We start from the raw sequence: 144179 nt of genomic DNA on the forward strand, positions 1-144179 counted from the left end.
AGTGACACTCAATGTTCCTCTCCCCCTCTAAGCACCCCCCTCCACTTCTTAGAGTTCCTCAGCGCTATGGCCAATGGTTCAATTGCCAACGCGAACAGTAACGGGGACAGGGGGCACCCTTGTCTTGTACCCCTATGTAGTCGAAAGTATCCCGATCTTTGCCTGTTTGTAACGACGCTTGCCACCGGGGAACGGTACAAGAGTCTGACCCATCTAATAAACCCCTCCCCGAACCCAAATCTCTTCAGCACCTCCCACAGATAGTCCCACTCCACCCTATCGAATGCCTTCTCTGCATCCATCGCCACCACTATCTCTGCCTCCCCCTCCGGTGGGGGCATCATCATCATCCCCAGCAACCTTCGTACATTGGCATTCAATTGTCTCCCCTTTACAAACCCTGTCTGGTCGTCATGTACCACCCCTGGGACACAGTCCTCTATCCTTGTCGCCATCACTTTGGCCAGCAGTTTGGCGCCTACATTTAGGAGTGAGATGGGCCTGTATGACCCGCACTGCAGCGGGTCTTTGTCTCGTTTCAGAATTAGTGATATCGTCGCCTCCGACATTGTCGGGGGTAATATCCCCCTTTCCTTAGCCTCATTAAAGGTTCTCGCCAAAAGCGGGGCCAGCAGGTCCATATACTTGTTATAAAATTCCACCGGGAACCCATCTGGTCTCGGGGCCTTCCCTGCCTGCATGTTCCCTATTCCTTTGATCACCTCATCCACCTCAATCTGCGCCCCCAGACCTGCCGCCTCCTGCCCCTCCACCCTCGGGAACTCTAGCTGGTCCAAAAAGTGTATCATTCCTTCTTTCCCCTCTGGGGGTTGGGACCTATATAGCCTCTCATAAAAGGTCTTGAACACCTCGTTCACTTTCCCTGCTCTCTGCTCCATATTTCCCGTTTCGTCCCTAACTCCTCCGATCTCTCTCGCCGCCCCCCTCTTCCGAAGTTGTTGGGCCAGCAGCCGGCTCGCCTTTTCCCCATATTCATATTGTATCCCCTGTGCCTTCCTCCACTGTGCCTCTGCCTTTCCCGTGGTCAGCAGGTCAGACTCCGTCTGTAATCTTCGTCTCTCCCTGTATAGCCCTTCGACTGGGACCTCCGCATACTTGTTATCCACCGTCAAAATTTCCCCCAATAATCTCTCTCTTTCTTTACCTTCTTGCTTCCCCTTGTGGGCTCTGATGGAAATCAGCTCTCCTCTAACCACCGCCTTCAGCGCTTCCCATACTACCCCCACCTGGACCTCCCCATCGTCATTAACCTCCAGGTATCGTTCGATACATCCCCTCACCCTTCCGCATACACCCTCGTCCGCCAGTAGTTCCATGTCTAATCGCCACCATTAAGTAACTTAAAATGGCTGACTGCTGATCGTGGATTTGTTTAGACAGATTCCCAGAGAGAGATAGAGAGATGCAGAGACAGAGAAGATGTGGAGAATAACTGAATACATGAATTCAAGATTCAGAATCTCCTTCAAACACTGTTAGCAAAAGTACATCATGGGGTTTGATACAGATTACACATCCCTCTACACTGTCCCCATTCCCAGGGCAGCTACAGTACGATGATGTACACAGAGTAAAGCTCCCTCTACACTGTCCCCATCAAACACTCCCAGGACAGGTACAGCACGGGGTTAGATACAGAGTAAAGCTCCCTCTACACTGCCCCATCAAACACTCCCAGGACAGGTACAGCAAGGGGTTAGATACAGAGTAAACCTCCCTCTACACTGTCCACATCAAACACTCCCAGGATAGGTACAGCAAGGGTTAGATACAGAGTAAACCTCCCTCTACACTGTCCACATCAAACACTCCCAGGACAGATACAGCACTGGGTTAGATACAGAGTAAAGCTCCCTCTACACCCCATCAAACACTCCCAGGACAGGTACAGCACTGGGTTAGATACAGAGTAAAGCTCCCTCTACACTGACCCATCAAACACTCCCAGGACAGGTACATAGGAACAGTAATGGGCCATTCAGCTGATCGAGCCTGCCTTAGCGACTAGACCACCTTAATCAATAACCTATTTTAATCATCCGATACAAAGCCCTGGATCAATTTATTTCCTGGCAGCATCAGTAGCTATAAATGCTGCTCGACACTATGTCAGAAATATTATTGCATTAGAGAATGTCATTATGAATATTATCTTGTAATATATAACCGTTCTCATCCATATCTCTATTTAAACACATTAGCTCCTTTCCCAGTGATCACTGCAGTTAACCCAGTCACTGTTTATACTATAAGCTTTTGTCCCAGTTAATACTACATTATACCATACTGCTGTGGACACTACAATTAACCCTTTTGGAGTGCTGACTACCATGTAGCCAGGGTAAGAGCCTGTGGGACTACCATGTATAATAAGCTTTATTGTCACAAGTAGGCTTACATTAACACTGCAATGAGGTTACTGTGAAAATCCCCGGCATGAACCATCTTTGGCAGGTAGGATCAAGGAAAACCCCAAGGCCTTTTACACATATGTGAGAAATATGAGAATGACTAGAGCGAGGGTAGGTCCGATCAAGGACAGTAGCGGGAGATAGTGTATTGAGTCTGAAGAGATAGGAGAGGTCTTGAACGAGTACTTTTCTTCTGTATTTACAAATGAGAGGGGCGATATTGTTGGAGAGGACAGTGTGAAACAGATTGGTAAGCTCGAGGAAATACTTGTTAGGAAGGAAGATGTGTTGGGCATTTTGAAAAACTTGAGGATAGACAAGTCCCCCGGGCCTGACGGCATATATCCAAGGATTCTATGGGAACAAAGAACAAAGAAATGTACAGCACAGGAACAGGCCCTTCGGCCCTCCAAGCCCGTGCCGACCATACTGCCCGACTAAACTACAACCTTCTACACTTCCTGGGTCCGTATCCTTCTATTCCCATCCTATTCATATATTTGTCAAGATGCCCCTTAAATGTCCCTATCGTCCCTGCCTCCACTACCTCCTCCGGTAGTGAGTTCCAGGCACCCACTACCCTCTGCGTAAAAAACTTGCCTCGTACATCTACTCTAAACTTTGCCCCTCTCACCTTAAACCTATGCCCCCTAGTAATTGACCCCTCTACCCTGGGGAAAAGCCTCTGACTATCCACTCTGTCTATGCCCCTCATAATTTTGTATACCTCTATCAGGTCGCCCCTCAACCTCCTTCGTTCCAGTGAGAACAAACCGAGTTTATTCAATCGCTCCTCATAGCTTATGCCCTCCATACCAGGCAACATTCTGGTAAATCTCTTCTGCACCCTCTCTAAAGCCTCCACATCCTTCTGGTAGTGTGGCGACCAGAATTGAACACTATACTCCAAGTGTGGCCTAACTAAGGTTCTATACAGCTGCAACATGACTTGCCAATTCTTATACTCAATGCCCCGGCCAATGAAGGCAAGCATGCCGTATGCCTTCTTGACTACCTTCTCCACCTGTGTAGCCCCTTTCAGTGATCTGTGGACCTGTACTCCTAGATCTCTTTGACTTTCAATACTCTTGAGGGTTCTACCATTCACTGTATATTCCCTACCTGCATTAGCCCTTCCAAAATGCATTACCTCACATTTGTCCAGGTTAAACTCCATCTGCCATCTCTCCGCCCAAGTCTCCAGACAATCTAAATCCTGCTGTATCCTCAGACAGTCCTCATCGCTATCCGCAATTCCACCAACCTTTGTGTCGTCTGCAAACTTACTAATCAGACCAGTTACATTTTCCTCCAAATCATTTATATATACACAAGAGATGAAATTGCAGAGCCGTTGGCAATGATCTTTCCGTCCTCACTGTCAACAGGGGTGGTACCAGGGTATTGGAGAGTGGCGAATGTCATGCCCCTGTTCAAAAAAGGGACTAGGGATAACCCTGGGAATTACAGGCCAGTTAGTCTTACTTCGGTGGTAGACAAAGTAATGGAAAGGGTACTGAAGGATAGGATTTCTGAGCATCTGGAAAGACACTGCTTGATTAGGGATAGTCAGCACGGATTTGTGAGGGGTAGGTCTTGCCTTACAAGTCTTATTGAATTCTTTGAGGAGGTGACCAAGCATGTGGATGAAGGTAAAGCAATGGATGTAGTGTACATGGATTTTAGTAAGGCATTTGATAAGGTTCCCCATGATAGGCTTATGCAGAAAGTAAGGAGGCATGGGATAGTGGGAAATTTGGCCAGTTGGATAACGAACTGGCTAACCGATAGAAGTCAGAGAGTGGTGGTGGATGGCAAATATTCAGCCTGGATCCCAGTTACCAGTGGTGTACCGCAGGGATCAGTTCTGGGTCCTCTGCTGTTTGTGGTTTTCATTAATGACTTGGATGAGGGAGTTGAAGGGTGGGTCAGTAAATTTGCAGACGATGCGAAGATTGGTGGAGTTGTGGATAATGAGGAGGGCTGTTGTCGGCTGCAAAGAGACATAGATAGGATGCAGAGCTGGGCTGAGAAGTGGCAGATGGAGTTTAACCCTGAAAAGTGTGAGGTTGTCCATTTTGGAAGGACAAATATGAATGCGGAATACAGGGTTAACAGTAGAGTTCTTGGCAATGTGGAGGAGCAGAGAGATCTTGGGGTCTATGTTCATACATCTTTGAAAGTTGCCACTCAAGTGGATAGAGCTGTGAAGAAGGCCTATGGTGTGCTCGCGTTCATTAACAGAGGGATTGAATTTAAGAGCCGTGAGGTGATGATGCAGCTGTACAAAACTTTGGTAAGGCCACATTTGGAGTACTGTGTACAGTTCTGGTCGCCTCAGTTTAGGAAGGATGTGGAAGCTTTGGAAAAGGTGCAAAGAAGATTTACCAGGATGTTGCCTGGAATGGAGAGTAGGTCTTACAAGGAAAGATTGAGGGTGCTAGGCCTTTTCTCATTAGAACGGAGAAGGATGAGGGGCAACTTGATAGAGGTTTATAAGATGATCAGGGGAATAGATAGAGTAGACAGTCAGAGACTTTTTCCCCGGGTGGAACAAACCATTATAAGGGGACATATATTTAAGGTGAAAGGTGGAAGATATAGGAGGGATATCAGAGGTAGGTTCTTTACCCAGAGAGTAGTGGGGGCATGGAATGCACTGCCTATGGAAGTAGTTGAGTCGGAAACATTAGGGACCTTCAAGCAGCTATTGGATAGGTACATGGATTACGGTAAAATGATATAGTGTAGATTTATTTGTTCTTAAGGGCAGCACGGTAGCATTGTGGATAGCACAATGCTTCACAGCTCCAGGGTCCCAGGTTCGATTCCGGCTTGGGTCACTGTCTGTGCGGAGTCTGCACGTCCTCCCCATGTCTGCGTGGGTTTCCTCCGGGTGCTCCGGTTTCCTCCCACAGCCCAAAGATGTGCAGGTTAGGTGAATTGGCCAATGATAAATTGCCCTTAATGTCCAAAATTGCCCTTGGTGTTGGGTGGAGGTGTTGAGTTTGGGTAGGGTGCTCTTTCCAGGAGCCGGTGCAGACTCAAAGGGCCGAATGGCCTCCTTCTGCACTGTAAATTCAATGATAATCTATGATTAATCTAGGACAAAGGTTCGGCACAACATCGTGGGCCGAAGGGCCTGTTCTGTGCTGTATTTTCTATGTTCTATGTTCTATGAGTCGCCACATTCTGTCGCCTGTTCGGGTACACAGAGGGAGAATTCAGAATGTCCAAATTACCCAACAGCACGTCTTTCAGACTTGTGGGAGGAAGCCGGAGCACCCGGAGGAAACCCACGCAGACACAGGGAGAACGTGCCGGGAATCGAACCCGGGACCCTGGAGCTGTGAAGCCACAGTGCTACCCACTATGCTATCGTGTCGCGTAAAGAGTCACACACACAACCTCCCACCCCACCCCAGACACACAACCACGTGTACAGACAAACACAAACTCACACACAGACACAAACTCAGACAGGCTGCGTCAATACATCTTTCAAATGGAGCGAGATCCATTCTCCACCTTTAACTTGGAGAGGTGTATCTGGCCTGTGTATGACCCAAGTTACACACTGACTCTGGACATCCTCACAACAGCTTGCGGACAGACTTTTCTAAAGCACTTTTCATAACCTTTGGGTATCACAAACTGCTACACAGGCAATGGAGCCCTTTTGAAATCTAGTCAGTGGTTATTTAGGAAATGGACCAGCTAATTTCAGAGAGAGAGAGACACAGAAACAGGATGAGATTGTGCTGTGCATGTTTCACAGCTGACACTGAGACACACACGAGACGTACAATATCAATTATTATTCTGAAGCATTTGATTAAATCACCCCTTAAACTAAATTCCAGTGTTTCAGAGTAAAGCTTCATCTACACTGTCCATCAAACTCTCACAACCCAAAGACTGTCTGGGCTTAAATACAGAGTCAAAATCCCTCTGTCCTGTCCAAGGAATTTTTCATTGCAGATAGTTATTTTTTGGAAAAACAGAACTCAGATTGCACCGAATCCCAGGGTGGACTCATGTTTATTTCAGCCCTTCACATTTAAACATGAAGTTTAAGCTCCGATTACAGATGTTTGCTTGTCTCTGTTTGTATATTCTCTGTTACTGTTGTTTTGTTACTTTTCTGAAGTATTTGAATAATAGGCCTTGGTTAATCAATCCTTTCTCTCAGCACATGGAAGTTGTGAATCTTCAAGGCTGTCAGTCTGATGAAGATAACAAAAAACGACATGCTTTGATCATCAATCCATTCCCCAACCCTAAATAGATCTCACACATTTCCATAATGCAGGAATATCTCCATCAAAACTTCTAATCAGTTCCCAATACTCTTGTAAACATTTGCCTGTATAACCTAAATTCCACTGACAGATTCCGAAAGCTGCACAGAAAAATGACTGGTTATTTTAAACTTTGAAACAAAACTATTTGAACTTGTGCTTCTGTCCTATTATACAGAAATGTTGTCCCTGTGGGCTGACAGTTTCTCAGTAAGACTGAAACATTGAGGTACGCCTCGCACTGCACTGGACAACATTTGTGGCACTTCCAAAATCTACGACACATTGCTGTCTGTATTGTGTGAATTTGGTGTGAAATATCTGTACAGTTTAAACTTCCACTGTTTCTGTCTTCTCATCATTTATTTTTTTTTAAATATATTTTATTGAAATTTTTCAAACAAAAATGTTCCGTTTTTGCAGCTTAATAAAGGAATATACATTAAACGTTATTTAAATAATATATTAAACTAACAACAAATGAAAAAAGGAAAAACAAAAAGCAAATATCAACAACTGGCAAAAAACAAAAACACGGAATAATACTCTCCCCCCCCTCCCCCCTGGGTTGCTGCTGCTGTCCTTTCTGTTTTTTTTCCATTATCGTTCCGCGAGATAGTCAAGGAACGGTTGCCACCGCCTGGTGAACCCCTGAGCCGATCCTCTTAACGCATATTTTATTTGTTCCAGTCTTATGAACCCTGCCATGTCGTTTATCCAGGCCTCCACGCCCGGGGGCTTCGCTTCCTTCCACATAAGTAGAATCCTTCGCCGGGCTACTAGGGACGCAAAGGCCAAGATGTCGGCCTCTTTCGCCTCCTGCACTCCATGTTCGTCTGCAACCCCAAATATAGCTCACCCCCAGCCTGGTTTGACCCGGACCCCCACCACCTTTGAAATCACTCTTGCCACACCCTCCCAGCACTCATGCAGTGTCGGACACGACCAGAACATGTGGGTGTGGTTCGCCGAGCTTCCCGAGCACCTCCCACACCTATCCACCACCCCGTAAAACCTGCTCAGTCTTGCTCCCGTCATATGCGCTTTGTGTAGAACCTTAAATTGAATCAGGTTAAGCCTGGCACACGAGGACGAGGAATTTACCCTGCTTAGGGCATCTGCCCACAGCCCCTCCTCGATCTCTTCCCCCAGCTCCTCTTCACATTTTCCCTTCAGCTCCTCTACCATCGCCTCCCCCTCGTCTCTCATCTCCCTGTATATTTCGGACACTTTACCTTCTCCAACCCATGCCCCCGAAATCACTCTATCCTGGATCCCTTGCGTCGGGAGCTGCGGAAATTCCCTCACCTGTTGCCTCGTAAATGCCCTCATTTGCATGTATCGGAAGGCATTCCCTGATGGCAACTTATATTTTTCTTCCAGCGCTCCCAGACTCGCAAACGTCCCGTCTACAAACAGGTCCTTCAGCTTACTAATTCCTGCTCGCTGCCAACATTGAAATCCCCCATCTATCCTCCCCGGGACGAACCTGTGGTTATTCCTTATCGGGGACCACACCGAGGTACCCGTCACTCCCCTGTGTCGTCTCCACTGCCCCCAGATCTTCAAGGTCGCCACCACCACTGGGTTTGTGGTGTATCTTTTCGGGGAGAACGGTAGCGGCGCCATCACCAGCGCTTTTAGAGTCGTTCCCTTACAGGACGCCATCTCTAACTTTTTCCACGCCGCACCCTCTTCCTCCCTCATCCACTTACAGACCATCGACACATTGGCGGCCCAATAGTAGTCGCTCAGACTCGGCAGTGCCAATCCCCCTCTGTCCCTACTGCGCTGCAGGAACCCCCTCTTTACCCTCGTGGTCTTTCCCGCCCACACAAAGCTCATAATGCTCCTGTCTATTTTTTTGAAAAAAGGCCTTTGTGATCAGGATGGGGAGGCACTGAAACACGAAAAGAAACCTCGGGAGGACCACCATTTTAACCGCCTGTACTCTGCCCGCCAATGACAGGGGCACCATATCCCACCTCTTAAAGTCCTCCTCCATCTGCTCTACCAGTCGCGTCAAGTTAAGTTTATGCAGGGTTCCCCAGTTCCTGGCCACCTGAATCCCCAGGTATCGAAAATTCCTTGCCACTCTCCTCAGCGGCAGAGCATCTATCCCCCTGCCCTGTTCCCCGGGGTGCATCACAAAAAGCTCACTCTTTCCCATATTTAATTTGTATCCCGAGAATTCTCCAAACTTCCTGAGTATCTGCATTACCTCTGGCCTCCCCTCTACCGGGTCCGCCACATATAGCAGCAAATCATCTGCGTATAGTGACACTCAATGTTCCTCTCCCCCTCTAAGCACCCCCCTCCACTTCTTAGAGTTCCTCAGCGCTATGGCCAATGGTTCAATTGCCAACGCGAACAGTAACGGGGACAGGGGGCACCCTTGTCTTGTACCCCTATATAGTCGAAAGTATCCCGATCTTTGCCTGTTTGTAACGACGCTTGCCACCGGGGACCGGTACAAGAGTCTGACCCATCTAATAAACCACTTCCCGAACCCAAACCTCTTCAGCACCTCCCACAGATAGTCCCCCTCCACCCTATCGAATGCCTTCTCTGCATCCATCGCCACCACTATCTCTGCCTCCCCCTCCGGTGGGGGCATCATCATCACCCCCAGCAACCTTCGTACATTGGCATTCAATTGTCTCCCCTTTACAAACCCTGTCTGGTCGTCATGGACCACCCCTGGGACACAGTCCTCTATCCTTGTCGCCATCACTTTGGCCAGCAGTTTGGGGTCTACATTTAGGAGGGAGATGGGCCTGTATGACCCGCACTGCAACGGGTCCTTGTCTCGTTTCAGAATTAGCGATATCGTCGCCTCCGACATTGTCGGGGGTAATATCCCCCTTTCCTTAGCCTCATTAAAGGTTCTCGCCAAAAGCGGGGCCAGCAGGTCCATATACTTCCTATAAAATTCCACCGGGAACCCATCTGGTTCCAGGGCCTTCCCTGCCTGCATGTTCCCTATTCCTTTGATCACCTCATCCACCTCAATCTGCGCCCCCAGACCTGCCGCCTCCTGCCCCTCCACCCTCGGGATCTCTAGCTGATCCAAAAAGTGTATCATTCCTTCTTCCCCCTCCGCGGGTTGGGACTTATACAGCCTCTCATAAAAGGTCTTGAACACCTCGTTCACTTTCCCTGCTCTCTGCTCCATATTTCCCGTTTCGTCCCTAACTCCTCCGATCTCTCTCGCTGCCCCACTCTTCCGAAGTTGTTGGGCCAGCAGCCGGCTCGCCTTTTCCCCATATTCATATTGTATCCCCTGTGCCTTCCTCCACTGTGCCTCTGCCTCTCCCGTGGTCAGCAGGTCAAACTCCGTCTGTAATCTTCGTCTTTCCCTGTATAGCCCTTCGACTGGGGCCTCCGCAGCATACTTCTTAACCACCCTCAAAATTTCCCCCACTAATCTCTCTCTTTCTTTACAATCTTGCTTCCCCTTGTGGGCTCTGATGGAAATCAGCTCTCCTCTAACCACCGCCTTCAGCGCTTCCCATACTACCCCCACCTGGACCTCCCCATCGTCATTAACCTCCAGGTATCGTTCGATACATCCCCTCACCCTTCCGCATACCCCCTCGTCCGCCAGTAGTCCCATGTCTAATCGCCACCATTAAGTAACTTAAAATGGCTGACTGCTGATCGTGGATTTGTTTAGACAGATTCCCAGAGAGAGATAGAGAGATGCAGAGACAGAGAAGATGTGGAGAATAACTGAATACATGAATTCAAGATTCAGAATCTCCTTCAAACACTGTTAGCAAAAGTACATCATGGGGTTTGATACAGATTACACATCCCTCTACACTGTCCCCATCAAATATTCCCAGGACAGGTACAGCACGGGGTTAGATACAGAGTAAAGCTCCCTCTACACTGTCCACATCAAACACTCCCAGGACAGGTACAGCACTGGGTTAGATACAGAGTAAAGCTCACTCTACACTGTCCCCATCACACACACCCAGGACAGGTACAGTGCTGGGTTAGATACAGAGTAAAGCTCCCTCTACACTGTCCACATCAAACACTCCCAGGACAGGTACAACACGGTGTTAGATATCGAGTAAAGCTCCCTCTACACTGTCCCCATCAAACACTCCCAGGACAGGTACAGCACGGGTTTAGATACAAAGTAAAGCTCCCTCTACACTGTCCCCATCAAACACTCCCAGGCCAGGTACAGCACGGGGTTAAATACTGGGTAAGGTTTCCTCTACATTGTCCCCATCAAACACTCCCAGGACAGGTACAGCACGGTGTTAGATACAGGGTAAGGTTTCCTCTACACTGTCCCCATCAAACACTCCCAGGACAGGTACAGCACGGGTTTAGATACAGAGTAAAGTTCCCTCTACACTGTCCCCATCAAACACACCCAGGACAGGTACAGTACTGGTTTAGATACAGAGTAAAGCTCCGTCAACACTGTCGACATCAAACACTCCCAGGACAGGTACAGTACGGGTTTAGATACAGAGAAAAGCTCCCTCTACACTGTCCCCATCAAACACTCCCAGGACTGGTACAGCACGGGGTAGATACAGAGAAAAGCTCCCTCTACACTGTCCCCATTAAACACTCGCAGGATAGATACAACACAGGGTGAGATAGAGAGTAAAGCTCCCTCTACACTGTCCCCATCAAACACTCCGAGGACAGGTACCGCACGGGCTTAGATATCGAGTAAACCTCCCTCTACACTGCCCCATCAAACACTCCCAGTGCAGGTACAGCACGGGGTTAGATACAGAGTAAAGCACTCTCACTCTTACACTCACACACACTAGTTCTCACTCTTACACTAACTCTATGACACACTCATTCACTGCTTTACACATTCACTCACAGAGTGAGGGAGGTGCACAGAGCGAGGGAGGCGCGCAGAGCGAGGGACGCAGCGAGAGAGAGAGGGACTCAGCGAGAGAGCCAGAGAGCGAGGGACACATCGAGAGCGAGGGACACATCGAGAGCAAGGGACACGGAGATCGAGGGACACGGCGAGAGCGAGGGACAGGGCGAGAGCGAGGGACACAGAGAGAGCGAGGGACAGAGAGAGAGCGAGGGACACAGAGAGTGCGAGGGACACAGAGAGAGCCTCGCGACCCTAAAGGTCGACCCTCCCCCGCTCTTCGCAAATCTCACCGCCGACTGCAAACCGGTCGCCACCAGAAGCAGGCGGTACAGTATCCAGGACAGGACTTTTATCAGGTCCGAGGTCCAGCGACTCTTGCGAGAGGGAATCATCGAGGCAGCAATAACCCCTGGAGAGCCCAGGTGGTGGTCATCAGGACCGGGGAAAAGAACCGAATGGTTGTAGGTTACAGCCAAACCATAAACCGGTACATGCACCTCGATGCGTACCCCCTTCCCCGGATCGCAGACATGGTTAATCAGATCGCGCACTACCGGGTGTTCTCCACGGTGGATCTGATATCTGCGTACCACCAGCTCCCAATCCGCCCGGGGGTCCGCTTTTGAGGCAGACGGCCGCCTCTTCCACTTCCTCCGGGTCCCCTTTGGTGTCACTAATGGGGTCTCGGTCTTCCAAAGAATGATGGACCGAATGGTGGACCAGTACGGGCTGCGGGCCACATTTCCGTACTTGGACAACGTCATCATCTGCGGAAATGACCAGCAGGACCACGATGCCAACCTCCAGAGATTTCTCCAAACCGCCCGAACCCTTAACCTCACTTCCAACAAGGAGAAATGCATTTTCCGCACAACCAGACTAGCCATCCTCGGCTACGTCGTGGAGAACGGGGTCCTAGGACCCGACCCTGACCGTATGCGCCCCCTCCTGCAACTCCCCCTCCCTCACTGCCCCAAGGCCCTGAAAAGGTGCCCTGGATTCTTTTCATATTACGCCCAGTGGGTCCCCAACTACGCGTGCAAAGCCCGCCCACTAATCAAGGCCACCATCTTCCCACTGGCGGCTGAGGCCCGCCAGGCCTTCAGCTGCACCAAGGCAGATATCGCAAAAGCCGCAATGCGCGCGGTGGACAAGTCCGTCCCCATCCAGGTGGAGAACGACGCATCAGAGGTCGCCCTCGCCGCTACCCTCAATCAGGCAGGCAGGCCAGTCACGATTTTTTCACGAACCCTCACCACCTCCGAAATTCGACACTCCTCAGTCGAAAAGGAAGCCCAAGCCATTGTGGAAGCCGTGCGGCACTGGAGGCACTACCTCGCTGGTAGGAGGTTTACCCTCGTCACCGACCAACGATCGGTAGCCTTCATGTTTGATAATACGCTGCAGGGCAAGATCAAGAATGATAAGATCTTGAGGTGGAGGATCGAACTCTCCACCTATAATTACAATATAGTATATCGTCCTGGGAAGCTCAACGAACCCCCAGATGCCCTGTCCCGCGGCACATGCGCCAGCGAGCAAGATGACCGACTACATGCTATCCACTATGACCTCTGCCACCCGGGGGTCACCCGGCTTCTCCACTACATCAAGGCCCGCAACCTGCCCTACTCCACCGAGGAGGTCAGAGCCATGACCAGGGACTGCCCAATCTGTGCGGAGTGTAAGCCGCATTTCTATCGACCGGATAAGGCCCACCTGGTAAAGGCATCCCGGCCCTTTGAGCACCTCAGTATCGATTTCAAAGTACCCTCCCCTCCAACAACCGCAACACATATTTCCTCAACATCATCGACGAGTTCTCCCGCTTACCCTTTTCAACCCCTTGCCCCGACATGACCGCGGCCACCCTCATTAAAGCCCTCCATAGTGTCTTCATCCTGTTTGGTTACCCCACGTACATTCACAGTGACGGGGGCTCCTCGTTCATGAGCGACGAACTGCGTCAGTACCTGCTCAGCAAGGGCATCGCCTCGAGCAGGACTACCAGTTATAACCCCAGGGGAAACGGGCAGGTGGACAGGGAGAACACGACGGTCTGGAAGACCGCCCTCCTGGCCCTACGGTCTAGGAAACTCCCAGTTCTCCACTGGCAGGAGGTCCTCCCCGATGCACTCCACTCTATTAGGTCCCTACTTTGCATGGCCACAAACGAGACCCCTCATGACCGCCTGTTTGTTTTCCCCAGGAAATCCACCTCCGGAGCCTCGCTTCCATCCTGGCTGAAGACACCGGGACCCGTCCTGCTCCACAAACACGTCACGAGCCATAAGTCCGACCCCCTGGTCGAGAGGGTCCAGCTCCTACACTCCAATCCCCAGTACGCATACATCGAACACCCCGACGGCCGGCAGGATACGGTCTCCCTCCGGGGCCTGGCACCCACAGGTTCCACTACCACTGCCACCCCATCTTACCCCGCCCAACCTATGCTGACCAGCGCCCCTACATGGCACCCGCACCCCCTCCCGCCCACCATTCCCCCTTCACCTACCCACAGGAATGAAGCCCCAGATGACATGCTCCCGGAGTCCATGTCTGTGCCCGCACCGGCGACTTCACTACCGATGCCAGCACGGCTGGGTTTGACACCCGGGCCAGCTGCGATACCAGAGCTTCGGCGATCACCGCGCACGGATTGGCTGATCTTATGAACCCTTCACCCCCGCCGGACTTCATTTTTTTTAACAGAGGGTGTATGTGGTGAATGTATTGCTGTAACCATGTGCATAGCTGTATTACGCTGTTGCCCATGTGGGCTCCACCTATGGACCATTATAAGGTATTACCTATGATGTAGCATGTTGGGGCCTGTGTGGCCTCCGCCCCTGGCTCCACCCCTTGAGGGGAGGTATAAAGAGCAGTCGCCCTGTAGGCGGCTCCCACTAACAGATCAGTCGCAGGCAGGCACTGTTCTAGTTGATTAAAGCCAGTTTACTTCTACTCCTGGTTTCGTGTGAATTGATGGTCACATCAGGCCTCATTTTTTCAGATAGTTCCTTCCAGGCCATAGCAACTCACTGTTTAAAATAAAAACACCAATCTCCCTTCAGGTTCCTTTACCGGTTACAAGACACCATTCGTTCTGCTTCCGTCGCTTGTGGCAGTCGAAACACTTTCTCTCTCATTATCAAACCTTCCTCATTTTGAACTCCCTTATTCAATCTCCCTTCAGCATTCTCTGCTGTAAGGTGAGCAGAGCCGGTTTCCCCAGAATCACCACATAGCTGATGTGTATTTCGATTATTTCACTAGATGTGGGTGTCCCTGCCAAGACCACCATTTATTCTCCATCGCTAATACCCTTGACAAGGTGGTGGTGAGCCGGTGTCGGCTATCTTGCAAAGTTGCAGATTCCTGGCACTGTTTTGGTCATTCTGCTCTGCATCCTGTTCCAGTTCATTCTACATGGAGCCCGAATTGGATGCAAAGCTCGAGCTGAGGTCACACTGGTGATTGAAGAAGGTTGAATTGCACCCAGCTATTTAAACAATGATCTCAACATGTATGGGTGGATTTGTTTCGTGTCACGTGTACCGTCGTACAGTGAAAAGCATTGTTCTGTCTACAGTCCACAGATCATTCCAGACATGAAAAGAAAAAAACATAATAGGGAAACATTAAATACACAATGTAAATACAGACACAGGCATTGGGTGAAGCAGGCAGGAGTGCAGTACGACTCAGTGGAGAAGATGGGCAAAGAGATCAGATAAGTCCATAAGAGGGTCATTCAGGAGTCTGGTAACAGCAGGGAAGAAGCTGTTTTTGAATTTAATGTCCCGTTATCTTCAAAGATCTTTGTAAGTTATCCCCGGGTCTCCTGTGCCACAATTAAAATTATTCAACAAATTAAAATTGTTACTTTTGATTTGAAGGGCCGAGTTGGATATTTCATAGAATTTACAGTGCAGAAGGAGGCCATTCGGCCCATCGAGTCTGCACCGGCTCTTGGAAAGAGCACCCTACCCAAGGTCAACACCTCCACCCCATCCCCATAACCCAGTAACCACACCCAACATTAACGGCAATTTTGGACACGAAGGGCAATTTATCATGGCCAATCCACATATCTGGAATCTTTAGTTACATAAGTAGACAGCACACATTCCGCTTCTCTCAGATGCAATGATGGACAAGGGAATTCGCTGAACATTTAGCCCAGCCACGGACTCAACCTAACCCTGGAGATCGAATCCCACATTCCTGGTGATTTCTCCACTCTCAAAGATATAAAGATATTGACCAAGATTAAAGCAGAGATTGACTGATTTCTAAATCCCAAGACATAAAGGGACATGGGGATAGTGTTGGGGAAAAGACATTGAAGTGAAGATATTTCACAGCCTCGACTCCACCCCCGAAATATACACTCCGCCCCGGAACGCCCACAGACTGCAGCAGCAGAGACAGCGACTGTGACTCGGACGACAGCCACAGCACGCCTCCCTACTATCCCCATGCAACAGGACCCACACCCAGTTCAGTATTTTTCATATATTACCGGACTGAACCCCATTACAATTCTCACCGGACACCCCCCCACCCAACTTTTACTGGACGGATGACTCAAGGACGGTACAGTAAGCCAGATTAGAGCAGTTAGATGGACCCTTCTCTTGCAGGGACAGGACATCACTGTTAAAAGGACAAAGACACGGACCTACTTAGCCGACAACTCACAGTACCCCGGAACCCCCCATGAATGTGAAATTATCTCTCCACACCACAACACAGGCCCCTTTATCGCTAAAACACCCCCCCAGAAAGATAGGTAGTTCAACCCAGAGCCCCCAGCACACGGACACATGTGAGCCCATAAAGATCTATGTGGATGGATCTTCCACAGTCTTGGATGGGAAGCGCATAACAGGTTGCGGTATATATGTCGAGGACGCGCAGGGACGTGCCCTTGAGGAAATATCGTCAAGGCCACTTCGGCACGCAGGCAGCAGAGCTCGCGGCCATCGCGAATATAGTGGAACACGCAGATTCCTTCCCCAGCCCAGCAGACATATACTCGGACAGCATCTATGTCTGCAACAGCCTCACGGAATTCCTGCCCCTGTGGAAAGCAAGAGGATTTGTTTCCGCAGACGGAAAACCCCTCTCCTCAGCCCCATTGCTCCGTCACATTTTAGAGAGAGCCCAGAACAGGACTTTTGGGATAATCAAAGTTCGCAGTCACCATCATTCCTCCCCCCCTGGAAATGTGAAAGCCGACGCACTGGCTGAAGCAGGTTCCAGGCATGGATATTTTTGGACACCCCCGAAAGCGCACCAGTGAGTGCAGTTCAGGTCTCACAGACAAAGATCGAGGATCTAGTGGAGGCCCAGAAGCAGGACAGCAATCTCAGGGAGATTGTAAAAGGAAACTATCCAGCACCCTATGAGAGGTTCAGAAATGCACTGACCACACATGACGGGGTGGTGTTAAAAGACACCCTTTATGTGGTTCCTGAACAGGACAGGAATCAACTGATTTGTTTGTTCCATGACAGTCATGGACATCAGGGAATCGATACCACTACAGCCCATCTCAAGCAGCTTTGTGGGTGGCCGAATTTAAAGGAAGATGTAAACCATTACATCGAGAATTGTCTTATCTCCGCCCAGAATAATCCGGACAGATATGCCAAAAAGGCCCAACTCAGCCACACCCGACCCGTTAGTGGCCCCTGGACTAACCTCCAGATCGATTTTATAGGACCATTGCCCCCATGCAGGAATGGCTATAAATATGTACTTGTGGTAATTGACACATTTACCAAATGGGTGGAAGCATTCCCAGCCCGCACAAACACTGCAAAAACCACAGCCAAGATCCTAACCCACCACATCTTTACAAGGTGGGGACTCCCCCGCAGCATTGAATCTGACCAAGGTTCCCATTTTACGGGACATGTCATGCAGAACGTCCTCACGATATTTGGCATCAACCAAAAATTCCACATAGCATACCACCCACAAATTCCACATAGCATACCACCCACAGTCGAGTGGTATCATGGAGCGCATGAATCAGACCCTAAAATCCACCCTCAGAAAAATGGTCCAGCAGAACACCACCACTTGGGACTCAGTCCTCCCTTTTGCGCTGATGTTTTTGCGTAACACACTTTCTACATCCACAGGTTACACCCCACACACCCTATTGACCGGACGCCCCATGAAAGGCACAGAATATTTGTTAGGTTTAGACTTGACCAGCCCCGAAATGACGGCCCTCACACCCGAGAAAGCAGTAGAGCAATTAGTTCAAAATGTTAAAACGGCTCAGCTAGCAGCCGCAGTGAAATTGGGCAGCAGAAAGAAACAGAGCAAGGCTTGTTTCGACAAGACAGTGCATGCGACTGAGTATAGTATCGGACAGCAAGTGATGCTCTTTGTATACAACCCCAGCACATTCCTGTCACCAAAATACTCGGGTCCGTATTCCATTGCGGATAAAGTAAGCCCTTCCGTATATAAAATAAAGTATTCCAATGGTACTGCTTGGTTCCATATAAACCAGATGAAGGCATACGGAACACAGTCTAACCACGCACACCACGTCATGCTCGACGCAGCAGACCAAGCCCCACCCACAGCCAACGTAACCCGACCATCCCCCAACACGCCCAGCCCAGCCACGGACTCAACCTCGACTCCACCCCCGAAATATACACTCCGCCCCGGAACGCCCACAGACTGCAACAGCAGAGACAGCGACTGTGACTCGGACGACAGCCACAGCACGCCTCCCTACTATCCCCAGGCAACAGGACCCACACCCAGCGACTCCGACTACGATCCAAGTGATCCCTTCATGATCACTTTCCTGAACAAACCCCACCACCGACCACCGAACCACACTGACGACCCCGATTCTGTCCCCACACAACTAGACACCAATTATTGGCACCGACATAACTCGTTCCGACTCGTCCGCAACGATGAGAGCGACCCCACCTCACACCACGCAGCCCTTTCAGCCCTGATACACTCAAGAGTTTGGCACCCGGGAGAAAATGACGACCTTGGGTCTGACTCCCAAACCGAGAACCCCTTAGCGACCCTGTTCGCAACCGAGAACTGAGGTGTCCAGATGATTTTTTAAAAGGAACCGTTTGGGAGAAGTGGTGTCCTTTCTGATGGAACCTGCAGCATGTTTTATGTTGTTTGTAAGTTTGTTAAATGTTGTTTGTCAGACAGGAAAACATTTTTCACGGCCCCACGCCTTTTTGGCCGAAACCTCTGAGGACTTGCCCACAGAGACTCACTATTGCCAGACACTAGTTCAGCGGAACTAGCTTGTCTGTGGAGACTTGTTCAGGTACCAGACGCCCGTTCGTAACTGCCCTTCTGGTTCGAGGGAAAGAACCACTACGGCAGCCCCCCCACGATGAATACATTTCTTGCCCGTTCTTGTCGGTTGCTCAGGCAGTGTAGAAACGGCTTGGGACCTGCCCTGCCTGAGAACCCCCCTCTGGTCAACTACGCTCGGGTAGGAGAGACACGGCATTGGTCGCCGTCCTACCCGGGGACTCCATCCAACTCTTACCCGTCGCGGCCCATACGCACCTCATTTTCGAAATTTTAGTTCAAAACGTTTTGTTTTCTTTCAGGTACCCCTTAGGTTGCCAACCACATGCTATTTACATCCTGAAACATTTGGATGGTAAATTGCGCAGTCTGCGAGACGGCTCGCACTGGTTCATTATTTGGAAGTTTGTCTTGTCCTAAAATTCGGTTTTTGAAATACAATGAGGGAGTCACACATAGTGACCAATCATAAAGGGAGTATTTGGCACTACAGGACAGACATACTATCGTACAAGATATTAAACAAAGATAGTTACAGACACTATGCTTGTTTCCACAGAACTCCAGAAGCTCCAGGACCGGAGAAGAGAAGAAAGAAAAGGAAAGAGAAGAGCCATGAGGACTTCCTTCACATGGATCAGCATCATCTTTATGGACATTTGGGTGCGCGTGAACGCGAACCCCATGACGTCGAGCCCCCCCAGCCATTAATGTTTCACTTCCCCACAGTACCCAGAGTCCAGTCACCAGCGACACCGCATCATCTTGGTGTGACAGGTTTATAACCTGGTACTCCCTGTCCTATGTAATAGAAACATTACTGGTATTGGCGATACTCTGCTGCATCGTGCAGACTATGCGTCTAAGAAAATGGAGAAGGAGAGCCGACCGCGCTCGAACCCCGGTTTATTGGATCAGATCCCCTATGTTCGGAAAGGACCAGACCCCCGACCCCCGCGATCTATAATAAAAAGCATTCACTTGCGGTTTTATTGTAAATAAAGAAATGTAAAGAACTATACATGAGCAAATTGTACGACCCTGAGCTTGACTGCCAAGCCAGGAAAACTGTGTATAAACTGCTATGATTTTGTTTGTATGGTTGAGGAAGGTAGAATGATGAAATGTTTAAGTGAGTGTAGTGTACTAAGAATAGTTAGAGGTTCCCAGTTTATTGTTTTGTAATGCATGTCCCTGTTTGACATAGCGCCCTTAGAATTGTCAGTTAAAGATTTTTGCATAGCTATGGTCAGTGCAGAGGCAATGAAGGAAGTGCCCCCCTTAGGTCAGGGAATGGAAAGCAACATAGTTATGTGATCCTTCACGCTTCGCGTTAGGATCACAAGGAGGATATGTAGCCTCTTAAAATGGCCAACTCCCGATTCAAAATGGCGAACGGCAAAGGCTGATGGGAAAGTCAGCCAACAAGACAAAAACAAGACAAAAACCAGCAGCTGCAGGTTGGCTGTGTATTTACCACTGGAAAGGCCAGACAATATCGATACCAGCAACCATCAGCATAACAAAACAGCCATCTGCATACTAATGAGCAATTCCCGGGAACAGTAAGCAACATTTAGACACACAAAGCAAAACCAGACTCTTCGGCGCCAGCAGGAGCCTACACAAAAGGAGGTGAACGAGCACCTCAAGACCGCCCATCGATCAGGGAACCGCTTCAGCATTGGAGAAAATCTAACCAAGCGATTGGGACAAAGTCCAATCACTTGGGACCAGGTGCAGGGTCCGCCCCGAAAGGCGGGAAGCCCCTGGGGACTATAAGAATTGAGACCCAAGTTCAAATCGCTCTCTTCTCTTCCTCTCCACCTCTTCGAGCTCTTCATCCTGCCCGGGTCACCCAGCAACAACGAACCAACATTGACCGTGACCGGAGCAGTGAAGATCGAATCGTAAGTTTAATTCAACGCTCGCTACGAGATAGGCGCTCCTAGCTACCAATCTGTACCAACTTCGAATCCCGCAGGCTCAGAACCCGAACGAAAGGCCATTTGTTTCCCTGACCTGGTGCGCCAGTTCCAAGTTAAGTATAGGCCTGTTATTTGTAGAAGTAGCTTAGACGTAGAATTTGTGCATGAGTAGCGATTACTGTGTATAATAAATGTGCTTTGATTTAAATCTTACTAATCGGTGAATTGGATTATTGATCATTACTCGGACTTGAACCACGTGGCGGTATCAGAAAGATACCTGGCGACTCAAGAGCAAAGGTAATAAAACAGAGCAATTGAACTAAGGCAAAATCAGCAACAGTACGATCACCCCATTTTCCTCTTAAAAGCTGACAGAGGCTAGTCAACTCCTTTACTGGAGAAAGATTTGCTTTTCCCTCCAGAGAACTCGATGAAAGCTGAGGTAGTAGTGAATGGGATGGGTGGAGATAGTATCTCTATTCCATTCTATAAAGTACAATTGGAGCGTGATTTACTGTCAGATCCAGTAGTCGATGGGCAGCTTAAGAAATTCCCAGTAGCTGGAGTAGACTTCCATTTGGGGAATGATTTGGCAGATGTGAAGGGTGCAGTTTCACCCATGATTACAGAGAGTCAGAGAGAAGTACAGCAGATAGCACGTGAGATGCCAATGGTAGGGCATACGAGAGTTAGGAAACCTCATTTGACATTAAATGACTCAAAGAAATGTTGAAAGACGGTGGTGACATAACAATGGTCAGTGGTACTGAACCAGATTCTGAGAATGCGAGCACCAAATGTGGCCATAGGAAAGAGGAGTTCGAATTTACTAACAGTGACAGCGATGAAGAGTCAGGCTAGAGTTCTGAATTCAATTTCGGTCCTGATAATGGAGTAAGGATAAACAACTGGTACAGAATGGACCTGCCACTAACTAACCCTGACCAAATGGCAAGTAATTCTTCCGAAGCTAGGAAAGAAGACCGCAAATCTGCTTGGAAGAAAAATATACCGAAAAGCATGGCATCAGTTAGTCAGGACAAGGACAGTGAGGGCTGTGAAGTGATACCAAGTGAACAGCTGGTTAATGAACATCTTTCGAAAGGTCCCCAGTGCCTCTTCAGGGTAAAGGAAGCAAATAGCAAAGGAGGTGAAATAATCAGCCATTGATTCCTTTTGAAAATTGAAAGGAAGGTGGATGGAGATTTAAAAAGGGGGATTAAGGGGTTGGTTTGAGATGAGTCTTCACTGCCGTGGTTGCAGCCTTTGGGAAAAGATTTGCCCAAAGATTTTCAGGTTGGTGCAGATCCGTCTTTCCACTGCCAGGTGGAGCTAAGTACAGAGATTTTCAGGTCAGCGCAATTCCAATCTCCAGCCACAGGATGGTGCTGTACGCAGGGTGACTGTACCGGTGCAACTCTGCTCTTCTGCCACCAGATGGAGCGTCGGCCTCCCTGTTGAATTACAACAGTTTTGACCCTGGAATGGGCAGACTTTCACTTGCCTGATTTCTGTACAAAACTCTGATGGTTTCTGACAGAACAGAAAAACAAAAGATGGAACTCTGCAGAAGACCCACCTTCTGTCCTGACAGTTTCTGACTGACTCCAACAATCACAGGCAATAATAGGAGATGGCTGAAATTACTACATTCCCGATTGCCTGTCTGCCAAGTCCATCAGATTGACATTGCAGGTTCTGCCACAGAACCCAAAGGGACATCCTGGATTTGTCTGTCAGGACAGGGCTGCAAAGGGTCCAAAGACTGTAATTTAAACAGAAATCACAAACGGTCCAAAAATAAAGTAGCAGCTAACCAGGGGTCTGTAGATCAAATCAGGCAGCAGGACGGGGATAAAAAGGAACACAGACTAGACAAAGGGCGTTACAACAGTGTCCTGCCAACTGAGTGTAATTGTCAGTCTTTCACTGCAGTCCAGACTGAGCCCCACCCTGGGTCCTTCCTGCCTGTACATTTCCCCAGTTTCCCATTGGGGAACATTCAGCCCGGGATCTCCTGCAGAAGCAGCGCTGTGGAGTCGGGAGGCGGAGTCTGGTGACCCTGTTCGTCCTGGGCGTCTGATGTCACAATGGGAGATGACCCTCACTGAGCTCCAGCTGGAAACTGGGAAACGGCCAATAGGATTTCAACCTGGAGCCCGGCCGGTTAAAGGGGAGGGACAGGGAATCAGAGAAACATGTTCACAGGATGAGAGCAGGGATGTTTATAAATTGAAAATATCAAACACCACACTCAGTCCAGGTCTGGATTCCTGCAGCAACTTCAGCTGTCTCTCTCCAATTAAATGGAACTGACTCTTCTGCAAGCTGAAACAGATTAACAACAAAGAACAATACAGCACAGGAACAGGCCCTTCGGCCCTCCAAGCCGGTACTGGTCATGATACCAACCTTTGCCAAAACCCTCAGCATTCCTTGTGCCGTATCCCTCTATCCCCATCCTATCCATGTGTTGGTCAAGATGCCTTTTGAACGCCGTTAATGTATCTGCTTCCACAGCCTCCCCTGGCAACGCGTTCCAGGCACTCAACACCCTCTGCACATCTCCTCTAAACTTTGCCTCATGGACCTTAAACCTATGCCGTCTGGTGACTGACCCTCCACCCTGGGAAAGAGTGCTGCCCATCCACTCAATCCATGCCCCTCATAATCTTGTAGACCTCTATCAGGTCACCCCTCAACCTCCGTCTTTCTAATGAAAACAGTCCGAGTCTATTCAGCCTCTCCACCTAGCTAACACCCTCCAGACCAGGCACCATGCAGGCAAACCTCCTTTGCACCCTCTCCAAAGCCTCCACATCCTTCTGGTAGTGTGGTGACCAGAATTGTGCGCAATATTCCAAGTGCTTTGTTCTTTGTACATGAAGCTTAAAGACAATGATGGTTAAAGTGCTGCTTTTGTTATCTCCCGGTTTATTCTCTTGTCCTGTGCAGCTTCTGTGTGGAAATCTACAGACTGCTCCCACCAGTATCTTCTTCCCCTTCTTACTTACCTCCACCACATGGATTCAACATCTTCCGATCCAACATCATTTCTTGCTCTTGCGCTTATTCCATCTTGTACCAACAACACTACCCCACATCCTTTCCTGCCTGCCTGTCCTTACGTATCCTTAAATATTTAGTTCCCAGTATTAATCTCCCTGCAACAACAGCTCATGGTTATACGATCATACCCATTTGTGTCGTTAATTCATTTATTTTGTGCCAAATGCTACGTGCATTTTAGTAAAGAGCCAGTAATGTTGCCTTGTTCCTATATTTCCCTTTTAACCCTATTTTTTGTTTTTTAAAAATGTTTTTATATTCTCCCTATCTGGTAAACTCTGGGTATCAGTGTTTTTTTTATTATTCGTCATGGAATGTGGGTGTCACCGGGCCAGCATTTACTGCCCCTCCCATTTAAGAGTCAACCACCTTGCTGTGGATCTGGAGTCAGGAGTCACATGTAGGCTAAGGACGACAGATTTCCTGAATCCTAAAGGACATTAGTGAACCAGACGGCTTTTTTCTTTGCAACAATCGACATTGGTTTCATGGTCATCTTTTAGTTGAAGTTAAATTTCACCATCGGCCATGGTGAGATTTGAACCCAATCCCCGGAGCATTACCCTGCGTCTCGGGATTATTTGTCCAACGACAATATCACTACACCGCTGCCTCCCCTATCTAGATAGCTGACTTGTATAGTGTTGTATCCTTTTGCTTTGTTAGCCTATGTATTCTCTCTGCAGAAACGCCCCTGCTCTATTTAATATAAAGCTCTCCCTACTTCCCTAATTAACCGGTTTGCAAGAACATTAGTCCCAATAGCTCAGCAAACACAGAACTGATGAACAAGACTTGGTGCCAGGAAGCACAAGGGTAGCAAAGTTTTGGATAACCTCAAGCTTACAGGGAGGTGTGTGGCCTGCTGGGAATGTCATCAGGTAAATAATTCTGGAATAAATAAAAGAATGGATGACGGCTTCAGCAATAAATGAGCGGAGGCTGGGGAGGGATAGAATGACGTCACTGAGGTGGAAATAGGCTGCCTTGGTGATGATGTGCCAAAGTATTTGGAAGCTCGCCTTGGGATGAAATATTTTGCCACGGTTGTGAACAGTTCAGTTCCGTCTCAAGTGAGTGGAGTCTTTAGCAGGGACTGGGTGTATTGATTTCACTCTTGCCAATATTTCAAACCGTACACATGTTCTGTGTGTGTGGACAAGGCTTCCTGCAATCGTCTTGCCTGCTAAAACGCAAACAGAAAAGCGGAAGACATGTGGGACTGGGGGAAGAGATTCAATTACCTGACTGAACAGGAATCTCATTGGCGAAGTCGCACTGGGGACAGACCGTCCACCAGTCCCAAGTGTGCGATAGGATTCACTCAACCAATCAATCTGCTGAGGCAGTAGTGAGTTCATATTGAGGCGAGGTCATTCACCAGCTTCGCATTCAGGATGGGATTCACTCAGTTATCCAACCTCCATGCTCTGGGGAGAAAGCGCTTTAATGCCTGGACTGTAGGAAATGATGTAAAGGTTCTCGGGAACTGATGTAACACTAACGCAGTCAAAAAGATCAGACACTGTTCGGGTGTTTTCATTTTGGGAGTGGGCTGAAATCATCATCTAACCTCACTCGGCAATCAGGTTACCTCACTGTTCACACTAGGGAGAGCCCATTCACACATTCCCTGTGCGCCAAGGGATTCCCTTGCTCATGGGGGCCCAGGTAAATTCAACAGGTTCCACGGCATGGAGGAACGGGAAAGCTTGGGAGGGGAGATACGATGGGGGCAACTGCAATAAAAGTCAGGGGTGCAGGGGGTCCTGAGATGAGATCCCTTGAAACCAGATAGTTAGGATAACACTAGAATAGCTCTGCATAAGTTAGTTTATTGACGGCTGAAACTAACCATAGAAAATGTATCCAGTAATCATTATCAACCATTAAACATGTATTCTTAGAACATAGCAGTAACAGGCATTTAAACTCTTGCTAATTGTAGTGGCCGCAATGTATGATGGGATTTAAACTAGCTGACTTGACCACATTCCTAAGAAAGACAGAATCACACAGAACTAATGTGGGCAGCAAAGACACATGCAGAGGAAGCAGCTCTTATCGCCAAAGCCAAACATCCCATACTCAGGCAACGGTACAGCTAGGAACCACACACTGATAAGAAAAAATGGGAGGGAGAGCAAAGGACAATGGATGCGAGGGGCTTGAAAAACAACAGATGGCCAGTGGAAAGGACGGGACTACACCATGGGCTGATCACGCAGCTAAAATAAAGTTCATTGGTCGAGGAATAATATTAGCTAGAAGGATTGGACCGAGCCTAGGTGTGGCAGGGCTACTGATTTTTGGAAATTGTGTCACTATTGAACCTAAAGCAATTTAAAGCAGAGTGTTTTGGGCTTTTATCCAAATCACTCTCCCTCGTACGTTGACCAAGCTTGGAAAGTAAAGCCGCCTTAACCAGAGTTACTGTGTCCACGAGTCTTTGTGTCAGCTAAATAGCAATTAGGTAGGGAGATTCCCCATGTAAAAGTCAGCTCAATACTCAATCTCTGAAAACGCTCCTCGAAGGAGAATGGAGTCCAGAGGGATCTGAATATTAAGAGGGGTGTGCCTTACTCTGGAAGGAGGAATGGAAGAGACCTACACCTCCACTTCCTGCCTGAGGTGTAACAAGGAAAAACTATGATGTTGTTGCCATTACAGAGACTTGGTTGAGGGAGGGACAGGATTGTCAGCTAAACGTTCCAGGATTAGATGTTCCAAGTGGGACAGAGGAGGATCTAAAAGGGGTGGGGGAGGGGTTTGTACTACGGATTAAGGAGAATATCACAGCTGTACTGCAGAGGACACTTCAAAGGGCTCATGCAGCAAGGCAAGATGGGTAGAGCTCAGTAATAGGAAGCAGTAGCCAATAGCCAGCAGGAGATAGAGGAGCAGATATGTAGGCATTTTTTGGAAAAGTGTAAAAGCAACAGGGTTGTTGTGGTGGGCGATTTTAACTTCCCCTATATTGACTGGGGAAAATATTCCCCTATATTACGTTGTGCTAGGTGCGTGGGTGCGCCAGAGTTTGTAAGGAGCATCCAGGAGGGCTTCTTGAAACAATATGTAAATAGTCCACTGGGGAAGGGACCTTACTGGACCTGGTATTGGTGAATGAGCCAGGCAAGGTAGTCAACGTTTCACTCGGGGAGCCTTTCGGAAACAGTGACCATAATTCAGTAAGTTTTAAGGTACTGTTGGATAAAGATAAGTGTAGTCCTCGTGTGAATGTGCTAATTTGGGGGAAGCTGATTATATCAATATTAGCGCAGAAATGAAGAATCGAGTTCGGAGGCGGACCTTTGAGAGTAAGTCAACATCTGGCACGTGGAAGGCTTTGAAATGTCAGTTGATAGGAGTTCATGACTGGTATGTTCCTGCGAGGAAGAAGGATAAGTATGGCAAGTTTCTGGAACCTTGGATATTGGGAGCCTAGTCCAACATAAAAAGAAAGCATTTGTACGGTCTAGAAGGCTGGGAACAGAAAAAGCCCGTGAGGAATATAAGAAAAGTAGGAAGGAACTTAAGCAAGGAGTCAGGAGGGCAAAAAGTGGTCATGAAAAGTAATTGGCAAATGGGGTTAAAGTAAATCTCAAGGCTTTTCATGCGTATATAAAGAATAAAAGGAGCCAGGGAAAGGGTTGACACATTCAAGAGCAGGGAGGGAATCTATGTGTGGAGCTAGAGAAAATGGGCGAGGTACTAAATGAATACTTTATTCACAAAAAAGGACTTAGTGGATGATGAGTGTGGGGAAGGGTGTGTAGATAGTCCGGGTCACATTGAGATCACAAAGGAGGTATTGGGCACCTTGAAAAACATGAAGGCAGTTAAGTTCCCAAGGCCTGATGGGATCTACCTCAGAATACTGAGGGAGGCAAGAGAGGACATTGCTGGAGCCTTGACAGAAATCTTTGTATCTTCACTGGCAGCAGGTGAGGTCCCCGAGGATTGGAGAATAGTCAATGTTGTTCCTTTGTTTAAGAAAGGATAATCCAGGAAATTGCAGGTCGGTGAGCCTCATGCCAGTGGTAGGGAAATGATTGGAGAAGATTATTCACGACAGCATTTACTCCCAATGGGAAGCAAGTAGGTGTATTAGCGAGAGGCAGCATTGTTTTGTGAAGGGGAGTTTGTGTCTCACTAACTTGACTGAGTTTTCCGAGGAAGTGAAGAAGATGATTGATGAAGATAGGGTAGTGGATATTTTCTACATGGACTTCAGTAAGGCCTTTGGCAAGGTCCCTCATTGCAGACTGGTACAGAAGATGAAGTCACACGGGATCAGAGGTGAGGTGGCAAGATGGATAGATGGAAGACAGAGGGTAGCAGTGGAAGGGTGTTTTTGTGAATAGAGGGCTGAGACTAGTGGTGTTCCACAGGAATCAGTGCTGGGACTGTTATTGTTTGCAGGATATATACATGATTGGAGGAAAATGGAACTGGTCTGATTGGTACATTTATGGACAACACAATGGTTGGTGGAATTGTGGAGAGCCATCAGGACTGTCAGAGGATACAGCAGGATATAGATTGGTTCCAGACTTGGGCAAAGTGATGGCAGATGCAGTTTAATCCAGACAAATGTGAAGTAATGCATTTTGGAAGGTCTAATATGGATGGGAAACAGTAAATGTCAGAACCATTTAGAATATTGACAGGCAAAGGGATCTGGGTGTACAGGTTCACATGTCACTGAAAGTGGCAATGCAGGTGGAGAAGGTGGTCAAGAAGGCATATTGCATGCTTGCTGTATCGGCCGGGGGATCGAGTATAAAAATTGGCAAGTCATCCTGCAGCTGTACAGAACCTTATAGACTCATAGATGTTTATAGCATAGAAACAGGCCCTTCGGCCCAGCTTGTCCATGCCGCCCAGTTTTATCACCAAGCTAGTCCCACTTGCCTGCATTTGGCTCTTATCCCTCTCTCCCCACCCTGCCCATGTAACTGTCTAACTGTTTCTTTTTTTAAAATTTAGAGTACCCAATTCATTTTTCTAATTAAGCGGCAATTTAGCATGGCCAATCCACCTAGCCTGCACATCTTTGGGCTGTGGGAGCGAAACGCACACACACACGGGGGGGAATGTGCAAACTCCACACAGACAGTGACCCAGATCGGGGATCGAATCTGGGACCTCGGCGCCACCATGCTGCAGAGCCTAACTATTTCCTAAAGGAAAAGATTCTACCCACCTCTACCACTGCCTCTGGCAGCCCGTTCCAGATGCTCACCACCCTCTGTGTGAAGAAACCTCCCATCTGGTCTCTTTTGTATCTCTCCCCTCTCATCTTAAACCTATGCCCTCTAGTTTGACTCCTCTACCTTTGGGAAAAGATGTTGCCTATCTACCTTATCTATGTGCCACATTATTTTATAGACCTTTATGAGATCACCCCTAAGCCTCCTACGCTCCAGCGAGAAAAGTCACAGCCTATCCAGCCTCTCCTTATAACTCAGACCATCAAGCCTTGTAACATCCTTGCAAATCTCTTCTGCACTCTTTCTAGTTTAACAATATCCTTCCTATAATAGGGTGACCAGAACGGAACACAGTGTTCCATGTGCGGTCTTACCAATGTCTTGTACAACTTCAACAAGACGTCCCAACTCCTGTATTCAATATTCTGACCTATAAAACCTAGCATTCTGAATGCCTTCTTCACCACTCTGTCCACCTGCGACTCTACGAGGAGCTATGAACCTGTACCCCTAGATCTCTTTGTTCTGTAACTCTCCCCAACTCCCTACCATTAACCGAGTAGGTCCTGCCCTGATTTGATCGACTAAAATGCATCACCTCACATTTATCCAAATTAACTCCACCTGCCATTCATCGGCCCACTGGCCCAATTGGTCAAGATCCTGATGCAATCTTATATGACCTTCTTCACTATCCACTATGTCACCAATCTTGGTGTCATCTGCAAACTTACTAACCACGCCACCTCCATTCTCATCTAAATCATTAATATATATAACAAATAACAGTGGACCCAGCACCAATCCCTGAGGCACACCACTGGTCACAGGTCTCCAGTTTGAAAAACAACCCTCCACAACCACCCTTTGGCTTCAGTCGCCAAGCCAATTTTGTATCCAGTTGGCTACCTCACCCTGGATTCCGTGAGATTTAACCTTTTGCACCAACCTACCATGTAGTACCTTGTCAAAAGCCTTGGTAAATCCAAGTAGACCACGTCAACTGCACTGCCCTGATCTACCTTCATAGCTCAACATATTCTTTAGCTGATTTCTGAACTTAGCCTGTGTCAGTACATAAATGCAGGTGTTTGTGCAGCAGCTCAAAAGCTGCAGCATCAATCCCAGTTCTCTTACGAAGGGAGGTAAATATATGTCACGAAAGCCTAAATATATCATCCGGATCCACATATAATAGAACATATACACTGCCCATAAAAGAATGAAATTCGCCGAGATAGCAAACAGTAAAATGATAGATTTCCTTCGGCTCTCCATCTCTGGATCGCTGGGGCTCTCCTGACTTACATGACCTCTGATTCTCCTCCGGGCTCTGCTGGCCACTAAAATGTATCTTACGGTTAAACTATTGAGCAGCATAATGATAAAAAATGGGACACATGGGTTGAGAATATAATGAAGAAGTTCAATTACTATCCAGAACTTTGAATCCAAAATACCAAATGTTTCATAGCAAAACCAAGGGGCGTTAAAAAATTTATAGCGACCTCTCAACAGGAAGTACCAGAATATATTCTTTAAACAACTGAGAAATGACACTGTTCCAATAACGGTAACTGCAGTTTTCTGTGTGCAATATTTCACTTTCACATTCTGCCAGCAAATAGCCACAAATCGATCAAAGGTGAAAGTGACGGTGAACCAAACTGAACAGTCTGTAGTAGCATAAAGCAGCACGGCATGGATATTGCACACCGGAACATACCAAAGGAAAGAAAACTGTCTTGAATAAGAAATTGGAATCTGCCTCAACATCGAATCAAGGATAGCGACCAGCATATCCGCTGCTGCCATGGCCACCAAGTAGCATGTGGTGCCTTTGGAGAGACCACACTTTCCCTTAGATAGTATCACAATCGTCAGCAAGTTAACTGTCAGGAAAGAAAACAGACATCAAATCACAAACAACACAAAATGCAGAAGTATAAGATAGATGGAGGCCTTGGTGAGATCAGTGGAGCATATAATCCCACACCACAAGACCAATCTGTGTGCTGTGCTATAGTCAGATTTCTGAAAGTGATATATACTTAGTCCTTATTTCTCCACTCTATCCGTTATTCTTGAAGTTAGCATTAAATCTGTTTCCATCATCTTTCAGTTCGTGAATTCCAGGAATTCCAGGAAACATGCTGCCTAAAATAACAATCCCTATTTCCCTTAGATTTTGTCAATTGTCCTTGATTTGTATCCTTTGGGTATCAACCCTGCTTCCAGGAGAGATTATTTATAAAAATGTAGCATATATCACACCATATAATGTGTTTTGTTTCAATAAAGTCTCTTCTAGTTTAAGGCTCTTCCAGTTTTCATATAGTTTATTATACCTGGTATAGATTTGGAAAGTATGAACTCTACCATTTGCAATGTAACTTTGCCCCATTTAAAGCGTGTACCTTAGATACAAAACCTCATCACAGACATATACAAAGTTTTATTAACGTTCATGACAACGGTATTTTTTTGGTTTTCCCATCCAGTAATGGGATTGAATAACTATACCAGGGCTTCAGGACAAAGACAACATTTTCATAAACACACCCAGATTTGGGAATAATAATACAACCTAAATTAAACATACCCAAAAGTAAATACGGTCATTTCATTGTTGTTGCAGTTTTCAATTCCCAACTAAATATAGATGCATTTGTTCAACCTGGCTGTGTAAATCAGTAAAGACTCGGAATTCCTCCCAGGCGACATTACCGAATTTGTAAACTTGTCCTGTGGATTTATGTGAAAGTTATCGTCCAGTTTTCGTAATACCCAGAATTTGCCAAATTCCTTACATGTCCAATATATGCTTTGGTACAGTATCTGAATCATGGAATTCCAACAGTGCAGAAGGAGACCATTCGGCCCATTTAGTTTGCACCGACCCTTGGAAAGAGCACCCTACTAAAGCCTACGCCTCCACCGTATTGCTGTCAACCAGTAACGCTACCTAACTTTTCAACACTGAGGGGCAATTCAGCATGGCCAATCCACCTAACCTGCACATCTAGGGGTAACACGCCGCAATAGAACATAGAACATTACAGTGCAGTACAGGCCCTTCGGCCCTCGATGTAGCGCCGACCTGTGAAACCACTCTAAAGCCCGTCTACGCTATTCCCTTATCGTCCATATGTCTATCCAATGACCATTTGAATGCCCTTAGTGTTGACGAGTCCACTACTGTTGCAGGCAGGGCATTCCACACCCTTACTACTCTCTGAGTAAAGAACCTACCTCTGACATCTGTCCTATATCTATCTCCCCTCAATTTAAAGCTATGTCCCCTCATGCTAGACATCACCATCCGAGGAAAAAGGCTCTCACTGTCCACCCCATCCAATCCTCTGATCATCTTGTATGCCTCAATTAAGTCACCTCTTAACCTTCTTCTCTCTAACGAAAACAGCCTCAGGTCCCACAGCCTTTCCTCATAAGATCTTCCCTCCATACCAGGCAACATTCTGGTAAATCTCCTCTGCACCCTTTCCAATGCTTCCACATCCTTCCTATAATGCGGCGAACAGAATTGCACGCAATACTCCAATTGCGGCCGCACCAGAGTTTTGTACAGCTGCAACATGATGGCTCCGAAACTCAATCCCACTACCAATAAAAGCTAACACACCGTTCGCCTTCTTAACAACCCTCTCAACCTGGGTGGCAACTTTCAGGGATCTATGTACATGGACACCGAGATCTCTCTGCTCATCCACACTGCCAAGAATCTTACCATTAGCCCAGTACTCTGTCTTCCCGTTATTCCTTCCAAAATGAATCACCTCACACTTTTCTGCATTAAACCCCATTTGCCACCTCTCAGCCCAGCGCTGCAGCTTATCTATGTCCCTCTGTAACTTGTAACATCCTTCCGCACTGTCCACAACTCCACCGACTTTAGTGTCATCTGCAAATTTACTCACCCATCCTTCTACGCCCTCCTCCAGGTCATTTATAAAAATGACAAACAGCAGTGGCCCCAAGACAGATCCTTGTGGTACACCACTAGTAACTGGACTCCAGTCTGAACATTTCCCATGAACTACCACCCTTTGTCTTCTTCCAGCTAGCCAATTTCTGATCCAAACTGCTAAATCACCCTGAATCCCATGCCTCCATATTTTCTGCAGTAGCCTACCGTGGGGAACCTTATCAAACGCTTTACTGAAATACATATACACCACATCAACTGCTTTACCCTCATCCACCTGTTTGGTCACCTTCTCTAAGAACTCAATAAGGTTTGTGAGGCACGACCTACCCTTTACAAAACCGTGTTGACTATCGCTAATCAAATTATTCCTTTCCAGATGAAGATACATTCTATCTCTTATAAACCTTTCCAATTTTGCCCACAATAGAAGTAAGGCTCACTGGTCTATAGTTACCGGGGTTGTCTCAACTCCCCTTCTTGAACTAAGGAACAACATTTGCTATCCTCCAGTCTTCTGGCACTATTCCTGTAGACAAAGATGACTTAAAGATCAAAGCCAAAGGCTCAGCAATCTCCTCCCTAGCTTCCAGAGAATCCTAGGATAAATCCCATCCATCAGGGGACTTATCTATTTTCACACTTTCCAGAATTGCTAACACCTCCTCCTTATGAATCCTTCTAGTTCTAGTAGCCTGAATCTCAGTATTCTCCTCGACAACATTGTCTTTTTCCTGTGTGAATACTGATGACAAATATTCATTTAGCACCTCTCCTATCTCCTCGGACTCCAAGCACAACTTCCCACTACTGTACTTGACTGGCCCTACTCTTACCCTAGTCATTCGTTTACTCCTGACATATCTAGCGAAAGCTTTAGGGTTATCCTTGATCCTACCTGCCAAAGACTTCTCATGTCCCCTCCTGGCTCTTCTTAGCTCTCTCTTTAGGTCCTTCCTAGCTAACTTGTAACTCTCGAGCGTCCTAACTGAACCTTCATGTCTCATGTCTCATCTTTACATAAGCCTCCTTCTTCCTCTTGACTGCTTTAGTAAAACACGGTTCTCTTGCTCGACCACTTCCTCCCTGCCTGACAGGTACATACTTATTAAGGACATGCAGTAGCTGTTCCTTTATCAAGCTCCACATTTCCATTGTGCCCATCTCCTGCAGTTTTCTTCTCCATCTGATGCATCCTAAGTCTTGCCTCATCGCATCATAATTGCCTTTCCCCCAGATATAACTCTTGCCCTGCGGTATATACCTATCCCTTTCCATCACTAAAGTACACTTAATCGAATTGTCGTCACTATCACCAAAGTGCTCACCTACCTCCAAATCTAACACCTGTCCTGGTTCATTACCCAGTACCAAATCCAAAATGGCCTCGCCTCTCGTTGGCCTATCTACATACTGTGTCAGGAAACTCTCCTGCACACATTGGACAAAAACAGGCCCATCTAAAGTACTCAAACTATAGCCTTTCCAGTCAATATTTGGAAAGTTAAAGTCCCCCATAACAACTACCCTGTTGCTTTCGCTCCTATCCAGAATCATCTTTGCAATCCTTTCGTCTACATCTCTGGAACTTTTCGGAGGCCTATAGGAAACCCCTAACAGGGTGACCTCTCCTTCCCTGTTTCTAACCTCAGTCCATACTACCTCAGTAGACGAGTCCTCATCAAATGTCCTTTCTGCCACCGTAATACTGTCCTTGACTAACAATGCCACCCCTCCCCCTCTTTTACCACCTTCCCTGAGCTTACTGAAATATCTAAACCCCGGCACCTGCAACAACCATTCCTGTCCCTGCTCTATCCATGTCTCCGAAATGGCCACAACATCAAAGTCCCAGGTACCAACCCATGCCGCAAGTTCACCCACCTTATTCCGGATGCTCCTGGCATTGAAGAAGACACACTTTAAACCACCTTCCTGCCTGCCGGTACACTCCTGCAACTTTGAAACCTTACTCATGACCTCACTACTCTGAACCTCCTGTATACTGGAGCTACAATTCAGGTTCCCAAGCCCCTGCTGAACTAGTTTAAACCCTCCCGAAGAGCATTCGCAAATTTCCCCCCCAGGATATTGGTACCCCTCTGGTCCAGGTGTAGACCATCCCATTTGGAGAGGTCTCACCGACCCCAGAATGAGTCCCAATTATCCAGAAATCTGAAACCCTCCCTCCTGCAATGGTTAGCTCTACTGCCTCACGACGCTGAGGTCCCAATATTCCGGCTCTGGGTCACTGTCCGTGTGGAGTTTGCACATTCTCCCCGTATCTGCGTGGGTTTTGCCCCCACAACCCAAAGATGTGCAGGGTAGGTGGATTTGCCCCGCTAAATTGCCCCTTAATTGAAAATGATGAATTAGGCACCCTAAATTTTTAATTAAAAAAAAAGAAAAAAACCCTGCACATCTTTGGACTATTGGAGGAAACGGGAGCACACGGAGGAAACCCATGCAGACATGGGGGTAATTTGAAAAAGCCATAGTCACCCAAGGCCCTGGCATTGTGAGGCAGCAGTGTTAACTACTGTGCCACCCATTATCATTATCATTATTATCATTAGTAAGTTCACTGCCTTCACCGATAAACTTCAGCACAATCTTTCGAAGCCCATGTAAAATCTGATTAATAAATATATCCCTGGTTGCAAATGCTGAAACGGTCTTCACTTCTAACTTCAAATATTGCATCTCTTAAAATCATGCACTTGCAGTCAGGTGGTCTTAGTTTGAATAAATATGTACAGATTTGAATGACGGTGGGACCACATTTATCTGGATGACAGGGAATATGTAGACCTGCTGTAAATGTTGCCATTCACTCAGAAATGTCCTGTAAATGCTGAGACACATTCAGAAACAGCCTATCATTAAGGACACTCTCAGAAGCCACCTGTCAATATCGACCAACATACACTAATGTCTTGTCCATATCGAAGAAGACAGTTAAAGGCTTTGAGTTAAACTGAGACACTCACAGGTCGATTTACATTCCATGTGTCCCTTGTAAATTCTATGACTCCCAACATAATCTACAGACTCGATGTAGACACTGACAGATCACAAAGATATTCGTATATGCTGTTAAAAAAATCTAAGGGTTCTGCGTTATCACTGAAGCAAAATCTTTTTAATACTGATAGGTCCCGCGTTTAATCTCATATGGATCCCTTTGTCAATAGTGACCACCTGACTCACAGGAATTTGAACCACAGTAGAGACAGCATTAAGTAACCAGCAATATTGTAAAACATGCTGTAATACTTATAATTGAGATTAGCAGAATACCGGGTACAACATAAAACACGACAGTGTAATGTTAATGTCAAAAACAACAATGTAGTTTAACAGAGTTACTAAGATAAGAGTTAAATATAGATCCTTACTCGGAACACCAACAGCGACAAGAAAGGGATAGTAAATCTTCTGGATGTCATAAAGTACATCTTGTATCTGGAACACCAGACTCCAATTCATTATTCAGCCCACAATGGAATCAATGTTGCAGTTGATGCTTCTGCAGTCTGGGAAAACATGTCAAAATGAAGCACGTATTCATAGTGAAGGTAAACCCTCTAGTGAAACAATTAGGGCCCATAGAGACTAATATTAATTCCAGTCACTGAACATACACGTTCAGTTAATACTTTGAACATCATCATTTATTAAATCACAAAGTGATTACCTGGACAATGCTGTAGATTCCGGAATGTTTCCAGGATACCGGACTCACCAAAATCCGGAACTTGCATTTTTAACCTGGTCCGGCCCTGTACCCCTTTCTTTGCCTCATCCATCTATTATTGTACGAGTGCAACAGGGCTGCACATTGCAAAACACCGTGACTGTTGTGTATGTGTGTGAACGAAACCTACTGTTTTATTTCATCTTATCTCGAGTTTGCTGCGCAATTTAGTCACAGAACATTCGAGTACTCCGAACCTAAGGGTTGGTGAAAATACACGATTTACAAGGTGGGGGAGGGGGGATCAAAAATCAAAAATGCCTGTCTGTTTCTAGGTGCGTAGTGAGAGGAGAAATCAAGACTTTGTTTTATAAATTTAGAGTACCCAATTCATTTTTTCCAATTAAGGGCCAATTTAGCGTGGCCAATCCACCCACCCTGCACATCTTTGGGTTGTGGGGGCGAAACCCATGCAAACACGGGGATAAAATGCAAACCCCACACTGACAGTGACCCAGAGCTGGGATTGAACCTGGGACCTCGACGCCGTGAGGCAGCAGAGCTAACCACTGCGCCAGCGTGCTGCCCAAATCAAGGTTTCTTATATTAATCTCCCTCCTTTTTTTAATATCCGTTCATGGGATGTGGCATCACCTGTGGCTGGGCCAGCACTTAGTGACTAAACCTGAGGCAATTCAGAGTCAACCACATTGCTGTGGGTCTGGAGTCACAGATAAGCCAGGCCAGGTGAGGTAAGGACGGCAAATTTCTTTTCCTGAAGAAAATTCCAGATGAACCTTTAATAACAATATGCCGTGGTGGGATTCAGATGTTTGGTCCACAGAGGATTATCTTGGGTCACCCGGTTACCACGCGAGCTATGCGAGCGGCAATAACAGTAGCCACCCCTTCCCCCAAAAATTGAACACATGGAAAATAATGATCAATTCAAGGATAGTAAACATGAATTTGTGAAAGGGAAGTTCATCTTTGATGAACATATTGGCGGTTCTTTAGCTTGTTACTTGTTGCACAGATAAACAAACTGAGTGGAGTTGGATTTTCAGAAGACTTTGATAAGTTCTCACAGCGGAGGCTAAGAAACAAAGTGAGGGCGCAGGGCATTGGGAGCAATGTACTCGGATGGACGATGAATTGCGTCACAGACAAACAACGTAGAAGAGGAAAAAGAGTGTCATTCTCAGGATGGCTGTCTTTTACGGGTGGGGAATCACAAGCATCAGGGCTAGGGCCACATCTGGTCACAATCCATATAAATGGTTTAGATTGCAATGTTTCCAAATTTGTTAATGGCACAGAACTAGATGGAAATGGCGGTTGTGAGGAAGATGCTAGGAGGCTTCAAGTGGACTTGTACGGGCTAAGTGAATGGGCACGGACATGGCAGATGGAGTGCCGTACGAATGAATATACAGTTATCCACTTTGGTAGAAAAAGAGGCAGACGGAATATTCCTAAAATGGCGAGAGATTGGGAAGTGTTGGTTCCAACGGTATCAGGCTCGTTAATAATACACTGAAAGCTCGCATGTAGGTTCAGCAAACAATTATGGGGGAGATTTTTGTGGGCCTTCATTGCAAAGACATTTGAGCACTCAAATAGGGATGAATTTCTGCAATTTCTAGAGTCTTGGTGAGATGGCATCAAGAGTATTATGTACATGGAGAGATTGCACTGAAAGTTCACCAGATGTTAGCACTTACCCTGCTCCTAAAACCATTCACCCAGAGATACTCAAGTGGGGAAATAAGCTACCTACATCTACTCAGGAGGAAAAGTAAATGTGAAACTGCAACATGCGATCACTGGTACTACAATAACACCCGCCTCGACAGAAGGAAATGAGTTGTGGGTTGCTTGAATGTGTACATTCACTAATGCTCCTGCAAATCTATATTTACTCTCTCACATTCCTCCAAACACTGTCACTGAATCTGGACAGTGTTAAAGGATAGCCTGCCTTTCACCGGGTCATTTCAGACAGTCTGGTGATGGTCAGAGTTTTTACAGGCTCTGATGGTGACAATACATATTGAGGGATTCCCAGCTGTTTTAGGATATAGTACCAACAAGTTTTGTGTTCCATTTTTGTTTTAGCCTGTGCAGTGGTCACCAAGCCAGGCAAAGTGCTCCCAAAGTGGCTAAAAAGACCTTTCTGAGCCCCCCGCTGAACTTTTTCCGGGACACTATTCAATCACACGAGTCATTGATCAGGGTGTCCCAGACCTCCAGTCCTGGTTCCCTGTCAATTTGCTGCACAAAAGCCTTCGCCAGTGTGAAAACTGTTCAAGAGTGCCCAACACATCACACCCTGGTGGCAATTTCTCAGCCCAAGACCGTAAGAAACTACAGAGAGTCCAGAAACCGCCTCCCATCCATTGACTCCATCTACGCCTCCCGTTGCCTTGGGAAAGCAGGCAGCAGAATCAAAGACCCCTCCCGCCTGGGTTATTATCTCTTCCAACCTCTTCCATCAGGCAGGAGATACAAAAGTCTGAGAATAGGCACCAACAGATTCAAACCAGCTTCTTCCCCGCTGTTACCAGACTCCGAAATGACCCTCTTATGAGCTAAACTATCATCTCCACACATCTTCTCTACTGAGTAGTACTACATTCCGTATGCTTCACCCGATGTCTGTGTCTATGCATTTACATTGTGTATCTATCGTGTGTCTTATGTACTTTCATGTATGGAACGACCTGTCTGGACTGTTTAGTAAGGGGAGGTCTTGCCTGACAAACCTGTTAGAGTTCTTTGAAGAGATAACAAGTAGGTTAGACCAAGGAGAGCCAATGGATGTTATCTATCTTGACTTCCAAAAGGCCTTTGATAAGGTGCCTCACGGGAGACTGCTGAGTAAAATAAGGGCCCATGGTATTCGAGGCAAGGTACTAACATGGATTGACGACTGGCTGTCAGGCAGAAGGCAGAGAGTTGGGATAAAAGGTTCTTTTTCGGAATGGCAACCGGTGACGAGTGGTGTCCCGCAGGGTTCAGTGTTGGGGCCACAGCTGTTCTCTTTATATATTAACGATCTAGATGACGGGACTGAGGGCATTCTGGCTAAGTTTGCCGATGATACAAAGATAGGTGGAGGGGCAGGTAGTATGGAGGAGGTGGGGAGGCTGCAGAAAGATTTAGACAGTTTAGGAGAGTGGTCCAAGAAATGGCTGATGAAATACAACGTGGGCAAATGCGAGGTCTTGCACTTTGGAAAAAGGAATAGAGGCGTGGACTATTTTCTAAACGGTGACAAAATTCATAATGCTGAAGTGCAAAGGGACTTGGGAGTCCTAGTCCAGGATTCTCTAAAGGTAAACTTGCAGATTGAGTCCGTAATTAAGAAAGCAAATGCAATGTTGTCATTCATCTCAAGAGGCTTGGAATATAAAAGCAGGGATGTGCTTCTGAAGCTTTATAAAGCATTAGTTAGGCCCCATTTGGAATACTGTGAGCAATTTTGGGCCCCACACCTCAGGAAGGACATACTGGCACTGGAGCGGGTCCAGCGGAGATTCACACGGATGATCCCAGGAATGGTAGGCCTAACATACGATGAACGTCTGAGGATCCTGGGATTATATTCATTGGAGTTTAGGAGGTTGAGGGGAGATCTAATAGAAACTTACAAGATAATGAATGGCTTAGATAGGGTGGATGTAGGGAAGTTGTTTCCATTAACAGGGGATACTAGGACCCGGGGGCACAGCCTTAGAATAAAAGGGAGTCACTTTAGAACAGAGATGAGGAGAAATTTCTTCAGCCAGAGAGTGGTGGGTATGTGGAATTCATTGCCACAGAGGGCGGTGGAGGCCGGGACGTTGAGTGTCTTTAAGACAGAAGTTGATAAATTCTTGATTTCTCGAGGAATTAAGGGCTATGGAGAGAGAGCGGGTAAATGGAGTTGAAATCAGCCATGATTGAATGGTGGAGTGGACTCGATGGGCCAAATGGCCTTACTTCCACTCCTATGTCTTATGGTCTTATGGACTGTACGTAGAACAATATTCACTGTACCTCGATACAGCAGATCAATCAATACAATCCAGTTGGTGTGGAAGATGGAGTTCGGTGGGTGGGCTGTGGGATCTCTGATGAGGAACTGTTTTTTAATGGTGGCGTCTTGATTCAATTGCTGCTGCCACAGGGCCCGTCGTGTTATTTACCGGCACAATGTTCTTAACCATACAAGCTGGCATGATGGGAGGCATGCAGCCAATGGATTGGGAAGGTTTTGTGCAGCAGCAGGCTTGGGTGATGTGAACCGACTCCAGGGGATTTCATGTTGAAATCGCCCCCTGTTTGCAAGGGTGTTGGTCAGGATTGGGAATGAGGGGAGCTGGGTTTATTGGAGGGGCCCAAGATGATGCACATTGTTGCGTTGAGTTGGGGATTGACAAGATTGATATGGGATGACTTGGACCATATTGGTGCCCAGTACTCCGCAATTGTGTAGATGAGAGAAAGAGCTGAGGTCCTTAAGATTTAACAATGTGCACCTCATAAAGTACCAGCACTCCTCCTGGGGAGGAGTTTGTTTCGCGCTTTGGTCTTCTCTGTCTCACAGTAGTTGGTCACCTTTGCAACATTATTGGTTAGTTTAGGTTTCTGCTTTCAAAAAAGCCCGAGACTGAGAGGCACAGCAGATATCAAAAACATAGAAGTTACAGTGCAGACGAAGGCTATTCGGTCCATCGATTCTGCACCGGCCCTTGGAAAGAGCACTCTACTTAACCCCACGCCTCAACCCTATCCCCGTTATCCCACCTAACCTTTTGGACACTAAGGGGCAATTTAGCATGGCCAATCCACCTAACTTGCACATCTTTGGGCTGTGGGAGGAAACCGCAGCACCCAGAGGAAACCCACGCACACCCGGGGAGAAAGTGCAAATGACATCTGAACAGTTTCTGAATGGCGGCATGGTAGCACAGTGGTTAGCACTGTTTCTTCACAGCTCCAGGGTCCCAGGTTCCATTCCCGGCTTGGGTCACTGTCTGTGCAGAGTCTGCACGTTCTCCCCGTGTGTGCGTGGGTTTCCTCCGGGTGCGTTGGTTTCCTCCCACAGTCCAAAGATGTGCACGTTAGGTGGATTGGCCATGCTAAATTGCCCTCAGTGTCCAAAAAGGTTGGGTGGGATTACTGGGTAATGGAGATAGAGTGGAGGTGTGTGCTTAGATAGGGTGCTCATTCCAAGGGCAGGTGCAGACTCAATGGGCTGAATGGCCTCCTTCTGCGCGGTAAATTCTATACCACACAGACTGTTTCCCAAGGCTGAAATTGGACCCGGATCCCTGCAACTCTGAAGCAGCAGTGCTAACCACTGTGCCACAGTGCCACCATTCAGATTGCAATCTGATATCGTCAGCATTGATGATCTTACTAAACATGTTTGGAGGCAGATCGCTGATATAATTTTGGAAAAGCATTGTGGCTAGAACAGTCCCTGGGGAAACTCTTTGGGCTTTTGCTTCCAGGCACGAGTCCCCTCACCCATGCTCACCCTGAATTCTCTATCTCAGAATAAGAGTTTGATGGTGCCAAAAACCCATCGGGAGAGCACTCTTAGGATTTGGACAAGGAGACCAATGTGTCAGACCATGACGAATGAGATCGAAAAGCCAGCACCTGTTTGAGGCTATTTTCAAATAAATTTTCAATTGCTGTGGTTAGGGCAAGAATGTTGTCTGTGCTTCACCCCGGCTTGGTCAGCTTTCAAGATTTTCTCCACCTCTGGCATGGAGCCGCTGGAAGATGAGGTATTCCGGGAGCTTGTAGCAGGCAGAGAGCAGAGATATTGATCGGTAGCTTGAAGGTACGTTTGTGTCTTTGACTGGATTTGTGAGGCTGAGGAATATCGACATGTGCTCGGGTTCTCCCTTCACTGGTAGTCTTGGTGAGGGACTGGTTTAACACAGTGGGCTAAATAGCTGGCTCGTAAATGCAGAACAATGCCAGCAGTGCGGGTTCAATTCCCGTACCAGTCTCCCCGAACAGGCGCCGGAATGTGGCGACTAGGGGCTTTTCATGGTAACTTCATTGAAGCCTACTTGTGACAATAAGCAATTATTATTATTAATCGAGCCAACCAGCAGCGGGCATGTTTGCCAATGTGTTTGAGGACCTCAGGAAGAAAGTTGCCACAGGTCGGGCACAATGGTGTTCAGCAGCAGTGCCAGGCTTTGATGTTTTTGCAGCACGTTGTAGAATTCCACTCAGTGAAGTGTTCGGGGCAGGACCTGAAATTGTAATGCCTTCGAAATGCTCTCCACTCTGTCTTTATTTGATTCTTCACATTATACTCCAGGGGTGCCTATCCCATATGGGAGAGAGAGGTTGCTACGTTGTTGGCATTTACTATAATAGGCGTTAGGGGCTTCTCCAAGGTAGCATAGGAACTTCCAGGAGTTCTGGATGGAATAGGTGAAATACAAGTTTCGATTGGTTTCTTGCCATGTAGCTTGCCAGGTAGAGTCCATCAAATGATCAAATATATCTGGCTCACCAGTTTCCCTGTAGTGCTGAAGGAGAGGGTGTACACTAAGTGATATCTATTTGGGATGGATTTGGAGGCAACTTTGTAGAATGCTTTGCAGATGGGGCTGTGTGCCCACTCTAAGGTAGCATGGCATCGCTACAACATTTTCTAGTCTTGTAGCATTTCTCCCAATTGGCTTTGCGTCAGTTCCATCCTGCAATAAGGTGAAAATATTGAGGATGCTGAAAATCTGGAATAAAAACTGGAAATGCTGGAAAAATAATCTCACCAGAGCTGAGAACACCCGCGGAGTGAAAAACAGAGCTGACATTTGGAGTCCGCGGGTTCATCTTTGGTGATGAAAAAAATGAGAAATTTTATTTGGTTTTTGGTTTATTTTTGGGGGTTTATTTCGGTTTAAGAAGGAGTTGTGTCGCTGAGCAAAATAGAAGTTCTACGATAGATGGAGCTAAGAAAGATTTGAGAAATACTCTATGGAACAGAGCAAAAACCGAGTTCATGATAGTGTTAAAGACTAAAGAAGGTGCTGATAGTAGCACAAAGGTAGCAGAATATTTTAATAACAGAACCAAGGTCAGCGCAGAGTAAAGTAAAAACTTAGAGCAAATAACAGCTGATCCTGGGGACGGGGTGGGGGCAGTATTGGGAACAATTGGATTTAAACATTTATTTCACCCGATCTGACTACGAACCTACAGAGTGTTTTTTTCCAGTGTTTTCTGTTTTCAACATGAAAATCCAATTATTTCTTCTCGACATTGCCCTTTGATTTAAAGCCAAGGATTGAATGCAGAGGTAGAGATTCCACTGATGTTTGAACTTAGGATCATCTGTTTAAAAAAGAGTCACTTTAACTACCTCCACCAAAGCGTGCACCAGCATTCTAATTCACAGTCTAAATTTGTATCTCAATCTGTTGTCTCAACCATCTGTTTTGTTCAGCTGTTCTATGGTATATGCCTGTGCGAATTCATCTGCACTCGTCTTTGAAAGTTTTCAAATGGTGTTTATTGTGGGGAAAGTGTGAGACAAACCCTTGAATGCAAGAAAGTTCATTTGGTTTTGTCATGTGAGAGTGCCTTTAAGAATTGGATGCTGAAGAAATGTACCTTTAACAGATGAAGCTGATCATATTACTGAAGTGATGTCACGGGGGGGGGGCGGCTGAGCTCACTTCTGCTTTTGGTTTCAGTTTGAAAAAGCAGCTTGTGTGTGTCTGGGTGTTTCCAGAGAGCTGCAGGAAGAAAAGCAAGGTGCTGGAGCGGAAGTCAACCAAGCTGATATATCTCTGCCATCCAACAGAAAATATATATTAACTGTGACCTGGTGTGTTACTGTTTAAGGTTTGAAGCCTTTTGGATGTTTGAAGGAACATTTTGAGGGATTATTTAGTGTTGTATTATTTTCTGGGTTTTCTTTGAAGTAAGGGGTGTTCAGAGATCCAATGTTTATTAAATAGGTTAATTTGAGTTCATGGAATAAACATTGTTTTGTTTTAAAAACCACGTGTCCATAATTGTAATCCCACACCTGGGGAACAAGCCGTGTGCTTCAAAAGCAACAATCCATTAAAGGGAGAGGTTGGGTGAACTCCATGATACATTTTGGGGTTCTGAAAACACCTTGCCCTCGTCCACACAGCACTATCGCCGCAAGACTGCACGTCCCTGGACACTGAGGGGCAATTCATCATGGCCAATCCACCTAAACTGCACATCTTTGGACTGTGGGAGAAAACTGGAGCACCCGGAGGAAACGTGGAAAATGTACAAACTCCACCCAGAAATTGACCCAAGGGTGGAATTGAATCTGGGCTCCTCAGGCAGCAATGCACTGTGCCGCCTGTATGTAAAGTTGTCATAGTTCCAGCTGACAATGGGGTGATTTTTCCCTTTGGGGGAGAGCTGTCTGGTGGCTATTTACCCTGAGGGTCAACATATCTTAAGCGAGGGGGAAAGGTTGAGAAGGGGGAAACCTTCATGGATAACCTCAGCTTGTAATTGAACCCTCTCTTCTGGCCTGGCATTTCATGGCAAACCAGCTGCCCAACCAATTGAGCTAAACCGGCCCGGTTTAAAGATAAATTGTGTGACTGTTAGAGGTGTTAGTAGATCTGTCAAACCACAGTCATCATTAAAATGTTGCACTTTTTATCACTCCCCATTCTTCCCTGTATTCAATGACAGAAATCAACCAATTCTTCCCTTTCCATCAGTTTTATCAGTTATCGACGGTAATAATTCAAAGCGCTTCCTTAAATAATAATCTCCAAACATAATATTGATCCAATCTGGCTTCTTTGTATTGGCAAATCCAAATATTTTTATTCGGATTTTCTGAGGTCGATTTAGTCTTCATTACATCCGTCTGCACGCTATTTTGTGTTGTTAATTTTTTCTGGTTTGCTTTAGTCTCCATTCTTTATTCCTTCATGTTAGATTGGGACGGTTGCGAATCAGCCACTCAAAACCTCATCTGGACACATTTTTGTTACTTTCCTCTAAACATTACAGCTCTCTTCGCATTTTACATCATGAATCATTTCCTCTCCCGTCCTCACTCACAGACCTTCACTTTTAGCACACCCTGCCCCATCCCGCCTGAAGATGTGAAGGTGTTGAATTATTGATCCTGGTCAATTTCCTGCTGCTTTGTACCAGCCGTTTAATCAATGTAACAGTGCCACAATTATCCAGCTGTGGTGAGCCAGTGGTTCGGAAATTGTACCTTGAGTGTTGTACGTGGGGTTCAGTGTGAACGTTCAAACACTGCTCGCAGCCCCATGATTGACATTATTCCCTTCTTCCATCAGCTCGCTGACTTGAAAAGATTAAATTGAATCCATCGACATAGAACTTGGAAACACAAATAATGTGTAAGGTTCATTGAAATTATGTTGATTTGTCAACACTCAAAAACGGATGAACAACAAACTCAGAAGAAAGGTTGAAAATGTATTTTAATAAATGACCGACAATGTTTGGGAACAAAAGCAGGAGCTTCAGCGCGCTTTGGTTTCATTTCCATGATGTGGAGATACCGGCGTTGGACTGGGGTGGGCACAGTAAGATGTCTTACAACACCAGGTTAAAGTCCAACAGGTTTGTTTGGAATCACTAGCTTTCGGAGAGCAGCTCCTTCATCAGATGACTGAAGAGGTGGGTTCCACAAACACACATCTAGACAAAGTCAATGATGCAAGGTGATACTTTGAATGTGAGTCTTTGCAGATTTTATTTCAAGTTTGAGGAGATTTATCTGCGCCTCTGATCGCAGTCGGTCTCGACGCTGGAATCTTCCAATAACATCACAGAACACATTGAAATGAGACGCCCTCACCATTCGGCCATGGGAGCTCTGCAGAAACACTCAAGTAAATGTCACTGTTGCATTCAAGCACCTGCATTATGGCATGGAAAATATTATGAATGCCGTGTCCTGATCCACTGCTGAAGCTGAATTCTGACTCTTTTCTATAAATGTTGTGTTGTTTTCACAGAGAAACAGAGGACACCACACGGCAGGCGGTGGAGAGAATGTGTTCTCATGCCTTGCAATTTCACTGAACTATTTATTTAGGTCTTAAAATAAAGACATTGGAAAAAAAGTAGAACAGTGGCATTATTTGGACACAGTTAGGTCAAGGAATTTGGGTTTGATTGTTCACTTTTCTAACCAATGTCGGAATAACTGTCCAGTTAGAATTTACCACTTTCTCCAGTCATTTCCTGAAATTAGTTTGCGTAGCTGCATAAATGCCAGTAGCTTGTCCAGTAGCTCAAAGACAATTACACATTACCTGTTTGGGAGGCGATACATTTCAGAGATGTAATTTCAGGTGGGTAATGCATGGCTAAGTCGTTAGTCACAGATCAAACAGCAGCTGTAAACCACAATAAAACTCTCTGACATAGTGAACAGGAAAATAACGGATTTCCTTCAGTTTCCCATCTCTGGATTATTCTGATTCTTACTGTTCTCAACCTGCAGTTCTTTGCAGACCATGGTAACTATTAAAATGCCGCTGATTATCAATAATAATAACAACAATAATCTTTATTAGTGTCACAATTAGGCTCACATTAACACTACAATGAAGTAAACAAAGAATATATAAAAACAAACAGAAGTAATGGTAATATTACTTCAGTACCAAAAGTCCCAGATTAGGAAACCCACGCCAGGACAGAAACCCCAGTGAGTATTGTTAATGAAAGTAAAAATACTGCGGATACTTGAAATCTCAAGAAGCAACACCCGAGCACTCCAAAACGCTGCAAGATTTCCATCATGTTTCCCAATGGCCCCTCCGGATTCCCAACATATAAATGCATATAGTGAGACCCTATGCTCCACCGCTTCTCTAACTATCCTTTGCCAAGTTTTAGAAGCTCTCAGCGCCATGGCTAGCGGCTCTACTGCCAACGCAAATAACAAAGGAGAGATTGGACATCCCTGCCTAGTACCCTGGTATAGGAGAAAGGGCTCAGACAGAGGTCACTTTGTTAATGCATACACTGGCAAATGGAACTGCATTCAATAGCTGCACCAATTCTATGAAGCCCGGTCCAAACCCAAATGTCTTTAATATTGTGAACAGGTAGTCCCATTCTACCTGGTCGAACGCCTTCTCTGCATCAAGTGAAAAAATGATCGCCAGAACCAAACCCTCCCCAGGGGTGAGAGCCACGTTCGGCAGCCTTGTCCCGTTTGCTGTCAACCTCTGCCCCTATACAAATCCCATTTGGTCTTTTCCCACCACCTCCGGAAGACAAGGCTCCAGTCTTAACGCCTACATCTTGCCAGGATGCCGTCAACAAATCCATTTGAAGGCTGCCTCAAGGCGACCTGCCATTTGTGCAAACCAATTCTTTGAGCCTGCAAGTCTGGATGCGTCCACGCGAGATCAGACGATATGACCCGCAGACTGTGGGGTATTCGTTCTTCTTCAGGAGCAGAGAAATCGATGCCTGCCCTAGTGAATGTGGCAAGGCACCTCTCTCAAAGGAACCCCTGAGCATTCCCAATAACAGAGGACCCAGCTGATCTAGGAATTTTTCATAACATTCCACGGGAAACCCATCGAGTTCCGGTGCCCTCTCCGAAGTATAAACTTTAGCGCCTCCTTGATCTCCTCCAAATTTAACGGGGCATCTAGTTCCTCCTGCACCTCCTCTCCCACCTTGGGAAATTCCAACTCCCACAGAAATTCCACCATACCTCTCATCCCGAGGTGGTTCGGACTTGTAGAACCCCTCGTAGAAGGCACAAACTGCCTCAATTACCTTCTCCTGAGGCGAAACCAGCCTCCAATCCTGCGCTCTAATGTGGACAACCCCCCTCAGCCTCCCATTTCCTCAGTTAATATGCAAGGAGCCGACTTGCCTTCTCTCCATACTCATAGATTCTCCCTTCAGCTCACCTCAACTCTCGCATCGCCTCATCAGCGGAGATCAAATTAAACTGCATTTACAGATTTTTCCTATCTGCTGATAGGACCCCCGGGGGCCCAGGGGGCGAGAGAGGCTGATGTTTTGGCCTTTGTCTCCCGGGTAGCCCGGAGACGGGTCTTATTAGATTGGCGGGACTTAGAGCCCCTGAAATCGGGGGTTTGGGTTCGGGACATGGCCGGGTTTCTCAGGCTTGAGAAGATCAAGTTCACCCTGAGGGGATCAATGTTAGGGTTCGCCCGGAGGTGGCAGCCATTTAGCGACTTCCTTGGGGAAAATTAAGCTGTCAGCAGATACGATAAGGGGGGGGGGGGCTTAGGGAGAGGGGTAGGGGGGAGATAGCTTGGGTGGAATCAGTGAGTGGAGGAGGGGGGACTGGGGAACTGTGTGTGTGCGCCATGTTGGCTGGTATGGTTGTTGGTTGTTAGGAGGCTATTCACTGTGTCATGTTTGCTTTAGAAATTGTTGTTAAAAAAATTACAAATCCCTTCACAAAATGTTTTATTTAAAAAAAGATTGAATCGCTCCTGTATCCCTTAAATTTTAATCTCCTTACCAATTCCACCGGTACACACGAGTACACCTTACCCTTACAGATTATATCATTTAAGCGTTCTGATACTTGCTTGTTCACCAACTATGGGACGCGCTGCACAATTTGTTGCCCCTCTGCCATTGGTACAATGATTTTTACTTTAATAAACCCTTATCCTCTTTTACCGAAACTGTCTTCCCAGTACATTTCTTAAGCCACCAACACTGCGACTTCACATGTCCAACTTTATTACAATGAAAACACTTATGTTTTCTTTTCACTCTATCACTATCCTAGGTTTCCTTTTTACTCTAAGGCACACTCTCCTTAACATTACCAAACAAAGCTCCTTTGCAATGACCACCATGAATTTCTCACGAACCAGGTTTCTATCCTTCAACAGATTGAAATTAATGTAGAAACCAAACTTAGTTTCATGAACCAATTCAAAATCATCGGCCATTTCTGCTGCCTGTCTAGCATTTTGAGCGCTTTGCTCTTTCACTTGAGTTCTCATTACTGAGTGGAATGAATCTCCTAATTCCTCCAAGATGATTATTTTCCTAAAAGCATCATATGTTTGGTCTGTTTTTTATTTTCTTATCCACCTGTCAAAATTAATTTTTAAAAAATCTTTTGAATTCAATATATGTCTGACATGGTTCTTTCCTCAGATTTCTAAACTTTTGTCTGTAAGCTTCTGGCACAAGTTCATGTGCTATTAATATGGTTTAGCTCACCTCATTATGATCCCTAGATATCTCTTCTAATAGTGATGTGCGACCTACCAGCTTCATCTGAACCAACACTACCCACATGGTCTTTGGCTAATCCAATTGATTAGCCACTACCTCAAATGAAATGAAAAAGCCTTACACGTGTTTCTCATCAAATCTTGTAAATGCTTGAATGTATTTAAGCATATCCCAACTAAGCTTGTGTTTGTAAAGTATGTCTACTTGCTCTCACCTTCCTCAGATTCAGCCTTTAACTTCAACCTTTTAAGTTAATATTCTCCTTGCAGCACCATTTTCTGAAGTGGAGATTCTCTCTCTCTTTCCTTAACCATTTAAACCTTTTCTAATCTTTCCATTTCTCCATCAATCGTCCTCCTTTCAATTTCCTTTAGAAAAGCTCTCTTTTTCCTTTTCTTCTGCCATTGCTGATCTCTCCTTTTTCTTTGCTTCTGCCATTTTCATCTCTCCTGTTCCACTGCTTCTGCTATTGCCAATCTGTGTATCCTTTGCTTCTATTTCCAATTTCTCCAGTAATATTTGCAATCGAATTCTAGCTAATTCTAATGATTCAGGCTGTGTCTCTGGAAAATTTAAATATTGAGCTGTGGTTTGTATTATCTCTACCTAACTCACGCCTTTTGATAAGGTTAACCACAGTTTCTCCACCAAACCCAAAAGCCTTGTTTTAGTCGCCCTTTCATTCCAAATAATCATTTCCACATCCAGGAAAATGTTTGCAATTGAAAGGGTCTTATCCAGCCACTCCTTATTTAAATTTCAAAACGTGAAAGAATGCGACCATTCTTTAAGTTCAATAACCCCAAGCCAAGCAAGGAATTCTCCTTAAATTCCCAGACGAGCCCTCAATTTTAAAATGAACGTAGACCAGACACCAGCAGTGGCTAGGATACTGGACTGAAACCCTAAAATCTTTGTTTATTTGTAAGATTGCTTGGAAAGAATTATTTGCTCCAGTGGTTATTGCATGAAAAAAACTAGGTCTTTGGTATTTCTAAAACAAAACTTTACTATGAATACAATATCAAACTTTTTAACATCATATCAAAAATAACACCTTACAATTACCCCTGAACACTCCGACTCAATTTCCCGTTAAACAACAAGGAAATAAACATACAGCTCTCAATCTATCTTAAAATCAGCAGGACATGGAGTAATACTTGTTTTATAAGACACATTTGGCTCCGGTTAGAACCACGTTCAGACTCTGGCTGAATATCTTCATAAAAAGTGGCTCACCTGCTGGGTTTCAGCTTCTTCCTGGTCCCCAAACAAAACTGTTCTGCTTTACATGATCCTTCAGGGGGAGGGGGAGCAGCCAGAAGTCGTGGTGCACATTGGTACCAACGACATAGGTAGGAAAAGGGGTGTGGAGGTAATAAACAAGTTTAGGGAGTTAGGCTGGAAGTTGAAAGCCAGGACAGACAGAGTTGCCATCTCTGGTTTGTTGCCGGTGCCACGTGATAGCGAGGCTAGGAATAGGGAGAGAGTGCAGTTGAACACGTGGCTGCAGGAATGGTATAGGAGGGAGGGCTTCAGGTATTTGGATAATTGGAGCGCATTCTGGGGAAGGTGGGACCTGTACAAGCAGGACGGGTTGCATCTGAACCAGAGGGGCACCAATATCCTGGGAGGGAGGTTTGCTAGTACTCTTCGGGAGGGTTTAAACTAATTTGGCAGGGGAATGGGAACCGGATTTGTAGTCCAGCAACTAAGGTAGCCGATATTCAGGACGCCAAAGCATGTAATGAGGCAGTGGGGAAGGGAACACTGACAAAGGAGAGTATTTGCAGGCACGGAGATGGGTTGAAGTGTGTATACTTCAACGCAAGAAGCATCAGGAATAAGATGGGTGAACTTAAGGCATGGATCGGTACTTGGGACTACGATGTGGTGGCCATCACGGAAACTTGGATAGAAGAGGGGCAGAAATGGTTGTTGGAGGTCCCTGGTTATAGATGTTTCAATAAGATTAGGGAGGGTGGTAAAAGAGGTGGGGGGGGGGGGTGGCATTATTAATTAGAGATAGTATAACAGCTGCAGAAAGGCAGTTCGAGGAGTATCACCCTATTGAGGTAGTATGGGTTGAAGTCAGAAATAGGAAAGGAGCAGTCACCTTGTTAGGAGTTTTCTATAGGCCCCCCAATAGTAGCAGAGATGTGGAGGAACAGATTGGGAAACAGATTTTGGAAAGGTGCAGAAGTCATAGGGTAGTAGTCATGGGCGACTTTAACTTCCCAAATATTGAGTGGAAACTCTTTAGATCAAATAGTTTGGATGGGGTGGTGTTTGTGCAGTGTGTCCAGGAAGCTTTTCTAACACAGTATGTAGATTGTCCGACCAGAGGAGGGGCAATATTGGATTTAGTACTGGGTAATGAACCAGGGCAAGTGATAGATTTGTTAGTGGGGGAGCATTTTGGAGATAGTGACCACAATTCTGTGACTTTCACTTTAGTAATGGAGAGGGATAGGTACGTGCAACAGGGCAAGGTTTACAATTGGGGGAAGGGTAAATACGATGTTGTCAGACAAGAATTGAAGTGCATAAGTTGGGAACATAGGCTGGCAGGGAAGGACACAAGTGAAATGTGGAACTTGTTCAAGGAACAGGTGCTACGTGTCCTTGATATGTATGTCCCTGACAGGCAGGGAAGAGATGGTCGAGTGAGGGAACCATGGTTGACAAGAGAGGTTGAATGTCTTGTTAAGAGAAAAAAGGTGACTTATGTAAGGCTGAAGAAACAATGTTCAGACAGGGCATTGGAGGGATACAAGATAGCCAGGAGGGAACTGAAGAAAGGGATTAGGAGAGCTAAGAGGGGGCATGAACAATCTTTGGCGGGTAGGATCAAGGAAAACCCCAAGGCCTTTTACACATATGTGAGAAATATGAGAATGACTAGAGCGAGGGTAGGTCCGATCAAGGACAGTAGCGAGAGATTGTGTATTGAGTCTGAAGAGATAGGAGAGGTCTTGAACAAGTACTTTTCTTCTGTATTTACAAATGAGAGGGGCGATATTGTTGGAGAGGACAGTGTGAAACAGATTGGTAAGCTCGAGGAAATACTTGTTAGGAAGGAAGATGTGTTGGGCATTTTGAAAAACTTGAGGATAGACAAGTCCTCCGGGCCTGACGGGATATATCCAAGGATTCTATGGGAAGCAAGAGATGAAATTGCAGAGCCGTTGGCAATGATCTTTTCGTCCTCACTGTCAACAGGGGTGGTACCAGGGGATTGGAGAGTGGCGAATGTCGTGCCCCTGTTCAAAAAAGGAACTAGGGATAACCCTGGGAATTACAGGCCAGTTAGTCTTACTTCGGTAGTAGGCAAAGTAATGGAAAGGGTACTGAAGGATAGGATTTCTGAGCATCTGGAAAGACACTGCTTGATTCGGAATAGTCAGCACGGATTTGTGAGGGGTAGGTCTTGCCTTACAAATCTTATTGAATTCTTTGAGGAGGTGACCAAGCATGTGGATGAAGGTAAAGCAGTGGATGTAGTGTACATGGATTTTAGTAAGGCATTTGATAAAGTTCCCCATGGTAGGCTTCTGCACAAAGTAAGGAGGCATGGGATAGTGGGAAATTTGGCCAGTTGGATAACGAACTGGCTAACCGATAGAAGTCAGAGAGTGGTGGTGGATGGCAAATATTCAGCCTGGATCCCCGTTACCAGTGGTGTACCGCAGGGATCAGTTCTGGGTCCTCTGCTGTTTGTGATTTTCATTAATGACTTGGATGAGGGAGTTGAAGGGTGGGTCAGTAAATTTGCAGACGATACGAAGATTGGTGGAGTTGTGGATAGTAAGGAGGGCTGTTGTCGGCTGCAAAGAGACATAGATAGGATGCAGAGCTGGGCTGAGAAGTGGCAGATGGAGTTTAACCCTGAAAAGTGTGAGGTTGTCCATTTTGGAAGGACAAATATGAATGCGGAATACAGGGTTAACGGTAGAGTTCTTGGCATTGTGGAGGAGCAGAGAGACCTTGGGGTCTATGTTCATACATCTTTGAAAGTTGCCACTCAAGTGGATAGAGCTGTGAAGAAGGCCTATGGTGTGCTCGCGTTCATTAACAGAGGGATTGAATTTAAGAGCCGTGAGGTGATGATGCAGCTGTACAAAACTTTGCATAAGGCCACATTTGGAGTACTGTGTACAGTTCTGGTCGCCTCATTTTAGGAAGGATGTGGAAGCTCTGGAAAAGGTGCAAAGAAGATTTACCAGGATGTTGCCTGGAATGGAGAGTAGGTCTTACGAGGAAAGGTTGAGGGTGCTAGGCCTTTTCTCATTAGAGCGGAGAAGGATGAGGGGCGACTTGATAGAGGTTTATAAGATGATCAGGGGAATAGATAGAGTAGACAGTCAGAGACTTTTTCCCCAGGTGGAACACACCATTACAAGGGGACATAAATTTAAGGTGAAAGGTGGAAGATATAGGAGGGATATCAGAGGTAGGTTCTTTACCCAGAGAGTAGTGGGAGCATGGAATGCACTGCCTGTGGAAGTAGTTGAGTCGGAAACATTAGGGACCTTCAAGCAGCTGTTGGATAGGTACATGGATTACGGGAAAATGATATAGTGTAGATTTATTTGTTCTTAAGGGCAGCACGGTAGCATTGTGGATAGTACAATTGCTTCACAGATCCATGGTCCCAGGTTCGATTCCAGCTTGGGTCATTGTCTGTGCGGAGTCTGCACATCCTCCCCGTGTCTGCGTGGGTTTCCTCCGGTTTCCTCCCACAGTCCAAAGATGTGCGGGTTAGGTGAATTGGCCAATGATAAATTGCCCTTAATGTCCAAATTGCCCTTGGTGTTGGGTGGAGGTGTTGAGTTTGGGTAGGGTGCTCTTTCCAAGAGCTGGTGCAGACTCAAAGGGCCGAATGGCCTCCTTCTGCACTGTAAATTCAATGATAATCTATGATTAATCTAGGACAAAGGTTCGGCACAACATCGTGGGCCGAAGGGCCTGTTCTGTGCTGTATTTTCTATGTTCTATGTACTCTTTTATAACTATCGTATTGTGAGAGAATTATGAACTTGTGGTCAGGCAGATGAGAATTCAGCCCCTCTCTCTCCCAACCTTCTCCAAATATCACTGCCTCTCTGAATTCCTGGGTTCCACCCAGCAATGTTCTTATATCTCAAAGCTGAAAAATAAATGACTTCTGCAGGTGGAATAACCGCAGTAACACCCCAGGGACATTTCCAGTCAGACCACATTGCTCTGGTCAATTGCACCTGCTGTTTTCTAGATGTTCTCAGGCCTGTACAAACAAAATTATTTTTTAATACATGACCAATGCAGATAAACACACTATATCCCAAGGATGAAACCCGCAAAATATCCCAATATTTAGAAGCCTCTAATCCTAAGACCTACCATTCATCACAAACGTCATGATTTTGAACTTCTCTACAAAATCTACTTTCAACATTTTGTTTCCTACAGAGATAGAACAGGCCATATCTTCCACACATCCGTGTAATTCAAATCTCTTACTTTTCGAACAATTGTCACAAATCTATAATGCACCCCTTCGAATCTCCACATCTTTCCTGGTTTAGCTCACTGGGCTAAATCGCTGGCTTTTAAAGCAGACCAAGGCAGGCCAGCAGCACGGTTCATTTCCTGTACCAGCCTCCCTGAACAGGCGCCGGAATGTGGCGACTAGGGGCTTTTCACAGTAACTTCATTGAAGCCTGCTCGTGACAATAAGCAATTTTCATTTTTCATTTCATAACTGGTGTTCAGAAGTAGCGCAGTGGTTAGCACTGTTGCTTCACAGCTCTGGCTCCCAGGTTCGATTCCAGGCTTGGGTCACTGTCTGTGTGGAGTCTGCACGTTCCCCCCGTGTCTGCTTGGGGTTCCTCCGGATGCTCCGGTTTCCTGCCATAAGTCCCGGAAGACATGCTGTTAGGCGAATTGGACATTCTGAATTCTCCCTTCGTGTACCCAAATAGGCGCCGGAATATGGCGACTAGGGGCTTTTCATAGTAACTTCATTGCAGTGTTAATGTAAGCCTACTTGTGACGCTAACGATTATTATTAGAAATTGACACTATTCTTTAGTTGTTGCCAAACCAACTGCACATAAATGCTCACTATACTTTCCTTGCTTTTATAATCTCTGCCTCTGTAATTGAAAACGAGGATCATGTGTATCTTGTTCGCCAATTATTAAATTACGCTCCCACTTTCAACGACGTGTTTCAACACACCCTCCGCTCCCTCAGTTCCTGCAATCCCTTTAGAATGTTATCTCTTATTTTGCATTGTCTTCCCAACTCTTCCCAATATATATCACTTCACATTTCTCGGCATGAATTTCACCTGCCACTTGTCTGTCCATCGCACTACCCTGTATAAGACTTGCACAGGACAATGACAAACCATCCGAAACGTTCACAACGCTTGGAAGTGTGTTGTCTGAAACTTTTGAGACGCCACTTTAAATGCTGCAGGTCAGTTGATGCAGGTACACCCACAGTGCCTTTATTTACAAATGTGGAAATAAAGCAAACACAGATTCTAGTAAAAACAGAGCTTTACAATAAATAAACAAAAGAAAACAAATAGAAATAGAAAGAACATGATAAACAGGCACTTCTGGGCAGAGTGAGCATTTGTGGAGAGCGGAATCTTCAGTTAAACGATTCATGGCTCTGAACTTTCTCGAGGTCTGAACATTTAATTCGAGTTTCCTCTCCACGGAGAGGATTATATTTCCTCCCCTTTAATGTTGCAGCTCCCCATTTTGGTTGCCAGAGTTAAAAGATTTAGCATTTTTAAAAAAATGTATGAACTCACTTTGCGCATTAAATGGTATTTGCTCTTCGCTCATCACCATTGTCACCGTTGATACTAACAGAATAAACATTCTGAACCCAATGGTACTATTGCCACTGTAAGGTAGATTTTGTCAACTGTAACATATTCCAGTTGTGCATCTCCATTTCTCAGACCTAGAACCAGGACTGATGCATCCGGCGTGGTTATGTTGCAGAGACAACAGGGTTCCGATTGCTTTCACTTCAGCTCCGTTCCTCTCCAATGCCAACATGGTGGAGAGTTTTTGATGGTCGTTTTTTTTTCTTTGCATCTTATTTTTTTTTTTGCATTGCTTGTTTCTTTTCGAAGATACAATGCAATTGTCCACTGCTAGCTGTCACACCAAGCTGTTAGCACAGATTGCAGGGCAATTTCCCCCCCCAGGCATTAACCATCACTCGTGTAGTGGGTAAAGCGGGAAAGCAAGCTGGCAATGGGGGAAGCAGGAATGAGTTTCAACAGATTTCTCTAATTTTAACGGAAGGGCAATTAGAGAGCTCAATAAGCTGCGAGCCAGCGTCCCCATCAGCATGTTTTCCTGTGCTTCACTCTGGCGATGTCAATGCAGAGAACTGGATATCAGAATCGACCCCATTGCAATGGAACTTTGAACAAAAGCATTGTTCAGTGACATTGCACGGTGCTGAAGTTCCAGCTCGATGTTGAATCTTAAAGTGCTATGTTGGGCCAGCTTGTGCTGTGAGCTGTGCAGTTAGTTGACTTCGCTGGGCAGCATAACAGTAGAAACTTGTTACCATTCACAGACCTGATCAAATGGCGCCTTTTCTCCAAGAGATGACGCGGTGCCTACTGTATAAATCCATGTCTCCATGTTTGGAACAGCGTAGGGCGGTATTGCAGACACATCATTACCACAAGTAAATAGCTTCCTGTCCTCCATTATCCAAACTTGGAGGTGAGCAATTCCTAATACAATTAGGCTCAGAGAGGGAGATTGTGGCCGGGGATAAGACGTGTGTTACCGTCGCCACATCAGGAAACGACAGGGGATGAACCACCAGCTGTATAACTGGAGCTGCCTAAATACCCCCTTGTGTGAGAAATGTCCATATTTTCATATTTTCATTTCCAGTTAACTCAAAGGATAGCAATATAATAGTATAATCGACCAGGAATCAAACCCTCACTGTGCATTAAAATAAAATTAAATGTTTGGTCAAATTATCATTGTGATGTGATGCGTTGTGTCACGGAAGAAATGACTTGAAATGAATTATTGAGTTGTCTGCCATGAGTTAGCAGTGCGCACCTGTAAATAATCTGTTAGGATCGAGAGAGGTGTGGAAGAGTATTGAGGGGAAAAAAACAATTCATCAAGATAGCTACAAGACGAGGTTTAGCGCTGGTCTCACAGGTACATGCAAAAACAGAGTTGCCTCTGCGATTATAGCAGAAATTGTATCAATAGTCTCACCAAAGTGGCCATCGCTAGTCGTACAGTGCTGTGAATGGGAGTCCAAATGAATGAAATCAGTTATTCGAGAGGAGGAGCATTGTCACCTCTGGTGGACATACAGCATATCTGAGTTACAGGCCAAATTTAATGTATGTGTATGTTCACTACTGGTAATTTGGGAGTGCGTTCACATCCCTACTCAACTCTTCCAACTTCTTCCATCGGGCAGCAGATACAGAAGTCTGAGAACACGCATGAACAGATTCAAAAACAGCTCCTTCCCCGCTGTTACCAGACTCCTAAATGACCCTCTTATGGACTGACCTGATTAATACTACACCCCTGTATGCATCACTGGATGCCGGTGTTTATGTAGTTACATTGTGTACCTTCTGTTTCCCTATTATGCATTTTCTTTTTATTTCCTTTTCTTTTCATGTACTTAATGATCTGTTTCGAGCTGCACGCAGAAAAATACTTTTCACTGCACCTCGGTACACGTGTCAATAAACAAATCCAAATCCACCCTTGCAATGGCTGCACCTCGCACCGGAGGGACATGTCCACCAAGGCGCATTGGATTAACTCACCTTTTGCCCAGGTGTCGCAGTCACACTAGTACTGAAGGAACAGCCTCCTCCAACGCTGCCGTTCCACAGTCATCACAACGATTTCTGCGCTGCTTATCTGAAGGAGTCGAGACGTTAGAACGGATTCAAGTATTGGGGCAGAACGACTCGTAACTGGGAGACAACCTCTCCCAGTTCTGTGGGAATAGGGTCAGTGCCGGTGTTGTGACACTTCGCTTCAGACTTGTAGTTAATGCTTTCTTTGTGTTTTTCTTCAAAAATGTTCGAATTTCAATGTCAACCTTTTCTTTTAAACTGGCGCATCAGACAAACAGCAACAAAAACAGACTCCCCCGAGTTTGTCTGTTGAGCCAGATTTTATGGGCAACGGGTAATATCCCGGCCTCTGAAACTCTGGGTCTCAATCCCAGTTCATGACCTGATGGCCATGGAACCTGGCGTTCATCACTCTGACAAACAGGTGGCTTCTCACTCGGCAAGTCTTTCGAATGCACTCCAAAGGTGGTAAGAGTAGCACAGCTTCCAGGTCAGCCATTTGATGGAAAAGAGTTGAACTCTCAACCATCACTGGCCAAATCTCCAGACGGGCAGCACGGTAGCATGTTGGTTAGCACAATTGCTTCACAGCTCCAGGGTCCCAGGTTCGATTCCCGGCTTGGGTCACTGTCTGTGCGGAGTCTGCACATCCTCCCCGTGTGTGCGTGGGTTTCCTCCGGGTGCTCCGGTTTCCTCCCACAGTCCCAGGATGTGCCGGTTAGGTGGATTGGCCATGATACATTACCCTGAGTGTCCAAAATTGCCCTTAGTGTTGGGTGGGGTTACTGGGTTATGGGGATAGGGTGGAGGTGTTGACCTTGGGTAGGGTGCTCTTTCCAAGAGCCGGTGCAGACTCGATGGTCCGAATGGCCTCCTTCTGCACTGTAAATTCGATGATTCTAAAACATTCACGTAATTTGCCACAGCAACTGAGCCTTCCTGAATAGTCCGTGTCACATATTTGTTAAATGACTGTAACTAATGTTAATTATGACTTAATCTGATTGACTCCCTGGAGGAGTGATGTGTGTATAAGTGCCTTATCCAGCCGCCACTCTTTCAACACGTACAGAATTTAGCCATTCTTGAGGGAAATGGGACGATTCTTCTGGTGAAAGAGTTGTACTATCCAATTCTCGCCTCCTTTGGTGTCCCGGGTAAGACATTGTAATCTCCTTAATGTTCATCAAAGTTACCTTGTGTCTCCGTCGTACTGCCTCGTGGATAATGCAGCATGTTTCTCCTGTGGCACGTTACAGAGTTGGTAGTTTTTGAAGTAAAAGCTATGTGTGCACACTTTACTCGTTTCCTTTGATCCGATAATTTTACTGATGTTTAAACGTTCTTTGAATATCCAGTGCAAGGGTTTTAAAGTGTTATCTGATCGCCTTGTCACCCTGTTCAGTGTGCGCACTTCAACCGCTCGTACAAATGTGAGCAGGTTTCCCTGATGATGGCTTCAATGCTATTCCTGTTGTTTTACATTGACAGTTCAACAGGGAAATCAGGAATGGAGTAACATGTGCTCATATCTCCACATATACTTCAATCGGACACCGCAACAATATATATTCTCTTCCTTACAGCCAACCTGCTGACAATTGTGGTTCTCTACCGAGGAAACTGCGGCCTTTCCACATGCATCACGGTCTATATGGTGGCCATGGCAACAGCAGATCTACTGGTCATGATCATCAATGTAACAATATATCACATTTTCAGCAATCGCTTTCCTCTTTCATTCCTCTCTCACACTCCCGTCTGCAAGCTCCTTATTTACATCACTGTTGTCACCATCGACTTGTCTGTTTGGTTCACCGTCTCCTTCACATTCGACCGTTTTGTCGCCCTCTGCTGGCCGAGGTTTAAGATACGATATTGCACCCAGAGAACTGCGACAATAGTTATAACAGCGTTCTTTGTATTGAACCTTTTCAAGGATATTCTCTTCCTGTTTGCATATCAAACTGAGCAAATAATTAACAATGTGCATTGGGGCTGCCGGGCAAATGTGGCGTTTTATTCCTCACCTCTGGGCACAGTGTTCTCCTGGTTTCACAGCGCTTGGGTTGTGTGGATTCCTTTTATTCTCATTACTTCTTCAAATGTTTTAACCGTCCGAAGTATTTTAATGGCCAATCGAGCCCGGAGGAAACTGAAAGGTCGCAAGGGAGAGGCTCACACCGACACGGAGATGGGGAGCCGAAGGAAATCCATTATTTTACTCTTTTCTATATCAGGCCTGTTCATACTGCTGTGGCTGACAGCTGCCCTGAGCTTTGTAACTACCAGACTGACAAACACCGCTTATTACCGAGGCGACCGCACAGCCCCTGGCTATATCGCCACTGAAACCGGAGCTTTCCTCAAGCTGTTGAGCTGTTTACAAAATCCGTGCATTTATGCAGCGACCCAGAGGAAGTTTCGAGAAGAGCTGAAGAATGTCGTGAAATCTCCCTGGATACTAATCCAGAGATTATGCAAGAAATTAGGATAAAATGTGTCCTGCCATTGTGGAATTGCACTTCTTGTGTAAATGTGAGCTACACCAGTATGAATTGTGCAGAAAACACAATGAAAGCACTTTAAATTCGGATCAGTGATAACAACGTGACAGCCCCACAGAGGCTGCAGAAATATGGACACCAAAGAGATCCGCCTTCAGCCGCACAAACTGCGATCACCGTCACTTTAACAATCAGCCAGAATATATATTGGTCGATGCCAGCCCAAAGGAATGAAATGTCATTTGATTGCCAACGTGGTGTCTTTCCTGAAACTTTGCTCTCATCCCTGTCGGTGACAGTTTCATTATTGAACAAAATCCTTATTGGCAACTCTGGTCACTTCATAATCTTTGGAACAGAGGAAACAATCAGAATTTGTTCGAATGAAGTGACATTTTACTATGTATGTCCCATTCACTGACCTATAATCTCCATTGTAATGAAGTGGAGCTGCCGGCGTTGGACTGGGGTGGGCACAGTAAGAAGTCTTGCACCAGGTTAAAGTCCAACAGGTTTGTTTCGAATCACTAGGTTTCGGAGAGCAGCTGCTGACTCACCTGATGAAGGAGCTACGCTCCGAAAGCTAGTGATTCCAAACAAATCTGTTAGACTTTAACCTGGTGTTGTGAGACTTCTCCATTGTAATATCATTGATGTATCAAACCAATCGGTAGGCCACTATCTGCTCTTGCTCTGTGCTGTCCATAGAAGTGGCTTGGGTAACATTATTGACATTCAGTTTCAAAACGTCTCCCAAACCAATTGGTAAAGGAATGAAGAAACAGATGTATTTTCATAAATATATTAACTATTAATATTCACGCAATGTACTGATAAAAAATAAAACATTGTCAGAAATTCAGTAATAATATTTTGCAGGTGGTGCAATTTTGTGAGAACGAAGCTGAACACAGAAGGTTAAGAGGGGAGGTGAAGGAGCAAATCTGAGGAGCGAGGATTGGTCATATGAAAGGACTGGCAACCAACAGAAAGGGGAATCCCAAAGCCTTCTATAGGCAATCAATAGTACAGGGGCTGGAGGGGAGGGGAGGAGGGCTGATTGGGGACCAAAAAGGAAATGTACATATAGAGGTATGGAACATGGATGAGGTATTGAATAATAAAAATCTTTATTGTCACAAGTAGGCTTACATTAACACTTCAAATAAGTTACTGTGAAAAAGCCCTAGCCGCTACATTCTGCCACCTGTTTGGGTACACAGAATTACTATGTTGCCTCTTTCTTTGCCAATGAGATACATTCTACAGAGGCCATGGTGACAGAGGAGGATAACCAGTTGGTGATTAAAGTTGCCAATGCACTGGAGGTGGATGACTTGGACATTGGAGGAAGTGAGATTAAGAATTATATGGGCACAGGCTAGAATAGTTCAGTGCTCCAGACTGGGGGACGGGGGGGGGGGGGGGGGGGGGGGGGGGGGGGGGTCTCGAGAGGAGTGTAGATTTTTTATATAAATACCCTTGTTTTAAAAAAGTCTAAACGATTCGCAGATACATTAAATTTATCTTTGGTGGTCAGGAAGGTTTTAAATAAAAATATATTCGGGATAGAATTAATAGTAACAAGGAAAATTGCAGTTGGATCAGGAAGTGCCAATATGGATTTCTTAAGGTAAATTCGTGCTCACTGAACTTGCTGTAGTTTTGAAGACGGACCAGAAAGGGTGGGTGAGGTTAATGCTGTTGATGTGGTGTGCACAAACTTACAAAAGGCTTTCAGTACAATGCAACACAACAGATCTCTGAGGAAAAAGTCACAGTTAATTCAATCCACGGGACTGGAGCGACGTGGATACCAAACTGGCTGAATAACAAGAAGCAGAGAGTAACGGTCAGTGGGAGAAAGTTTGTAGTGGTGTTCCACAAGTGCCGGTTACTTTTCCTGATATATATTAATGATAGGCATATTGGTGTTCCGGGACAATTTCAAAGTTTATTGATGATACGAATTGGAATCTGTGAACAGGACAGTGCAGAACTTCAAAAGGATTTGATGGAATAGGCCGATAGGTGGAAATGAAGTTCAGGATGGAGAGAGTGAAGTGATTCAGTTTGGTAGGAAGAACATGGAAAGGCAATAGAAAACAAGGAGCACAACTCTAAATGGTGTGCAGGAGCAGAGAGACCGGGGTGAATCTGTGCATATATCAGTGAAGGTGTCAGGACTCGTGGGGAGAATAATTAATAAAGCAGACAGTATGCTTGACTTTATTGATAGCGGCACACGAACAAGGAGTTTAAACTAAGCTGTTATAAGACATAGACTAGTTAGACCTCGGCTGCTGTAGTGTGTACCGGTCACAGAGTCACACTACAGGAAGAATGTGAATACTTTGGAGAGAGTGCAGAAGAGATTTACAAGAATGGCTCCAGGGATGAGGAAGTACAGTTGTGAGGATATATTAGAAAAGTTTAAAATGTTCTCCGTGGAGGAACAGTTTGACAGGAGATTTGACAGAGATGTTGAATGAATTTAGGCGGCTGGACAGAGTAGAAACTGGCCCATGCCTCAACCCATCATAGTTACCTTTATTGAGGTTCAGGACCCGGGTCTCAGAATCAACTACCTCACTATTCACCTTGATTTGAAAATAATTCTATCATATTATGGTCACTCATCCCCAAAGGTTCTCTCACAATTAGATTGCCGCCTAATCCTTTCTCATTGCACAATACCAAAATGGCCTGTTCCCTTGTGGTTCCTCAACACATTGGTCCAGAAATCCATCCCGGACACACTCCAGAAGTCCCTCCTCTATTGTACTGTGACTAATTTGTCTCACCCAATCAATATTCAGATTGAAGTCACCCATAATCATAGATGTTCCTTTATCACATGCATCTCTGATTTCCTGTCTAATGCTATTCCTAACTTTACCACTGTGGTTCTGGGGTTGGCCTACCACCCCTACAAATGTTCATTGCCTCTTTATGTTTCTTAACTCGACCTAGAGACATTTCACATAATCTGCACTAATAGCTTTCCTCAATATTGTATCAATGTCCCCTTTAATCAACAATGAACCTCCACCACTTCTATTCTATCTGTCCTTTCTAAAGACTGAATAACCCTCAATGTTTAGTTCCCATCCTTGGTCACCTTGGAGCCATGTCTCCGTAATCCCAATTATATCATACCCCTTTACATCTAGCTGCACAACTAATTTATTCATTTTATTTCGAATGCTCCACGTGTTCAGGTACAAAACCTTTCAACGTTCTTTGTCCCGTCCCTACTATTTTTAGTGTCATTATCTGACACAAGCCCTTGATTTCTCTGCCTGTCACTTTTCTTATTCTTCTTGCTGTCTTTTCCTCTTGTTCTTGCTAACCCCTGGTCTAAATCCTTACATACGGTCCAACCCCTCTGCGTTATTAGATTAAAGCCTGCCCAAATGCTCTAGAAAGTTCCACCGCACGAGGACACCAATTACGATCCTGCCCAGGTGGAGCTGTCCAGTTTATAGAGGTCCCAACTCCCCCAGAGCTGGTCCCAATGCCCCAGGAATATGAATCCCTCCCCCTCACACTATCTCTTCAGCCACATATTCATCCGATTCATCCTATTATTTCTACTCTGACAGGTGGCACTGGTAGTAATCCTGAAATTACTATCTTTGAGGTCTGACATCTCAACTTGCTTCCTAATTCCCTACATATGCTTTGAGAGCCGCATCACTTTTTTTCTTGCCTATGTTGTTGGTACCGTTGTGCACCACAGCCATTGGCTGTTCAGCCTCCCCCTCCAGAATGTCCTGTAACCGCTCAGAGACACACTGATCCGAGCACCCTCCTGGAGTCTCATTTGCGGCCACTGAAACACCTATCTATCCCCCTGACAATCGAATCTCCTATGTTAGAAGACATAAACTAGTTAGACCTCGGCTGCTGTAGTGTGTACCGGTCACAGAGTCACACTATAGGAAGAATGTGAATACTTTGGAGAGAGTGCAGAAGAGATTTACAAGAATGGCTCCAGGGATGAGGAAGTACAGTTGTGAGGATATATTGGAAAAGTTTAAAATGTTCTCCGTGGAGAATTGCTCCCTTCTGCAGCAGAACCAATGGTGGTGCAACAAATTTGCCTGTTGCAGCTTTCCTCTGGGAGGTCATTCCCCTCACCTGTATCCAAAACGGTGTACCTGTTCTGCAGGTGAATGGCCACAGAAGATTCGTGAACTGCTTGTATAGCTCTCTTGCACTGCCTGGTGGTCACCCCATCCCTTCCTGCCTGCAGGGTCTGAGCCTGCGGTCTGACCACCTCTCTGTACGTATTATCCAAGACACACACCACCTCGCGGATGTTACCCCAGTTCCCCCTGCCACGGGTTGTAGCTGGAGGTGCTTACTGAACACATGCTGGACCTTCGCACTGGAAAGGTCCCCGGTCTCCCACATGGAGCAAGAGGAGCAAAAAGAAGCTTTGGATTCTCCTGCCATTACTTACCTTTTGGAAGGTGCTTGATATTAGATTATATACAATTATCTATGGCCCTTCTTTCCTTGTCCTCGTCACTACCAATTATCGCCCTGACAGATTATAAACCATAAAACATTTTTTCAAACTACAAGTGATGAAAGGTGTAAATACTTATCCACCTTGCCCACTACTTACCCACTAGCTCTCTCCCTTGTAACCTCAGCTGAGCAGCGCAATATCACTCTCTGAAGGTTCAAAAGTTACAAAGCAAGGAAGAAAAGAAAAAGCACCTCTTCCCGCTCCGCACTGAATTCCCACTCTACTTCAAGTTCCCAAGTGTAACACTCACTCAGTCTGTGCCTCATTCCAGATGTGGCCTCTCCCACTGCTCGTACGCAAAGCGCACTCGCAAGCCCGATGCTCTCTGCCTGTAGAATATATAAGATGCATTTCAACAACTGGCAACACCCCATTCAGCAACATCTTCCAAACAGACGATCACTATCGAAGGGCAAAGACAGGCATTACATTGGAAAATCAACACCTGTAATTGGTAAGGAACCAGAAGGGAGATGAGATTTTCCAAACTGAGTGGAAGGAACAATGAAAAGAGTGAGGCCACAAGTTAAACCCCTCCACACCCCACTGCCCCTAAGCTGTCTGCTCTGATTAATGATTTCACATTTTGGAAGGAAGTTATCAGTAGAGAAGTACTTTGATCATTGCTGCTCTAGTCGAGAACCAGGGAGCAAGTATCTGACTATCAGAGTGGGATGTTCAGGAGCTAAGGATTATGTTGGAAAGTCCGGCTTTTAGCTGGTTGCTCCTTTGTTTGGTTCATCAGTCTTTTATTTTCACTGTTTTACATTTGCTGGCCACTCACAATATTCACATTCATAGAGACCCGGAGCCCTGGGTCGTGTTGCTGTGAAAACACCTCACTGACTGAAATCGCAGCCACTGTCACACCAACCTGTCTGTGGTAAACCACTGAATTGTATTGTACTGTTCCATGCCTGGGCTTGTCCCTGCTGGGTCTGAACTGAGGCAGCGGCGGAGACTAGCCACCTTTATACCGAGCCAGAGGGGAGGCGGGGCCAGCAGGCAGTAGTTTACCACATTACATACAATACAGTGGCAGTTTACCACAATACACACATTATATACCACAGTGGTTCGGACCCAGCAGGGACAAGCCTAGGCATGTAACAGTACAACAGTACAATACAATACAGTGGTTTACCACATTCACCCCCTGTTAAAAAAAGAGTCCAGGGGGGGTGAAGTGGACATAAAGATCAAGTCTGTCGGGGGCCTTGACCTTCCGCCGTGATCGCCTCAGTCCTGGCTGTGGTGTGGGCATCGGTGTCGCCACCTGCACGTCCAAGAGCGTGTCGTCCTCTTCTTCACCCAGTCGGTGGAGGGGGGGGGGTGTATGGGCGGGGGTGGTGATGATGGCCGCCGGTGGGCCTGCGGGTGCCAGACCTTGAAGTAGCCGGGTAGTGGTGAAGGGAGTCGGTGTAGGATCAGGGTGGTGATGATGGTCGCTGGGGAACCTGCAGGTTGGCAAATCCCGGAGGGAGACTGTGTCCAGCCGCCCGTCCTGATGTGCCACGTAGGCATATTGTGGATTGGCATGGAGGAGCATGACCTTCTCAACGAGGGGATCTGATTTATGGCTCCTCGCATGCCTCCGGAGGCGGACAGGCCCTGGGACTGTCAGCCGGGACGGGAGCGAGACCCCGGAGGTGGACTCCCTGGGGAAGGCAAACATACGCTCGTGAGGGGTCTCGTTGGTGGCAGTACACAGGAGCGACCGGATGGAGTGGAGTGCATCAGAGAGGACCTCCTGCCAGTGGGAAACTGAGAGACTTCTAGACCGTAGGGCCAGGATGATGGCCTTCCAGACCGTCACGTTCTCCCTCCACCTGTCCGTTGCCCCGGGGGTTATAGCTGGTCGTCCTGCTGGAGGCGATGCCCTTGCTGAGCAGGAACTGCCGCAACTCATCGCTCATGAAGGAGGAACCCCGATCGCTATGGATGTAGGTGGGGAACCCGAACAAGGTGAAAAGACTGTGCAGGGCCTTGATGACGGTGGCAGAGGTCATGTCAGGGCATGGGATGGCAAAGGGGAATCTTGAGTATTCGTCAAGAATGTTGAGGAGGTACACGTTACGATCAGTGGAGGGGAGGGGCCCTTTGAAATCGATGCTGAGGTGCTCATTGGGCGAGAGGCCTTTACCAGATGCGCTCTGTCTGGCCGATAGAAGTGCGGACAGCAGACCACCACGATGCGGGTGGCCCTCCTGGCCTCGTACTTGAGGGCCCCTCCAGAGTGGTCCAGGCACCTGAAGCGCATCTTCAAGACCCCGAAGCACCTCGAAACCACACCCATGGTCGCTGTATGGGCATTATTGTAGCGGGTCTCCGCTACAATGATGCCATACAGCGACCTCTGTGGCCTCCATATAGGCGTCATCAGCCACGGCCGCAAACATGTCGGGGATCACCGAGTGCTCCAAAATGAAAGAGTCATGTACACTGTGCCTGGGTATCGTGCGCAAACATGCATGATCCGCATCTGATGGTCACAGACCACCTGAATGTTCATCGAATGGTAGCCCTTCCTGCTGGTGAACAGCGGCCTGGTATCCGCAAGTGGCCCGTAGGGCGACGTGCACCCCATCGATGACCCCCTGGACCCGTGGTATCCCGGAGATAGCAGAGAACCCTGCTGCCCGGGCATCCTGGTGGGCGCAGTCCACAGGGTACCGCTCCGCCTGGGCATATAGGGTGTCGGTGATGGCACGGATGTATATGTGCGCCGATGCCTGTAAGATGCCAGACAGGTCCCCACACAGCAACTGGAATGACCCTGTCGCATTGAAATTCTGTGCGGCCGTCACCTTGACGGCCAGCGGGAGTGGGTGTCCTCCCCCATACCCATGCGGTGCCAGGTGTGCCATCATCTGGCCGATGTGTCGCACTGTTTCCCCTGCTCAACCGCAGTCTCCTTCTGCATGCCCGGTCCGGAAGGTGGCGGTACACGCGTGGCCTCATCCGCTGCCTCCTCCTCCTCGGCTTGTTGGGCAGCCAGCCCTCCATCCTGAGCGGCTGCCACCTTCCCTTCTGCGGCTGCTCCTCTGCTGCAGCCTCCGCCTCCTCTCTGTGCGGCCCCCAATCATGCTTCCACAGGGCTGCATGGAGGGCAGCGGCCTTCGCCGCGGTGGCCACATCACAGGCTGGTGTCCGAAAGCCATTATTTCCTGCAGGGGGTGAAAGGAAAACATGTTAGCATGGCGCATACACCCGTGCCCAACCAGATGCCATGGGCTACATGGTGGCCCCGGTTGTCAACGCGTGACCCACCCACGCATGTTCCCCAACCCACCCCTGCTCCCGGGCCCCGCCGGTGCCCCCGGTCCTGGCACCCGTCCCTGCTGCCAGGGGCACCGTTGGATGGCACTGCCCTCACTGGGGGCTGCCATCGGTGTGGCCCCGGGTGGTTCCCCCGGTGGGTGGCTGCCGGTTGGGTGGGGTGGTCGGGAGGGGGGCCCATCCATACACCCATTGTAACTGCGAGCACCCAGGGGCCGGGGTGGGTGGCCAGCAAGATGGCCGCCGTAATGGCGGCCTGTGCCTGGGCACCGCCCATGTCCAGTTGGGGGGGCTCCCTGGCAGGCTCGATTTCGACGTCGGAAGCTATTCTCCGCCCGATTGCGTTTCCCGAATTCAGCGTCAGCAAATGGAGAATCCAGCCCCATATCTTACTTGGAGGACATTTTTCAGGTTATGGTATTCCTCTGAACCTGTTGCACTTGTCATTTTTGGTGTCAGACAGGACAGTTTGGAAGGTGTTATCAATGGGATCTTGCCGAGAGGCTGTCATACATTCCATACCTGGGACACATTGCTACCTTTTTGTGCTGGTTGTGGCAGGATTAAATGCTTAATGTACCCGACCGGTTCCTCATCAGGAGATTTCTTTTTCCTGTTTGATGTTGAGCTTCTTGTGTGCTGTTGGAGTTGGACTCCTCCAGGCAAGTGGGGATTATTCCATCTCGCAACTGGTTTGCACCTTGTAAATGGAGTGAGTACAAGACTTGGGTAGATGGGAAATAAATTATTCACCTCACAGTTGGGCTGTCTTTCTGCCCAGACAATATTCAGAGTTGGTCCAGTTATGTTTGTGTTCAATCGCAACCACGGTGGATGTTGATTGTGGAGAATTCCGTGCACTAAATTGCAAGGGCAGGTGGGTATATTTACCCTTGCTCAAATGGTCATGGCGGGCATGTTCAGCAATTGTCATTGACAATCACCACTTCTGAATTTATATTGGAATAAGACAACTTATTAAATATCTGAAGATGTTTGCACAGGGAAGCTGACCTCTGGACCTTTTATTTCTTTATTCATTCATCGGCATCGCGGCATTTGTTGCCCATCCCGGAGGCATTTTAGAGTCAACCACATTGCTGTGGGTTTGGAGTCACATTTAGGCCAGACCAGGTAGAATGGCAGGTTTTCTTCCCGAAAGGACATTAGTGAACCAGATGGGTTTTTAAGGCAATCGACAATGGTTTCATAGTCATCATTTCAGGTTTTTTATTTATTGAATTCAAATTACACCAACTGCCCGGGCGGGATTCAAACCCAGATCCCCAGAGCATTATCGTGGGTCTCTGCATTACTAGACCAGTGACAATACCACTGTGCCCCTGTCTCCTGCAACATCCTGTGGCTGAGATCATTGATGTGGAGATGCTGGCGTTGGACTGGGGTGGGCACAATAAGACATCTTACAACACCAGGTTAAAGTCCCAACAGGTTTATTTGGCATCACTAGCTTTTGAAGCGTAGCTCCTTTATCAGGTGAGTGAAGAGGTGGGTTACTCAAACACGGAATAGGAAGACAAAGCCAATGATGCAAGATGATAAGTTGAATGCGAGTCTTTGCACGTAATTAAGTCTATACAGGTCCAGATAGTGCGACTGGAGAGAGGGAAAATCACAGGTTAAAGAGATGTGAATTGTCTCAAGCCAGGACAGTTGGTAGGATTTTGCAAGCCCATGCCAGATGGTAGGGGGTTATACTGTAGTGAGACATGAATCCAAGGTCCCGGTTGAGGCCGTACTCATGTATGCGGATCTTGGCTATCAGTTTCTGCTCGGCGATTCTGCGTTGTCACGCGTCCTGAAGGCCGCCTTGGAGAACGCTTACCCGAAGATCAGAGGCCAAATGCCCTTGACTGCTGAAGTGTTCCCCGACTGGAAGGGAACATTCCTGCCTGGTGATTGTTGTGTGATGTCCGTTCATCCATTGTCGCAGCGTCTGCATGGTCTCGCCAATGTACCACGCTTCCGGACATCCTTTCCTGCAGCGTATGAGGTAGACAACGTTGGCCGAGTCGCACAAGTATGTACCACATACCTGGTGGGTGGTGTTCTCACATGTAATGGTGGTATCCATTTGGATAATCTGGCACGTCTTGCAGAGGTTGCCATGGCAGGGCCGAGTGGTGTCGTGGTCGCTGTTCTCCTGAAGGCTGGGCAGTTTGCTGCAAACAATGGTCTGTTTGAGGTTCCGCGGTTGTTTGAAGGCAAGTAGTGGGAGTGTGGGGATGGCCTTGGCAAGGTGTTCATCTTCATCAATGGCGTGTTGAAGACTCCGAAGAAGCTCACATAGTTTCTCCGCTCTGGGGAAGTACTGGACGGCAAAAGGTACTCTGTCGGGTGTGTCCCGTGTTTGTCTTCTGAGAAGGTCAGTGCGGTTTTTTGCTGTGGCGTGTTGGAACTGTCGATTGATGAGTCAAGTGCCATCTCCCATTCTTACGATGCCGTCTTACAGCGTCTGTAGATGTCTGTTACGTTCCTCCTCGTCTAAGCAGATCCTGTGCCTACGGAGGGCTTGTCCATAGGGGATGACTGCTTTAATGTGTTTCGGGTGGAAGCTGGAGAAGTGGAACATCGTGTGGTTATCCATGGACTTGATTGATTGATTGATATTTATTGCCACATGTACCAAAGTACAGTGAAAAGTATTTTCTGCGGCCAAAGGAGCGTACACAGTACGTACATAGTAGACAAAAGAATAATCAACAGAGTACATTGACAATGGTACATCAACAAATAGTGATTGGTTACAGTGTGAAACATGGGCCAAACAAGAGCAGCATAGGGCGTCTTGCGGTAAAGCCAAGCGCTGAGGTGACCGTCCTTGATGAAGGAGCTATGCTCCGAAAGCTAATGATTCCAAATAAACCTGTTGGACTTTAACCTGGTGTTGTAAGACTTCTTACTGTGCCCACCCAGTCCAACGCCGGCATCTCCAAATCATTTCTACCTGTAAACATTGATTTGATTGCCTGCCTTTTTTGAACTCACTAATAAGGATGTTAGCATGTTCTCGTAACCTCGCACAACAAACGGAGAATTTCTTTTTAAAAATTTGCCAATGTCTGTTTGTTAAATCACTGTTAATAATGCTAATGAAGGCTTTTCACCTGTTGGGTGCCTTGAGAATTGGTTTGTATATAAATATAGCATCTCTTCCAATGCTTTAGTCTGCGTCACTCCCAGTTTCAGCTTCGATATTATTAATCCACTTCTCAGAAGATGGGACAACCAGTTATTGTACTGATAAAAGAGATTTACTTCCCAGTTATCGCAACTATTGGTGTACCTGGTGAGTCATTGTAACTTATTTGCTTTTGATCAGTATTTCCTGTCTCCCTGTAATAGGGTAAAGTAGGTCTACATGTATGTCAATCAGTCGCTAGAACACGGTCTATCTTCTTTATTTCTTTCAGCGAACATGCTGACAATTGTGGTTCTTTGCCGAGGAAAGTGTGGCCTCTCCAAATGTATCTCCTTCTACATGTTGGCCATGGCAACAGCAGATCTACTCATCATGATTATCAATGTAATGGTGAATCACATTTTCAGTTATAACTTTCCACTTTCATTTCTCTCCCACACTCCCGTGTGTAAGTCCATTCTGTACCTGGCTACTGTAGCACTTGAATTGTCCATTTGGATCACTGTCTTCTTCACCATTGATCGGTTTGCAGTTATCTGCTGCCAGAAGTTTAAAGCAAAGTATTGCACCGAGAGAACTGTGGTTGTGGTCATAACAATATTCTCTGTCCTGGTCGTTTTGAAGAATGTCCCATTTTTCTTTGCTTACGAACCTCAGCAAATCATTGACAACATGCAGTGGGGTTGCAGGTCTGGTGTGGCATTTTTTTCCTCACCTATTGGTGCGACATTCTTCTGGTTTCACATCACCTGTAAAGTTTGCCTTCCTTTTACTTTAATTGTCTTATTTAATTCTTTGACAAGCAGACGTATTATAACGGCAAGCAGAACCCGAAAGAAACTCCGGTCTGACAAAGCTGAAGAAAAGTCTGATGCAGAGATCGAGAACCGGAGGAAATCCATCATCTTGCTCTTCACTGTGTCGGGCACCTTTTTACTGGTGTGGCTGACAGCTGTGGTTAGTTTTGTGACCACTGGATTGATAACTCTCCGTTCTTACCGAGGTGACCGTACAAACCCTGGCTATATCGCCAGCGAAAGTGGAAATATGTTGAAGTTTTTAAGTTCCTGTCTAAACCCGTGGATTTATGCAGCCACCCAGAGGAAATTCCGGGAAGATCCCAAGAAGGTGCTGAAATCTCCCTGCACACTGATTCTGCGGTGTATCAAAAAAATAAGCCAATCGACCTAGGGCCCCATTTGAAACATTATAATTAACTTTAATTATTATTCCATTCGGCTGGAACTCTCGCTCCTTACAGCTACATGGAATTGCTTATCTATTGTAAGGAATCACAGATACACATCTATATTTACCCCCCTTTATGGCAATCGACATCAGCATTGCATATGTCTTTCCACACTGTGTTGCCTGATAGCTCCAACTAAATAAATACATTACACTGTAAATGTTAGATGCAAACATCAGGAAGCAATAAGTAAATGGAACCTTTGATTAGCTGTAGCCCCCTGAGTTGGCCACTTCCCGACTTAAAATGGAGAACCGTAAAGGCTGAAGGGAAATTCAGCCAACGCAGACAAAAACTAGCAGGTGCAAGTTTACTGTGTATTAGACTCTGCAGAAATCCAGACAGCATCAATAAAAGCAGCCATCTGCATAGTAATGTAGCAGCCATCGACATAGTAATGAGCGATCCCCGGGAACAATCAAAACATTTTGAGGTAAACAAAGCCAAGCCAGACTCCTCGGCGCCAGCAGGAACCAACACAAAAGAGGGTAACGGACACCTCAAGACCGCCCAACGATCAGGGAACCGCTCCAGCATTGGAGAAATCGAACCAAGCGATTGGAACGAAGTCCAATCACTTGAAACCAGGTACGGGGTCCGCCCCGAAGGGCGGGAAGCCCCTGGGGACTATAAAGCAAAGCCCCCAAGTTCAAATCGTTCTTCTTGACCGGGTCACTCAGCAACGCGAAGCAACCCCTGAGACTGAACTGTCCGGCGGCCTTCAAGAAAGTAACTCTCAAGTCAACGCTCGCTATGATATAGGCGCTCCTAGCTACCAGTCCATACCAGCTTTGAATCCCGCAGACTCAGAACCCGAACGAAAGGCCAATTGTTCCCCTGACCTGGTGGGCCAGTCCGAAGCTAAGTATAGGCCTGTTAGTTATAGAAATAGCCTAGAAAGTAGAGTTTATGCATGAGTAGCGATGTACTGTGTATAATAAATGTGCTTTGATTTGAATCTTACTAATTGGTGTGTTGAGTTATTGATCATTACTTGAACTTGAACCTCGTGGCGGTATCATAAAGATATCTGGCGACTCTAGAGCAAAGGTTATAAAACAGAGCCAATTGAACCAACCAAAAGTTAGCAACATATTACTGGCGACATCCTGACGGGACCCGATCTAGAAGTAGCTTAACCAATCCGGGGGAACCCAGAATTTGAATTAGAAATCCAATTGGGAACAGAAAAACCACAAGTGTTCAAGCAATTCTGATCAATCCTCATAATTTGGAAGTGTGTTAATGCATGCGTAACTAACAGGCCGATAAGGTAATACTGATAGATTTTGTTGCGAAAACTGTCGGGAGTTTGTATTCCGGAAAATAGCGAAAGCCGTATCCGTAATTACAGCAATGCCTTAATACCCCTTGTTCCAAATTTCAAGAGAAGTATTTAGAGAGGAAAGATGGCAATGCAGGCAATGCAACGCCTCATGAACCCCGACGAATTCGTGGTCGCAGCGACCAGCAGTAGAGTAGGATAGTGTCCCGTTTGGGAAGAGGAAATCAGAAAGTACCTCAAAGGGTAAGGATGGCCCCTTTGGAGCAAATTCTGTGAAAATGAGGAAACAGGTCCCGGGAGTATAGGACATACTTGGTGGGAGCACCTGAGTGAGATTCACAAGAAGAGCTTAGGAAAAGCTCGCAAGCCGATGGCAATCGTGTCCTGCTTGGCACAATTGCGAGGCATGGAGGAGGTCGTTAGGACGCTCCGAAAAGAGATAGAAGGCATACATCGAATGAGCAAGGTCGATGTCAGTGAGGTAGAGAAAGAGAATGTAGAATTAAGGAGGAAGTTAGCAGCAAAGGATGGAGAGGTGGATGATGCCAAGTGGGCACACCAGTCTTGTCTGGCGCACCTAAGCAGCTTCCAATCCCAGTACGAAAAGGCCTATCAGGACACGCAACGTTTAGTCCTGGTACGCAAGGAAACCAAGAAGCAGGTAGAGGCATTGCAGAGGCAGTGTATTGACCTGAAGGCAGCGTTAAGAGCACTACATGCTGCCACCACGGAGCAAAGACAAAGCTCATTAGACCACGCAAAGTGCCGGAAGCAGATTGCAGAACTGCAATCTCTGCTTTCAGTTCAAAAAGGATTCCAGGAAACCTTTGGATCACAGCTAGATCAGGAAGACGGCCCTGATTGGTAAGAATTGAGTGAGACAACGCAGAGATATGTTCAGGGAACATGTGCCCAGGGAAAGCCCCAGAAGAGAAAAGCACCCCAACTCCCCACAGAGCAGATAGTTCAGGCTCCAATTAACCCAGTCACCACCCACCGCACAGCCACATCGGACGACACGGAATTTCTGTACACCACCCCCTTAACAGTGACCCAATTATGGGACGTGTGCGAGAAAATCAAACCGTTCCTCCCCACCTCAGACCCCCACCACTTCTTTGCCAGAGTAAAGCAACAGGTGACCATGTACGGCCTGGATGAGCGAGAGCAAGTAAAGCTCACAGTTTTGAGTTTAGACCCTTTGGTCGTAGCAGCCCTTCCCGACCCACAGAATGTAGGAGGAGGCACCCTTGCAGAAATGCAAACCGCGATCCTAGACGCGATCGGGTATAACAGGGGTGACCCCGTAGAAGGCCTCAATAAATGCAGGCAAAAGAAAACCGAGCACCGCACAGCGTTTGCTGGATGTGTGTGGATCCATTTTGCAGCAGTTTTCGGAGACTTAGACCGCGCCCATTTGTCCCCAGACAACATGGCCAAATGGACCCGCACCCTTATCTCCCATGCCACAGAAAGAGGACAGAAAGCGTGTGCCAATTATGATCCCTCAGAGGAGGCTCATTGAGAAATGGGTTGTAAAAAGATTGTCCCGCACCTGGGAGCAATCTGTTCAAAACAAACCCACGAATAAAAATCCCGAAGAACAGCCGGCAGAAGCAGACATACAAGCAGTGAAAACGCACCAGAACCCCGCATGGGTAAATGAAGGAAGGAACAGCCCCCCACAAAAGCCACAGGAGTGTTACAACTGTGGACAGTTCGGACACTTTGCAAGGGAATGCAATGCCCCACGAAAGCCACAGAGAGCCCAGCAGACGGGCACTCTAAGTAAGAATAAGACAGAGCCCATACATAGTGTGAGCACCCGTTCAGATCAGACGGACCTGAACGGAACGGACTGACGGTGTTCGGGCTCCCCCATTTGGGTCCGCGACACCCTTTGGGATAGGTCCGGCCGACCAGTAGTTGCAGCAAAGATACGGGGGCAGCCCATCGAGTTTCTCTGGGACACGGGAGGGTCCTGCACCACAATCAATTCCTCCACCATGTTTCAAAAGGACACGTGGCCCACTACAGCCACCATCACCCTCAGCGGCTTTACAGGCCACTCACAGCAGGGACACATCACAGCCCCTGTACCCATTCAAATCGGAACCATTAACACAAAACACCCCGTAGTTTTAGTCGATCTACCCCACACAGCAGAATACACATTTGAGGCATATATTTTATAAATTCCCACAACCTGTCCTTTGATCCAGTCAACCAATGTGTCTGGAGAATGGCAAAATCCGCAAGAGCCCCCGTAACATTCACAATAGGTGAATACGCCAACAAGATTAGCGCAGTCGGCGAATTTTGGTTTGACCCGACCACAATTAGCACAGACAAGCAGGTTAGGGCAGTGTTACAGAAGAACAGGGCAGCATTCGCGACCCACAAACACGACTGCGGCCGGATGACTGGTTCCGTTCAAATCACAGGACCTGACCCTAGACCCCAAAAGCAATACGGATTTCCCCAAGAGGCAGAGGGAGAAATCGCAAAAGTTATCGACAGCTTATGAGAGCAGGGCGTACTCAGATCAGTAGCCTCCACTAATAATGCCCCGATTTGGCCAGTGAGAAAGCCTGATGGATCATGGCGACTGACCATCGATTACCGGGAACTCAGCAAAGTCACCCCCGCAGCAGCCCCCACGGTAGCCACAAGTCCCGAGACCATGCTCAAACAGGAACTCAATTCCCGATTCTTTACGGTTTTGGACGTCAGTAATGGATTCTGGTCCATTCCATTGGCAAAGGCGTACCAATACAAATTTGCCTTCACTTTTAAAAATCAGCAGTACACGTGGACATGCCTGCCACAAGGATTCCACAACTCCCCCTCCATTTTCCACCGACAGCTGGCAAATGCTTCAGCCAAATTTTCTCGGCCCGAATGTCTGGTCCAGTATGTGGACGACCTATTACTGCAGAGCTTCTGGCCGAACTCCTGGAACTCCTACAGAAAATTGGATGTAAAGTAACCCCCCAAAAGGCCCAGATTTTGGAAAACAAGGTGATATATTTGGGAACAATTATCACGCATGGTAAACGCAAGATGAGCATAAAAGGATTGACTCGATTGGCAAATCGCCCCTTCCCCAGAACGTTTCAGCCCTCCGGTCTTTTTTAGGACTGGTTGGCTACTGCCGAAACCACATTGACAGTTTTGCCAGCAAGGCAGCACCCCTCTCAGACCTCCTAAAGAAAGGAGCCCCCTGGGAATGGCTTCCGCAGCATACGGATGCTGTGGATGCTTTGAAAAGAGCCCTCATTGCAGCCCCCGCACTACAAGTTCCAGACCCGCTTTCCCCTTACGCTATAGAGGTAGCAAGCACAGGCCGCACCCTTTCGGCCGTGCCCCTCCAGGAACGGCACGACCAGTTAAGGCCCGTGGCTTAGGCCTCCAGAGTCTTAGATGCTGTGGAGCAGGGATTTTCAGCCTGTGAAAGGCACCTGCTCGCAGTTTGTTGGGCAGTACAATATTTTTCTTCCCTAACCGGACTGAACCCCATCACAATCCTCACAGAACACACCCCCACCCAACTTTTACTTGATGGACAACTCAAGGACGGTACAGTCAGTCAAATAAGAGCAGTCAGATGGACCTTTCTTTTGCAGGGACGGGACATTACTGTTAAAAGGACCAAGACCCACACTTCCTTAGCAGATAACCTTCAGTACCCAGGCACCCCCCATGAATGTGAAATTATATCTCCACACCACAACACAGGCCCCTTTATTGCGAAAACCCCCCACAGAAAGATAGGTAGTCCAACCCAGAGCCCCAAGCACACAGACACGTGCGAGCCCATAAGAATATATGTGGATGGATCTTCCACAATATTAGAAGGGAAGCGCATAACAGGATGCGGCATTTACGTCAAGGATGCGCCCTAGAAGAAATCGCAATCAAACTCTCAGGACACTTAGGCGCGCAGACGGCAGAGCTAGCAGCCGTGGCGTACATTGTGGAACACCCAGATTCCTTCCCCAGCCCAGCAGACATATACTCGGACAGCCTCTATATCTGCAGCAGCCTTACAGAATTTCTACCCCTGTGGAAAGCAAGAGGATTTGTTTCCGCAGACGGAAAACCCCTCGCTTCAGCCCCATTGCTCCGTCACATTTTAGAAAAAGCCCAGAACAGGACTTATGGGATCATCAAAGTTCGCAGTCACCATCGTTCCTCCCCCCCCTGGAAATGTAAAAGCCGACGCACTGGCTAAGGCAGGTTCCAGGCATGGATATTTTTGGACACCCCCCGAAAGCGCACCAGTGAATGCAGTTCAGGTCTCACAGACTAATATCGAGGATTTACTGCAGGCCCAGAAGCAGGACAGCAATCTCAGGGAGATTTTAAAAGGAAAATTTACGGCACCTTACGATAGGTTTAAAAATGCTCTGACCACACATGACGGTGTGGTGTTAAAAGACACCCTTTATGTGGTTCCTGAACAGGACAGGAATCAGCTCATTTGTTTGTTCTATGACAGTCATGGACATCAGGGAATTGATCCCACCACAGCCCACCTCAGGCAGCTCTGTTGGTGGTCGAGTTTAAAAGAAGATGTAACGCACTACATTGAGAATTGCCTTATCTGTGCCCAGAACAATCCGGACAGATACGCAAAGAAAGCTCAACTTAGTCACACCCGACCCGTTAACGGCCCCTGGACTAACCTCCAGATCGATTTTATAGGACCATTGCCCCCTTGCAGGAATGGTTATAAATATGTACTCATTGTGATAGACACGTTTACAAAATGGGTGGAAGCATTCCCATCCAGAACGAACACGGCAAAGACCACAGCCAAGATCTTAACCCACCACATCTTTACGAGATGGGAACTCCCCCGCAGCATTGAATCCGACCAAGGTTCCCATTTTACGGGATGTGTCATGAAGAACATCCTCACGATATTTGGCATTACCCAAAAATTCCACATCGCATATCACCCCCAGTCAAGTGGTATCGTGGAGTGCATGAGTCGTCCCTAAAATCCACCCTCAGGAAAATGGTCCAGCAAAACAACAACACTTGGGATTCAGTCCTCTCTTTTGCGCTGATGTTTTTGCGAAATACAGTTTCAACATCCACAGGTTACACCCCACACACTCTCATGGCCGGACGCCCCATGAAAGGCACAGAATTTTTATTGGCATTAGATTTGACCAGCCCCGAAGTGACGGCCCTCACACACGAGAAAGCAGTAGAACAACTGGGAGAGAATGTTAAAACGGCTCAGCTAGCAGCCGCGGTACGATTAGGCACACGAAAGAAACAGAGCAAGGCCTGTTTCGATAAGACAGTACATGTGACTGAGTTCAGTGTAGGACAGCAAGTCATGCTCTCCATATCCAACCCCAGCACGTTCCTGTCACCTAAATATTCGGGTCCGTACTCCATTGCGGACAAAGTAAGCCCCTCCGTGTACAAAATAAAGTTCCCCAACGGAAAGACTGCGTGGTTCCATATTAACCAGCTTAAGGCATACGGAACACAGTCTAACCACACACACCACGTCATGCTCGACGCAGCAGACCATGCCCCGCCCACAGCCAACGTAACCCTACCCTCCCCCACCACGTCCAGCCAAGCCACGGACTCAACCCCGACTTCACCCCCAAACTATACACTCCGCCCCGGAACGCCCACAGACTGCAGCAGCAGCGACAGCGACTGTGACTCAGACGACAGCCACAGCACGCCTCCCTACTATCCCCAGGCAACAGGACCCACAACCAGCAAATCTGAGCACGATTCGAGTGATCCCTTCATGATCACTTTCCTAAACAAACCCCACCACCGACCACCGACCTACAATGACGACCCCGACTCCATTCCAACAGAATTGGACACATCCTTTTGTCACCGGGATAATTCACTCAGACTCGGCCGGAATGACGAGATGGATCCCAAATCACACCATGCAGCCCTATCAGCCCTGATACATTCGCGAGTTTGGCATCCGGGAGAAGATGACGAATTTGAGTCTGCCTCCCAAAACGAGAACCCCTTTGTTGTAAAAAGGAACCGCTTGGGAGAAAACGGTGTCCTGTCTGATGGAACCTGCAGCATGTTTAATGTTGTTTGTCGTGGTATTGTTAGATGTTGTTTTTAAGATCGGAAAAAAAAATTTCACAGCCTCACGCCACCACCCTTCCGACGCTCACTGGCAGTCAGAGAAACTAGTTTGCCCTGGACGCTAGTTCAGAGGAACTAGTTTGTCCACAGAGACTTGTCCACAGAGGGCAATTATGATGCCATTAGACGTGACTCGGGGGGGATAGGTTGGAGAAGTAGACTGCAAGTGTTGGGCACACTGGATAAGTGGAGCTTGTTCAAGGATCAGCTACTGCGTGTTCTTTATAAGTACGTACCGGTCAGGCAGGGAGGAAGGCTTAGAGCGAGGGAACCGTGGTTTACCAAAGAAGTGGAATCTCTTGTTAAGAGGAAGAAGGAGGCCTATGTGAAGATGAGGTGTGAAGTTTCAGTTGGGGCGATGGATAGTTACAAGTTAGCGAGGAAGGATCTAAAGAGAGAGCTAAGACGAGCAAGGAGGGGACATGAGAAGTATTTGGCAGGTAGGATCAAGGAAAACCCAAAAGCTTTCTATAGGTATGTCAGGAATAAAAGAATGACTAGGGTAAGAGTAGGACCAGTCAAGGACAGGGATGGGAAGTTGTGTGTGGAGTCTGAAGGGATAGGCGAGATACTAAATGAATATTTTTCGTCAGTATTCACTCAGGAAAAAGATAATGTTGTGGAGGAAAATGCTGAGACCCAGGCTATTAGAATAGATGGCATCGAGGTACGTAGGGAAGAGGTGTTGGCAATTCTGGACAGGCTGAAAATAGATAAGTCCCCGGGACCTGATGGGATTTATCCTAGGATTCTCTGGGAGGCCAGGGAAGAGATTGCTGGACCTTTGGCTTTGATTTTTATGTCATCATTGGCTACAGGAATAGTGCCAGAGGACTGGAGGATAGCAAATGTGGTCCCTTTGTTCAAAAAGGGGAGCAGAGACAACCCCGGCAACTATAGACCGGTGAGCCTCACGTCTGTAGTGGGTAAAGTCTTGGAGGGGATTATAAGAGACAAGATTTATAATCATCGAGATAGGAATAATATGATCAGGGATAGTCAGCATGGCTTTGTAAAGGGTAGGTCATGCCTCACAAACCTTATCGAGTTCTTTGAGAAGGTGACTGAACAGGTAGACGAGGGTAGAGCAGTTGATGTGGTGTATATGGATTTCAGTAAAGCGTTTGATAAGGTTCCCCACGGTAGGCTATTGCAGAAAATACGGAGGCTAGGGATTGAGGGTGATTTAGAGATGTGGATCAGAAATTGGCTAGCTGAAAGAAGACAGAGGGTGGTGGTTGATGGGAAATGTTCAGAATGGAGTTCAGTTACAAGTGGCGTACCACAAGGATCTGTTCTGGGGCCGTTGCTGTTTGTCATTTTTATCAATGACCTAGAGGAAGGCGCAGAAGGGTGGGTGAGTAAATTTGCAGACGACACTAAAGTCGGTGGTGTTGTCGACAGTGTGGAAGGATGTAGCAGATTACAGAGGGACATAGATAAGCTGCAGAGCTGGGCTGAGAGGTGGCAAATGGAGTTTAATGTAGAGAAGTGTGAGGTGATTCACTTTGGAAGGAATAACAGGAATGCGGAATATTTGGCTAATGGTAAAGTTCTTGGAAGTGTGGATGAGCAGAGGGATCTCCCGCGGATGGAAATGGCTGGCACAAGGGGGCATAGCTTTTAACTGAGGGGTAATAGATATAGGACAGAGGTCAGAGGTAGGTTCTTTACGCAAAGAGTGGTGAGGCCGTGGAATGCCCTACCTGCAACAGTAGTGAACTCGCCAACATTGAGGGCATTTAAAAGTTTATTGGATAAGCATATGGATGATAATGGCAGAGTGTAGGTTAGATGGCTTTTGTTTCGGTGCAACATCGTGGGCCGAAGGGCCTGTACTGCGCTGTATCGTTCTATGTTCTATGTTCTATGTACTTGTTAATGTCCCAGACGCCAGGTCAGAGGAACTCGTCTGTCGACAGAAAAACAGACCCCCGATCGTAACTGCCCTTCTAGTTTAAAGGTAGAACCAATACGGCAACCCCCCCACGATGACTACATTTTTGCTCGTTCTTGTCGGTTGCTCAGGCAGTGGAGAAACGGCATTGGGACCCGCCCTGCCTGGGAACACCCTCCCCCCTCTGGTCAGCTACGCTCGGGTAGGGCACACACGGCATTGGTCGCCGTCCTACCCGGGGATTCCATCCAAATCTTACCCGTCGCGGCCCATACGCACCTCATTTCGGCAATTTTGGTTCAAAAAGTTTTGTTTCGTTTCAGGCGACCCTTAGGTTGCCATCCCTCTGCTATTTACATCCTCACACATTTGGATGGTAAATCGCACAGCCTGCGAGACGGCTCGCACTGTGTCAGTATTTGTAAGTGTGTCTTGTCCGGAATATTCGGGTTTTTTTTTAAATGACGGAGTCACACATGGTGACAAATTGTAAAGGGAGAATTGGCACTGAAGGACAGACATACTAACAGACGAGATATTAAACCAAGATAGTAACAGACACTATGCTCGATCCCACAGAACCCCAGAAGCTCCAGGAAAAGAGACGAAATGAAGAGAAGAGAAGAGAAAGAAAAGGAACCATGAGGACATCCTCTGTGTTGCTCATCACTCTAATGAAGATTTGGTTGCACGCGAACGCGAACCCCCTGACCCCAACACCCCCAGCCGTTAATGATTCACTTCCCCATAGCACCCAGAGCCCAGTCACAAGCGACACCACACCATCTTGGTGTGACAGGTTTATAACCTGGTACTCCCTGTCCTACTTAATAGAATCCCAACTAGTATTGGCGATACTCTGCTGCATCGTGCAGACTATCCGCCTGAGGAAATGGAGAAGGAGAGCCGACCGCGCTCGCACCCCGGTATATAGGATCAGATCCCCTATTTTCGGTTATGACCAGACCCCCGACCCCCGCGATCTATAATAAAGAATATTCGTTTGCGTTCTTTTTGTGAATAAAGAAATGTGTTTCATGAGTGACTGTACAATCCTGAGCTTGACTGCCAAGCCAGGAAAAATGTGAATAATGCTGCTATGATTTTGTTTGTATCATTAAGGAAGTTAGTATGATTGAATGTTTGAGTGAGTGTAGTTTAGTGAGGACAGTTAGACTACCGTTTATTAAAATTTTGTAATGCATGTCCCTGTTTTGACATAGCGCCACTTAGAATGTTAGTTAAACTTTTTCTTGCATAGTTATGGTCAGTGTAGAGGCCATAGAAGAGTGCTCGCTGGGTCAGGGAATGAAGACAACGCAGTTATGTGATCCTTCACGCTTCGCGTTAGGATCACAAGGAGGGTGTGTAGCCCCCCGAGTTGGCCACCTCCCGACTTAAAATGGAGAACCGCAAAGGCTGAAGGGAAATTCAGCCAACGCAGACAAAAACTAGCAGGTGCAAGTTTACTGTGCATTAGACTCTGCAGAAATCCAGACAGCATCAACAAAAGCAGCCATCTGCATAGTAATGTAGCAGCCATCGACATAGTAATGAGCGATCCCCGGGAACAATCAAAACATTTTGAGGTAAACAAGGCCAAGACACACTCCTCGGCACCAGCCGGAGCCAACACAAAAGAGGTTAATGGACACCTAAAGACCGCCCAACGATCAGGGAACAGCTCCAGCATTGGAGAAATCGAACCAAGCGATTGGAACAAAGTCCAATCACTTGAAACCAGGTAGGGGGTCCGCCCCGAAGGGCGGGAAGCCCCTGGGGACTATAAAGCAAAGCCCCCAAGTTCAAATCGTTCTTCTTGACAGGGTCACTCAGCAACGCGAAGCAACCCCTGAGAGTGAACTGTCCGGCGGCCTTCAAGAAAGTAACTCTCAAGTCAACGCTCGCTACGAGATAGGCGCTCCTAGCTACCAGTCCATACCAGCTTTGAATCCCGCAGACTCAGAACCCGAACGAAAGGCCATTTTTTCCCCTGACCTGGTGGGCCAGTCCGAAGCTAAGTATAGGCCTGTTAGTTATAGAAATAGCCTAGAAAGTAGAGTTTATGCATGAGTAGCGGTGTACTGTGTATAATAAATGTGCTTTGATTTGAATCTTACTAATTGCTGTGTTGAGTTATTGATCATTACTTGAACTTGAACCTCGTGGCGGTATCATAAAGATATCTGGCGACTCTAGAGCAAAGGTTATAAAACAGAGCCAATTGAACCAACCAAAAGTTAGCAACATAGCTATTGGATATTTGAAAATATAACGCGCAATGCACCTGATTTGGCGAAATGTATCCAAGAATACTGAGTAAAAATTCCTCAGCCATGTTCTACAATTTCCTAATCCTCGACTGCTGGGCAATCCAGGCCACGGGAGATTGGTAAATATGACTGTTGTATAAGAAGTGCGCTAAACTGTTCATAAAGTGCCTGGGTAGTGATGGGGGTGTTGAGGTGTGTCCAGATGTGCGAGAGCCTGGGCGTGTTGAAGGAACACATTGCTGAACATTGTATTGTATGATCCAGTCCCATTGAGTCTGAGGGACATTCAGCGACCCTCAATGTAAACCTCCACAAGCTCTTTTCCTTTTGCGATTTCTTGCGAAATTTTCAGAGAACAATTCGACCAGCAAAACATCAACTGGCAATGTTAAAATGACCAAACAAAAATGATCACCAGGACTCAAACGTTGAATATGACAATCATTAATTGTTAATGATATATAATTCTGGGTGGGACCACCATCAGGGCTGGTGGAGCTCATTGGGCTAGACAGCTGGCTTGTAATGCAGAACAAGGCTAGCAGCGTGGGTTCAATTCCCGTGTCAGCTTATCCGAACCGGCGCCGGAATGTGGCGACGAGGAGCTTTTCACAGTAACTTCATTGAAGCATACTTGTGACAATTAAAGATTATTATTATTATGATATTGACAACACACAATCAATTGGCAGATATGTATCCAAATGAATAGGAGAGTTTGCATAATTAGATCACTACATCAAGGTTATTCGCCAGCAGTTGAATCAATCGTAAATCAATTACAACAGTGTAGAAGGAGGCCATTCAGCCCATCGAGTCTGCACCGACCCTTACCTAGGCCCACAACCCGCCCTTTCCCCGTAATCCAATAACCCCATCTATTCCCATTCCAAATAAACGCAGAGAGAATGAATAGCAACTTCCCAATAACCTCTCCTCCTAGGACAGTCCGGCAATCTCACTATCAGCCAATTGACCCTCCGCTGCACTCCCTCTCTGGCAACTATATCCTTTCTATGTTAGGGAGACCAAAAACTGTACACAGCACTCCAGGTGTGGTCTCACCAAGGCCCAGTGTAACTGCAGTAAGACATCTCCACTTCTGAACTCAAATCCCTCTTGCAATGAAGGCCAACATGTCATTGATCTTCTTAACTGCTTGCTGCACCCCCTTCTCCACTTTCAGTGACTGGTGTACAAGCTCCCTTTGTACATCCACATTGCCCAACATATCACCATTTAAATTTGACTCTTTCCTTCAGTTTTTGTTTGACACTAACTTGGACAACTGTCCGAATTGTCTCTGTGTTGTGCTCACATAAAATGGCCACCATTAAGTAACTTAAAATGGCTGACTGCTGATCGTGGATTTGTTTAGACAGATTCCCAGTGAGAGAGAGAGAGAGATGCAGACAGAGAAGATGGGGAGAATAACTGAATACATTAATTCAAGATTCAGAATCTCCATCAAACACTGTTAGCAAAAGTACATCATGGGGTTAGATACAGATTACACATCCCTCTACACTGTCCCCATCAAACACTCCCAGGGCTGCTACAGTACGATGATGTATACAGAGTAAAGCTCCCTCTACACTCTCCCCCATCAAACACTCCCAGGACAGGTACAGCACAGGGTTAGATACAGAGTAAAGCTCCCTCTAAACTGTCCCCATCAAACACTCCCAGGACAGGTACAGTACGATGATGTATACAGAGTAAAGCTCCCTCTACACTCTCCCCCATCAAACACTCACAGGACAGGTACAGCAAGGGGTGAGATACAGAGTAAAGCTCCCTCTACACTGTCCCCATGAAACACTCCCAGTACAGGTACAACACGGGGTGAGATACAGAGTAAAGCTCCCTCTACACTGTCCCCATGAAACACTCCCAGTACAGGTACAGCACGGAGTTAGATACAGAGTAAAGCTCCCTCTACACTGTCCCCATCAAACACACCCAGGACAGGTACAGCACGGAGTTAGATACAGAGTAAAGCTCCCTCTACACTGTCCCCATCAAACACTCCCAGGACAGGTACAGTGCTGGGTTAGATACAGAGTAAAGCTCCCTCTACACTGTCCCCATCAAACACACCCAGGACAGGTACAGCACGGAGTTAGATACAGAGTAAAGCTCCCTCCACACTGTCCCCATCAAACACTCCCAGGACAGGTACAACACGGGGTTAGATACTGGGTAAGGTTTCCTCTACACTTTCTCCATGATCACTCCCAAGACATGGCAGAGGCAGTACAACGTGGAAATCACCAGCCCTGTGTATAGTCTGAACAGCGCTGTCGGAATGTAATACATTCCAATCAGAGCTCACAGAATCATAGAATATTCATTGCAGGAGTAGGCCATTTGGCCCATCGAGTCTGCACTGGCCCTCGGAGAGAGCACCCTACCCAAGCCCACGCCTCCAGCCTCTCCAAATAACCCCAGTAACACCACCTAACCTTTGGGTCACCAAGGGGCAATTTAGCACGGCCAACATCTCCTCTCATCCTTCTCGGCTCTAGTGAATTCAGGCACAATCATAGAATCCCTACAATGCAGAAGGAGGCCATTCTGCCCATCGAATCTACACCAACTCTGTGACACAGCATTCTATGTAAACTCAGTCACCCGCCCTATCCCAATAACTCCTGAACCTAATCTAAACAATCTTTCTTGGACACTAAGGGGTAATTTAGCAGGACCATTCCACCTGGCCTGCACATCTTTGGACTGTGGAAGGAAACCGGAGCACCCGGAGGAAACCCACGCACACACGGGGAGAAACTGCCAACTCCACATAATCAGTCACACAAGGCCGGAATTTAACCCGGGTCACTGTGAGGCAGCAGTGCTAACCACTGTGCCAGTCAAACCAATCTCTCCTTGTAGGACAGTCCGGCAACCTCCCTATCAGCCGATTGACCCTCCGCTGCACTCCCTCTCTGGCAACTATATCCTTTCTTAGTTAGGGCGACCGAAACTGTACGCAATACTCCAGGTATGCTCTCACCAAGGCCTTGTGTGACTGCAGTAAGACATCTCCACTTCTGAACTCGAATCCCTCTTTCAATGAAGGCCAACATATCATTGGGCTTCTTAACTGCTTGCTGCACCCCCCTCTCCACTTTCAGTGACTGGTGTACAAGGACAGCCAGCTCCCTTTCTATATCCACATTCCCCAACAAATCACTGTTTAAATCAGACACTTTCCATCAGTATTTTGTTATACCAACGTGTACAAATGTCAGAAATGACTGTGCTGTGCTCACCTAAAATGGCCACCATTAAGTAACTTAAAATGGCTGACTGCTGATCGTGGATTTTGTTTTGACAATATTCCCAGACAGACAGAAAGAGAAGCAGAAACAGAGAGATTCATCAAATTCATAGAATTTACAGTGAAGAAGGAGGCCATTCGGCCCATCGAGTCTGCACCTTCTCTTGGAAAGAGCACCCTACCCAAGGTCAACACCTCCACCCTGTCCCCATAACCCAGTAACCCGACCCAACACTAAGGGCAATTTTGGACACGATGGGCAATTTATCATGACCAATCCACCCAACCTGCACATCTTTGGACTGTGGGAGGAAACCGGAGCACCCGGAGGAAACCTACGCAGTTCGGGGAGAATGTGCAGACTCCGCACAGACCCAAGCCGGAATCGAACCTGGGACCCTGTAGCTGTGAAGCAATTGTGCTATCCACAATGCTACCGTGCTGCCCTTCCCATCCCACTTTTCCGGGTAATCTTAAATAGATAAACATAGAAATAATTAGCAATAACAGACCACAAGGAATAGGAGCAGGACTGAACCATTCAGCCCTTCGAGCTCACTCCACCAGTCAATATGATCATGGAGATTCTTCCATTTCAACCCCGTGTTCCTGCCCTATCCCCGTGCCTCTTGCTGACCCATCAATCGCAGTCTAGAGCCGGTTCAATGACGGAGTCTCCACATCCCTCTGGGATAGAGAATTCCCAGGATTCACCACCATCTGAGTGACAAAATTCCTCCTCATCTCAGTCCGGCATATCGTTGGTTAATACATACAATAAATGATATCTGGGAATGAATTATAGACTGCAATCTAATCGAGGGGTTCAGGATAGTTTATATATAGAATAACAGATACGCGGCAGTGAGTTACAGACTGGAATCTAATCGAGGGGTTCAGGGTGGTTTATATATAGAATAACAGATACCCGGGAGTGAGTTACAGACTGGAATCTAATCGAGGGGTTCAGGGTGGTTTATATATAGAATAACAGATACCCGGGAGTGAGTTACAGACTGGAATCTAATCGAGGGGTTCAGGATAGTTTATATATAGAATAACAGATACCCGGGAGTGAGTTACAGACTGGTATCTAATCGAGGGGTTCAGGACAGTTTATATATAGAATAACAGATACCCAGGAGTGAGTTACAGACTGGAATCTAATCGTGGGGTTCAGGATGGTTTATATATAGAATAACAGATACCCGGGAGTGAGTTACAGACTGGAATCTAATCGAGGGGTTCAGGATAGTTTATATATAGAATAACAGATACCGGGAGTGAGTTACAGACTGGAATCTAATCGAGGGGTAAAGGGTGGTTTATATATAGAATAACAGATACCCGGGAGTGAGTTACAGACTGGAATCTAATCGAGGGGTTAGATTTAACTCACTCTTACACACTCACTCATGAACACACACTATCACGCACTTAACAACTAACTCACTCTTACACACCCTGACTCACACTCACTCACTATTGCACTCACTCACTCATGCACACTCACTTACACACTGAAACTCACTTATTCCTACACACTCACTCATTATTACACACTCACTTCCTCTCACTTACACATTCACACCACTCACTCAGTCTTACACACACTCACATTCTCTCACAAACACTCACTTGCACACTCACTCAGTCCATCACTCACTCTTACACATTCCCTCACACACACTCACTCTTACACACTCACTCACTCATACACTCACTCACACCCACTATTACAAACACGCACGCGCACACTCACCCATTCTTACACACTATCTCACTCACACTCAAACTCACTTACACAATCACTCACACTGACATATTCACACACTGACTCGCTCACTCTTACATCACAGTCACCCTAACACACACTCACTGTTAACAGATACACTGGAGTGCGACACAGTGTGCAATCTAATTGAGGGGTTAGATTTCACTCACTCAACACACTCTTACACACTCGCGCACACACTTACACACATACTCTCACACACTCGCACACACCCTTACACACATACTCTTACACACTCGCACACACACTTACACACATACTCGTACACACTCGCTCACACTCTTACACAATCACGCACTAACACACACTCTCACTCACTGACTCACTCTTACACACCCTGTCTCATACTCGCTCACTATTACACACTGGGGATATATATCGGGGGCTGGGAGAGCAGGGCAAGACATTGGTGAAAAGGATCAAGCAGAAGTGTGAGGAGGAGTTGTGGAGGGATATAGGATGGGGACCTGGGTGTGAGGGAATGCACTGAGGGTTAGCACTGCGGCCTCACAGCTCCAGGGTCCCGGGTTCGATTCCCGGCTTGGGTCACTGTCTGTGCGGAGTCTACACGTCCTCCCCGTGTCTACGTGGGTTTCCTCCGGGTGCTCCGGTTTCCTCCCACAGTCCACAGATGTGCAGGTTAGGTGGATTGGCCGTGCAAAATCAAAATTGCCGATAGTATCTAAAGATGTTGAGGTCAGGTGGGGTGACAGCGACGGGGGAGGGGAGTGGGCCTAGGTATGGCGCTCTCTTCAGGGTTCACAATGTCTCTGTCATTATTGTTTGCACCTACAAGGCTGCCAATGTGTGTGCTCTGTGGCAAACTTTCTCTCTGATTATCTTCAATCGTTACTAAATAAAGTCAAACTGAGACAGACAGACAGACACACACACACACACACAGACACGCAGACACACACACACACAGACACACACACAGACACACACACACAGACAGACACGCAGACACACACACAGACACACACAGACACACACACACACACACAGACAGACACAGACAGACACACACACACAGACAGACACACACAGACAGACACACGCAGACACACACACACGCAGACAGACACACACGCAGACAGACACACACAGACAGACACACACAGACAGGCACACACAGACAGACACACACAGACAGGCACACACGCAGACAGACACATGCAGACAGACACGCAGACAGACACACACGCAGACACACATGCACAGACACACATGCACAGACAGACACACACACAGACACACACACACAGACACTGACATAGACACAGACAGACACACACAGACACACACACAGACAGACAAACAGAGACAGACACACGCAGACAGACACACACAGACACAGACAGGCACACACCGACACACACACAGACATACCGACAAACAGACATACCGACACACAGACATACCGACACACAGACACTCACACACAGACAGACACACACACACAGACAGACACACACTGAGACACACACACAGACAGTTAGACACACACAGTCAGACACACGGACAGACACACACATACGCAGACACACACACACAGACAGGCACACAGACACACACACACAGACACACACACACACAGAGACAGACACACAGAGCCAGACACACAGAGACACACACAGAGACAGACACACAGACACACACACAGACAGATAGACACACATACACAGACACACACACAGACAGGCACACAGAGACAGGCACACAGAGACAGACACACAGAGACAGACACACAGACAGACAGACAGACAGACACACACAGACAGACACACACATACACAGCCACACATGCACACAGACACACACATACATGAAAAAGAAATTTTTTTTAGAGTGCTCAATTCATTTTCTCCAATTAAGGGGCAATTTAGCGTGGCCAATCCATCTAACCTGCACATCATTGTGTTGTGGGGGCGAAACCCATGAAAACATGGGTATAACGTGCAAACTCAGCACGGACAGTGACCCAGAGCCGGGCTCGAAACTGGGACCTCGGTGCCAAGAGGCAGCAGGGCTAACCCACTGTGCCACCCTGCTGCCCCACATACACATACACACAGACAAACACACACACAGACAGACACACAGACACACACACAGACACACAGACACACAGACAAACAGACACACAGACAAACAGACACACACAGACAGACACACACAGGCAGACACACACACACAGACAAACACACACACAGACACACACACAGACACACAGACACACAGACAAACAGACACACAGACAAACAGACACACACAGACAGACACACACAGGCAGACACACACACACAGACAGACACACACACAGACAGACACACACACACAGACACACACACACACAGACACGCACACAGACACGCACACAGACACACACACACACACACAGACAGACACACACACACAGGCAGACACACACAGACAGACACACACACAGACAAACAGCCAGACAGGCAGACACACACACACACAGACAGACACACGCAGACAGACACACACACAGACACACACACAGACACACACACAGAACACACACACACAGACAGACACACACACATTCAGCCACACAGACACACACACAAATGCATATACACACACACACAAAGAGACACAGACACACACACAAAGACAAACAGACACACAAAGCGAAACACATAGAAACACGCACACACACAGACACATGCATACAGAAACACAGGCACAGAAACACACAGACACACACACAGACTCACAGACGCACACACACACAGACACACACACACAGACACACAGAGCCACACAGGCACAGAAACACACAGACACACACACACAGACACACACACACACAGACGCACACACACACAGACGCACACACACAGACACACACAGAAACACACAGACTCACACACACACAGAAACACACAGAGACTCCCACACACACACACACAGATGCACACACACACACACACGCACACAGAAACACAGGCACAGAAACACACAGAGACTCGCACACACACACAGACACACAGAGCCACACAGGCACAGAAACACACAGACACACACACACAGACACACACACACACAGACGCACACACACACAGACGCACACACACAGACACACACAGAAACACACAGACACACACACACAGAAACACACAGAGACTCTCACACACACACACACAGATGCACACACACACACACACACGCACACAGAAACACAGGCACAGAAACACACAGAGACTCGCACACACACACAGACACACACACACAGACACACACGACACACACAGGCACAGACACACACACATACAGACAGACACATACATACACACACACACACACACAGAAAGACACAGAGACACAGACACACACAGGCACGCACATGCACACACACACACAGACACACACAAACACAGACGCAAAGAGACACACAGACACACACACATAGATGCACACACACAGACACACAAACACAGACACACACAGAGGAACACGCACACACAGGAATGCACACACAGACACAGACACTCACAGACAGATACACAGACAGGCACACACACACAGGCATACACACAGAAAAACACACACACAAAGGCACATACATACATACAGGCATACATACATACACACACCGAAAGACACAGACACACACAGAGACACTTACACACACAGGCACACACATGCACACACACACACACAGACACAGACACACACAAACACAGATGCAAAGAGACACAGTCACACAGACACATAGATGCACACACACAGACACACAAACACACACAGAGGAACACGCACACACAGGGACGCACACACAGACACACAGACAGACACACAGACAGATACACAGACAGGCACACACACACAGGCATACACACACAAAGACACACACACATACATACAGACACAGGCATACATACATACACACACCGAAAGACACAGACATACAGAGACACTTACACACACAGGCACACACATGCACACACACACACACAAACACAGACGCAAAGAGACACACAGTCACACACACACATAGATGCACACACACAGACACACAAACACAGACACAGAGGAACACGCACACACAGGAACGCACAAACAGACACACACACACACACAGATACACAGACAGGCACACACACACAGGCATACACACAGAAACACAGACACACACAAAGACACACACACATACATACAGACACAGGCATACATACATACACTCACCGAAAGACACAGACACACAGAGACACTTACACACACATGCACACACAAACACAGACGCAAAGAGACACACAGTCACACACACACATAGATGCACACACACAGACACACAAACACAGACACAGAGGAACACGCACACACAGGAACACACAAACAGACACACACACAGATACACAGACAGGCACACACACACAGGCATACACACAGAAACACAGACACACACAAAGACACACACATACATACAGACACAGGCATACATACATACACACACCGAAAGACACAGACACACACAGAGACACAGACACACACAGGCACGCACATACACAGATGCAAAGAGACACACACACATAGATGCACACACACACAGACACACAAACACAGACGCAAAGAGACACACAGACACACACACACATAGATGCACACACACAGACACACAAACACAGACACAGAGGAACACGCACACACAGGAACGCACACACAGACAGACACACACACATACATACACACACATAGACATCAACACACACATACATACTGCAAATTGTCCCTACAAGGTACTAGAATCATATTATTCCTACAGTGCAGAAGGAGACCATTCGGCCCATTGAGACTGCACTGACCCTCTGCAAGAGCATCCTACCTAGGCCCACTCCCCCGTCCTATCCCCATAACCACACAACCCCCCTAATCTGCACATATTTGTGACACTAAGGGGCAATCTTTAAGCGTGGCCAATCCACCTAACCTGCACCTCATTGGATTGTGGAGGAAACCGGGGCACCCGGAGGAACCCACGCAGACACAGGGAGAAAGTTCTACCTGCACACAGACTGTAATCCAACGTCGGTCTAAGGTGCGATATACGAACCTCTTGTCCAATTAAAACAGGACCACACAGCTCCTGCACTCAAACCATCCTTGTGATAAAGGTCAACATCCGGTTAGCCTTCTTAATATTTTGCTGCATCTGCATCATGGACAGGGACACCCAGGGTCCCAGGTGTCTTTGTCAATCTGCACTTACCCGGCACATTTTTGGGTTGTGGGGTGAGAGTTCCAGGGAGAAAGTGCAAACTCCACATGGACAGTAAGCTGGGTCAGGTATGGAACCCGGGTCCTCGGCGCCGTGAGGCAGCAGGTCTAACCACTGTGCCACCGTGCCACCCCCACTTTCCAACCATCTAGGAGCTACTCTGCACAACTGTTCCTAGTACCACATAGTGACAGGGGGGAGAGAGTGACTCCCATTATAGTGACAGCACGGGTTTAGATACAGAGTAAAGTTCCCTCTACACTGTCCCCATCAAACACTCCCAGGGCAGGTACAGCACGGGGTTAGATACAGAGTAAAGCTCACTCTACACTGTCCCCATCAAACACTCCCAGGACAGGTACAGCACGGGGTTAGATACAGAGTAAAGCTCCATCTACACTGTCCCCATCAAACACTCCCAGGACAGTTACAGCACTGGGCCAGATACAGAGTAAAGCTCCCTCTACACTGTCCACATCAAACACTCCCAGGACAGGTACAGCACGGGGTTAGATACAGAGTAAAGCTCCCACTACACTGCCCCATCAAACACTCCCAGGACAGGTACAGCACGGGGTTAGATACAGAGTAAAGCTCCATCTACACTGTCCCCATCAAACACTTCCAGGACAGGTACAGCACGAGGTTAGATACAGAGTAAAGCTCCCTCTACACTGTCCCCATCAAACACTCCCAGGACAGGTACAGCACTGGGTTAGATACAGAGTAAAGCTCCCTCTACACTGTCCCCATCAAACACTGCCAGGACAGGTACCGCACGGGGTTAGATACAGAGTAAAGCTCCCTCTACACTGCCCCATCAAACACTCCCAGGACAGGTACAGCACGGTAGCACAAGTGATTAGCACTGTGGCTTCACAGCGCCAGGGTCCCAGGTTCGATTCCCCGCTGGGTCACTGTCTGTGCGGAGTTTGCACGTTCTCCCCGTGTCCGCGTGGGTTTCCTCCGGGTGCTCCGGTTTCCTCCCACAGTCCAAAGACGTGCAGGTTAGGTGGATTGGCCATGCTAAATTACCCGTAGTGTCCATAAGGGTTGGGAGGGGTTATTGGGTTGCGGGGATAAGGTGGAAGTGAGGGATTAATGTGGGTCGGTGCAGACTCGATGGGCCGAATGGCCTCCTTCTGCACTGTATGTTCTATGTAATCTATGTATGTATGTAAAGCTCCCTCTACACTGTCCCCCATCAAACACTCCCAGGACAGGTACAGCACGGGGTTAGATACAGAGTAAAGCTCCCTCTGCACTGCCCCATCAAACACTCCCAGGACAGGTACATCACGGGGTTAGATACAGAGTAAAGCTCCCTCTACACTTTCCCCATCAACACTCCCAGGACAGGTACACAGGAACAGTAATGGGCCATTCAGCCGATCGAGCCTGCCTTAGCGACTAGACCACCTTAATCAATAACCTATTTTAATAATCCGATACAAAGCCCTGCATCAATTTATTTCCTGGCAGCATCAGTAGCTGTAAATGCTCCTCTACGCTATGTCTAAAATATTGCTGCATTAGAGAATGTCATTGTGAATATTACCTTGTAATATATAACCGTTCTCATCCATATCTCTATTTAAACACATTAGCTCCATTCCCAGTGATCACTGCAGTTAACCCAGTCACTGTTTATACTATAAGCTCTTGTCCCAGTTAATACTACATTACACCATACTGCCGTGGACACTACAATTAACCCTTTTGGAGTGCTGACTACAATGTACCCAGGGTAAGAGCCTGTGGGACTACCATGTATAATAATCTTTATTGTCACAAGTAGGCTTACATTAACACTGCAATGAGGTTACTGTGAAAATCCCCTAGTCGCCACATTCTGCCGCCTGTTCGGGTACACAGAGGGAGAATTCAGAATGTCCAAATTACCCAACAGCACATCTTTCAGACTTGTTGGAGGAAACCGGAGCTCCCGGAGGAAACCCACGCAGACACAGGGAGAACGTGCCGGGAATCGAACCCGGGACCCGGGAGCTGTGAAGCCACAGTGCTACCCACTGTGCTATCGTGTCGCGTAATGAGTCACACACACAACCTCCCCCCCCCCCACCCCAGCCGCACAAACATGTGTACAGACAAACACAAACTCACACACAGACACAAACTCAGACAGGCTGCGTCAATATATCTTTCAAATGGAGCGAGATCCATTCTCCACCTTTAACTTGGAGAGGTGTATCTGGCCTGTGTGTGACCCAAGTTACACACTGACTCTGAACATCCTCACAACAGCTTGCGGACAGACTTTTCTAAAGCACTTTTCATAACCTTTGGGTATCACAAACTGCTACACAGGCAATGGAGCCCTTTTGAAATCTAGTCAGTGGTTATTTAGGAAATGGACCAGCTAATTTCAGGGAGAGAGAGACACAGAAACAGGATGAGATTGTGCTGTGCATGTTTCACAGCTGACACTGAGACACACACGAGATGTACAATATCAATTATTATTCTGAAGCATGTGATTAAATCACCCCTCAAACTAAATTCCAGTGTTTCAGAGTAAAGCTTCATCTACACTGTCCATCAAACACTCACAACCCAAATACTGTCTGGGCTTAAATACAGAGTCAAAATCCCTCTGTCCTGTCCAAGGAATTTTTCATTGCAGATAGTTATTTTTATTTTTTGGAAAAACAGAACTCAGATTGCACCGAATCCCAGGGTGGACTCATGTTTATTTCAGCCCTTCACATTTAAACATGAAGTTTAAGCTCCGATTACAGGTGTCTGCTTGTCTCTGTTTGTATATTCTCTGTTACTGTTGTTTTGTCACTTGTCTGAAGTATTTGAATAATAGGCCTTGGTTAATCAATCCTTTCTCTCAGCACATGGAAGTTGTGAATCTTCAAGGCTGTCAGTCTGATGAAGATAACAAAAAACGACATGCTTTGATCATCAATCAATTCCCCAACCCTAAATAGATCTCACACATTTCCATAATGCAGGATTATCTCCATCAAAACTTCTAATCAGTTCCCAATACTCTTGTTAACACTTGCCTGTATAACCTAAATTCCACTGACAGATTCCGAAAGCTGCACAGAAAAATGACAGGTTATTTTAAACTTTGAAACAAAACTATTTGAACTTGTGCTTCAATCCTATTATACAGAAATGTTGTCCTGTGGGCTGACAGTTTCTCAGTAAGATTGAAACATTGAGGTACGCCTCGCACTGCACTGGACAACATTTGTGGCACTTCCAAATTCTACGACACATTGCTGTCTGTATTGTGTGAATTTGGTGTGAAATATCTGTACAGTTTAAACTTCCACTGTTTCTGTCTTCTCATCATTTATTTTTTTTGAAATATATTTTATTGAAATTTTTCAAACAAAAATGTTCCGTTTTTGCAGCTTAATAAAGGAATATACATTAAACGTTATTTAAATAATATATTAAACTAACAACAAATGAAAAAACAAAAAGCAAATATCAACAACTGGCAAAATACAAAAACACGGAATAATACTCCCCCCCCCCCCCCCCCCCCCGCCCCCCCTCCCCCCTGGGTTGCTGCTGCTGTCCTTTCTGGTTTTTTTCCATTATCGTTCCACGAGATAGTCAAGGAACGGTTGCCACCGCCTGGTGAACCCCTGAGCCGATCCTCTTAACGCATATTTTATCTGTTCCAGTCTTATGAACCCTGCCATGTCGTTTATCCAGGCCTCCACGCCCTGGGGCTTCGCTTCCTTCCACATAAGTAGAATCCTTCGCCGGGCTACTGGGGACACAAAGGCCAAGACGTCGGCCTCTTTCGCCTCCTGCACTCCCAGTTCTTCTGCAACCCCAAATATAGCTAACCCCCAGCCTGGTTTGACCCGGACCCCCACCACCTTTGAAATCACTCTTGCCACACCCTCCCAGATCTCATGCAGTGTCGGACACGACCAGAACATGTGGGTGTGGTTTGCCGAGCTTCCCGAGCACCTCCCACACCTATCCACCACCCCGTAAAACCTGCTCAGTCTTGCTCCCGTCATATGCGCCCTGTGTAGAACCTTAAATTGAATCAGGCTAAGCCTGGCACACGAGGACAAGGAATTTACCCTACTTAGGGCATCTGCCCACAGCCCCTCCTCGATCTCTTCCCCCAACTCCTCTTCCCATTTTCCCTTCAGCTCCTCTACCATCGCCTCCCCCTCGTCTCTCATCTCCCTATATATTTCGGACACTTTACCTTCTCCAACCCATGCCCCCGAAATCACTCTATCCTGGATCCCTTGCGTCGGGAGCTGCGGAAATTCCCTCACCTGTTGCCTCGTAAATGCCCTCACTTGCATGTATCGGAAGACATTCCCTGGTGGCAACTTATATTTTTCTTCCAGCGCTCCCAGACTCGCAAACGTCCCGTCTACAAACAGGTCCTTCAGCTTCATAATTCCTGCTCGCTGCCAACATTGAAATCCCCCATCTATCCTCCCCGGGACGAACCTGTGGTTATTCCTTCTCGGGGACCACACCGAGGTACCCGTCACTCTCCTGTGACGTCTCCACTGCCCCCAGATCTTCAAGGTCGCCACCACCACTGGGTTTGTGGTGTACCTTTTCGGGGAGAACGGTAGCGGCGCCGTCACCAGAGCTTTTAGACTTGTTCCCTTACAGGACGCCATCTCTAACTTTTTCCACGCCGCACCCTCTTCCTCCCTCATCCACTTACAGACCATCGACACATTGGCGGCCCAATAGTAGTCGCTCAGACTCGGCAGTGCCAATCCACCTCTGTCCCTACTGCGCTGCAGGAACCCCCTCTTTACCCTCGGGGTCTTTCCCGCCCACACAAAGCTCATAATGCTCCTGTCTATTTTTTTGAAAAAGGCCTTTGTGATCAGGATGGGGAGGCACTGAAACACGAAAAGAAACCTCGGGAGGACCACCATTTTAACCGCCTGTACTCTGCCCGCCAATGACAGGGGCACCATATCCCACCTCTTAAAGTCCTCCTCCATCTGCTCTACCAGTCGCGTCAGGTTAAGTTTATGCAGGGTTCCCCAGTTCCTGGCCACCTGAATCCCCAGGTATCGAAAATTCCTTGCCACTCTCCTCAGCGGCAGAGCATCTATCTCCCTGCCCTGTTCCCCGTGGTGCATCACAAAAAGCTCACTCTTTCCCATATTTAATTTGTATCCGAGAACTCTCCAAACTCCCTGAGTATCTGCATTACCTCTGGCATCCCCTCCACGGGATCCGCCACATATAACAGTAAATCATCTGCGTATAGTGACACTCGATGTCCCTCTCCTCCTCTAAGCACCCCCCTCCACTTCTTAGAGTCCCTCAGCGCTATGGCCAATGGTTCAATTGCCAACGCGAACAGTAACGGGGACAGGGGGCATCCCTGTCTTGTACCCCTATGTAGTCGAAAGTATCCCGATCTTTGCCTGTTTGTAACGACGCTTGCCACCGGGGCCCGGTACAAGAGTCTGACCCATCTAATAAACCCCTCCCCGAACCCAAATCTCTTCAGCACCTCCCACAGATAGTCCCACTCCACCCTATCGAATGCCTTCTCGGCATCCATCGCCACGATTATCTCTGCCTCCCCCTCCGGTGGGGGCATCATCAGCACCCCCAGCAACCTTCGTACATTGGCATTCAATTGTCTCCCCTTTACAAACCCTGTCTGGTCGTCATGTACCACCCCTGGGACACAATCCTCTATCCTTGTCGCCATCACTTTGGCCAGCAGTTTGGCGTCTACATTTAGGAGGGAGATGGGCCTGTATGACCCGCACTGCAGCGGGTCTTTGTCTCGTTTCAGAATTAGCGATATCGTCGCCTCCGACATTGTCGGGGGTAATATCCCCCTTTCCTTAGCCTCATTAAAGGTTCTCGCCAAAAGCGGGGCCAGCAGGTCCATATACTTGTTATAAAATTCCACCGGGAACCCATCTGGTCTCGGGGCCTTCCCTGCCTGCATGTTCCCTATTCCTTTGATCACCTCATCCACCTCAATCTGCGCTCCCAGACCTGCCACCTCCTGCCCCTCCACCCTCGGGAACTCTAGCTGATCCAAAAAGTGTATCATTCCTTCTTTCCCCTCCGGGGGTTGGGACCTATATAGCCTCTCATAAAATGTCTTGAACACCTCGTTCACTTTCCCTGCTCTCTGCTCCATCTTTCCCGTTTCGTCCCTAACTCCTCCGATCTCTCTCGCCGCTCCCCTCTTCCGAAGTTGTTGGGCCAGCAGCCGGCTCGCCTTTTCCCCATATTCATATTGTATCCCCTGTGCCTTCCTCCACTGTGCCTCTGCCTTTCCCGTGGTCAGCAGGTCAAACTCCGTCTGTAATCTTCGTCTCTCCCTGTATAGCCCTTCGACTGGGGCCTCCGCATACTTCTTATCCAACCTCAAAATTTCCCCCACTAATCTCTTTCTTTCTTTACAATCTTGCTTCCCCTTGTGGGCTCTGATGGAAATCAGCTCTCCTCTAACCACCGCCTTCAGCGCTTCCCATACTACCCCCACCTGGACCTCCCCATCGTCATTAACCTCCAGGCATCATTCGATACATCCCCTCACCCTTCCGCATACACCCTCGTCCGCCAGTAGTCCCATGTCTAATCGCCACCATTAAGTAATTTAAAATGGCTGACTGCTGATCGTGGATTTGTTTAGACAGATTCCCAGGAGAGAGATAGAGAGATGCAGAGACAGAGAAGACGTGGAGAATAACTGACTACATTAATTCAAGATTCAGAATCTCCAGCAAACACTGTTATCAAAAGTACATCATGGGGTTAGATACAGATCACACATCCCTCTACACTGTCCCCATCAAACACTCCCAGGACAGGTACAGCAAGGGGTTAGATACAGAGTAAAGCTCCCTCTACACTGTCCCCATCAAACACACCCAGGACAGGTACAGTGCTGGGTTAGATACAGAGTAAAGCTCCCTCTACACTGTCCCCATCAAACACACCCACGACAGGTACAGTGCTGGGTTAGATACAGAGTAAAGCTCCCTCTACACTGTCCCCATCAAACACTCCCAGGACAGGTACAGCACGGGATTAGATACAGAGTAAAGCTCCCTCTACACTGTCCCCATCAAACACACCCAGGACAGGTACAGTGCTGGGTTAGATACAGAGTAAAGCTCCCTCTACACTGTCCACATCAAACACTCCCAGGACAGGTACATCACGGGGTTAGATACAGAGTAAAGCTCCCTCTACACTGTCCCCATCAAACACACCCAGGACAGGTACAGCACGGGGTTAGATACAGAGTAAAGCTCCCTCTACACTGTCCACATCAAACACTCCCAGGACAGGGACATCACGGGGTTAGATACAGAGTAAAGCTCCCTCTACACTGTCCCCATCAAACACACCCAGGACAGGTACAGTGCTGGTTAGATACAGAGTAAAGCTCCCTCTACACTGTCCCCATCAAACACTCCCAGGACAGGTACAACACAGGGTGAGATAGAGAGTAAAGTTCCCTCTACACTGTCCCCATCAAACACTCCCAGGACAGGTACAGCACGGGGTTAGATACAGAGTAAAGCTCCCTCTTCACTGTCCACATCAAACACTCCCAGGACAGGTACAGCACGGGGTTAGATACAGAGTAAAGCTCCCTCTACACTGTCCCCATCAAACACTCCCAGGACAGGTACAGCACGGGGTTAGATACAGAGTAAAGCTCCCTCTACACTGTCCCCAGCAAACACTCCCCGGTCAGGTTCAGCATGGGGTTACAGACGGAATAAATGTTCCTCTACAATTTCCAGAACAGAAGCTGCCAGGATATTTACAGCAAGTCGAGGGAATGAGGCAATGTTTCCAAAGGAAGGGTTTTATTTTTAAAGAAGATAGGGAATTATCAACATAGCATAACTTACCCCAAATAATGATTACTCCAATATCCAAATCAAAAACATTGCAGAATTCATTCCCATCCCACTTTTCCGGATAATCTTAAATAGATAAACATAGAAATAATTAGCAATAACAGACCACAAGGAATAGGAGCAGGACTGAACCATTCAGCCCTTCGAGCTCGCTCCACCAGTCAATATGATCATGGAGCTTCTTCCATTTCAACACCATGTTCCTGCCCTATCCCCGTGCCTCTTGCTGACCCATCAATCGCAGTCGAGAGCCGGCTCAATGACGGAGTCTCCACATCCCTCTGGGATAGAGAATTCCCAGGATTCACCACCATCTGAGTGACAAAATTCCTCCTCATCTCAGTCCGGCATATCGTTGGTTAATACACAGAATAAATGATATCTGGGAATGAATTATAGACTGCAATCTAATGGAGGGCTTCGGGATAGATTATATACAGAATAACAGATACCCAGGAGTGAGTTACTGACTGGAATCTAATCGAGGGGTTCAGGATGGTTTATATACAGAATAACAGATACCCAGGAGTGAGTTACAGACTGGAATCTAATCGAGGGGTTCAGGATGGTTTATATACAGAATAACAGATACCCAGGAGTGAGTTACAGACTGGAATCTAATCGAGGGGTTCAGGATGGTTTATATATAGAATAACAGATACCCGGGAGTGAGTTGCAGACTGGAATCTAATCGAGGGGTTCAGGGTGGTTTATATATAGAATAACAGATACCCAGGAGTGAGTTACAGACTGGAATCTAATCGAAGGGTTCAGGATAGTTTATATATAGAATAACAGATACCCGGGAGTGAGTTACAGACATGAATCTAATCGAGGGGTTCAGGATGGTTTATATATAGAATAACAGATACCCAGGAGTGAGTTACAGACTGGAATCTAATCAAGGGGTTCAGGATGGTTTATATATAGAATAACAGATACCCGGGAGTGAGTTACAGACATGAATCTAATCGAGGGGTTCAGGATGGTTTATATATAGAATAACAGATACCCGGGAGTGAGTTACAGACTGGAATCTAATCGAGGGGTTCAGGATGGTTTATATATAGAATAACAGATACCCGGGAGTGAGTTACAGACTGGAATCTAATCAAGGGGTTCACAATGGTTTATATATAGAATAACAGATACCCGGGAGTGAGTTACAGACATGAATCTAATCGAGGGGTTCAGGATGGTTTATATATAGAATAACAGATACCCGGGAGTGAGTTACAGACTGGAATCTAATCGAGGGGTTCAGGATGGTTTATATATAGAATGACAGATACCCGGGAGTGAGTTACAGACTGGAATCTAATCGAGGGGTTCAGGATAATTTATATATAGAATAACAGATAGCCAGGAGTGAGTTACAGACTGGAATCTAATCGAGGGGTTCAGGATGGTTTATATATAGAATAACAGATACCCGGGAGTGAGTTACAGACATGAATCTAATCGAGGGGTTCAGGATGGTTTATATATAGAATAACAGATACCCGGGAGTGAGTTACAGACTGGAATCTAATCGAGGGGTTCAGGATGGTTTATATATAGAATAACAGATACCCTGGAGTGAGTTACAGACATGAATCTAATCGAGGGGTTCAGGATGGTTTATATATCTCTCTCAGACAGACTGACTCAGTCATTCACACTCACTTACACACAATTACTCACTCACACACACTTACACACTCCTCTTACACTTACACAAACACTCACTCATTCTTTCACACTGACTCACACACACACACGATCTTACATACTTGCACACTCACTCACCTACTCACTCATTCTTACACACTAACTCGCTCACACACTCAAACTCACTTACACAGTCACTCACATTGACATACTCACACACTGACTCGCTCACTCTTAGACACACTCACCCTTACACACACTCGCCGTTTACAGATACACTGCAGTGCGATACAATGTGCAATCTAATCGAGGGGTTAGATTTAACTCATTCTTACACACTCACTTGCACACACTCGTATGCACATACTCTTACACACTCACTGACAACCTTACACAATCACACACTAACACAAACTCTCACTCGCTCATTCTTACACACAGACTCATTATTACATACTGACTCTCACACTCACTGACTCTCACACACTCACTGACTCTCACACTCACAGACTCTCACACACTCACTGACTCTCACACACTCACTGACTCTCACACACTCACTGACTCTCAAACTCACTGACTCTCACACTCACTGACTCTCACACTCACTGGCTCTCACACTCACTGACTCTCACACACTCACTGACTCTCACAAACTCACTGACTCTCTCACACTCACTGACTCTCACACTCACTGACTCTCACACACTCACTGACTCTCACACTCACTGACTCTCACACACTCACTGACTCTCACACACTCACTGACTCTCACACTCACTGACTCTCACACACTCACTGACTCTCACACTCACTGACTCTCACACACTCACTGACTCTCACACTCACTGACTCTCACACACTCACTGACTCTCACACACTCACTGACTCACACACTCACTGACTCTCACACACTCACTGACTCTCACACACTGACTCTCACACACTCACTGACTCTCACACACTCGCTCTCACACAGACTCTTACACACTGTCACTTTGACACACTCACTCCCACACGCTAACACATCCTCACTCTGCAATCTGGCAGAGAGAGAGAGAAATCTCAGATCAGAAACTCTGAACTCAATTTTGAAAGTGGTCATCATTTGTTGGGCTCTCCCTGTGCCCAGGTTGCCTGCAGAATTCACAAAATTAACGATAGTGTGGTCACTTTTAAAATGAATCCATTGACTGTAAAGTAATCTCGATTGCCTGGAATTAAAGTCCCTGAACTTGAAGCGGGTTTAATTCTGGAATGAAGCCTGTGTTTTAGGCCGAGACATAAATATGGAGGGTGAAATTAAATTCACAGGAGGTCATTTTAATTCAGTTTGAATTCACTCACTCTCACTCACACACAGACTGACTCACTCATTCACACTAACTTACACACAATTACTCACTCACTCTTACACACTCTCTCATTCACACACACTCACTCTTACACATTCACACACACTCACTCATTCACACTAACTTACACACAATTACTCACTCACTCTTACACACTCTCTCACTCACACTCACTCGTACATACTCAGACACTCACATCCTCACTCATACACTCACACGCTCACTCACTCTTACACACTCACACACACACACTCTGACACGCTCAATCACTCTCTCTCAGACACAGACTGACTCACTCATTCACACTAACTTACACACAATTACTCACTCACTCTTACACACTCTCTCATTCACACTCTCTCACTCACACTCACTCACACATACTCAGACACTCACATCCTCACTCATACACTCACACGCTCACTCACTCTTACACACTCACACACACTCACTCTTACACGCTCAATCACTCTCTCTCAGACACAGACTGACTCATTCATTCACACTCACTTACACACTCTCTCACTCACACTCACTCACTCTTACACACTCACTCACACTCACTCACACATACTCAGACACTCACATCCTCACTCATACACTCACACGCTCACTCACTCTTACACATTCACACACAGTCACTCTTACACATTCACACACACTCACTCACTCTTACACACTCAATCACTCTCTCTCAGACACAGACACAATCATTCACACTCACTTACACACAATTACTCACTCACTCACGCTTGCACACTCCTCTTACACTCACACTTACACAAACACTCACTCATTCTTTCACACTGACTGACACACATGATCTGACACACTCACACTCACTCTTACATACTCACTCACACCCTCACTCACACTCACTATTACTCACACATTCTTACATACGCACACACTCTTACACACACACTCACTCACTTTTACACATTAACTCACTCACTGTTGCACACTCACCCACACTTGCAATCACTCACACTCACATACACACTCCCACACTCACTCCCACAGACTCACACTCATTCACATTCACTCACACGCTCAGTCTTACACACGCAGTCACTCTTTTACAAACACACTGTTCACACACTCACTCGTACTCACTCACTCTCACTCTTACACTCACACACACTAGTTCTCACTCTTACACTTACTCTATGACACACTCATTCACTGCTTTACACACTCACTCAGAGAGCGAGGGAGGCGCGCAGAGCGAGGGAGGCGCGCACGGAGCGAGGGAGGCGCACGGAGCGAGGGAGGCGCACGGAGCGAGGGAGGCGCACAGAGCGAGGGAGGCGCATAGAGCGAGGGTGGCGCACACGGAGCGAGGGAGGCTCACAGAGCGAGGGAGGCGCACAGAGCGAGGGACGCCCACAGAGAGAGGGAGGCGCACAGAGCGAGGGAGGCTCACAGAGCGAGGGAGGCGCACAGAGCGAGGGACGCCCACACAGCAAGGGAGGCGCACAGAGCGAGGGAGGCGCACAGAGCGAGGGAGGCGCACAGAGCAAGGGAGGCGCACAGAGCGAGGGAGGCCCACAGATGGAGGGAGGCCCACAGAGCGAGGGAGGCGCACAGAGCGAGGAAGGCGCACAGAGCGAGGAAGGCGCACAGAGCGAGGGAGGCGCACAGAGCGAGGGAGGCGCACAGAGCGAGGGAGGCGCACAGAGCGAGGGAGGCGCACAGAGCGAGGGAGGCGCACAGAGCGAGGAAGGCGCACAGAGCGAGGGTCATGCACAGAGCGAGGGAGGGGCACAGAGCGAGGGAGGCGCACAGAGCGAGTGAGGCGCACAGAGCGAGGAAGGCGCACAGAGCGAGGGAGGCGCTCAGAGCGAGGGTCATGCACAGAGCGAGGGAGGCGCACAGAGCGAGGGCAGGCGCACAGAGCGAGGGAGGCGCACAGAGCGAAGGAGGCGCACAGAGCGAGGATAGGCGCACAGAGGGAGGGAGGCGCACAGAGCGAGGGAGGGGCACAGAGCGAGGGAGGCTCACAGAGCGAGGGAGGTGCACAGAGCGAGGGACGCCCACACAGCAAGGGAGGCGCACAGAGCGACGGAGGCGCACAGAGCGAGGGAGGCGCACAGAGCAAGGGAGGCGCACAGAGCGAGGGAGGCCCACAGAGCGAGGGAGGCCCACAGAGCGAGGGAGGCCCACAGAGCGAGGGAGGCGCACAGAGCGAGGAAGGCGCACAGAGCGAGGGAGGCGCACAGAGCGAGGGAGGCGCACAGAGCGAGGGAGGCGCACAGAGCGAGGAAGGCGCACAGAGCGAGGGTCATGCACAGAGCGAGGGAGGGGCACAGAGCGAGGGAGGCGCACAGAGCGAGGGAGGCGCACAGAGCGAGGAAGGTGCACAGAGCGAGGGAGGCGCTCAGAGCGAGGGTCATGCACAGAGCGAGGGAGGCGCACAGAGCGAGGGCAGGCGCACAGAGCGAGGGAGGCGCACAGAGCGAAGGAGGCGCACAGAGCGAGGGAGGCGCACAGAGGGAGGGAGGCGCACAGAGCGAGGGAGGCGCACAGAGCAAGGGAGGCGCACAGAGCGAGGGAGGCCCACAGAGCGAGGGAGGCTCACAGAGCGAGGGAGGCGCACAGAGCGAGGGAGGCGCACAGAGCGAGGGAGGCGCACAGAGCGAGGGAGGCGCACAGAGCGAGGGAGGCGCACTGAGCGAGGGAGGCGCACAGAGCGAGGGAGGCGCACAGAGCGAGGCAGGCGCACAGAGCGAGGCAGGCGCACAGAGCGAGGGAGGCGCACAGAGCGAGGGAGGCGCACAGAGCGAGGGAGGCGCACAGAGCGAGGGAGGGACACAGCGAGAGAGGGACACAGCGAGAGAGGGACACGGCGAGAGAGGCAGAGAGAGGGACACAGCGAGAGCGAGGGACACAGCCAGAGAGAGGGACACATAGAGGGAGAGGGACACAGAGCGAGTGACACCGATAGAAAGAGGTACGCAGTGAAAGAGAGGGATAGAGTGAGATAGGAGGACTCAGCGAGAGAGCGGGACACAGAGGGAGAGAGGGATACAGAGAGGAACAGAGAGAGGCGGGCACACGGAGAGAGAGGGACACACACACAGAAAGAGGTACACAGCGGGTCTGGATCAGAGGTTTCGGGGACGTGAGTGGGTCAGGATGTGAGGGTTAGGGGACATGAGGGTGTGATGGTGTGAGGGTGCCAGGACGTGAGGCAGTCAGGACACTGGGGTTATCAAAATGACCGTTTTCATTGAATCCAAATTGTTTCTTTATAAATTCCAATCTCAGGAATTGACATCAGAGGATTTCAGTGAAAAATCCCATTGAACCTCCTTGTCTAATAAAATGATGTTGTTGCCGGTGACCGTGTATTGATTCAGGAATAAACTTTACATCTCACAGTGTGAAAAAGTCAAATTGAATCCAAATTTATAGAGCAGCTCATTGAAGAAATCTGTCTGTGAACAACACGTAAAATATGAAGTGAAACTTTGCAATGAGCTTTGTTTATGTGGCCAGGAATCTTCTCTTAAAATGGAGGCAGAAATGAAGTTGTGTTTAACTCACATTCTGTGATTTCTTGCTGGTTTTTACTCATTCTATGGAAAGCCTTCCTAAGGCGACAGACCAATGGTTATTCCAAACAGGTCAGAAACTCAGAGGGAAACATTTGTCAAACAAAGACAGAAATAATGACAGGACATTGCTGAATCTCTTGTTGACTGCTGAATTAACATAACCATAGACAGGACAAGTGTCTTCCTTAGCAGACACAGGAACCACACCGAGGGGGACATTCCTGACAGAACGTCGGGGGTGGGGTCTGTACACAGGTCACTGAGGAGATCTCAGTCCAAACTGTTTCCAATCATTTCCCAAACGTTTGACGTTTGTTGCTCTTCCAAAATTTAAGATACTTTGCTGTCTCTATTCTGTGAATCCAGCTGTGAAATATCTTCACTTCAATGTCTTTTCCCCAACACTATCCCCATGTCCCTTTATGTCAATGGGATTTAGAAATCAGTCAATCTCTGCTTTAAACTTGGTCAATATCTTTCCATCTTTGAGAGTGGAGAAATCACCAGGAATGTGGGATTTGATCTCCAGGGTTAGGTTGGAGAAACAGGGCTCGTTCAGGCCCTATTGAACCAATATCTCCTCCTAGGACAGTCCGGCAATCTCACTATCAGCCAATTGACCCTCCGCTGCACTCCCTCTCTGGCAACTATATCCTTTCTATGTTAGGGAGACCGAAACTGTACACAGTACTCCAGGTGTGGTCTCACCAAGGCCCAGTGTAACTGCAGTAAGACATCTCCACTTCTGAACTCAAATCCCTCTTTCAATGAAGGCCAACATGTCATTGGTCTTCTTAACTGCTTGTTGCACCCCCTCTCCACTTTCAGTGACTGGTGTACAAGCTCCCTTTGTACATCCACATTGCCCAACATATCACCATTTAAATTTGACTCTTTCCTTCAGTTTTTGTTTGACACTAACTTGGACAACTGTCCGAATTGTCTCAGTGTTGTGCTCACATAAAATGGCCACCATTAAGTAACTTAAAATGGCTGACTGCTGATCGTGGATTTGTTTAGACAGATTCCCAGAGAGAGAGAGAGAGAGAGATGCAGACAGAGAAGATGGGGAGAATACAGAATACATTAATTCAAGATTCAGAATCTCCATCAAACACTGTTAGCAAAAGTACATCATGGGGTTAGATTCAGGTTACACATCCCTCTACACTGTCCCCATCAAACATTCCCAGGGCAGCTACAGTACGATGATGCAGAGTAAAGCTCCCTCTACACTGTCCCCATCAAACTCTCCCAGGACAGGTACAGCACTGGGTTAGATACAGAGTAAAGCTCCCTCTACACTGCCTCAACAAAAACTCCCGGACAGGTACATCACGGGGTTAGATACAGAGTAAAGCTCCCTCTACACTGACCCCATCAAAAACTCCCGGACAGGTACATCACGGGGTCAGATACAGAGTAAAGCTCCCTCTACACTGTCCCCATTCCCAGGGCAGCTACAGTACGATGATGCAGAGTAAAGCTCCCTCTACACTGTCCCCATCAAACACTCCCGGACAGGTACATCACGGGGTCAGATATCGAGCAGGGCTCTCTCTACACTATACGGTTTCCATTTTCTCTCATCATATTTGCTTCTTTGCCAATTCACTTTAATTCTGTGTCTTCTCGTTCTTGAGCTTCTTAATAGTGGGAACAGTTTCTCCCTGTCTACTCTGTCCAGCACCCCCATGAATTTGAACACCTCTATCTAATCTCCTCTTGGACAGTTCTCTGCGTGGAGAACAGACCCAACCTCTCCAATCTAACCTCATCACTGAAGTTTCTCATCCCTGAACCATTCTTGTGAACCTCCTCTGCACTCGCTCCAGTGTGTTCACATCCTTCCTATAGTGTGGTGCCCAGAACTGTCCACAATATTCCAGCTGAGGTCTAACTAGTGTCTTGTATAAGTTCAGCATTACCTCCTCGCTCTTGTACCAATGCGGGAAAATACTGAGCAGGTCAGGCAGCATCTGTGGAGAGAGAAACAGAATCTTGGACCACGGCAACTGGCAGATAGACAGATAGAGAAAAGTCCACACACACAGTAACACACTTACCCTCACACAGACACCCTGCTCTAAACAGATAGAAAATGCGGCAGATCACTTCTCCATCAGTCAATGGAAGGAGATTAATTGGATTTCTCTTCAAAAGGTCCAGCACAATTTTAAAAGAATGGGTGGGTGGGAGAGTTGGTGCTTCCCAATCTTTTGTACTGGGCTGTGAATTTGGAGAAGATTGGGCAATGGTGGGTGTCATGATATTCAAACACACACATCATGATGGACACACTAACAGGCAAATCAGAGTACACAACACCACAACCAATCACAGACAAGAACACCAACCACATAAAAAGCACGAGCACGACACCTGGAGGTCGGTAGGTCTGGGGAGAAGGAAGCATGAAAGAGCTGTTGAAACACCACAAGCAGGGAGCCCCCCACGTGCAGAGTGCAAAGACCAAGTTGTAAATAGCAAGTTTAAATAAACAAGTGTTGTACCATATGCAACTGTGTTGGCTCTTCTGTGTGTTAGAACACCCAACACCACATGGTACAGGAGTGGATCGATACCTGCCTACCAACCTGCCATTCTGGACATGGACCACACCGGCAAACCGCAGCCGATGCAAGTCACGGGGAACCTAGGCACCAACTGGAAGCTCTACAGGCAGCGATTTGACCTGTACATCCGTGCCACCGAAAAACAGAATGTCTCGGATGATTCGAAGATTGCAATGCTCCTCTTCTACGCAGGCCCCCACCCAAATGATGTCTTTAATTCACTGGTGTTCGAGGAAGGCGAAAACCAGGCCAAATATGACACGGTCATCCTCAAAATGGACCAGCACTTTCAAACTGAAGTAAACGAAACTTTCGAAAGATACATCTTTCAGCAACGCCTGCAAGGTAAGGAGGAGCTTTTTCAACCCTTTTTGACGCACCTCCGGATTCTAGCGCAGTCCTGCGGTTACGGCACCACCACAGAGTCCATGATCAGGGACCAGATTGTTTTTGGCGTTGCCTCCAGTGGCCTACGCCAGCAGCTTCTTAAAATAAAGAGCCTCACCTTAGCGTCTGCTGTGGAAGCCTGTGTCCTCCATGAAAATGCGACCTGCCGTTTTGCCCGATTTCAGGCGTCCGAGTTGGCACGGAGGGGGTCCCCAGCCGTCGAATCGGCAAGCCAGGCCGCCCACGACGTTGAACGCATCCAGGCCGTCGATTTCTTCCCGCCCCACGGCCCGGACGACAGCGGCCGCTTCCCGCGCTTTTCGCGGTCTCCCGCGCAGGTGCGCGCCAAGAATAACGGCCACAACGAGGGACGCACTGCGCAGGCGCGCCCACCGCAAGATCGCACTGCGCATGCGCAGTGGCGCAACGAACGCCGTGACGTCATGACGTGCAGCAAGTGTGGAGGTCTACACTTAAAAGGGCAATGTCCTGCAAAATACCAACAGTGCAACAGATGTGCCATGATAGGCCACTACGCAGCCCGCTGTCGTGCGGCTCAACCCATGGATCCGGCGCATCCTCGACAACCTCGCACACGAGTCAGGACCGTCCAGCCCACGCATCAAGACTTCCAGTTAAGTGATGCAGATGACCAGGATGACTTCAGAGTTGCCGTCATTGATGTCAACAAGGTCAATGCCATCAATCCAGACGATGAGTGGTGTGCCACCCTGACGGTCAACCGATCGCGCGTCGCCTTCCGTCTGGACACCGGCGCATCCGCCAACCTGATTGCTTACTCTGCAGTCCAGGCCATGAAGGTCAAACCACTCATCACACCATCCCGGCTTAAGATGGTTGACTATAACGGGAACGTTATCCCGTCCGTAGGATCTTGCCAGCTACAGGTGACTCACAAGAGGTACACGGCCACACTCCCCTTCGAAGTTGTGGGCTCATCAAAGGACTCGTTACTGGGCGCACAAGCGTGTAAGGTCCTTCACCTGGTACAGCGCATCATGTCTCTCTCTCCAGATGAGATATCCGACTTCCCGGATGCTGAGTTCCACGCGAATCTCCATTCCCTCCTCGCTCACAACCAGGAGGTTTTTGAAGGCATGGGGACATTGCCACACACGTACAAGATTCGACTCAGACCGGACGCCATCCCTGTCGTTCACGCACCTCGCAGGGTTCCTGCGCCTCTCAAAGACCGCCTCAAGGCACAACTGCAGATTCTTCAGGACCAAGGGGTCCTATCCAAGGTCACGGAGCCCACGCCATGGGTCAGCTCCATGGTCTGTGTAAAGAAGCCCTCTGGCGAGCTCCGTATATGTATAGATCCAAAAGATCTGAACAACAACATCATGCGGGAACACTATCCCATCCCAAAACGAGAAGACCTCACCAGCGAGATGGCGCGAGCCAACATATTCACTAAATTGGATGCGTCCAAAGGATTCTGGCAGATCCAACTGGACCCGGCCAGCCGAAGACTATGCACATTCAACACCCCTTTTGGCAGATTTTGCTACAACCGGATGCCATTCGGCATCATTTCGGCATCTGAAGTATTCCACCGCATTATGGAGCAGATGATGGAAGGCATCGAAGGGGTACGTGTATATGTGGACGATATCATCATTTGGTCCACCACTCCGCAGGAACACATGCATCGTCTTCGACGTGTCTTCACCCGCATACGGCAAAATGGCCTGCGTCTCAACCGTGCGAAGTGTGCTTTCGGCCAGACGGAGCTGAAATTCCTCGGGGACCACATCTCAAGGTCCGGGGTCCGTCCCGATGCAGACAAGGTTAGCGCCATCACAGCCATGCCACGACCGGCTGACAAGAAGGCTGTCTTAAGATTCCTGGGCATGGTCAACTTCCTTGGGAAGTTCATTCCCAACCTGGCTTCTCATACAACAAACATGCGCCATCTCGTAAAAAAATCGACGGAATTCAACTGGCACCAGTCCCATCAGCAGGAATGGGAGGAGCTCAAGCACAAACTGGTCACGGCACCAGTGCTGGCCTTCTTTGACGCGACTCGCCCTACAAAGATCTCAACAGACGCCAGCCAATCTGGTATTGGAGCGGTACTCCTGCAAAAAGACAGCACGTCATCATGGGCCCCGGTTGCGTATGCCTCACGAGCCATGACCCCTACCGAACAGCGCTACGCGCAAATCGAAAAAGAATGCCTGGGCTTGTTAACTGGACTGGACAAGTTCCACGACTATGTGTATGGCCTGCCACGATTCACGGTCGAAACTGACCACCGCCCCCTGGTCAACATCATTAACAAAGACCTGAACGACATGACTCCTCGCCTCCAGCGCATCTTACTCAAACTCAGGAGGTACGATTTTGAACTGATCTACACTCCGGGGAAGGAACTCATAGTGGCGGACACTCTTTCCCGAGCAGTGAGCACACCACCAGATGCGGAGGGGTTCGTGCGTCAAATTGAGGCACACGTGACTCTGACAGCAGCAAATATGCCAGCTGATGATCCTTGTCTGGCCCACATACGCGCAGAGACGGCGACTGACCCTCTGCTGCAGCGAGTGATGCGCCACATGACGGAAGGGTGGCTAAAAGGGCAGTGCCCCCAGTTTTACAATGTGCGAGATGATCTCACCAATATAGACGGGGTCCTTATGAAATCGCATAGGATCGTCATTCCACACAGTGTGCGCCAGATGATTCTTCGTCAACTACACGAAGGCCACTTGGGTGTCGAAAAATGCAGACGAAGGGCCCGGGCGGCGGTATATTGGCCGGGTATTAATGAAGACATAGCCAACATGGTGCTCAACTGCACAACCTGTCAGAGGTTTCAGCCGGCGCAACCTCCGGAAACACTTCTACCACACGAGATGGTGACGTCCCCCTGGGCGAAGGTGGGTGTTGACCTATTTCACGCGCTCGGCAGAGATTACATTGTTATTATAGACTACTTCTCAAACTACCCGGAAGTCATGCCTCTCCATGATCTGACGTCGTCCGCAGTCATTGGGGCCTGCAAGGAAACGTTTGCTCGCCATGGCATTCCAAGGACTGTCATGTCAGACAATGGACCTTGTTTTGCCAGCCGTGAATGGTCGTCCTTTGCCGCAGCATATGGTTTCACTCATGTGACATCCAGCCCTCTGCATCCACAATCGAACGGGAAGGCTGAAAAGGGTGTCCACATCGCAAAGCGGCTCCTGTGCAAGGCGGCTGATGCCGGATCGGACTTTAACCTTGCCTTGCTGGCCTATCGATCGGCCCCGTTATCCACGGGCCTCTCGCCAGCGCAGCTACTAATGGGTCGCTCCCTCAGGACGACGGTACCTTCCGTCCTGGCACCGACAACAGACCATGAGGCGGTTCTTCGGGACATGCAACTGCAGCGTGATCGCCAGAAAGGTCGGTACGACACACGAGCGACGGACCTGCCCCCCCTGTCCTCCGGAGACAAAGTACGCGTCCATCAACCGTATGGTGGCTGGTCAGCACCGGCCGAAGTCCTCCGACAAGTGGCTCCCCGCTCGTTCCTGGTTCGCATGCCGGATGGTTCCGTGCGTCGCCGCAATCGGCGCGCCCTTCGCCGACTTCCACGTTCACAGCCACACAACACGCCAGATCCTCAACAGGCTTCCGAGGATGACTTTGTGGAGCTGCCGCACATCACGCCCTTTCCATCGCCACCCATGGCCATGCCTGCACAGCAGCCGGTGGTTCTTGATCCACCCTTAAGGCGGTCAACCCGAATTCGTCGCAAACCCATTAGAATGGACTTATAATACAGTTCATATGTTTAATAAGTTGGACAATTTTACATGATAACCTGTTGTTGTTTATCGTTCCAGATGTCGTCTGACTGGACAACTGTTCAAAATTTTTTTTCTTCTTCTCTCGTTCGCATTTCTGTTATGTTATGGTACAACTGGATTCATGTGACGCACTCGACATCGCCCCATGTACATAGTTCCGTCATAGACACATGCTGCACACGACACACACACACTCTTAGATGCACTCACGTCACGATCATATTTATTACCACGTAGGCACATATCTTTGTAAAAAGGGGGGATGTCATGATATTCAAACACACACATCATGATGGACACACTAACAGGCAAATCAGAGTACACAACACCACAACCAATCACAGACAAGAACACCAACCACATAAAAAGCACGAGCACGACACCTGGAGGTCGGTAGGTCTGGGGAGAAGGAAGCATGAAAGAGCTGTTGAAACACCACAAGCAGGGAGCCCCCCACGTGCAGAGTGCAAAGACCAAGTTGTAAATAGCAAGTTTAAATAAACAAGTGTTGTACCATATGCAACTGTGTTGGCTCTTCTGTGTGTTAGAACACCCAACACCACAGTGGGGAGAGGAAGAAGCGGAATGGGTACAGGTGGAGGAAGCATCGTGTAAGGTGCTAGTTTGCAGACGTCCGCTGCGGCTCCACTCCCATTTCCCCCGGGGAGGTTTACAGAAAGCCCGGTGCTGGCATCTTCCTTCAGCATCTGGAGCAAGCGGAGACGCCATTTTGCTTTGGTAAACTTGACGGTGCGAGCCCCTATTTATGGAAACCACCGATTCACCCTGGCGGCAAGTTTGATACAATATTATCACAGTGGCATAAAGCTGGGTTGAGACAGGTTAAAGACTTGTTGTTGGAAAGTAGATTTGAAGAATTGAGGGAGAAACATAAAATGCAGAGGGAGGTGAAGTTTAATTATCTTCAATGATGAAACTTGGTGAAAAAGGAGTTGTCCTCTTTCGTTTGCCTACCAGAGAACAAGCTGCTGGAGAAATTGCTCCTCCCAGCTGAGTTGGTGATGGGAGAATTACTAACATTTACAGGTGGCTGATGGACAGAAAGAAAGCAGCGATTGAAGAGATGAAACAAAAGTGGAAGGAAGAGTTGGATGTGGAGTTGGAATGGGGACTATGGGGTGAGATTATACACAGGGTCAATGCGACATCTTCATGTGCTCGGATGGGCTTGATACAATTCAAGGATGTACACAGGGGCCCATATGACACAGGAACGAATGAGCAGATTCCTCACAGAGGAAGAAGATAAATGTGAGAGTGTAAAGGAGGACCAGTTAACCATGTCCACATCGTCTGGTCACGTCCACGATTAGTGGGCTTCTGGCTCTCGCTATTTAAAACACGAACAAAAATTGTGGAGGTGGAAATATTACTGGGATCACATGAGGCAATTTCTGGGGTGTCGGAAGTACCGGGACTAATAGATGGGGACGGGGCCGATGTGGTGGCCTTTGCCACATTGATCGCCCGGAGGCTAATTTTATTGGAAGGGAAGTCAGAAGATCCGCCAAAAATATCGACATGGTTGAGGGATATTGCGGAATTCCTTAAACTTGAGAAAGTAAAGTTAGCCCTTTGTGACTCAGATGGGGGTTTCTGGACGAGATGGAAGCTGTTCTTGTCTCTATTTGCAGATCTGTTTGTTGCCAGTGGGCAAGGGGAGGGAAGAGAGGAAAGGTTTAATGGAAATAAAGGAATAAATCTCAAATGAGGAGAATAGTATTTTGTTTGTGTTGTGACTGACTGAATGTTTGTATGTTGTTAAGTCCGTTCTCATCGGAATGAAAATATTTTCAAAAAACACAGCAACAGTGACCACACTTTTTAAAAAGTAGCTCTCTGACTGCAGAATGGGTTTGAAGGTCATGAGTTAAAAGTCTTAAACTTAAACGTGGGAATGAGGGAGTTAATTCATCCTTTCCACAGGGGACGTGGGGGAATTTTCCACCATGATCACATTTCTGGGGCGGGATTCTCCGATATCGGCGCGATGTCCGCCGACCGGCGCCAAAAACGGCGCGAATCAGTCCAGCATCGCGCTGCCCCAAAGGTGTGGAAGTCTCCGCATCGTGAGGGGCCGAGCCCACATCTTGAGGGGCTAGGCCCGCGCCGGACTGATTTCTACCCCGCCAGCTGGCGGGAAAGGCCTTTGGTGCCCCGCCAGCTGGCGTGGAAATGACTTTGCCGGGCGGCGCATGCGCGGGAATGTCAGCGGCCGCTCACGGCATCCCCGCGCATGCGCAGTGGAGGGGGTCTCTTCCGCCTCCGCCATGGTGGAGACCATGGCAAAGGCGGAAGGAAAAAAGTGCCCCCACGGCACAGGCCTGCTCGCGGATCGGTGGGCCCCGATCGCGGGCCAGGCCACCGTGGGGGCACCCTGCGGGGCCAGATCGCCCCGCGCCCCCCCCAGGACCCCGGAGCCTGCCTGCGCCGCCGTGTCCCGCCGTCCCAAAGGTGGTTCAATCCACGCCGGCTGGCATGGGTTGACAGCAGCGGGACTTCGGCCCATCGCGGACCGGAGAATCGCCGGGGGGGTTCCTGCCGACCGGCGCAGTGCGATTCCCACCCCCGCCGAATCTCTGGTGGCGGAGAATCCGCGACACGGCGGGGGCGGGATTCATGCCGGTCGGTGGGGGGGTCGGAGAAACGCGCCCCAGATTGTGGAATCTTACTGTGCAATCAATATGCCCGCTGTCAGTTTGTACATGTTCAACTAGAAAGAGAGAAAGAAATCCATCTTCAGAGACTCTGAACTGAATTTTGAAAGTGACCCATTTCTGGGCTCTTCCTGTGCACAAGCTGCCTGCAGAATTCCCCAAATTAAAAACCAGGGGCGAAATTCTCCGTTATCGGCGGAAACTCCGCCGATCGGCGCAAAAAACGGCGCAAATCCCACTTGCGTCACGTCATAAAAATGGGCCGATAGTCTGCGGCCAGAAATGGGCTAGCAGCGACGTAACGGGATCGGCGCTTGCGCAGTGGTTCACGCCGTGCAGCGTCATACGCGCTGCACGGCGTGACGGCTCATAAGGCCGCGCAGCTCCCCCCCACCCGACCGGAACACCCGACCGCAACACCCGACTGGATGGCTGGCCGTCGCTCAGCCCCGAGGTTCGAGTCACGCGATGTGGAGGCGCTCCTGGACGCGGTGGAGCAGAGGAGGGACGCCCTGTATCCCGGGCACGGCCGCAGAGTTGCCCCACGCCACAGCCGGCGTCTGTGGAGGGAGGTGGCAGAGGCCGTCACCGCTGTGGCCCTAACACCACGGACAGGCACCCAGTGCCACAAGAAGGTGAACGACCTCGTCAGAGCAGGCAGGGTGAGCCTCCCCCATATCCCCCCTCCCCATATCCCCCATATCCCCCCTCCCCCATATCCCCCAAATCCCCCTCCCCCATATCCCCCCTCCCCCATATCCCCCCTCCCCATATCCCCCCTCCCCCATATCCCCCCTCCCCCATATCCCCCCTCCCCCATATCCCCCCTCCCCATATCCCCCCTCCCCATATCCCCCCTCCCCCATATCCCCCATATCCCCCCCTCCCCCATATCCCCCCTCCCCCATATCCCCCATATCCCCCCTCCCCCATATCCCCCCTCCCCCATATCCCCCCTCCCCATATCCCCCCTCCCCCATATCCCCCATATCCCCCCTCCCCCATATCCCCCATACCCCCCTCCCCATATCCCCCCTCCCCCATATCCCCCATATCCCCCCTCCCCCATATCCCCCCTCCCCCATATCCCCCCTCCCCCATATCCCCCATATCCCCCCTCCCCATATCCCCCCTCCCCCATATCCCCCTCCCCCATATCGCCCCTCCCCCATATACCCCCTCCCCCATATCCCCCCCTCCCCCATATCCCCCCTCCCCCATATCCCCCATATCCCCAAGTGAATCCAGCCCTAACCTTAACCTCTGCAATGCACGCGCAACCGATGGCGTGCATTCATATACCTGCCTAACACTGTTGCCTTGTACCCCTGCCACCACCCCCCCCCCCCCCACAGGAGAAGCGCGCACACAACAATAGGGAGCATGTGAGGACTGGAGGAGGGCCCGCTGATGAGAGGCCACTGACCGTACACGAGGAAAGGGCCCTGGAACTGGCTGGCGGACCTGAGGACCGGGAGGTTGCTGATGCAGAGGTCGGGGGCGTAGTAGCAAGTGAGCCACCGACAGCCCGTCCCCATATCCCCCCTCCCCTATATCCCCCTCCCCCGTATCACCTGATCACTGCCTGATGTCTAACCATGCATGCTTCATTGTGTATCGCAGGACCAAACGTCCAGGCACCCATCCCCGCAGATGCAGACCGCCCGCAGGATGCCCCTCGGAGACCACGGGAGACGGAGAGAGCCGCACCCTCCAGCATGCGACGCCCGCAGGATGCCCCTCGGAGACCACGGGAGACGGAGAGACCCGCACCCTCCAGCATGCGACGCCCGCAGGATGCCCCTCGCACACCACGGGAGACGGAGAGACCTGGAGCAACAGGGAGACGACACCCCCATCACGTGCGGGAGCGACCACCCAGCGATGAGGGGGGCAGCCACAGGCCCCCGTCACATCCGAGCCAGGACACCACTACCCAGGACACCACTATCCAGGACACCCCTACCCGGGACACCACTACCCGGGACACCCCTACCCGGGACAGCACTACCCGGGACAGCACTACCCGGGACAGCACTACCCGGGACAGCACTACCCGGGACAGCACTACCCAGGACACCCCTACCCGGGAAGACGAAATACCGGACAGTGACTCAGAGTGGATGGGTGGAGACGAACCCCCACCCCAAAGTGCCATGGACTCAGAGTGGGACGAAGAGCACGACACAACGCCACTGCTGTCACCAACACCCTCCACCATCGCAGAAACACTCACCACGGTTGGGCACTTTAGTGATGAGGCGTCTGGTACACTCACTGGTGCGCACAACACAGCCGTCCCGGTACAGCAGGTGGAGGTAGGAGCAGCAGAGGGACCGGGCGGTCGGAGGGCAGCCCAGGCCAAGCGAACATCTTCCGCCCAGATGGATCCCGGGTTCCTGCAGTTACCACACCCACACATAGATCCGATGCAACCACCGACACGGAGACGAGCGAATAGGGTGACGGGTGGCTTGCGGCGGCTGCGGTCGCAGGTGGAGGAGTCCACCCGCGTCCAGGAGCTGGGAGTGGTCCCGGTCATGCGTGCCACCCAGGCTGACACCGCACGGGTGGCGTCCGCGGTGGAGGCAATGGGTGCGACGGTGTCAGACATGGGGAACGGTTTGCGAGGCCTGGGGCCTTCCGTGCAGGCGGCGTCTGTGGCCCAGGAAATGGCTGCCCTCTCACAGGAGGCCATGAGCCAGTGCCAGTGCCAGATGGCAGAGGCGCTCAACGCCATAGCCCAGTCTCAGCAGGCCATGGCCCAGTCTCAGCAGGCCATGGCCCAGTCTCAGCAGGCCATAGCCCAGTCTCTGCAGGCCATGAGATAGCGAGAGAGAGAGAAAGAGAAACACAAGGGAAGCGGGAACTGTCTCTCAATCTTTTTTATTCTGTGGTTTATAACTGAGATTATTGTAGGTGGATGTTGCTGAGAGTGTGTGTAACTGAGAGGGGGAATCTTGGCCTCTTGCTGTGTGACAAGTTTAAACATTTTCCTGCGTTTTAGTTAATTTCCTCCCTCTTTTCCCCAGGAATTTGAACTTTGAAGACTGCTATGCGACCAGGAATCTTTGGACAAAGGCTATTCTCCAGAGGACAAGTGGATGGACTGAGGCCTACTCCACAGGCTGCGCTCACGTGAGTTGTCTCTTTATTGCTGCCCCGGCCTTGCACTTAGACACAAACACATTAAACCTTTGGTGGGTGACAAAGAGTAAAATACAAATCTGGAATATGAAGCTGTCTAATTTTGTTCCAAAATAACAGGGGTTATATTAATTCTGAGCAGCCCGGGTATGTGTGGTGGGGGGGGGGGCGGATTTCACTGTCTCAGCCACTCTCTGCAACCTGGTAGCAAATGTGAACGACACTCAACACTGCCGACTGCACCTTCTGGGATCTTTCTGTGCGCCAATGGATTTCATTTTAAAAAGGTTTTTCTTCGTTTTCAGAGGCTGTTTTACTCTTTCAGGAACTGAAGGGACTTCTCCAGGGATGTTCCAATCCACACATGACACGGCAGTGGGGGTGGGGTTGTTAGGTGCAGTGGGGAATGGGGCTCCCAGCAGGAGTGAGGGGGGAGGGGTGGGGGGAGGAAGGACAGTGTCCCATCTGGTTACGTCCAGATTGCTGCTGCTGTGGGATCTTGCTGTTCACTCACAGGCCTGTGGCCTTTGCCCGCGCAGCAACAGTGACCACAACTCTTAAAATAAAATAGCTCTCTCCCAGTGGTTGCGTGGGTTTCGTCCCCACAACCCAAACATGTGCAGGCTAGGTGGATTGGCCACGTGAAATTCTCCCTTAATTGGAAAAAATGAATTAGGTACTGTAAATTTATAAAAATAAATAAATAAATAAAGAGTACCTACTTCTTTAAACAAACAATGAAATAGCTCACGGACTGCAAAGTGGGTTCGAAGGTCTCGAATTTTAAAGTCTTAAACTTGAGGGATTGGGAACGAGGGAGTTAATGAACCCTTTCTGCATGCACTGACGGGATATTCAGCCATGATCTCATCGCTGCTGAGAGAGAAATCCACCATCAGAAACTCTGAACTCAATTTGGAAAGTGTCACCATTTTTGGGATCTCCCCGTGCACAAGTTGCCTGCAGAATTCCTGAAATGAACCAACAGTGGGGTCACTTTAATAGTGAATCCATCGACTGTAAAGTAATCTCGAATTATAGTCCCTTAACTTGAAGCGGGTATAATTCTGGAATAAAACCTGTGTTTTAGGCCAAGACTTAAATGTGAGGGTGAAATGAAATTGACAGGGGGCCATTTGAATTCAGTTTGCTGTGGTCGTGATTGTTGGATTCCTGTGTGTGACCCTCTCTCTCTCTCTTCTTCCCAACTACTGTGATGAGAGAGAGAGGACAGAAAGAGTGGGGGGGGTGGGGGGCAGGGGGTAAGAGGGAGATGTGAGAGAGAGAGGTTGGAGGGAGAGGGAGATAGTGAAAAAGAGAGGCTTTCTCTCCCTTTCTGCCTTTCCATTCTTGCCTCTCTCTCTGTCTCTGTCTTTCCCAGCGTTCTGCCACTATCTGTCCATCTCTCCAGCTTTTTAGTGTCTCTTTAAACCTTTCATCAATGAAACCTTCCCACAAACTGCAATGGGGAGTCTCATCACTTCTTTCTGGGGAGACCCTGATTTGGGAAATAAGCAGAAATAAATGCTGGGAGGGTGATTGTAAAAAGTCTCCTGACGGACCAGGCAGCTGGTTTCCCAGTTTAAAGAGGGAAGTGTAACTCTTTCTGGGGATAGTGGATGTGTTTCCAGACTCCGAATACCCGTGGTGTTCAGGGGTGGGGGTATTTGGGGGGTAGGGGATGGAAGATAGAATATAGCAGGCAAGGGAAGGAATATGTCCCCCCCCCCCCCCCATCACCTCCTGCCTGGCCCACCCTGCCAGGATCACATTGCTGGTTGTGGGATCCTGCTGTGCGTCAGTGGCCTGCAGCCTTTCCTGAACTGTCAACTTAGTGACCACGCACAATTTAAAATTAAACTGGCTCACTGAGTGTGAAGCAGTCGGGAGGGGGTGAGGGAGTGGGTCTGAAATGAATAGGCCGCAGCCTGGGTACAGGTTTGTCCTCAATGGTGGTGTTTGTGTTTTAGACAGGGCGGTGGGATAGGAAGGATTTCTGAGGGGGGTTTGGGGTTAAATGTCCCTGCCTCAGTCACTCCAGCTTTCTATCTCTCCCTCTCTCTCTCTCTCCCACTTTCCAGCCATTTCTTTCTACATTTCATCTTGTACTAAATGTAATAGAGAACCCCAATGTGATTTGTCGAGAGATTAGAGAGAGTGGAGGGAGAGAGAGAGTGAAAAAGAGAGGGGGGGAGAGAGAAAGAGAGAGAGAGTGGAGGGAGAGAGAGAGTGAAAAAGAGAGGGGGGGTGGAGAGAGAAAGAGAGAGTGGAGGGAGAGAGAGTGAAAAAGAGAGGGGGGAGAGAAAGAGAGAGAGAGTGGAGGTAGAGAGATATAGTGAAAAGGGGAGGGGGACAGAGAAAGACAGGGTTGAGGGAGAGAGATTGAAAAAGAGGGGGAGAGATAGAAAGACAGAGAGGGCGGTGGGAGAGAGTGTGAAAAAGGGAGTGGGAGAGAGAAAGACAGAGAGAGGGCAGTGGGAGAGAGTGAGTGAAAAAGGGAGGGGGTGAGAGAAAACGGGGAAACGGGGAAGAGATGTGGGGTGGGGTGAGGGGGTGATCAGGCACAGGGTCTGGGGGTGGGGGTTCTGCTGTGCATAGTCACGGCCCAGTTACAGTATCTTTTAGAAGTGCGATTTTACACAATCCTGAGACAGTCGATGTGTAAATGCCCTGAGACAGCCCTGTCCTGTCCTGAGACAGTCGATTTGAAAATGTCCTGAGACAACCCTGTCCTGTCCTGAGACGGTCGATTTGAAAATGCCCTGAGACAGCCCTGTCCTGTCCTGAGACAGTCGATTTGAAAATGTCCTGAGACAGCCCTGTCCTGTTCTGAGACAGTCGATTTGAAAATGCCCTGAGACAGCCCTGTCCTGTCCTGAGACAGTCGATTTGAAAATGTCCCGAGACAGCCCTGTCCTGTTCTGAGACAGTCGATTTGAAAATGTCCTGAGACAGCCCTGTCCTGTCCTGAGACGAGTCGATTTGAAAATGTCCTGAGACAGCCCTGTCCTGTTCTGAGACGAGTCGATTTGAAAATGCCTCCAGAGGGAAAGAAGCCCTGAGAGAGAAAGAGAGGGTGTGTGGGAGAAATTGCCTGTCTCACTCTTCCCCACCGCAACCCCCTCCCCTCACCGAGCCTCTCTCTCCAGCTATTTCCCTCTATATTTCCTCTTCCAATAAAATGATAAAAACACCGATGTGATTTGTCGTTATTTGAATGGGGAGGCTGGTGGGGGTGGGGAATGTGTGTGTGTGTGGGTGGGGGGTGTGGAGGGGGGCGGTTGATTGGGAGGTTGTTAAGAGAGATGCAGGATATGGACTGGGCTCCTGTATCCATCATGTTTATTTTCTGTGGGATCCTGCTGTGCACACTGCAACATGTAAACATGAACGCATCGACTTTCATAATGTTGCCGAGGTGCTGGAATTGAATTTGTAAATGTGAGGCTGTGTAGGGGATTGTTTCTAATCGCAGAATATCTCCTGTGCTGAAGAAGGACAGATTAGTAAAGTGTTGGTGATGGGGAGGTGGGGTGGTGTGGGGAGAGAGGAGGGGGGGGTTAATTCAGCTTACTGAGTTCTCCAAAGTTTCCAGGCTTCCCCCCACTCACCTCCCCCCCCCCCCCCCCCCCCCACCCCCCTCTGCCCCACTGTCAGTTTTAAAGAGGGGCTTCTATTTAATCAGACAATTTCCCAATCGCACAGTGCCCGTGTTGTACTGTGATTAATGTCACGGTTCCTTGTGAAAGCCCAGGGGACCGTTTGAATCGACTTTTACTGAGTTTCTGCTTGTCACATTCTCAGTCTCTCTCAGTCTCCATCGTTCTCCCAGAATGAGAGAAATTGTTAAAGAGAGAGAGAGAGAGAGAAAAAGGGGAGAGCGAGGGAAACAGGACTAGACGGCAGAATAGAGATGGAGTTTGGTGGGTGGGCCGAGGGAGGTGTGTGGGGGGGGGGGTTAGAGAGACAGTATCTGGGGGTCTCCAGTGTGAAGTCAGTGCCCAGCTCCCAGTCCCAGGCATGGGGTGGGGGTGGGGGGCTCTGTCACACCCTGTGGGGATTCCCTGATTTGGGAATAGAAATAAATTCTGGGGGGCGATTATAAAAAGTCTCCTAAAGGAATGGGCGGCTGATTTCCCAGTGTAAAGAGGGCAGTGACGTGATGACTTTGCATTTGTCCCTGTGTCTGTCTCTCTCTCTCTGTCGCCCTGTGTCTGCGTCATTTTCTCGTTCTGTCGATACCTCTCTGACTGCCTAACTCTGTCTCTCTCTTTACCTCTCTCTCTCCCTCTGTCTCTGTGCCAGTTTCTCATTCTGTCTCTCGCTGACTGCCTGACTCTGTCTGTCTCTCTCTCTCTGCCTCAATCTTCTGTCTCTGTCTGTCTCTCTCTCCCCCTGTCGGTCTGTCTCTACCTCTCTCTGACTGCCTGACTCTGTCTGTCTCTCTCTCTCTCTGCCTCTATCTTCTGTCTCTCTCTCTCCCCCTGTCGGTCTGTCTCTACCTCTCTCTGACTGCATGACTGCCTCTATCTTCTGTCTCTCTCTCTCCCCCTGTCGGTCTGTCTCTACCTCTCTCTGACTGCCTGGCTCTTTCTGTCTCTCTCCCTCTGCCTCTATCTTCTGCCTCTGTCTGTCTCTCTCTCTCCCCGTCGGTCTGTCTCTACCTCTCTCTGACTGCCTGGCTCTGTCTCTCTCTCTCTGCCTCTATCTTCTGTCTCTCTCTCTCCCCGTCGGTCTGTCTCTACCTGTCTCTGACTGCCTGGCTCTTTCTGTCTCTCTCCCTCTGCCTCTATCTTCTGTCTGTCTCTCTCTCCCTGTCGGTCTGTCTCTACCTCTCTCTGACTGCCTGACTCTGTCTCTCTCTCTCTGCCTCTATCTTCTGCCTCTGTCTGTCTCTCTCTCTCCCCGTCGGTCTGTCTCTACCTGTCTCTGACTGCCTGGCTCTTTCTGTCTCTCTCCCTCTGCCTCTATCTTCTGTCTGTCTCTCTCTCCCTGTCGGTCTGTCTCTACCTCTCTCTGACTGCCTGGCTCTTTCTGTCTCTCTCTCTGCCTCTATCTTCTGTCTCTCTCTCTCCCCTGTCGGTCTGTCTCTACCTCTCTCTGACTGCCTGACTCTGTCTCTCTCTCTCTGCCTCTATCTTCTGCCTCTGTCTGTCTCTCTCCCCCTGTCGGTCTGTCTCCACCTCTCTTTGACTACCTGTCTCTCTCACTTCTCTCTCACTCCCTCTGTCTCTGCCTGCCTGTCTGTGTGTCGTTGTGTCACTCTTTTTCTCTTTCTGTCTGTCTCATGGTTTAAAGTGCTCAACACAGCTGACATTGCAATAAATCCAGGTTCGAGTTAAATGCACAGGAAATATTTGGATTTGAGTTTTAGTGATGTACTGACTTTGCATTTTTCCCTTCTCTCTGTCTGTTTCTGTCTCTCTGTCTGTTTCTCTCTCTCCCTCCCATCTTTGTCTTCAGCTTGTGAAGTATCAGAGAGAGACAGAGAGAGAGAGACGGAGACAGAGAGAGAGAGTCAGAGAGAGAGTCAGAGAGAGAGAGAGAGAGAGAGAGAGAGTCAGAGACAGAGAGAGAGACAGAGAGAGACAGAGTCAGAGAGACAGAGTCAGAGACAGAGAGAGAGACAGAGAGAGAGAGACAGAGTCAGAGAGACAGAGAGTCAGAGGGAGAGACAGAGAGAGAGAGAGAGAGACAGAGGCAGAGAGAGAGAGACACAGAGAGAGACACAGAGAGAGACACAGAGAGAGAGAGACACAGAGAGAGTCAGAGAGAGAGACAGAGAGAGAGAGAAGCCAGAGGGGCAGGGAGCGGGAAGAGGAGATTTTTGGATGAGGGTCTCTGCTGCACAGCCAGGGCAGACCCCCACCTCCCCCCCCCCCCATATTCCTCACCCCGCCATGGTGTCCACACTGTAAACCTAAATAGACGGAGGGAAAGGGCGGGGGGAGAAACAGGGTGAGGGAGAACCAAACTGAGAGGGGGTGCGGAACGTTGGGGACTCAGTGGGGGAAATCGATGCTGGATCTTGGAGCGGTTGAGTCCTCCTCCGTTGTGGGGCTGCCCGTGGGATCGTGCTGTGCAGAATGGTCTTCATTGTAACTTTAGTCATTAGTACATTGACTGGTGGGGGTGGGGGTGGGGGGGAAGGTTTTGGGTTTTAGTTCTGTAATCATGAAAATTAAACATGTCCAGTGTGATGGGAAAGGAGAGAGAGAGAGAGAATGGAAAAGGAGAGAGAGAATGGGAAAGGAGAGAGAGAATGGGAAAGGAGAGAGAGAAAGGAAAAGGAGAGAGAGAAAGGAAAAGGAGAGAATATGGTAAAGGGGGAGGGAGAGAGAGAAGGGGACGGAGATTGGTAACGGTGCCTTGGAGTCTTGCTGGGCAGAGATGACCTTCCCACATGGGAGACTGATAAAGAAGTTAAATGCACATGGGAGATCGGGTAACTTGGAAGTAGAACTGAGTTAGTGATAGGAGACAGAGGGTGGTGGGAGAAGCCTGTTTGTGTGACTGGACGCCTGTCGAAAATGAAAATCGCTTATTGTCACAAGTAGGCTTGAAATGAAGTTACTGTGAAAAGCCACTAGTCGCCACATTCCGGTGCCTGTTCGGGGAGGCTGGTACGGGAATTGAACCATGCTTCTGGCCTGCCTTGGTCTGCTTTCAAAGCCAGCAATTTAGCCCTGTGCTAAACCAGCCCAGTCATAAAGTTAAAGATGTTTACAGCATGGAAACTGGCCCTTCGGCCCAGCGTGTCCATGCTGCCCTGTTTCTATCACTAAGCTATTCCCACTTGCCCGCATTTGGCCCATATCCCTCTGTACCCACCCTGCCCATGGATGGGAGGGTTCCTGCCCCCCTAGACCCCGCCCCACATTCCTCACCTAACAACTGCGGCACTTCTCACCTCAAACCCTTTTTTATCAAATCCGGCCGATACCACATTGCAGTGTGTGTGTGGGATCCTGCTGTGCGAGGATGAGGGACATATTGAAGTGGAGTAAGAGGGGGTAGTTTGTTTGGAGAGAGGTAAATGTTCTCGGGTGTTTGTGGGATCGGAATGTGCACTGCCACTGTACCATGGAATATACTGACTTCCAAGTGTTTGTGAGAGAGGGAGAGGCGACTGATGGAAGGGGAAGCGTCAGTATTAATACTGAATGAGGAAACAGCAGCAATCCTGGAGCACTGGCTCGGGAGACATTATCTTTGACCTTAATGATTTTGACAGTAAAATTCTCTCGTCCCACATTGTTGGAATGAAGTAAACATGCTCCACCTGTGCAGTAATTGAGTAGCAGGTGCTACATCGGTGTTGTAATTGGTTAGCAGGTGCCCCATCAGTGCTGTAATTAATAATTGTGCTCGCTCAGTGTTGTAATTGTTTATCGGGTACTCCCTCAGTATCAGTGTTGTAATTGGGTATCGGGTTCTCCGTCAGTGTTGTAATTGGTTAACGGGTGCTCCCTCAGTGTTGTAATTGGTTATCGGGTGCTCCGTCAGTGTTGTAATTGGTTAACGGGTGCTCCCTCAGTGTTGTAATTGGGTTATCGGGTGCTCCCTCAGTGTTGTAATTGTTTACCGGGTGCCCCCTCAGTGTTGTAATTGTTTATCAGGTGCTCCGTCAGTGTTGTAATTGTTTATCGGGTGCTCCCTCAGTGTTGTAATTGTTTATCGGGTGCTCCCTCAGTGTTGTAATTGTTTACCGGGTGCTCCGTCAGTGTTGTAATTGTTTACCGGGTGCTCCCTCAGTGTTGTAATTGTTTACCGGGTGCTCCGTCAGTGTTGTAATAGTTTATCGGGTGCTCCTCAGTGTTGTAATTGGGTATCGGGTGCTCCGTCAGTGTTGTAATTGTTTATCGGGTGCTCCCTCAGTGTTGTAATTGGGTATCGGGTGCTCCCTCAGTGTTGTAATTGGTTATCGGGTGCTCCGTCAGTGTTGTAATTGTTTATCGGGTGCTCCCTCAGTGTTGTAATTGTTTATCAGGTGCTCCCTCAGTGTTGTAATTGACTATCGGGTGCTCCGTCAGTATTGTAATTGGGTATCGGGTGCTCCGTCAGTGTTGTAATTGGGTATCGGGTGCTCCGTCAGTGTTGTAATAGTTTATCGGGTGCTCCGTCAGTGTTGTAATTGGGTGTCGGGTGCTCCGTCAGTGTTGTAATAGTTTATCGGGTGCTCCGTCAGTGTTGTAATTGGTTATCGGGTGCACCCTCAGTGTTGTAATTGGTTATCGGGTGCTCCCTCAGTTTTGTAATTGGTTATCGGGTGCTCCGTCAGTGTTGTAATTGGTTATCGGGCGCTCCGTCAGTGTTGTAATTGGTTATCGGGTGCACCCTCAGTGTTGTAATTGGTTATCGGGTGCTCCCTCAGTTTTGTAATTGGTTATCGGGTGCTCCGTCAGTGTTGTAATTGGTTATCGGGTGCTCCGTCAGTGTTGTAATTGGGTATCCGGTGCTCCCTTAGTGTTGTAATTGTTTATCGGGTGCTCCCTCAGTGTTGTAATTGGTTATCGGGTGCTCCCTCAGTGTTGTAATTGTTTACCGGGTGCTCCCTCAGTGTTGTAATTGTTTACCGGGTGCTCCCTTAGTGTTGTAATTGGGTATCCGGTGCTCCCTCAGTGTTGTAATTGACTATCAGGTGCTCCGCCAGTGTTGTAATTGGGTTATTGGGAGCTCCCTCAGTTTGTAATTGGTTATCGGATGCTCCCTCAGTGTTGTAATTGGGTTATCGGGTGCTCGCTCAGTGTTGTAATTGGGTTATCGTTTGCTCCCCGAGCGTTGTAATTGGTTTTCGGGTGCTCCCTCAGTTTGTAATTGACTATCGGGTGCTCCGTCAATGTTGTAATTGGTTAACGGGTGCTCCGTCAGTGTTGAAATTGGTTATCGGGTGGTCCGTCAGTGTTGTAACTGGTTATCGGGTGCTCTCTCAGTGTTGTAATTGTTTATCGGGTGCTCCGTCAGTGTTGTAATTGTTTATCGTGTGCTCCCTCAGTGTTGTAACTGGTTATCGGGTGCTCTCTCAGTGTTGTAATTGGTTATCGGGTGCTCCGTCAGTGTTGTAATTGTTTATCGGGTGCTCCCTCAGTGTTGTAATTGTTTATCGGGTTCTCCATCAGTGTTGTAATTGTTTATCGGGTGCTCCCTCAGTGTTGTAATTGTTTATCGGGTGCTCCATCAGTGTTGTAATTGTTTATCGGGTGCACCCTCAGTGTTGTAATTGTTTATCGGGTGCACCATCAGTGTTGTAATTGTTTATCAGGTGCTCCCTCAGTGTTGTAACTGGTTATCGGGTGCGCCGTCAGTGTTGCAATTGGTTATCGGGTGCTCTCTCAGTGTTGTAATTGGTTATCGGGTGCTCCATCAGTGTTGTAATTGTTTATCGGGTGCTCCGTCAGTGTTGTAATTGTTTATCGGGTGCTCCGTCAGTGTTGTAATTGTTTATCGGGTGCTCCGTCAGTGTTGTAATTGTTTATCGGGTGCTCTCTCAGTGTTGTAATTGATTATCGGGTGCACCCTGAGTGTTGTAACTGTTTATCGGGTGCACCCTCAGTGATGTAATTGGGTATCGGGTGCTCCCTCAGTGTTGTAATTGGTCATCGGGTGCTCCCTCTGTGTTGTAATTGTTTATCGGGTGCTCCCTCAGTGTTGTAATTGTTTATCGGGTGCTCCCTCAGTGTTGTATTTGTTTATCGGGTGCTCCCTCAGTGTTGTAACTGGTTATCGGGTGCTCCGTCAGTGTTGTAATTGTTTATTGGGTGCTCCCTCAGTGTTGTAATTGTTTATCGTGTGCTCCTTCAGTGTTGTAATTGGGTATCGGGTGCTCCGTCAGTGTTGTAATTGTTTATCGGGTGCTCTCTCAGTGTTGTAATTGTTTATCGGGTGCTCCCTCAGTGTTGTAATAGTTTATCGGGTGCACCCTCAGTGTTGTAATTGGTTATCGGGTGCTCCCTCAGTTTTGTAATTGGTTATCGGGTGCTCCGTCAGTGTTGTAATTGTTTATCGGGCGCTCCGTCAGTGTTGTAATTGGTTATCGGGTGCACCCTCAGTGTTGTAATTGGTTATCGGGTGCTCCCTCAGTTTTGTAATTGGTTATCGGGTGCTCCGTCAGTGTTGTAATTGGTTATCTGGTGCTCCGTCAGTGTTGTAATTGGTTATCGGGTGCTCCCTTAGTGTTGTAATTGTTTATCGGGTGCTCCCTCAGTGTTGTAATTGGTTATCGGGTGCTCCCTCAGTGTTGTAATTGTTTACCGGGTGCTCCCTCAGTGTTGTAATTGTTTACCGGTGCTCCCTCAGTGTTGTAATTGGGTGTCCGGTGCTCCCTCAGTGTTGTAATTGACTATCAGGTGCTCCGCCAGTGTTGTAATTGGGTTATTGGGAGCTCCCTCAGTTTGTAATTGGTTATCGGATGCTCCCTCAGTGTTGTAATTGGGTTATCGGGTGCTCGCTCAGTGTTGTAATTGGGTTATCGTTTGCTCCCCGAGCGTTGTAATTGGTTTTCGGGTGCTCCCTCAGTTTGTAATTGACAATCGGGTGCTCCGTCTATGTTGTAATTGGTTATCGGGTGCTCCGTCAGTGTTGAAATTGGTTATCGGGTGGTCCGTCAGTGTTGTAACTGGTTATCGGGTGCTCTCTCAGTGTTGTAATTGTTTATCGGGTGCTCCGTCAGTGTTGTAATTGTTTATCGTGTGCTCCCTCAGTGTTGTAACTGATTATCGGGTGCTCTCTCAGTGTTGTAATTGGTTATCGGGTGCTCCGTCAGTGTTGTATTTGTTTATCGGGTGCTCCGTCAGTGTTGTAATTGGGTATTGGGTGCTCCGTCAGTGTTGTAATTGTTTATCGGGTGCTCCCTCAGTGTTGTAACTGGATATCGGGTGCTCTCTCAGTGTTGTAATTGGTTATCGGGTGCTCTCTCAGTGTTGTAATTGGTTATCGGGTGCTCCGTCAGTGTTGTAATTGTTTATCGGGTGCTCCCTCAGTGTTGTAATTGTTTATCGGGTGCTCCATCAGTGTTGTAATTGTTTATCGGGTGCTCCCTCAGTGTTGTAATTGTTTATCGGGTTCTCCATCAGTGTTGTAATTGTTTATCGGGTGCTCCCTCAGTGTTGTAATTGTTTATCGGGTGCTCCATCAGTGTTGTAATTGTTTATCGGGTGCTCCGTCAGTGTTGTAATTGTTTATCGGGTTCTCCGTCAGTGTTGTAATTGTTTATCGGGTGCTCTCTCAGTGTTGTAATTGTTTATCGGGTGCACCCTCAGTGTTGTAATTGTTTATTGGGTGCACCCTCAGTGTTGTAATTGGGTATCGGGTGCTCCCTCAGTGTTGTAATTGGTCATCGGGTGCTCCCTCTGTGTTGTAATTGTTTATCGGGTGCTCCCTCAGTGTTGTAATTGTTTATCGGGTGCTCCCTCACTGTTGTATTTGTTTATCGGGTGCTCCCTCAGTGTTGTAACTGGTTATCGGGTGCTCCGTCAGTGTTGTAATTGTTTATTGGGTGCTCCCTCAGTGTTGTAATTGTTTATAGTGTGCTCCTTCAGTGTTGTAATTGGGTATCGGGTGCTCCGTCAGTGTTGTAATTGTTTATCGGGTGCTCTCTCAGTGTTGTAATTGTTTATCGGGTGCTCCCTTAGTGTTGTAATTGTTTATCGGGTGCACCCTCAGTGTTGTAATTGTTTATCGGGTGCACCATCAGTGTTGTAATTGTTTATCGGGTGCTCCCTCAGTGTTGTAACTGGTTATCGGGTGCGCCATCAGTGTTGTAATTGGTTATCGGGTGCTCTCTCAGTGTTGTAATTGGTTATCGGGTGCTCAGTCAGTGTTGTAATTGTTTATCGGGTGCTCCGTCAGTGTTGTAATTGTTTATCGGGTGCTCCGTCAGTGTTGTAATTGTTTATCGGGTGCTCCGTCAGTGTTGTAATTGTTTATCGGGTGCTCCGTCAGTGTTGTAATTGTTTATCGGGTGCTCCGTCAGTGTTGTAATTGTTTATCGGGTGCTCCCTCAGTGTTGTAATTGGTCATCGGGTGCTCCGTCAGTGTTGTAATTGGGTATCGGGTGCTACTTCAGTGTTGTAATTGATTATCGGCTGCACCCTCAGTGTTGTAATTGGGTATCGGGTGCTCCCTCAGTGTTGTAATTGGGTATTGGGTGCTCCGTCAGTGTTGTAATTGTTTATCGGGTGCTCCCTCAGTGTTATAACTGGATATCGGGTGCTCTCTCAGTGTTGTAATTGGTTATCGGGTGCTCTCTCAGTGTTGTAATTGGTTATCGGGTGCTCCGTCAGTGTTGTAATTGTTTATCGGGTGCTCCCTCAGTGTTGTAATTGTTTATCGGGTGCTCCATCAGTGTTGTAATTGTTTATCGGGTGCTCCCTCAGTGTTGTAATTGTTTATCGGGTTCTCCATCAGTGTTGTAATTGTTTATCGGGTGCTCCCTCAGTGTTGTAATTGTTTATCGGGTGCTCCATCAGTGTTGTCATTGTTTATCGGGTGCACCCTCAGTGTTGTAATTGTTTATCGGGTGCACCATCAGTGTTGTAATTGTTTATCGGGTGCTCCCTCAGTGTTGTAACTGGTTATCGGTTGCGCCGTCAGTGTTGCAATTGGTTATCGGGTGCTCTCTCAGTGTTGTAATTGGTTATCGGGTGCTCCATCAGTGTTGTAATTGTTTATTGGGTGCTCCGTCAGTGTTGTAATTGTTTATCGGGTGCTCCGTCAGTGTTGTAATTGTTTATCGGGTGCTCCGTCAGTGTTGTAATTGTTTATCGGGTGCTCTCTCAGTGTTGTAATTGTTTATCGGGTGCACCCTCAGTGTTGTAATTGTTTATCGGGTGCACCCTCAGTGTTGTAATTGGGTATCGGGTGCTCCCTCAGTGTTGTAATTGGTCATCGAGTGCTCCCTCTGTGTTGTAATTGTTTATCGGGTGCTCCGTCAGTGTTGTAATTGTTTATCGGGTGCTCCGTCAGTGTTGTAATTGTTTATCGGGTGCTACGTCAGTGTTGTAATTGTTTATCGGGTGCTCTCTCAGTGTTGTAATTGTTTATCGGGTGCACCCTCAGTGTTGTAATTGTTTATCGGGTGCACCCTCAGTGTTGTAATTGGGTATCGGGTGCTCCCTCAGTGTTGTAATTGGTCATCGGGTGCTCCCTCTGTGTTGTAATTGTTTATCGGGTGCTCCCTCAGTGTTGTAATTGTTTATCGGGTGCTCCCTCAGTGTTGTATTTGTTCATCGGGTGCTCCCTCAGTCTTGTAACTGGTTATCGGGTGCTCCGTCAGTGTTGTAATTGTTTATTGGGTGCTCCCTCAGTGTTGTAATTGTTTATCGTGTGCTCCTTCAGTGTTGTAATTGGGTATCGGGTGCTCCGTCAGTGTTGTAATTGTTTATCGGGTGCTCTCTCAGTGTTGTAATTGTTTATCGGGTGCTCCCTCAGTGTTGTAATTGTTTATCGGGTGCACCCTCAGTGTTGTAATTGGTTATCGGGTGCTCCCTCAGTTTTGTAATTGGTTATCGGGTGCTCCGTCAGTGTTGTAATTGGTTATCGGGCGCTCCGTCAGTGTTGTAATTGGTTATCGGGTGCACCCTCAGTGTTGTAATTGGTTATCGGGTGCTCCCTCAGTTTTGTAATTGGTTATCGGGTGCTCCGTCAGTGTTGTAATTGGTTATCGGGTGCTCCGTCAGTGTTGTAATTGGTTATCGGGTGCTCCCTTAGTGTTGTAATTGTTTATCGGGTGCTCCGTCAGTGTTGTAATTGTTTATCGGGTGCTCCGTCAGTGTTGTAATTGTTTATCGGGTGCTCTCTCAGTGTTGTAATTGTTTATCGGGTGCACCCTCAGTGTTGTAATTGTTTATCGGGTGCACCCTCAGTGTTGTAATTGGGTATCGGGTGCTCCCTCAGTGTTGTAATTGGTCATCGGGTGCTCCCTCTGTGTTGTAATTGTTTATCGGGTGCTCCCTCAGTGTTGTAATTGTTTATCGGGTGCTTCCTCAGTGTTGTATTTGTTTATCGGGTGCTCCCTCAGTGTTGTAACTGGTTATCGGGTGCTCCGTCAGTGTTGTAATTGTTTATTGGGTGCTCCCTCAGTGTTGTAATTGTTTATCGTGTGCTCCTTCAGTGTTGTAATTGGGTATCGGGTGCTCCGTCAGTGTTGTAATTGTTTATCGGGTGCTCTCTCAGTGTTGTAATTGTTTATCGGGTGCTCTCTCAGTGTTGTAATTGTTTATCGGGTGCACCCTCAGTGTTGTAATTGTTTATCGGGTGCACCCTCAGTGTTGTAATTGGGTATCGGGTGCTCCCTCAGTGTTGTAATTGGTCATCGGGTGCTCCCTCTGTGTTGTAATTGTTTATCGGGTGCTCCCTCAGTGTTGTAATTGTTTATCGGGTGCTCCCTCAGTGTTGTATTTGTTTATCGGGTGCTCCCTCAGTGTTGTAACTGGTTATCGGGTGCTCCGTCAGTGTTGTAATTGTTTATTGGGTGCTCCCTCAGTGTTGTAATTGTTTATCGTGTGCTCCTTCAGTGTTGTAATTGGGTATCGGGTGCTCCGTCAGTGTTGTAATTGTTTATCGGGTGCTCTCTCAGTGTTGTAATTGTTTATCGGGTGCTCCCTCAGTGTTGTAATTGTTTATCGGGTGCACCCTCAGTGTTGTAATTGTTTATCGGGTGCACCATCAGTGTTGTAATTGTTTATCGGGTGCTCCCTCAGTGTTGTAACTGGTTATCGGGTGCGCCATCAGTGTTGTAATTGGTTATCGGGTGCTCTCTCAGTGTTGTAATTGGTTATCGGGTGCTCCGTCAGTGTTGTAATTGTTTATCGGGTGCTCCGTCAGTGTTGTAATTGTTTATCGGGTGCTCCGTCAGTGTTGTAATTGTTTATCGGGTGCTCCGTCAGTGTTGTAATTGTTTATCGGGTGCTCCGTCAGTGTTGTAATTGTTTATCGGGTGCTTCGTCAGTGTTGTAATTGGGTATCGGGTGCTACTTCAGTGTTGTAATTGGGTATCGGGTGCACCGTCAGTGTAATTGTTTATCGGGTGCTCCGTCAGTGTAATTGTTTATCGGGTGCTCCGTCAGTGTTGTAATTGTTTATCGGGTGCTCCGTCAGTGTTGTAATTGTTTATCGGGTGCTCCCTCAGTGTTGTAATTGGTCATCGGGTGCTCCGTCAGTGTTGTAATTGGGTATCGGGTGCTACTTCAGTGTTGTAATTGATTATCGGCTGCACCCTCAGTGTTGTAATTGGGTATCGGGTGCTCCCTCAGTGTTGTAATTGGTCATCGGGTGCTCCCTCTGTGTTGTAATTGTTTATCGGTTGCTCCCTTAGTGTTGTAATTGTTTATCGGGTGCTCCCTCAGTGTTGTATTTGTTTATCGGTTGCTCCCTCAGTGTTGTAACTGGTTATCGGGTGCTCCGTCAGTGTTGTAATTGTTTATTGGGTGCTCCCTCAGTGTTGTAATTGTTTATCGTGTGCTCCTTTAGTGTTGTAATTGGGTATCGGGTGCTCCGTCAGTGTTGTAATTGGGTTATTGGGTGCTCCCCGAGCGTTGTAATTGGTTTTCGGGTGCTCCCTCCGTGTTGTAATTGGGTATCGGGTTCTCCCTCAGTGTTGTAATTGACTATCGGATGCTCCGTCAGTGTTGTAATTGGGTTATTGGGTGCTCCCCGAGCGTTGTAATTGGTTTTCGGGTGCTCCCTCAGTGTTGTAATTGGGTATCGGGTGCTCTCTTAGTGTTGTAATTGACTATCGGGTGCTCCCTCAGTGTTGTAATTGGGTATCGGATGCTCCCTCAGTGTTGTAATTGCAAAGCAGTGGGGCTGAAAGGGTCGCAGTCCTCAGCAACGGCAGGGAGCTGGATAGACACGATAGGTACAGCTGCTTCAGGAGGGACAGAGGTGCAGGAAAGGGGAGTTGCCTTTTTGATTAAGAGGAACGCCACGGCAGTAGTCAAGAGATGAAATAACCGAGGAATCATCCAGCAATGTTTTGTGGGTGGAACTAAGGATGGGATGGTGACCTCATTGGGATTGTACCCAAATAGTCAACAGGAATTAGAAGATGAAATGTGCAGGGAGATTGGGGAAACTTGCAGGAGTAATAGGGTGGTCACACTGGGGGATTTTAATTTTCATAATATAGTCTCGGTCAAGGTTGGGGGTGAGGGAAAGAGTGAGTGTGCAAGAGGGTAGGGGGAGCCTGAGGGGGAGAGGGTGGGGGGAGCCTGAGGGGGAGAGGGTGGGGGGAGCCTGAGGGGGAGAGGGTGGGGGGGAGACAGAGGGGGGAGAGGGTGGGGGGAGACAGAGGGGGAGAGGGTGGGGGGAGACAGAGGGGGAGAGGGAGACAGAGGGGGAGAGGAAGACGGAGGGGGAGACAGAGGGTGGGGGGAGACAGAGGGGGAGAGGGTGGGGGGAGACAGAGCGGCGGATGTGGGAGGCGGGGAGAGACAGAGACTAAACACCAGTCCTGGAGTGAGCAGTGAGAGTGGGGGAGGGGAAAGTGTCAGATATTTATCAGGATTTGTTGGAGGCAAAGGAAGACAGAGGGGGAGAGGGTGGGGGGGAGAAAGAGGGTGGGGGGAGACAGAGGGGGAGAGGGTGGGGGAGGTGACAGAGGGGCAGATGTGGGAGGCGGGGGAGAGACAGAGACTAAACACCAGTCCTGGAGTGAGCAGGGAGAGTGGGGGAGGGGAAAGTGTCAGATATTTATCAGGATTAGTTGGAGGTGGAGGAACTGAAGGGCAAGTGGGAGGAGGAGTTAGGTGGAGAGTTAGAGGCGGGTCTGCGGGTGGACACCCTAAGCAGGGTTAATTCCTCCTCACCATGTGCCAGGCTCAGCCTAATCCAGTTTAAAGTGGTACACCGGGCACACATGGCAGCGGCGAGGATGAGCAAGTTTTTTGGGTAGAAGATAGATGTGCGAGGTGTGCGGGAAGCCCAGCAAACCACGTCCACATGTTTTGGGGCATGTCCGAAAGCTCAGAGGGTTTTGCTGAAGCAATGTCCAGGGTGCTAGACACGCGGGTGGTGACGAATCCGGAGGCAGCGATCTTTGGAGTGTCAGAAGACCCGGGAGTTCAGGGAGTGAAGGAGGCCGACGTTCTGGCCTTTGCCTCCCTGGTAGGCCGTAGACGGATCCTTTTAACGTGGAGGGACTCGGAGCTCCCCCGAGTGTGGAGACTTGGCTCAGTGACATGGCTGGGTTTCTCCAGCTGGAGAAAATAAAGTTTGCCTTGAGGGGGTCAATGCTGGGGTTCTCTCGGAGGAGGCAGCCGTTCGTCGAGTTTCTCGGGGAAAATTAATGTCAGCAGAAGCAGCATTGTGAAGAGGGGGGAGGAGAGGTGCAATATGGTTAAGGGATGTACAGAAGGGGTTGGGTGGGAAATGTCTAGTCTACCATGTTGATGGTTATGTTATTATTGCTTTTGTTATTGTTATAAAAATTATGCAAGTACTTCAATAAAATGTTTTTCAAACAACTAAATTGTAGCATCGTCTGGCCGTGTTTATAAAATGGGTTTTATTAAACAGGTTGAGGGCAGTCCCAGAATGTTGCTGTGCCTTTATTATTTCAATAACGCTTTGCTTTAATCAATTTCCAGCTTTCTCTTTCTCTCCCCGAGGAGAGTTGATTTTGAAGCTTGGACGACGCAAAGAGAATCTTTCCTCGGCGAGCAATCCTCAGTCAGGAGTTCGAACCTGAGAGAAACAGAATAAATGTCAATGTGTGTTTGTCCGGCATTATTGGGGTTTCATTATTCTGATCGGCACTCGTTGGGCTCGATTTTGTTTTTTTTGGGAGGTGTGGGCAGGAGTCTGAGTGTCTCTGGGGGTGAGCGCTGGCGGGGGGGGGGGGGGGGGAGGAAAGAGGCAGGAGTCAGTGTCTCCGGGGGGAGTGGAGACCGGTGACATTTGCACACCGAGGGTTGGGTGAGTTATTCCAGTGAACAAGATGTCGTGTGGGAGCAGGAGGGAACGCAGCCTCAGGAGGGGGATTAAGGAGGTGGAGAGTGGGAGCGGGGAGGGAACGCAGCCTCAGGAGGGATTAAGGAGGTGGAGAGTGGGAGCTGGAGGGAACGCAGCCTCAGGAGGGGATTAAGGAGGTGGAGAGTGGGAGCAGGAGGGAACGCAGCCTCAGGAGGGGATTAAGGAGGTGGAGAGTGGGAGCAGGAGGGAACGCAGCCTCAGGTGATTAAGGAGGTGGAGTGTGGAGCAGGAGGGAACGCAGCCTCAGGAGGGGATTAAGGAGGTGGAGGAGTGGGAGCGGGGAGGGAACGCAGCCTCAGGAGGGGATTAAGGAGGTGGTGAGTGGGAGCTGGAGGGAACGCAGCCTCAGGAGGGGATTAAGGAGGTGGAGAGTGGGAGCAGGAGGGAACGCAGGAGGGGTCTGGTGTGTTTAATAAATTAAATAGTGGATTTGCACCTTCATTTCATTTGAACTCTCCCCGTGTTGGTTAGGGTTTTGTAAGGGGGGGACCAACCCCCCCCCCCCAGCTCTGTATCCACATTGGCAATAAAATGTGTAAACAACCACGTGACCTGAGGATAGTTTTTTTCCCAGGGGGATTATATTTGGGGGGAAAATATTTGGAGGGGGGGGGGGGGGGGGGAAATAATTGCAGGAAAACGTTTTTGGTTGTAAAAAAATTTGAGGGGGGGTGGGAATAGTTGGCGGGGGGCAAATAGAGGGGGGGGGAAATAGTTGGGGGGGGGAGAAAAACAGTGGGGGGGGGAGAGAAAACAGTGGGGGGGGGGACACAGTGGGGGGGGGGGGGACACAGTGGGGGGGGGGGGACACAGTGGGGGGGGGGGACACAGTGGGGGGGGGGACACAGTGTGGGGGGGGGGGGACACAGTGGGGGGGGGGGACACAGTGGGGGGGGGGACACAGTGGGGGGGGGGGACACAGTGGGGGGGGGGCACAGTGGGGGGGGGGGACACAGTGGGGGGGGGGACACAGTGGGGGGGGGACACAGTGGGGGGGGGGGACACAGTGGGGGGGGGGGACAAAGTGGGGGGGGGACACAGTGGGGGGGGGACACAGTGGGGGGGGGGACACAGTGGGGGGGGGGACACAGTGGGGGGGGGGGGCACAGTGGGGGGGGGGACACAGTGGGGGGGGGGACACAGTGGGGGGGGGGACACAGTGGGGGGGGGACACAGTGGGGGGGGACACAGTGGGGGGGGGACACAGTGGGGGGGGGGACACAGTGGGGGGGGGACACAGTGGGGGGGGGGGGACACAGTGGGGGGGGGGACACAGTGGGGGGGGGGACACAGTGGGGGGGGGGACACAGTGGGGGGGGGGGGACACAGTGGAGGGGGGGGGGACACAGTGGGGGGGGACACAGTGGGGGGGGGGGACACAGTGGGGGGGGGACACAGTGGGGGGGGGGACACAGTGGGGGGGGGGACACAGTGGGGGGGGGGGGACACAGTGGGGGGGGGACACAGTGGGGGGGGGACACAGTGGGGGGGGACACAGTGGGGGGGGGGACACAGTGGGGGGGGGACACAGTGGGGGGGACACAGTGGGGGGGGGGACACAGTGGGGGGGGGACACAGTGGGGGGGGGGACACAGTGGGGGGGGGGACACAGTGGGGGGGGGACACAGTGGGGGGGGGACACAGTGGGGGGGGGACACAGTGGGGGGGGACACAGTGGGGGGGGGGACACAGTGGGGGGGGGGACACAGTGGGGGGGGGGACACAGTGGGGGGGGGGACACAGTGGAGGGGGGGACACAGAATATAAGAGCAGGGAGGTTATGATGGAGCTGTATAAAATGTTGGTTAGTCAAGAAGGCATACGGCATGCTTGCCTTCATTGGCCGGGGCATTGAGTATAAGAATTGGCAAGTCATGTTGCAGTGTATAGAACCTTAGTTAGGCCACACTTGGAGTATAGTGTTCAATTCTGGTCGCCACACTACCAGAAGGATGTGGAGGCTTTAGAGAGGGTGCAGAGGGAGGGCATTAGCTACGAGGAGCGGTTGAATAAACTTGGTTTGTTCTCACTGGAACGAAGGAGGTTGAGGGGCGACCTGATAGAGGTCTACAAAATTATGAGGGGCATAGACAGAGTGGATAGTCAGAGGCTTTTCCCCGGGGTAGAGGGGTCAATTACTAGGGGGCATAGGTTTAAGGTGAGAGGGGCAAGGTTTAGAGTAGATGTACGAGGCAAGTGTTTTACGCAGAGGGTAGTGGGTGCCTGGAACTCGCTACTGGAGGAGGTGGTGGAAGCAGGGACGATAGTGACGTTTAAGGGGCATCTTGACAAATACATGAATAGGATGGGAATAGAGGGATATGGACCCAGGAAGTGTAGAAGATTGTAGTTTAGTCGGGCAGCATAGTCGGCACGGGCTTGGAGGGCCGAAGGGCCTGTTCCTGTGCTGTACATTTCTTTGTTCTTTGTTCTTTGTCCACGACTAGAGTACTGTGTGACAATTTTGTTTGAAGGAGATGATTGCTATGGAGAGGGTGCATTGAAGATTCACCAGGATGTTGCCTGTATTTCATTTGTTGCATTTCAGCTAGAAAGACAGGCGGGTTAGGCTGGGGTTGTTTTTCTCAGACGAGAAAAGACTGAGGGGGATCTGATCTCGGTGTACACCATCATGAGGGGCATAGATAGGACAAAATATTTTCCCTTCGAGGGGGTCAATAATAAGGGAACTTAGATTTAATATAAGGGGCAAGAGATTTAGAGGGGATTTGAGTAAAACCCTTTCACCCAGAGGGTGCTGGGAATCTGGAACTCACTGCCAGAAAGGGTTTTAGAGGCCCTCACAAGATTTAAGAAGCTTTTCGATGAGCGCTTCAAATGCCAGAGCATACAAGGTACAGATCAAGTTCTGGAAATAGGGATTTGAATAGATAGGTGCTTGATGACCAGCACACACACGATGGGCCGAAGAACGTCTTTCTGTGCTGTAAAGATCATTGCTCATCTGCTTGTGGCCTGAGCTCCACCTTCATCTCTCTGCATTGAATGAATTCAGTAACGTAGGTTTGTCAGACACGGGATCCGAACCCTCACCTTCAGAAAGAAAGAAGAAAACTGCGATGTGAGCACAGCGCTGTAAGCCGCTGGGCCTTCCTGACGAACACACCGAGCTACGCCGCAAAACCTGCTCTATTGTTTCACCATGTATCGTGCAAAATAACTAACGCAGTCTCCTGATTGGCCGCCTTGCTTTCGGTGCCGAGGCAAGAAGCTGTTCATTACTGTGGACCGTGCCCGTGGCTGGGAGCCCCGTTAAGTGGGGAAATGGCATTTTATGATCCAGCAACGCGGCCCAGGGATCTGAGTCTCTCAGAATCTGAACATTATGTGGAGATGCCGGCGTTGGACTGGGGTGAGCACAGGAAGAAGTCTGACAACGCCAGGTTAATGTCCAACAGGTTTATTTGGAATCACTAGCTTTCGGAGCGTAGCTCCTTCCTCGGGTGACTCACCTGATGAAGGAGCAGCGCTCCGAAAGCTAGTGATTCCAAATAAACCTGTTAGACTTTAACCTGGTG

The 144179-nt window shown here is 48.3% G+C and overlaps 1 protein-coding gene and 2 long non-coding RNA genes across 3 annotated transcripts; 1 reads left to right on the forward strand and 2 right to left on the reverse strand.

Annotated features, from left to right (window-relative positions):
- Positions 1-30893: 30893 nt before the first annotated feature.
- LOC140410222 (uncharacterized) lies at positions 30894-66298 on the reverse strand. The gene is made up of 3 exons (XR_011940577.1): positions 66227-66298; positions 36490-36627; positions 30894-31037 (listed from the first exon to the last, which is right to left on the reverse strand). It is a non-coding gene; the product is annotated as an uncharacterized lncRNA (long non-coding RNA).
- Positions 66299-72495: 6197 nt separating this feature from the next.
- Positions 72496-73609, forward strand: LOC140411357 (probable G-protein coupled receptor 139). Its single transcript, XM_072500478.1, has 2 exons — positions 72496-72565; positions 72690-73609. Exons 1-2 carry the CDS (start codon positions 72496-72498, stop codon positions 73607-73609), a joined length of 990 nt encoding a protein of 329 aa, XP_072356579.1.
- A 24683-nt stretch (positions 73610-98292) lies between these two features.
- On the reverse strand, positions 98293-110102 carry LOC140410219 (uncharacterized). Its single transcript, XR_011940575.1, has 3 exons — positions 110051-110102; positions 103488-103562; positions 98293-98496 (listed from the first exon to the last, which is right to left on the reverse strand). It is a non-coding gene; the product is annotated as an uncharacterized lncRNA (long non-coding RNA).
- Positions 110103-144179: the final 34077 nt, after the last annotated feature.

Source organism: Scyliorhinus torazame, chromosome 4, assembly GCF_047496885.1.
Source record: "Scyliorhinus torazame isolate Kashiwa2021f chromosome 4, sScyTor2.1, whole genome shotgun sequence".
Classification (NCBI taxonomy): domain Eukaryota; kingdom Metazoa; phylum Chordata; class Chondrichthyes; order Carcharhiniformes; family Scyliorhinidae; genus Scyliorhinus; species Scyliorhinus torazame.

What these genes read in the sequence shown, in the direction of transcription:
- LOC140411357 (XM_072500478.1), top strand. Translation starts at nt 72,496, where the DNA reads ATGGGACAACCAGTTATTGTACTGATAAAAGAGATTTACTTCCCAGTT. An exon ending in CGCAACTATTGGTGTACCTG is followed by an intron (nt 72,566 to 72,689) that starts GTGAGTCATTGT and finishes TATTTCTTTCAG; the next exon opens with CGAACATGCTGACAATTGTG.